This window comes from Parambassis ranga, chromosome 3 (genome assembly GCF_900634625.1).
Source record: "Parambassis ranga chromosome 3, fParRan2.1, whole genome shotgun sequence".
Lineage (NCBI taxonomy): Eukaryota > Metazoa > Chordata > Actinopteri > Ambassidae > Parambassis > Parambassis ranga.
Genome location: NC_041024.1, coordinates 8,596,909 through 8,741,087, shown reverse-complemented (window position 1 = coordinate 8,741,087; position 144,179 = coordinate 8,596,909). Strand labels below are relative to the sequence as shown.

The 144,179-nt window shown below is 39.1% G+C and overlaps 1 protein-coding gene across 1 annotated transcript; it reads right to left on the bottom strand.

Moving 5' to 3' along the window:
* Window positions 1-27,640: 27,640 nt before the first annotated feature.
* LOC114433767 (protein diaphanous homolog 3-like) lies at window positions 27,641-142,579 on the bottom strand. Its single transcript, XM_028402434.1, has 28 exons — window positions 142,132-142,579; window positions 132,383-132,415; window positions 131,882-132,064; window positions 131,415-131,519; window positions 129,503-129,633; window positions 123,062-123,136; window positions 122,694-122,763; window positions 121,212-121,348; window positions 120,801-120,906; window positions 118,129-118,239; window positions 117,552-117,670; window positions 117,227-117,343; window positions 115,171-115,289; window positions 115,016-115,080; window positions 113,953-114,057; window positions 112,283-112,606; window positions 111,149-111,263; window positions 98,564-98,659; window positions 97,513-97,607; window positions 96,651-96,752; window positions 94,461-94,700; window positions 92,032-92,161; window positions 84,737-84,861; window positions 81,623-81,787; window positions 76,510-76,645; window positions 68,929-69,024; window positions 68,345-68,407; window positions 27,641-28,694 (listed from the first exon to the last, which is right to left on the bottom strand). Exons 1-28 carry the CDS (start codon window positions 142,252-142,254, stop codon window positions 28,327-28,329), a joined length of 3,654 nt encoding a protein of 1,217 aa, XP_028258235.1. The 5' UTR covers window positions 142,255-142,579; the 3' UTR covers window positions 27,641-28,326.
* Window positions 142,580-144,179: the final 1,600 nt, after the last annotated feature.

Here is a 144,179-nt window from a genome sequence, read left to right as displayed (position 1 = left end):
GAGTCCCCAAAGTGAGAAGTTGCTGGGGGAAAGGACGAAGTGTAAAGTTTACCAATGTGCCACTGGGAGCCTGACCTATATATATATTACAGATGGATGGATGGAGAGATATGTCTCCTAGCTTGTGTAATGATTTGAAGATGTTTTATTACAGAGCACATTTTTATAGTGAAGATGGTGAAAGTGGAATACGTGCCTTTATTAAAATGATCAGCGATAGATCATTAAAGCATCAAGTTGACAGTATTTATTGCAGGTGCATATATTAACGAATGTAAAATGTAAAATGTAAAATATTGCCTATTGCGTCTCTTATATCCAAACCTTGTATTTCTAGCTAAGAAACACGCTGTTATTTGATTTTTTAAAAGTGTTACTTAATTCTGAATTTTTATTTACAAAATTCACCTAAACACACCCAGACTGAATTATTTAAAATATGTGTAATCGTGAAGCTGAAAACGGCATTCTTAAATGTCAAAAATGATATTTTTTATTTTACTGCGACACAGTTAATGCACATCTCAAGGAAACTTTAAATCAGCCTCCTGATAAAAAAAACATTAGCCTATGCCTTTGTATTACCAAGGAAAACATACTATTTACAATTATGAATGTGCGCTACAGAACATTGTAAATTGTTGCTATAAAGCTGCTGTATATATATATGTATATATATATATATATATATATATATATACATATATATATATATATATATATATATATATATATATATATATATATATATATATATATATATATATATACATATATATATATATATATATATTTACATGTAAAACAGGTGCTGTGGCTCAATAAAGGTTGGAAAACACTGGCTTAGACAACACTGAGGTAAAACATTCCAGCATTGACATTCCACCTTCTTCAATGGCAGCAAATTGTTTGACAGGGTACCTTTGAAAAGAGTGTTGTATGTTTAACACACAGCCTGAGCTGCTGTTTTGTCTGCATCTATCATAGTGTGTTTTTTTTCTGGGCATGGGTATAACGGGGGTCTGTGCTGACCCTGACAGCAAAAGAACAGCCTTTAATAAGAGACGTCTAACTCTGCAGGGAGCTTCTGTTTGATTTCATTGCTCGAGGCAAAGCTGTCTGAATATTACCCAAACTCCTCCTGTGCCGTGGCAGGAAGCTCAATCTCACTGTCTTCATTCTTCATATTTTTATTGGCAGCAGGAGGACCGGGGTTGTGGGTGAGCACGGTTGTGCATCTGTGTGCTTGAGATGCATGACTTGATAGAGGTCGGGCAGAGACGAGGTGGTGATACTGCTGGTTAGGGTTACACAGGTGCCTGCATGCGCATGGGTGTGCAAATGGTAGGAAGTCTTTCCTGCTAACCAAGCCGACTGAGTGGTCAGAATAAAAACATTTCACAGCTGTCCTTTGACCACAGAGGTCAGGCGTCCCTGTGAAAACTCTGAGCTCCAAGCATAGCAGGCCAGCCAGCCAGCCAGACTCATAACAACACTGCTGATTTGTAGCAAACTCCCCAACCTCAATCGCCTCATCAATCAAAGCTGCAGCCCTGCTGATGGAAACACAAGCACTCAGAGATCCTATGCCCTCTCATGCGATACACATGGCATTATTGCACTCGTATTTTATTTATGCCTACTAACAGTTTTACGTCTCAGACCTTGGGGATGATAATGTCCATGTAGCTATAATTCTAACATGATTTTGAAGGAGAAATCAAAAATGGTGTGTTGCCAGGGAGCCTTTCAAGGAACTGTGGAACAATTACAAACGTGTGTGTGTGTGTGTGTAACAGAGTGGTTAATGAGCCCTTTATGACAGATCAATAGCACAAAGATGTACAGAAACTGATTGCAGTATGCATTGTGCCACATGAACAGACAGAAAGTAAATCTTTTCAGGTGTATTATTAACCCAATAATACACAAGAAACACCATTAAGTACTTCCAGTCAATATTTACAAGGACATAAATAGTAGTGGTGATAGAAAGAGCTGTTTGTGTGAATGAATATCGTGGATTAGTCAGGAGAAGCTTCCTGCTGATGAGAAGAGTTTGATGTTTAAACAGTGAGTCAGCTTTAATCTAAATCATGACCTTTTCCCAAGTTTAAAAAAGTGCCAAAGCGCTAACAAGCACTGAAACCCCCAGTCACAGAGGAGAAGAAAAACTTGTGTGGAACAGCTTGAAAGTGGAGCAATCTTCATGTGTCATGACTGTTTCCAACAGCAGGACGGACATGATGCTGCAAGATGGATTTTAGTGGCTGCACATTTTCCCAGGAATGCTAACAAGCTTCACAAGTTCCCACAAGACTGACTGGGTTTGTTTCATAATGGAAGCCATTATAAAACAGAAGAACACAGAGGAGATAAAGTACCTGCTTTGTTATCAATACAAGACAGGAAATCACTTAGCTGTGGGACTACCAATGAGGCTGAGGCAATGAAAGCTACATTCATCTTTGCCTTGTTGTGACGCCCAGACCTGATGCATGCTGAGCCTCTTTTCACAAACACATTATGTTGTTTTTCTTATATAGGAAAACTGTGAGCTTAGACATCATTTCTGTCTTTAAATGTGAAAAATAATTTTATTCTGGCCCCAATTATAATATAACACATTCTAAATTGAGTAACATTTCTGTTAGAAACAGCTGTTACGAGGTCATTCATGAGGTGGTAATGTTGTCCATATGTTAAACTCCTTATATTTCTGTTTGAGGTGTTGTTGCAGGAAGCAGGTGTGCATGATGTTACTCTTTGGACTCCTACAGGTGGTTAAGGGGTGAAGCCATTGGATGTTTACAGTGATTGCTTGGTAGTGTGGTTGTGTGGATGGCATTTTAAAGGTTAGATTAAGCAGCAAAGATGGAACGCTCACTGGTCTGCAGCTGAGGAACAGAGAGGGCAGTGGGTCTAAGTTATTTTTGTGAGTTGTGCATGAGTTTTTTTCTTAATTTGAAACAAAATCTGGTTTGTCTTCTTTCTTGTCAACTATTGATATTGATCTTTGGTTTGATCCACCACATTGCATAGCTTTTTTCAGCTCTCTGCAGTGCTGGATAGCTTGAGTAGACTTGATTTGTTTTGAGCTGTTTCCTGAAAATGGCTGCCTTCAGCTGGAGGGATTGGTGAGAGTTTCAAAACTGAATGTACAGAGACTCAAAACAGAGCAACAACAGAAGCTAAGTTATTGTGAAACTTGAGTGGATTCTGCAATAGCTAGAGCCTCTTTCACATCAGACTTCCTTAGATCTACATCTGGGCTGTGCAAGTGGATGTGTGGCATGACCCACAACGCTTCTTTCTCCAGACTGGTTAACAATGTATTCTCTACTGTTGTATTGGGTAAATAACATTATACATTTATAAATCTTAGCATGTCCCTTGATAACAGCTGTGGAAGTGAATCTACCTCTACAGAGCTTACAGTCATGTGTTTTTTTTCTTTCCTACTCACTAACATTTAAAACATAAGATGCATGTTTCATCAATCTTCACACACATTATTTGTATATCTTCAAGGTGTTCTCTTGCAAGATTCGCTTGCAGAGAAGATACTAGACTCCTTCTGCAGATCACAAACCGGCTGCAACACGAAGACACTGAAAGGAAATGTACAGCCCTTCACATGTAAAGAATAGTTTTGATTATATTGTAGCCCTGACTTTGTGATGGATGGGTTTTGGGTAACGTGCTCCAGGGGCTCTAAGAAGAAAAGGGCTGCACGATATCTCCTTCTGCTTCCTTAAGTATCTCCAACACAGCGCAGCACAGGTACAGGTATATCTCCCGCTCTACACACACACACTGTGCACCCTGTGCTCCCCTCTAAAATCTCCCCCTAAAACAAAATTAAAGGAACCAACATTTAACATAACCTGACCCTGAATAGAACACAAAAAGGGCATTGAAAACACAACTGTACAACTATGTATGTGTGTATGGCCCAAAGTCATCTAATTATCTGTGCAGCACACCTATGTCCAGGTGTCGCTGCTCATGTCTCCCTGCTCATGTCCCCTGACACTGCCGGACTTGTTTGGGTGAGGGGTTAAGTGAAAGATCATGGTTTTATGTAAGACACGTGCATTGATAACATTAATTTTACAAGGTAAGCTTTTACTTCCTGCCCTCGACATTTTCAGACAACCACGGCGGTGAGTCCTGCACCCGTAGATGCAGCTGCAGAAAAACAGAATAACTTTACCTTTTAAGGTGTTGAAATATTGACTTTATATTATGTTTTCCTGGTGAGAAAGGGTTGAGTAGAGAGATGTTTGCCTTGTAATGTGTTTAATGTTGTTGATTGTTTCCTTAAACGTCTCTAGTGAAAATTCATTTTGCCAGGAAACTACAACACAGCCTCTTCTCTCTGTTTCCTCTGACCCTGTAGAAGCGATTTAATTTTTAATTTTTAATGAATTATTTGTTGTTTTTTAACCTTTCTGCTCTATACACACAGCAATGAAACATTTCTTTTCTAGTAAAAGAAATACACCCCTGCCATATAAAATATGTGGAGAATGTGAGTTCAAAACACACATTGTTTGTTGCAGATTAATTTGTGCGATCTTTTTCCTTTTTTACAGTAAAAGCTTGAACGTTAAGCCATCAGAGTTCTTTTACCAAACTTTCTCATTCACTTTTTGTACTATTTATGGCTGACACGTTCCTCACTCTATCTCGTCTAAAACTCATTGCCCTCTTGTTACATCTGTTCTGACCTCTTTTGAAACACAAGACTCTTTAGCAACACAGGGCGCTTTCATTTTACTGGATGTTTCCCTGCTTTTCTGAACTGACTATGATCAAGGTGCCTCTTGATTTTCTTTCTGAGGTGTTCTGCTCTTATGAGAACCCAGTATCAAGCTGCAAAAGAGATCCCAAGTCGTTTAACACAGAATTTACAATTGCTGTTTAACCCTGCAACATTAGCTGTACGACGTTTATATTAAGTTTAAAAAAAAGAGGGAAATACTGAGAAATTACATGAGCACATGAGCAAAAACATGCAAGTTTTAAAAATCCTTCACTTCATTCCCCTCAATTCTGCTGCAGCCTTTGAATCACAGAACTGATTCCTTCTAGGTGAAGAAAGTCAAAGCTCTCATTTTTCTTCTACACCCGCCAACACACAGCCCTGTGTCAATACAGTCAATTTCACATCAAAAGTCTAAAAAATATATAAATAGCCTCTTTTATCAAATGTGGATGATAAAAGACACAGATAACCATGTCCACTTTGTAATGCATCTTCAAAGACTCCAAACTTGTAGCAGTAATTGTATAATCAGCCCTCATCAAACACACACACAAACACACACAGCTAAAGAAATAATATTAAAAAAACAAGTCTTCACAATTCATGCATAGTGCTCAGTCTTTTTAGCAATTATCTTCCAACATGCATAAACACAAATCAGTGAATGTGAAAACACTGTGTATCGCCACACATAGCTACCAGCACAACACAAAACACACTGAATTATTTAATCCTTACAGAATAGGTCTGGTGAAAGAAACAGGAATTTATCTTCCGCTATAGCTGCGTTCCTTCCTTTCATGCATCAATCAACACATGCATTCCTTCATATTTTAGCACAGGATCTACCTTTAATTAAAAAAGGAATGAGCGAGTCTACCATTGAAATGAGAATAATTGACATACTGGTGAAGAGCAGGCATAAGCCTTTAATTCAATAACATGGCAGATTATAGCGGGGCTTAGATTCCACCTTGGCTTGGAGTGCTCCCAGTGGGAAATGGATCCACTTGGCCTGAAAAACATGTTGCTGGGAGAAAAGAGCAGCGTCTAATAATGCCACAACAGCCCCCACAAGTAGTTAAATGACAGACCAGTTCTGTCAGGCGGACTATTTCTCCAAGGACACAAAAGTGTTATAACATGGGAACATTTCATGACAACCTTTTGTTGCTGTTGAAGTGAAATTTCAAATCTGTTTTTGTAAAAGGACAAAGTGTTTTTTTTTTTCTCGGCTCAGTGTTGAAGATTCAAGCAGAGCAGAGGTGGTCAGGTGGTTGCAGAATCAGAAAACGTGTGATTTGTGAACAGCACCACCTGTCACTCAAAAGTGGTCACACCCTTAATTATTCAACAATTTAAGCTTCAATATAGTTTAAAATCAGCACTTTATGTAAAAATGTACCCACAGTACATGAAGGAGAAAATTATCCAGAGACCAAAACTTGTTTGTACCAGACTGTAAACATGTTTATTTCCCAGCAAAGTTGGGATATTTTAACACAAGGATCTATGGGGATGGACTTGCTTTTGGAGCCAGCCAGAAGTGGCCATTTGGGAAACTGCAGTTTTTGGCATCTCTTGTTAGTTTTCAATTCTCAGCCCCAAGTTGCTTTTTTTAAAAAGATTTTTTTTCTTTTTGACATTCGAGCATAAAGTGTCAGCTTCAATCCTCCAACCGTGTGTTTCTCTTGGCAGAATTTGATATGAGACTCAATTGTTAGGAGACACGTTGTCAACCTGTGTTACCACACTGAGTTGCATTTCATTGAACATTTCCTGACAGCTCTGAGTGACAAGCAGGTGCTCTGTAAGACTGCAAGCTGCCGGCTCATGTGGCCGTCTGCCCACCGCAACTTTACCATATCTGGATGCAGTAAGGTGGAGTCAAGTAGTACCAAGGTGGTGGTGCCCAGAACCTTGACAGATAACACATGAGCTTGATATTACAGAGGGTTTGTACAGCTTTATTTATGCAATGATTGTGCATCACAAGGAAAATGTAATATGATGTTGATATTTTCAAAACTTGAAAATATAAAGAGAACATGCTCCTGATGAGGCGGCAGATGTTCTCCCGAGGGATCTCCTCCCGGACCTGGATTAAAGTAACAGTCAGCTCCTGGACAGTCTGGGGTGCAACATGGCGTTGGTGGCTGGAACGAGACATGATGTCCCAGATGTGCTTGATTGCATTCAGGTCTGGGGAAAGGACAGGCCAGTCCATAGCATCAATGCCATTGTTGTGCAGGAACTGCTGACACACTTCAGCCACATGAGGCCTAGCATTGTCATCATCAGAGGAAACCTAGGGCCCACTGCACCAGCATATGGTCTCACAATGGGTCTGAGGATCTCATCCCAGTACCTGATGGCAGTTAGGGTACCTATGGCTAGCACATGGAGGCTGTGAGGCCCTCTAAAGAAATGCCTCCCCACACCATTACTGACCCACCACCAAACCGGTCATGCTGGATGATGGTACAGGCAGCAGAACGTTCTCCATGGTGTCTCCAGACTCTGTCTGTCACATGTGCTCAGTGTGAACCTGCTCTCATCCGTGAAGAGCACAGGGCGCCAATGGTGAATCTGCCAATCTTGGTGTTCTCTGGCAAATGGCCTGCACGGTGTTGGGCTGTAAGCACAAGCCCCACTTGTGGACATCGGGCCCTCACGAGTAGCAGAAACATGCATATTAGTGGCCTGCTGCAGGTCATGTTGCAGGGCTTTGGCAGTGCTCCTCCTGTTCCTCCGTGCACAAAGGAGGAGCTAGCAGTCCTGCTGCTGGGTTGTTGCCCTCCTATGGCCCCTCTCCACGTCTCCTGGTGTACTGGCCTGTCTCCTGGTATCTCCTCCATGCTCTGGACACTGTGCTGACAGACACAGCAAACCTTCTTGCCACAGCTCTCATTGATGTGCCATCCTGGATGAGCTGCACTACCTGAGCAATCTGTTTGGGTTGTAGACACTGCCTCATGCTACCTCTAGGGGTGAGAGCACTGACAAAATGCAAAAGTGATCAAACATCAGGCAGAAAGGATGAGAGCAGAGAAATGGTCTGTGGTCAGCACCTGCAGAACCTCTCCTTTATAGGGCTTGTCTTGATAACTGACTCTCATTTCCATTCCATTTCCATTGTTTGTTCCATTTGCACAATAGCAGTTGAAAATGATTCACAATCAGTGTTGCTTCATAACTGGACAGATCGATTTCACAGAAGTTTGACTGACTTAAATTACATTGTGTTCTTTAAGTGTTCCCTTTATTTTTTTAAACAGTACATTGTTGGGACGGGGACCTATTATCCTCCATACATCCATCCATTTCTGAACTTGCTTGTCCTGAGGCTGGAGCCTATCCCAGCTATCTATGGGCGAGAGGCAGGATACACCCTGGACAAGCCACTAACACAAAAATGGCAGCAGCAGAAGAGATTGTTTTTCCTTGTTAAAAAAATCTATTTATTGTCATGATAGTGTGTGCTACAGAATTATAGCAATGGTGGCAGTGGAGGTGTGAAGCCCGGACTACTGAATGAAAGCCTGGTGTGTAATTGTTGGCACTATTTACTTCTCCATCGCCCTTACATGCAGACTTTTGCAGATTGATCAGATGACATTGAGACATACGTCCATATACCGGTAGTCTGTCAGGCCTAAATGTAACTATATATAAGTTTCTGGGGAATGTATTTACCTATTTATGTCAACACAACAGAATGTCCGTGCATGACAATACAAGTTTTGTGCTAACAGCTGGTATTTACATATACCAAACATACAATGACATGTATTCAGGGCTCACAGTGGCATTAGCATAGGATTAAAATAAGGTGCAAAATCAGGTGTTAATAAATGAACTGTGACAACATGTGAAGACGAAGAAGTTTTGTATACTCAGTTTTCCACACTTGTCTCTTGTTTTCTGCCTCTGAGTCTCTGAATTGATGTCTAGTTTCTCACTATTACTGACGGTCTGACTTGGCACCACTGTTAGGACTGTATAACCAGCAGCAACCCAACTTTTTTACTATGAAATGGAGCCACCTGAAGAGCTTCCTGACATAGAGCTGATGAATGTTTGCATAGCATTAAAAACCCATCCAGGAGCAGGATTTTTTTTTCTGCATCGCATGAATCATCTTCACTGGTCTGTTTCAGTTTTATTATTCCTTCCTGCAGTGAATTATTTTCCCTTCAAGCTGACCGATTTGAAAATAGGGACAGACAAACAACATCCAGAAAGGGCCTGACACAAAACAGCGACTTGTCAATAAAAATAAACAATCTTTAAACATGGTTGTTATTTCCTATTTTACACAGCAAAGAAGGTTGCGGATAATTTCTTGTGTTCTTTATGTGGAGCAGACAAATACTGCACTCTCATCTGAGCCTCTATCAAAATACTTGTTCTATTTTATTTCTCTACAAACATACATAAAGAGTTTTAAATTCAATTTGAAATTTGACAACAAAATGCACAACCAAAGCAGGCGCACAGTGTGCTTTTATTTTATTTTATTTTATTTTTCATGTGTGAGTGTGTTTAAGAGGCATTTGTCCATGAAACTGTCGTCTACGGGGCCTGAGCAAACGCAGATAACGTCACTTTTGAAGTGTTTTCAAAAAGCACATGTCGCTTTCTGCCACACTCCAATGTGGTAAAATGACAGGGAGGAAAAAAAAACGGGCAGGTGGAATTTATTAGCAGTTAAGTGGGTATGTCCAGACCTACAATACTGTAATTTTGTGGATTTTAGCTCCTATGAAATGTTGTGTGTGATATAAATAATTCATACTGCTCCTGCTGAAGGATTTGAAATTCAAAAAAAAAAAGAGAGAGACACAAAAAGTGTCTGATGCTGAAACCACAGATGTGTAAAAAAAAGATCCTTCCGGCCACAAATGAACACATTACCGGCTTTAAATTTGGATGTGACGGCTCATTTAAAGACAAACTGCATTGTTTGAATGTTTCTAATATATAGAAAGTTTTTAGGAGGCCAGCTATATGTCATGCAAACTGCAGCTCCGACTAACTGGACCACTGCCCAGAGCTGCCCCTGCAGGGTTTGGCTTGGGCCCGCTGCAGACTTTCATGCAATGTTATTTTTTTTAAAGAGGGTAAGACCAAGAAGACAGCTCTTCATTTTTTTCACCCTGCAGGATGGTAAATGCCATGGGGTGCGTGTTTTTCTAAGCAGCGTCTAAGGAGAAAATTGTGACAGAACCTCAGTTAAAATAGTAAAAATGAGACAATATAAGATGAAGCCACCACACGGCTGCACCCAACCAACAATTATTATTTTTGTTCTTTTTTACGATCAATTAATCTTCCCATTATTTACTCAAGTAATTGACTGGTACATTCAATGTTAGAAAACTGAAAAAAATAAGCACAATCCCCAAATGTACAGTTTATTATCATGAGAAACATAACAAATTATCACAGCTGGAGGTACTCGGTGGTGCGCTGTGAAAATCAACTTAAATGCCATGTCAATAATTGCAATAGCTGCAGATTATTTTCTGTAAATCCGCTAATCAATTAAAGAACAGTGAATTGAATACCACAGGAAACAGCTTTTTCCCCCCTCCATAGATAGTTTATTTTCCTCAAAGAGAGAACCCGGCGGACCATTAATCCAGTCTCTTCTGGAGTATCCTCGGCTGATCCGAACATGAACATCAACTGGCTTTTTTCCTTAAACTAAACTTAGAAGTTTTGGGACACAAAACTGGGCCTCGGCGAGAGAGATCAATCCTCAGTGGACGGGGGACGCAGATGTGCCCGTTATTAAAGATTCAAAAACTCCTGTGCTGAAGTGTATTTGTGTACGGCAGGGTGGGGTCAGAGGGAAAACAGCAAGAAGGAGAAAGTTGTTTATTTTACCAGCTGCTATGCTTCTGGATGTGCATGTATTATTAGTGTCTCTGTGTTTTTACAACAGGCCTGTAATGCATACAGAAACAAAAAGAAAAGCATCACTACTATTGACAATCAGATGGCAGGGGTTACCAACGACACACAGAAGGACACAGTGAGCTGCTGCTCAGCAATTTTACAGGAAGTCTTTGAAGGTGAACTGTGACAACTGATAAAAAGCACACTGAAAGATGTGTCTTGTCGATGCCAAATACACATGTTTGTAAGGCTGCTGTGCTCAGAACAAACTCACTACTTTTGGCAAGACTTTGGTGAAAGCCCATCAGCAGCCTTCTAACAGAAAGCCTGTACGTCCATATCAGCTCTGAGTTTAGGGATGCTTGGATCAGCATAGATTCCCATTGGGATAAGTTTCCTGTCGGTATCTGAAGCCCCTCTTGTCATTTCCTCTTGACGCTTGTTATCTGACTCCGACTTACAGTTCAACAGCTCCAAGTCTCACAGCTTGTGCTCTGTGTGACATGTGAAACGGAACCTTTTGCAGGTGTAATGTTAGAAGTGACACTCATGCAAAGAATACCTGAGACAGATGTTTCTGTGCAAAGTCGCTCCATTTTCACATAGACATTTTCTTTGCCTAAGCATATATGATGCCAAGCCATAGAAACCAGCACAATAATAGTTGCCAGATTTATCCTGACATTTTCAATAATAAATAAAAGCTGCAAGCTGGTCTATGTTTAGACCCTGTGTCACACCTGTACAGAGCAAGCAAGATATATGTAGTAATACTGGCACAATGAGCATACTGGCCTTGATATATCATTTTTAGAACAGGCCGATCTGCATGAAGGGCACATTTTAGCCAAGGCTTGGTGGCAAACATACCTGACCCAAAAAAAAAACCAAAAAAAACAAAAAACTAATACACAGGGGTCAGTGACTGTCGCCTATCGACTATTGTCCACTGGGCACCACTGTTATATCTCTAGTGATTGTAATCATGGCACCTATTTGGGGTTGACAAAAACTTGTGCCTTTTGACCTGAGATGACTGCATCCTTTCCCACTGCAGACTTTTTTTTCAAAAAAAAAAAAAAAAAAAAAACCTGATGTTTGTGGTGTAAATAAAAGTCTTTTACATTCCAATAAGAAAAGACAAAGGTTGGCCTTTCATCTGTATTGTTATATGACAATAAACAATTTAATGGCCACATCTTTCCCTTCAATTATCATTTGATCTTGGAAGCTCAGGAAAAAAAATGAATGCTGTATTCTTTTGCTTCAGGGTCTTCCTGGTTTTGAAGACACAGCAGTGTTGAAGCACTGGTCTGTTTGCACTATTTAAGGCTTCAATCGATTGATGAAAGTGCTCCAATCATTTTCTCCCTTCTGAAGAAAAGTTCTTTGTTACAAAGTTCTTGTCTGAAAAAAGTTTGGCATCTTATTCTTTATGATGGGTATATGGATAAATGATGTAAAAACAAGTCCTTTAAAAAAGTCTAACCTCAAATAGTATTCTTAAAGCTAAAAGAAAAATCTGGAAATATGTGTAGGCCAGAAATGTCAACTTATTTGGACTTTTATGGGAAATATAAGAGCCGGTGCTGTAGATGTGATGCCCGTGTACACTTCATACTAGATCCTTTATGTTCAGTATACTACTTGGTAGTAAATGGGCCATAAAACAAAATGACACCAGAAATTGTGAAGCTCCCTGTGGGGCTGACAAAAAGGGATTGAAGTTTTCAAAAAGACATGTGACCTAGTTGGCTTAACCTGCCTTTGTTCAAGTTTGGTCTGAGAGCCAGCTGTGACACGTCTTCTGCTGTCAACTGAAATCATGGGATGTCAGGCAGACGGGGAGAAGCGGAGACAGTCTGCATATACGTGTGTGCTTCTTCAGTTTGTCTGCGTAGGCGGAGATGCCAGCTTTAAGTGCTGCCTGTCTGTGCGCAGCCAGGCCGCCTGGGAACACACTGACCATATGCACAGTAATGCTGGCAGACAAGCAGCGTTAACGGCAGGAGAAAGGCCATTCAACTCCGTTCACTTGGCCTGGCTTGGCCCCTTTGATGGCACATGTAGACAGTACGCACATCATATATGTAGTGCACTCCGATGAGAATACATGGTGTTGTAAGAAGTCTCATTTCCTCTACTGGAATCTGCTTCTTCACATGGGATTAGGTTGACCTCCTGTACACTTTCTTGCTCACTTTTAGTGTCAATTAAAACCACACAGAGACCTATTGTGGGCTTTTTAATATCAGGCATACACAAGTAGTTGCTCATATCCGAGCTTAATGACTTCAAAAACATAAAGCCGGCCCCTCCAAAGCCACGGAAATCCACAAATTCTTTCCCGCATCAATGTGAACACAGTACATTTAAATCCCCATATGAATAAGAAAATAGAGCCTTCAGGGACTTAACACAGAAATGCACTGTAAGCTAAGAGCATTATGTTATTTCAGCCCTCTGTAAATTGCTTTTGTGCATTGAAAATATTCATCAATTCAATGTCAGGAATTGTTTTTGCTGCCCCTGAGTCTCTTTCCAATCACTGGCTGGCTGTTATACAGTAATACTATGTTCCTTATCTGTCATGACTCTACTGAAAGTGGTACTGCACTGTAAATGAGCCTGGTCTCTCCTCTCCAGCGAGACAAAGCTTCTACTTTAATTGGAGCTCTCTTTATGGGGAATAAAGCAACTGGCAGTCACTTTTATTCATTGCATGCAATGTATGTGGATTTCAGAGCTTAATTTTCACTCCTCTGATCCTCCTCACTTCTAAATAATATTTAAATGGGGGGGAATTGACAACACCGCAAAGCCACATGATGATAGATGGTCGGCTTAAAACAAGAATAATTCGACAAAGACTGAAGAATGATGACGCCAGTGTGTTGTAAATCTTTTGCAAAAATCTTACTGAAATGTCACCGGTTGAATGCCAATGATGGTTAAATCTACAACTAACCCAAATCCACATTTACCCAGGAAACTGGGGCTTGTGCGGTCGCTGTTTGTTTACTTTCAGGAACAAACTACTTTGCATTTTGGATTAAACAAACCATTTATAAACATTAAATACATGTTAAAAGCAACTTGTGCTTAACTTTCTGGACTACAAAGTCCTGACCGAGCATGCACTTACTCTCACTACCACAAGAGGGAGCATAGCTGCATAAACACAGTCTGTCTCTCGTAAATCCTTTTCATATTGATACCATAAGGTCATTAACCCTCATGCGTTGTTCGGGACATTTTTGTCCTCTGAGAGAAATTTTTCTGTTTATTTTGGCCATAACTTTGTCAATATGTGGACAAATTGAATCATTTTTCCTCAATAAGCTTAATTTTACATAAATTTTGTTAATATGATTTTAAAATTTTTCATAGGTCAACGGTACACTGTGGGCAAATTTTACCCCCTAATGTGTTGTTCGGGGACAAAAACGTCCCCTAACTTTAACGGTTTTAAAAATATATTAGATAAATATTTTTTTGAAATTTTTTTGCATAGACCTTTTAATTAACTTCAGTTCTAATCAACAGTAGTGAAAAAATCATTTTCCCCCAGGATTTTAACCCTTTAATCACCAATTTTATAAGGGGTGGTGCTGAAAATTGAAAAAAAAAACACAAAATGGCTCATTTTTAATAGAAAAGGTGAATGTGGACTGGATTCTTTTTAACCTTTATTACAGTCTTGGTCATGTCAAACATCAGTAAAAAAATTGACTTTATTGCATTATTAGTTTTTGCACAGCACTGGATTTTCTTTTTTTCTCCCATTTTGTCCCATAGACTTACATTATAAACACACTTTTTTTGACTGCACAGCCATGGCACTAAATAATCATGCATTCTTGATTGTTGGTGGTTTACCCTGTTGGTAGGAGGTAACATTTGTGATTTTTACAGTTAACAACTTAATTACCATATTAACCCTTTACCTGCAGGCCTGTGCTCATGTACTGTAGTTTCTGGCTTAAGTATATGGAGTTATAGGGAGTATTTTAGCACATAATTGTGTGTCTACACACTGTGTGTGTATGTTAGAGAGGAAGAGAGCCATTTGCACACTGTCAGGGAAGGAAAGTCAGGAAAATAAAGTTACTAAGTAAGTGAAGTGTACCTAATTCAGACGTACAATGGCGATGCATAAGCATGTAAAATGAAAACATCCAGGAGTTCTGGCGTCTGAAGTTGTGGATGGGTAAAATAGCTGTTTTTTGTTTTTTTTTAGCTTTCGGAAAACACGTCCTCCAGTAGAGTGACTTTACTTTTAGGTTAGTGTCTCAGTTGAGATCACTGAATTAGTCTAAGTGAAGTCTAAGTGCCCCTTTTCCATGGTGTGTTGCGCTCCACACGACCATACGTACATGTGCATGTTACTAAATAGACACCATAGATAGATAACTTGATAACATAATAAATAATCATTGACTAACCAAATCTAATCTACAGTTTAGTCCCCTACTAAAATTAGTATTAAAAGTAGTTTAGTAAAGTAAAGTAAAGTAAATTTGTTGCAGCCCTAAAAGTAAGTGCCGGGCCCTTTGATGCTGAGAGGTTCAGACTAAACAAAACAAAAACACTAGTGGACTTGCATGCATCCTCCTGGTCATTTAATGGTGACAAGAGCAGCAAGCAGCATGAAGAGAGGATTCACCTGTGCATGAGTGAAGGATTCACTTGTGAACGAATGAAGGATTCGCTTGTGAACAAGTGACGGATCTACTTGTGCAGCCTTCACAGCTTCACAGCCTGGCCCTTCATAGAGCCAGGCTGCACAATCATTTCCAGAGATTGTGCACAAGTGAATCCTCTCTTCATGTTGCTTTCTGCTCTTCTCACCATCAAATGACCACAAGGTCACATGTAAGACCACTTGCCTTTTTGTTTTGTTTAGTCTGCACTTGTAGACATCAAAGGGCCACACATGCATAGCAACACTTTCTTTGTTTTTGTTTACTATGAAGACTCTGTGGTTGTGTGTACTCACAGACAACAAGATCAGTGTGCAAATGGCTCTCTTCCTCTCTAACATACACACACAGTGTGTAGACACACAATTATGTGCTAAAATACTCCCTATAACTCCATATACAAGCCAGAAACTACACTACATGAGCACAGGCCTGCAGGTAAAGGGTTAATATGGTAATTAAGTTGTTAACTGTAAAAATCACAAATTTTACCTCCTACCAACAGGGTAAACCACCAACAATCAAGAATGCATGATTATTTAGTGCCATGGCTGTGCAGTCAAAAAAAGTGTGTTTATAATGTAAGTCTATGGGACAAAATGGGAGAAAAAAAGAAAATCCAGTGCTGTGCAAAAACTAATAATGCAATAAAGTCAATTTTTTTACTGATGTTTGACATGACCAAGACTGTAATAAAGGTTCAAAAGAATCCAGTCCACATTCACCTTTTCTATTAAAAATGAGCCATTTTGTGTGTTTTTTTTTCAATTTTCAGCACCACCCCTTATAAAATTGGTGATTAAAGGGTTAAAATCCTGGGGGAAAATGATTTTTTCACTACTGTTGATTAGAACTGAAGTTAATGAAAAGGTCTATGCAAAAAAAATTCAAAAATATATTTATCTAATATATTTTTAAAACCGTTAAAGTTAGGGGACGTTTTTGTCCCCGAACAACACATTAGGGAGAAAAAAAGAAAATCCAGTGCTGTGCAAAAACTAATAATGCAATCAAGTCAATTTTTTTACTGATGTTTGACATGACCAAGACTGTAATAAAGGTTAAAAAGAATCCAGTCCACATTCACCTTTTCTATTAAAAATGAGCCATTTTGTGTTTTTTTTTTTCAATTTTCAGCACCACCCCTTATAAAATTGGTGATTAAAGGGTTAAAATCCTGGGGGAAAATGATTTTTTCACTACTGTTGATTAGAACTGAAGTTAATTAAAAGGTCTATGCAAAAAAATTTCAAAAAAATATTTATCTAATATATTTTTAAAACCGTTAAAGTTAGGGGACGTTTTTGTCCCCGAACAACACATTAGGGTAGTGTTTGCGAACAATGCATGAGGGTTAATATTAATAATAACAATAATAATAACCAAGCCAGCCCAGTTAGGTTGCCTATCCGAGACGTCAGTAGCATCATTTTTTTCTGACATCACTTGCACCTTAAAATGTCCAGAATATTGTCATTTGCTACAACTTTCTATTTCTTAAAATGTTTTCAAATCTGTTTTATATGAAGAAATAGCATTCATCTGAAATTTAATTCACACTAATATCTAGTATTTAAACGGAATAGTGATGTGGAAATCATTAAGCATCAGGAACACACTGCTAAACCTATGGCAGTTATGCCCACAGCAGCAGCAAAGAGGACCACAGAGCTGGAAATATTCCCCAAAGCAGCAAAGGGCAAGTGGTAAATAGGGGGAGTCAAGTACGTAGCTGTGGCTGTGTGTGTTCGGGTTGGACTCACTGTACACAAACGATGACTCAGTGAATAAATCCAACCTGTTTCCATAAAGAATCAAGTTGACTCTTTTCTTTGAAGTGGACCCAAACATCACCAGCAAAAGCCTCCCACAGCACTACAGAGACGCTAGATTTCAGACAGTATAACAGGTATAAAGCATGGACCTGTGCCAATCAGCAGATTTTGTATGCACCTTTACACATGTCCACATGAGGGTGCATAGCTGGAGCAACCCTACTATTATTCCTGTGACAGTGTGGCGACATGCTGTAAAGACAACCTCAGTCCAATGAGAAAGCATTACTCTTCTGACATATCCCACCAGCATTACAGCCATTAGATATGCACAGTTTCTTATCAGCTAAGCCGACAGTCTTTCAAAAATATTTTTGTAATCTGTAAAAATCAGAATCAAACTTTGCATACATGCCACAGGGCTTGTTCAGATGTTAATTGTTAAATTGTACCTGCAATGCATCTGAATTTGTTGTGTTTCCCTACTAATTCATCCAGGCTCTTTGTCATTTGATCTTTAATAGAACCAGTTTGTTAAAGACATCAGCTTAATGACTTACCCCCAGAAATACATTCTTTTTGATTCTTTTGATGAAAATATCTTGCTACAAAGTGAAAATTGGTCACATTGATGGGGCCATAGATAAAATAAAATTCAGGCTGTGTCTGTATCTCAGTGCAGTAGATAAAGTCTCAGCTATCGCTTTGCTGGAAAATGCCTGTGGTAGTTTGATTCTTCAGATGGACTGTACGTTGCTGTGATTTCAAACGAGTGGGAGACTGGCTGTTCCCAGAGCAAAGAGCTGGAGCTGACTCAGGCACTCTAACCCCTGCACCCCTAAATCACACAGTAGTGTTATCTGCCAGAGGACACTATCAAAGAAAACACATCAAAGTTCAGTCTCCGGAGCTGATCTTCTCACATGCATGCCTACAATGCCATGTATGAACACAAACACATTCATTGAATCACTCACTAATTGCAGATGAATACTCTGTGGCATGACTCATAATGAGAGAGCAATTAGGCCTCTGTTGTGGGCTTTGAAACAAATATAGCTGCGACTTCTATGATTTCAGCATCTGCAGGCTAAACACGTGCTGGTTCGTCTGACCCGGTCTGTCGAACCTTGGGGAGGATCAGTGGGCTTCCTGCCCACCTAAAGTGTCAGTTCCCTCTCCCAGTCCTTTTTTGTCATCTATTTCAACTCCTCATTTGCACCACAACCTTCCTGCTCCTATTAGCGGTGTAGCCATGTGTGACGTGAGATGAGATATATGGCCCTGCCTGGGCCTGAGTCCAATGTGCATGTCAGTCCTGAATTGGGGTGCCTTTTGCTCAGCTTGATGATAATGCGTGTAATCTTTGGTATTTAAACATGTGTCTGTCAGAACTGGGCATCCAGTTTGTCCCAAAATCATGTTGACATCTGACTACAAGGCGAGCTTGACATGCACATACATATTAATGAAACAATTAAGTCATTCATTCATCAGCTGATTTACATTGCAGAACAGCGGTCCTAAATCAAAGAGATTTCAAAACATTTTATGAGATTTGCAAATTAGATGAGACAAGCTGTTTAATTCTGAAGCATGTTGTAGCTTTTGGCCCCAAACTTCATTTTAATCTTAATTCCTTCATTAGGCAAATATGGCTGTGGCTGCTTTCACGCTAATGCAATTTGCTGAACATGTCTGTAAAATAACACTGAACATTGCATGTTTGCATGCAAGTGCATGCATTAAATATAGCCTCAAAACCAATCAACATCCATGTAAGCACTTAGACACACAAACAATATGCAGCCCACCATATTAATCTTCTTCTTGGACGCTAAAACGTTATCTACTTGTCTGGTTGTCTCTGGCCTCAAGGGAGGAACGTGCATGTGGCAGAGCCAGGCGGAGCTGAGTAGGACAGAGTCAGGATTTGTATGCGACAGGAGGCACCTTTAGGAGGAGTGTGTCTGGTCTGTCTGACGCTCAGTGATTCTCAGTGGGTAGGGAGCAGAAGCTCGCTCAGTCGGAGGAAAAGACTTATGAGGTTTATTGATCACAGGCTCATATGGGGAAGAGGTGGGTGGGTGGGCGTGGGGGGTGGACTGAGTTTTTTTTTTTTCATTGGCATCAAAATTGCAACAGGTGAGCTGAGCCGACAGATTTATCAGACAGTAAATTAAGGAATTATAAGCTTGCATTTGTTAATAAGTTCTGCAATTGAGTCTGTGGACACACAACCTGTCTGACAATTCTAGATCCACGAGATTATGACATCAGTGGATGTCAGGGGCTGCTAGATGATGAACATTTTACTACAAAGAGAGAGAGAGAGAGAGAAAAGATAATGCATGCTCTGCTGCTCAGGACACATGAAGATCATACGATCTGCCTCAGTCCCACTGGGGCGTGACAGGATTATTATGTATCTGTACTCGGCTGCAGTGATGACTATTCTACTTTTAGATCCTGACATCCAGCAGAACGGAACAGGAATGACCGTTAGGTATGAACTAGTCAAACAGCATTTAATGAATAGTTGTGATGTGTCTGAAAATCAGCACAGTTTAAACGAAAACATAAGGAAATTATATCTAATTTAACCTCCAAGGCAACATTGAGTTAATTGGGTGGAGTGACTCATGATCAGAAACTTCCTGTGCTGGTACGTTGCCTGAGAAATGAAGCTTCAAGAACTGCTGTTTCCCCCATGGCCTCTAGGGGTGGCTCTAAAAGTGAGTTAATCTACATGGACTTCTATGCCCAAATTTAAAGCAGAAATAAAGATGTTTACAGCCTGGTATATAAACATGCTTTCTTCTCGACTAGTCATTTATTTTGTTTTGCATATTTACATTATTATGGCCTAAGGGCTGTCTGCAGTTTCTGTTACCTCTGTGCATGTAGTAGACAAAGGTCATTGAGGTGACTGTGGTGGCTGTTTAGCATGATCATCATCATGCTGTTCAACTGCGTAATAAAGCCTAATATCTGTCTACCAGGGCATCACCCCACATCAGCTATTCAGACACTATTAAACATCTCGGACAACAGGTGCAGGAGAAGCTGGTGCCGGTGCTCTAATTTGAAGACTCTCAGTTGTCTTATTTTATTATGGTAGCCTGCTGCTCTGTTGGTGGAAACTGGGGCTGAACGGTTGCTCAAGTACCCGGCCGGCATACACAGTTGCTGGCAGTTTACCACAGCGCTCGTACTGGCAGCAGGCAGTAGTCATGGTGTCTGACCTCCGATGACTGGTTGTTGTGCTCAGCTGCATAGTTATGTTAGCACAAATGTGTGAGACCAAAAAAAAAAAATAAAACACCTCAGCAACAGGTACACTTTTCACTAAACAGAATACAGAGAGAAAAAAGTAAATATTACACATGATCGATGGGCTCTGACATGAGGCTCTGACTGAGATGTTGAAATGCAGTTTCAAGGCTGTGGCAAAAGAAATTATTCTGTAAGAAAAACGAAGATGTCAAGTAACAAGGACGCCTTTCAGTACCAAAAGATTTACCAGCTTTAAAAAATCTATTTCACAGAGAGGCACCAACAGCTACTTTGGGAATCATCTGTACTCTGAGGAGTTCAAAGAGGGGCATGTATGCTGCAGAGTTATTAATAAATACTAAGATAAAGACATGGTAAACATATATCATCATGTACTGACAAAGATTGGATTAATGATTACAAATAACAAATGAATGGAAAATCTCATTTACATAAGTGATGGTCAGGTTGTCCCCATATGACAGATTCATGTTGCCAGATACCTGTTTGCTCCTGACAAATGCGTTTGTGACAGCAAACCTGGCCTCCCTCCCCGAGGCCATTGCTGTTCCCTGGCACGCTAATGAGAGGGTGCGCTGTATGAGGATGAAGCCTATGGTACATCTCCATCAATGCCAAGATGACAACCGAGCCAGAGGCAATACATAGGAACAGGTCACCATCTCTTCCAGAGGCAGGGACCAGGAGCTGGGTCTACACAGCTGTGGTCTGTGGTGGTTCTGTTGTTAATGGCTGAGATGGTGGAAATTCCACAGTAAAAATCCAAACAGTCTGGGATTTTGTTTTTTTCTTCTTTGAGATGGTGGTAACTGTTCAGAAATAGTTACGTTTTTCAATTTTTTCTTTGTGAAGAAGACTGCTGACCCTCAAACACCAGCTCCTCCAGTTTTGTCATAAAATAAGGCTGTTTTGGAGACGCCTGAGTGTTATAACATGCTCCTCAGATGTTCACAGGCTGAACGAAGGGTGCAGACATCAATGATACTCCAGTAACAACAGTTTACAACAGTGGGAAACTGTAGACAGAACAAACCAGTTCATAGGACAAAGTGTCCTTTTTTAAATGTGCACATTTCGGCACAATTGCAATCATTTTACAATCTGTATGGAGTTCCCATTTGAACGAAGAAAGGTGGAATGGGAAGCTTCTAATCAAACACTATTCTTTCTGTTTGTCTTTGTAGACTTTAATAGCTCAACGACATGATGACTGTGACACACTTCAATACAGCTGATAATTACTTACATTCAAGAGCACACCGTCACACCATATTGTGACAGAGTGTTCACAGTGTTAATTTACTGATAGTACAGGGATTGCGAGCATCTCTTATATATATATATATATATATATATATATATATATATATATATATATATATATATATATATATATATATATATATATTTTATATATATAAAAATATATATATATATAAAGAAAAAAAATATTTATTTATATTTATATATATAAAAATATATATATATATATATATATATATATATATATATATATATATTTTATATATATATATTTTTATATATATAAATATAAATAAATATTTTTTTTCTTTAATTACAGCTATGATACGTCGTGCTCTGCTTTAAACAAGGACCGCAGTCAGCTGAGGTGCAACACCTTTTCTCTCATTATGCTTACTAAACAGGATAATGATTCCCCTGGGAGTCAGTCTGCGTTGCTCTGCATGCCCTGTCACTCCCTGCATCACCATCACCATGGTGATCAAAGCCAGATGTGCACACTGCTGTCGCTGCCAACAAAGCACAACTGTACCGAGTGTTTTTATAGTTGTCACTCTGCTCAGTGCCACGGCCCTCAGGGAGTTGACTACAACATTAGACACACCAAAAACAAACTGCAGGTCTTTTAATCCCTATAAGTGAAATATAAGCATAAGAAAACCAGAAAGATTTATAAATATATATGTTTATTGCTGAAAAACAGGTGTTTTAAGTTCATAAGGTAATAATTATAATTTTAGTTTTTCAGAATAACAGTAATTTTTCTCTACTCCTGCAAGCCAAACCATCAAGAATCCACCCACAAAGATCGGCTTCTGCTGACAAAAACAACAGCCAACCAAAAATTTACTAATTTGCTCCGACTACAGACAAACGAACGCACAGAATGCTCAGGCTGCAGGAAGCTATTCAGCTGTTTGACGAAGGAATAAATCAGCGTATTGGGACAGGCAGCAAGGTATTCGGTATCTGTTGTGATATTTTGCATGATTGCTAAATGTGCGCTGTGTGTTTGAAAAGCAGCGGGGGATGAATTTTCTGTGTTTCACTGCTTTAACAACAAACAACATCAGCAAACATCTCTGCGAGACAGAACAACAAAGACAAAGAACTGAAAGAGGGCAAAATTTTTACACTGGTCCACTGCAACAGTGATCAAAGAAACACAGAGACGAAACACAAAAAAACACACCTGCAGTGACAGATGGAGGTAGCCCCGGTAAGGAAAAGAGAGGGCAACGCCACGCTACAGGAAACGCTGGTAGACAGGCATGCGGGAGGAATAATAAGTAAGGTGGGAAGATTTCATTGCTGATTTAAGTTGCTGTTTGCACAGACGCGAACATTTCTAAATGTGGTTTGATCAATAAAGAACAGCGAGAGCCTGACTCGTCCCCGAATGACACGACGAGGGTGTTGGTTTACAACCATAACTGTCTCCACCTGGATCTGAGCCCAACGACAAGGTGACCCCTGCTCGAGCAGGACAATGATTAGTCAGGTTCTGCGACATCGTGATTCACTCCAGTGCAGCCTAACACTTCAGAAGAGAAACTAACAGAGATCAGATGTTACGCACACAACAGGGTGATTGATAAGTTCATGGCCTAAAATTAGAAGAAGTCAATTTTTAGACTGCACATGGCTGATGATATCCCTTATCTCAATGGAAGCTTGCAAGTTAAGGGGACAGTTTGCACATCTCAAACTGGAAACTGGAACCTCCAGAGGATGTAGCCTGCATAGGTGTGGCCTTTTGTAGCTTTCAAAGTAAGCACACGATCTGTTCCATCACACAATCTAGGCTATAGACTTACTGACACAACATTGACAGCTGCAGTTGGCACCTTTATTTTGTACCTCTCTGCCCTTTAAGTTCCATTTGTAAAGTCTGCAGTCAAAGCTTGTAAAGCAGCTGCATGTTCAGACTAAGACGGAGGCCACGATCTTCATCAGTCTATCAGGTCTTCTATTTATTAGAACGAGAGTGAGCAAAAAGTTTTGGAAATTTATTGACTGAACTATTTCATCATTCAGAAACAGAGAGATAACAGCTAGAACCAGTTGCTGGGATAAAAAAAACAACTGAGAAAGAAACAGCACAGAACATAATAGGTCTAAAACCACAAACTGTAGTTTTAGGTCGTCCATCTCATGTCGCATGTCTGAGGGAACAGATGCACTTTACTTTTAATCAATAAAGCAGTCTACACACAGACTTTGTAACAGCTCACATTTCACTTACCAAACCACAGCCGAAAGCATCTTCAGGTCTCTTTTGCTTCATACACCTACTGAACTACAGTGACTGTGTGAGGTGCGTGACCGATGCTGCTCTCTATCTGCTTCCACTGAATCGCGGTATGTCGACAAAACCTCATACTTCTTAGGGTGTAAAATGCAAATGACTAATCCAAGTGCCAATTATTTTCACTTACATATATTGTGCTGTGGGCTGTAGATCCTCCCTAACCTCCATCTATGTTTGCGACTGACACCTTCAACAGGGGAGCACAAAGTCACTAAGCAACCTCAGAATAGAAAGTGTTTTTTGCACCATGAAATTGATGTGTACAGGCAGTTATAAACTTACACTTTGACTCTTCTGGGGGGACAGGGGGGAATAGTGACAAATCTGTTGATCTGCTTTACACCCCATCCTCTCTCTCTCTCTCTCTCTCTCCCTCCACAAATCCTCAGACACATTTTTAACTTCATCTCCAATCAAAGAAGCCCAGATTGCAATCTGCTACACAATATGTTTTGCTCCACTTTATTAGGCCCAAAGATAAACCTCATGGATGGAACACAGGCCTGTGAGTAATGAAGGCTCCCTCAGCATAACAAGATCCTACCCTCCTTATGCTCTCCTTCTCCTCTCAATTTGTAGCGTCAATGAGTTTAGCTGGTCATTTTCCTGATTTCCTTTCAACGGAAGAGGCCGGCACAGATGCTGCAACAAACTGTAATCATTTTTAAATTTTGAAGAAGGAAGCTAGCAATTGGGAACACAGTTGCTACCTAACACACACACACTGTTTTCTGTGTGTAATGCAGTTTCAGTTTTTTTCTAGCTGTGAAAGCACCAAACTATTCTGAATTTATCACTACACACTCATGTTTGAGGAGATGCACTTAGTAAATAATTCATTTTGTTATTGTGTACCTGGAGTTTAGTGGACACAACCCTGCAAAACAGGCAAAATGACACAGTTCTACTGGCAAAATAGTCGAACCTGTTAAGCAAACGTGGCCACTACTCTGAACACAACAGCCTTAGAAATGTTCTCTACAATTGACTAAGGTTCCTTTTTTTTGCTTTGTAGCAGCAGGTTGTTGTGCTGCACTGTAATAGTATAGCTGCCAGCTGCAGTATTGTATAAAAGGGGATCCTGCTGCCAACCTTCAGCTGCTGAGACAAATCCTGACACGGGGTAATGAGACTCTACCTTATGTTGAGATTTACATAACTAACTAAACAAAAAAAAGAGACCTCAGTACCTGCAAAAGAGAATCAAACTGTTCACTCACCTTCAGCTCAGACAGCTGATTTCACCACAGCACAGAGAAAGGTGGATTCATCTGAGTTTTTTTTTTTACCTGATGGAGCTGTGTCTTCTTGCAGCTGCTTTGTAAGTCATTTTATGATGACATTTCAAACTGTGGAAAGCACTTTGATAGCTTTATATAGACTTCCTCTGGTTTGCAGACACACTTTCTTCAAACCTTGTGGTAACTGTGGCAACTGACAGAGGATCCAAACTAAAGAGAACTTATTAACCTGCCCTACAAGTGAATGAAAGCCTAATAACTTAATAAAGTGTTTTATATTTATTTATGTGCTTTAACTGAACTGCTAAAGTGGTTAGTGGTTAAAGTGCTGTTCGTATTAAGACCTTGAAAAAATCGAAAACACATGACATTGGCGGTTTTGCTGAATTTGTATGAAACTCAATCACTTTAAAATCAGAAGCATGTTTACGGCACATTAATCATGTTGTTGGAAAGAACACCCACACACCCACTTTTCTAGATCGCATTAACAATCAGGAAGCTGTAAAAAGGAGTGAACACAGAGATAATGAGTGGAACTGGAAAAAAAAATGAATGAAACTCTATTCTGAGGCATACATTTTACAAAAAAAACCTGACATACTGAAAGGGTGACTGCTCTTACACTCTATGAAAGACCTTGGTTTGATTTTAAACCACACTGCAGCCAGCTAAAGCTAAATCAAGGCCACTGGAGGAGCTCGCTTTGCAACTGCTTTGCTCTCCCAAATCACTGATTGCATCACTGGGGAGATGTTTGTCTCTGGCTCGAGATGGGGACAGTTGTGCCGGTCCCTGTGCTGATGATATTCACCAGCTGCCAGGCCACAGCAAGCAGACATGTTCAGATACTGGGTTAACCATTCAGCAGCTCTCTCTCTCTCTCTCTCTCTCACTGTCACCTGGTCCTCCTCAGTTCTGCCTCTATAAGGAGCTTCTGCACTTAATCTTTGCAACTGGATAATACAATAGTTTTGTGATTAATTAATAAAGACAGTGATCAATGCTCACACATGCTTTTCACAAGCTTTCAATTAAGCGTACATTTTTAACAATCTAAAGGCTCTGAAGGTATTTTACCTGCTTTTCTTTACACATTATTATGTCACCTTTTATGTGCAAATCCTTTCATAAATTATTGCCCATTATGCCGTCAATCATGAAAATCAATTAAGGAAAACCTCTTCAAGGTCACTGCACATTGCAGCTTCTTGTCACGGTTTAAAAACTGATCAACAGCACATTTCACAACAGCCTCTTCTCAATTTGTAGAAATGATGCAAATAAAAATAAAGGGTAGCATCCCAGAACACATGGTACCACAGCCAGTCATACAAAATGATGCCATTTAATAACTTGTCTTACTCTCACAGTGTTACTCTTTGTGAAGAGGGTTCAAAGCTCCAGCTCTGTGTACTGCAGATACCTATGAAATGTGGATTATAAACCACAAATCATAGCACATGCTATTAGGAGCTATTAATTCCATATGGACATTATTATTGCACTTTTTAACAAAACAGGGCAGTCACAAAATGACAATTAACTCACTGGATTATTACAGTTAATTCTTAAGTCATTTCTAAAAATTGTACTGACATCTCTTGTGATTAACAGTAATGGTATATAAACGGGTCTTGAGTACAGGTGGACTCCCTGTGATGTGTACGTCGGTGTGGAACTGGCACTCAGAATTCTGTCTCCAATTTTTCTCTGTCTAGTGTATTAGTGTAGTGCTTCTGTACCTGTGCATATGTTATTGCCTCTTAATTGTTCATTTAGAGGCTCAAAGATGTCGCCTGTCCAACTGCCCTCTTTCAAATAGTATTGGACAAGCTCTCTGTGCATCTTCTTGCTTATCAGAGATATTATCATGTTTATACAAGGGTAAACCACAACAATTAACAATTAAACGATTAAAATGTAAAAAAAGCACATATCCGAATTCACTGGTTGCCAGGTTATTTACATTTTGTCAAGTCTTAAAGCTGCAGTGATAAATGTTAGCCTTTAAAGAGCATCTGCACAGACAATTCTAGGACATGGACGGGTAACGTTTGTCTTTTTTGGTGCTGTGTTGTCTCATGCAATCTTCACCAGTGCTGCTTTGAGTTTACTTGTACATGTTAGGATGATGACTGACAGGATGTGATCCAAAACACACTTAACACTAATAGCTATTATTATTATTATTACTAACAATACCATTGTGAGACAGACAATGAGAACAATGAAACAGACAAAAACATACAGTTTTGCTTCATTTTATTGTAAATGTAACTATAAAAGTTGTCAAGAGTAGGAATAAAGGTACAGAAAGCATTTTAGGTGGGTGATTTCAGTGGAATGTTGAAAGAAAAACAGCGTCTGATCTGGTGAACTCGTTTCTTTTTTGTCACATTTTGGGCAATTACCAAAATCTAATGACATCTAACTACTGTTACTACTTTTCTTGTAAATATATCAATTTATACATATTGATCCTTTTTGAAAAACGTATACATTTATAGATTTTATTTGTTTTAATTAGGCTTTGGATGTAAAACACCCCAATAGTAATGAAAAATCTCAAAAGAAAAAAGAAAGAAGATGCTTACATATACTAGACCACATGCATAATGCAATAGCTAATGTGTAAAGGGAACAAAAATATACGTAGGACAAAGTATTATGATAAATATGTTATGAATGCCAATAAAAAGTTGACGTAATATTGAATAAGTTTTGTACAAAAAAAGTGCTTTTCTACATTCATCTTTGAGTTGTTTGAAGTATATAAGGTGAAGCCAACTGTTTGGCCTTTGCACTTTGAAGTGTGAGCAGCTTTCTGTGCTCACTAGAATTTTTTATCTCTGTACCATGAAATGTTAAAAGCATGAAGTAGCTGTATATAAACATATTTTTTATAAAGCTTTATTTAAAAGATTATTATGTAATTATTTGCTATTTATGGCTTTTTTCTCAACGCTATATATCCTATAAAAGGGAATCTTTCAGGCTACATTGTTTAGATAGAAACACTCATGCTGTGTGTGATTTAGGAAATGATAACAATTGAACCTCACAAGGCTCTGAGTTTGGCTAGAAGAGCCTCTACATCTGACTCTCCATTGGTGCCACAATTGCTGATTGCAGGGCCAGAAGAGGACGGCTGGAAGACCGGAGTCTCTGCTTCGGCCTTCTCTTTTTCAGCCAGTTTAATCGCTTCTCTCTCCACCACCCTCTCCCTGTCCATCCCATAGCTGTGACCTGCGATGTTCCTGTACCTGCGGCCTGACTCTGAGCCTGCAGAAGCCTTGGCCCTGGCTGCAGATGGATGGCCCTCAGCCTCGTTATGGGCCTCCTTGGCAGAGGGAGCTTTCACCACCGCCGAACTCCCATTTATATTCTGCCGAGAGCGAGACCTTTGTAAAGGTGCCTTGTTGTTTTCTGTGAGTAAAAAACAAAGACAAAGCGGTGAAAACAACTGAGAATGAAGGTGGAGAGTGAGAGAAAGGTGATGCGTGACTGACTCGTTAAATGAATGGAAGCAAAGAGGTTAATCTGATTACAGATTAAATTACAAGCGAGGCAGACAACAGCAGAGAAAGAAAATGAGTGAGTGGAAAACATAGTAAGTACAAAGCGATGGAATAACACACGACATCTCAGAAGCACTTCAGTAAACACATGCAAAGCAAATGAATATAAAGTTATATACACATGAGGTCACAGTCATAGTCTGGATGGATACACACAAACACCATGGCAGTATGCACCGTGTACACACACAGTGATGAGGACAAATTTTCTGCAGCAGACTGTGGCGTGCAGCCAGCTCAATATGATGAAATGGATATGGCTGATCAGCCGCAACAGAAACTCAATAACATTGTATGTTGCCCTTTTCCAATCTCCTAGTCTCTTTCCCTTTTTTCATACACGACACACTACCACCCAGCTCCACCTCCCCTGATTCCACCATCATCATTCATTCTCCTTTCTCTGCTCTTCATCTCAGCTCTCTGCTCCTACAGCAGTCCTCTTCATCTTTCTTACTCCTTAAAACACATTCTCAGACAGACAGTGGAACAGAGCGACGCCCAGATGCCAAGATCAGACCTACGTTCTGAATTATAATCCCTCTGAGTAGATCTTAGACTTCATCATCAGTATGTGTGCTGGAGAGGCTAAATCCATATTCATGTGACCTTGAGTGTGAGGCTGAGAGGAGTGGCGCGAGAAGAGAGACACCACCGCATTTAAAGTTTCCTGAGCCTGAAATGTCTGGCAAACAGGAGTCAAACACAGCAGAGCAGAACAGAGCGACCCGCTCTGTCAGCCAATCGGTAATGAGTTTGGAGCGTGGCCAGTCAGTCATGACAGTGTGTTTTATGGGCCGAGCTGACGAATGACAAGGAACGTCCCTGAACACAACCTCTGACAAATAAATAAGGATAAAGGGAGGAAAGAGAGCAGGCAAGAAGGAACCAACTGCAAAATTAAGCAAAAAAAAGCCAACGATCGCATACTCAACGTACACATCCGTACATACACACTGACACATTCACACAAAACCTCGTTAGGCAAACAAGAGCCAGTGGGGAACTTTAAAAGGATGAAATGAGCAGTGTCGCAGTGAACATTTACCACAGCTGAAAATCTGAGTCTCCTCTCATTATCTAACCCTTTTGCTCTCGCTTCCTGTTGTAAGCAAGTCTCCTTTGTAGCAGATGACAATTATTCCCTACTGCTGATCCTTTTGCTCCACAATTTTCTTACCATGTCCGTTCCCTCTGTCCTCCTTCTAAACTCATCATGTAGCCCCACCAGTCCTGTTTCATACTGCTAAGCAATGCAAGCCAAAACCCCACACTTTATCAAGACCTCTTATCCAAAAGTGCATTTCTATTCTCCCTAACAGGACCCTTGCCTTTTCTACTGAACATGATCAAAGTGCTAACAAGTTCAGTTTCTTGTGACTCTGCCTGCCTGTGACACCTAACTGCCCGTTCCTTTGAAGCCTCACTAGCTTCTCAACAGACGCCTTCGTCTAAGCTGCAAAACATGTGAGATGTGAAACGGGTCTCATCTCATAAGTTGCACTCCTGTAACCATTAACTGACAAAGGTTATTTAAAGAGAATTAGTCAAGAAGAATTTCAAGCAAAATCGCTGCTTGGATTGGGGAAATTCGAAGATAAAAGCGTCCTCTTTAACTTAACACATGCTGTGGTGGTAGACCTAATTATCTAAGAAAAAAATATTAGATACAGTGTCAAAACACTTTGGCTAAAATGTGATTTCTTAAATACAGTCATGTGAAAAAATTAGGACACCCTTTGAAAGCATGTGGTTTTTTGTAACATTTTTAATAAATGGTTATTTAATCTCCGTTTCAACAATACAGAGAGATTAAAGTAATCAAACTAAACAATGAAAACTGAAGAAAAGTCTTTTCAAGATCTTCTGTAAATGTCATTCTACAAAAATGCCTATTCTAACTGAGGAAAAAGATAGGACACCCTTGCCCCTAATAGCGAGTGTTACCTCCTTTGGCTGAAATAACTGCAGTGAGACGGTTCTTGTAGCCATCTACCAGTCTCCGACATCGGTCTGAGGAAATTTTACCCCACTCCTCAATGCAGAACTTTTTCAGCTGTGAGATGTTTGAGGGGTTTCTTGCACGTACAGCCCTTTTCAAGTCACCCCACAGCATCTCAATGGGATTCAAATCTGGACTTTGACTTGGCCATTCCAGGACTCTCCATTTCTTCTTTTTCAGCCAATCTTTGGTTGATTGACTAGTATGTTTTGGGTCATTGTCATGTTGCATGGTCCAGTTCCGCTTCAGCTTTAATTTTCTAACTGATGGTCTCACATGTTCTTCAAGCACCTTCTGATACACAGTAGAATTCATGGTGGATTCTATGATGGTGAGCTGACCAGGTCCTGCTGCAGCAAAGCAGCCCCAAACCATGACACTTCCACCTCCATGCTTCACAGTTGGTATGAGGTTCTTTTCTTGGAATGCTGTATTTGGTTTACGCCAAACATGTCCTCTGCTGTTGTGTCCAAATAATTCAATTTTGCACTCATCTGTCCAAAGCACATTATTCCAGAAGTCCTGGTCTTTGTCAACTTTATCTCTGGCAAATGTCAGTCTGGCCTTGATGTTTCTCTTGGAAAGCAAAGGTTTCCTCCTTGCACACCTCCCATGCAAGTTAAAGTTGTACAGTCTCTTTCTGATTGTAGAGGCATGTACTTCTACATCAACAGTAGCCAGAGCCTGCTGTAGTTCTCGAGATGACACTTTAGGGTTTTTGGAGACCTCTTTTAGCATCTTGCGGTCTGCTCTTGGGGTGAACTTGCTGGGGCGACCAGTCCTGGGCATGTTGGCAGTTGTTTTGAAAGCCCTCCACTTGTAGACTATCTTCCGGACAGTGGAATGGCTGATTTCAAAATCTTTTGAGATCTTTTTAAATCCCTTCCCAGACTCATAGGCTGCTACAATCTTTTTTCTGAAGTCCTCTGACAGCTCTTTTGCTCTCACCATGGTGCTCACTCTCACTTCAACAGTCAGGAGCACACCAAACTAAATGTCTGAGGTTTAAATAGGGCAAGCCTCATTCAACATGCAGAGTAACGATCTACTAATTATGTGCACCTGGTGTGATATACCTGTGTGAGATCTGAGCCAATTTAAGAGGGAATACATGTGAGGGTGTCCTATCTTTTTCCTCAGTTAGAATAGGCATTTTTGTAGAATGACATTTACAGAAGATCTTGAAAAGACTTTTCTTCAGTTTTCATTGTTTAGTTTGATTACTTTAATCTCTCTGTATTGTTGAAACGGAGATTAAATAACCATTTATTAAAAATGTTACAAAAAACCACATGCTTTCAAAGGGTGTCCTAGTTTTTTCACATGACTGTAGTTTCTCACTTTTTCAGTATCAGTATCAGTATAACAGCAGCACCATCAATGGTTAAATATGGTTGTAATAACAAGTCACTTTATTCTGTTATCATCACAAGAATCCATTCTTTTTGTATTCACTTATATTTATTTTTAATATTTTTTTCTTCTTACACAGTGTGCTTCTATCTTCCCTGGCTGATGTAACAGTGTGAATTTCTCCTGTGGGGGACTAATAAAAGATTATCTTATCTTATCTTATCTTAAAAGCATACTCCATCGATTTAGCATTACACTGCTATAACACTGATGGACAGTTAAAAAGAAAATCAATGCAGCCAGTGATGTCCATGGTACTCTTCCTATAATACACCAAAAACAGATGACAGGTCAGTGCCCAGTTCAGGTAAGTTATGTGTGTAGCACATTAAGTAGTAACCATAGTCCAGCAGCGGAGTGAGGAGCTGCCTACAAAAAAAAAAAAAAAAAAAAAAAAAAAAAAAAAAAAAACATTTCAAATCTTCAGGTCCAAGTGACCAAAGTCACTTTGTGCAGCTTCTTCTGGAGCCACAAACGACTTCATAAAACTTTGAAAAAGGGCAAAACTTGGCGTTGTTCCCTCAACTGACGCATTTTTCTCTTAAATCTTGGCATACTGGACATTATTCAGATCCATCTAACCAAAGCACTTAATGGGTGTGTGTCCTTGTAAATAAAGTAGTTTATTGCTTCATTTGTACCTAGAGCAGAGAGGACATTGATTGTTTTGTTGGCTGCCCTGACTGCTAAGCTTCTATTGAGTGTTTGCATTCAAAGCACAGAGGATTGTTCCATTGCTGACAGGAGATCAGTGTTTTACTTTGTTTTTTGGTCTAAAATGAGGATCTGTGTTCTGATAAAGTAACCTATTTTAGACTCAGACTGACTTCTCAATACAACAGTTGCATGTTACATTAAAAGAGTGCCAGACACGTGTCTTTATTCTATCTGCAAATAGGAGCAAAATGAGTTCACATTTCCACATGCAAGATCATTTGCTGCATTTATAGTTGCTGCTTTGATGGATCCAGATGAGCCTTTCACTCATTTCAATCCCTCCACTCCTCTACTGCGGTCTTGATGTTTGGAAATGTTAAAAGGCAGGCAAGCAGGCAGAGGCAGGGAACCTCAACAGGGAGACAGAAAGAGATGTCTGGGTTGCAGCAGGGCCTGCCTGTCTTTTCCTTTCTCTGACTAAAGCTACACTGCCACTGCTGCAGTAACAATGAACACATCTACGAGAAGAGGTTGAAACAAAACAGTCAACACAGACCAGAGTTTTCCGCTGCGCAAGTCATGAACACAGCGCGATGATGCTGAACTACCAGTCTATCACAGTTCTCAGTCCGCCGCTGTCCTTTACTCTGCACACTGGAGAAGAAAAACTATTCAAAACAATGATAGAAGAGCTAGCCGACTGCTGAGCTTGTTGTGACTCTTCTTGCTCTCAGCTTTGCTGTAAAATATGTCTTTAAACTGTGCATCTCAAAACCCACAGCTTTTTACCCTGCTGCTGACACTGCTGCTGTTGCAGCATAAGACAAGTAAAATCTCAAACAAAACAGACTAATCGCTGCTCTGAATAGTTTGAGAATATCATTGGGAATTTCACGATGGAACCACGCTGGTTTATTACATGTCTGATACGATGGCATTTTGTAAAAATGTAAAAGGCCCCCGTCCAATAGAGAAAACAGAGCGTTTCATTTTTCAACTGCAAATAGCTGCAGAGAGGAATTCACATTTTCCCTCTCGTCAGATCATTTGGTCCATTTGCATTTGCCACTTCAAATACAGATGCAGATGAGCCTTTCCTCTCATCTCCCGCTCCCTCCCCTTCTCTCCACTCTTATGAAGTTTGCTGTATTTGATCACTTTAAGAAGAGAGTAGTCATGCAGACTCAGAAAAACACAGACAGTGAAGTGACTTCCTCTCTCTGCGGAGTGACTGACACAACAAGCTGAAGTTAGCAAGATCAAACACACGTTTCTACACCCGCCATAAATCAAAACACGGCGAGCTGGATTGGCAGGGTGCTGCATGTTCTGTCTAATGATGACTATTTGCCCTGTTCTTTGCATCTACAAGTGGAATCTTTAGAGTGAGTTTGCTGCATAGTGCAAGGCACATTATAAACAACGCTTTCTGATATTTGATTACATATATTTCCATTTAAAAAAAAAAAACGAATAGTTTCTGTCTAAAATCTGACATTACCTCACCTTTTCATTAGCTCTAATTGTTGCTCTACTTTAGAAAGGTTAGCTAAAATATATCAGATGGATCCTGGCCTGAGCAGCAGCTTTCAGTATAGAAATAAACTTCATAAAAGAGTACAGGTGCGTGATAAGACAGTAGTAGTCTTGATGTTTTTGTGCACCCATTGAGCTCCATGCCAGCACCATGAGCTGTCAATGCTGAGCTTCATCACATCTGTTGACACACAATCAGCTGCCTGTGGATACAGACCCAGAAGAGTTTAAAAAAGAAAAAGAAAAAAGAAAAAAACTGTGCTACAATACAAGACCGGTGTGTAACAAGAGAAAACTAGGCTGTGATTGTGATTCTGCCTTTTTGTTACCTCAGAATAGAACAATGGACTAAGGGCAGGAAAACAAAAGTCAGAATTTACCCTCTTCTAATGGACAGCTGTGTGTAGGTAAGGTCGGTAAGGTCAGGCTATGGATGGCAAAGACTCACATTATTTTGTCTAAGAAAATGTGTGTGTACAGGTTTTTTTTTGTTCACACAAAAGAAGGAAAGCTACGTTTAACATCTGAGCGGTGCCATAAATGTGTGTGCCATGTTCCTCAGCAAGTCTTTTAAAAAAAGAAGGTAGCAGACAGCTTGTTAGCTTGCCTCTGTGTATTAGGCTGGCTCTAATTAAAGATCATTACCTGGCAATACACCAGTGGCAGAAGGATTGTCCCTTCACTTTATGTGTTGCAGTTAAGTGTATGTGTGTGTGTGTAGCCTGGTTTGTCAGATGGAAAAAAAATAGCAGACAGGATTAAAAGTGAGGAGAGGCAACAAGCAATGGAAAGTGGAAGGAGAACAACAGTGGAAGATATGTGAAGATGAGGGAGAAGATGACAAAGTGGACAGAATAAATGGCCCCATGATGGTGCCATGATTTTGAGGCAATGGTTGTAATTTGGACTCGACTAAAATAGTACAAAACAGTGAGGCAGTTAGACGGACAGAGAAGAAAAGAAAATAGAGGAGGTGTGGGGATGGATTGTTGGAGTGCTATAACAATCCCTATGGGTAATGTGCAAACCAGCACTGTTATAGGTAACTGAGGCCTATCCCAGTCTAATGCATATCAAAGTGTTTTCCTTTGTTGAGCTGTGATTTGACTGCTTTTTCCCCCCTGTTCTGTCATTCCCACATTAACAAGCCCCAACTATCTTCGTGGAAATCTGGAAGATGTGTACAAGTCTGTTAAATAAATACTACCACTAGCTGGCTCTGGGGTCTGAGGTACGTAAATGATGCCAAAACATTTGTTGTTGTTGTGTTTGTTGTTTCTTATTTTTTTTATAAATGTCTGAGATTTTAAAAATGAAATGATTAGAAATTTAAATTTGCAGTGTGGAAACTTTTAATGTAAATGAGTGCAAGGTAATATCAGGAGTTGCCAAACACATCCACACAATAATGATGAAGCCTACTGGCACCAAGTAAATCTCTGTATTTGGCAGTATATTAGGCGTTTTATACCTGGTATCTGTTGTGAGGTTTAGAAAATCAGAAATCAAAAGACGGAAAAGAAGGAATGGTGGGGTTGTTTACAATGACCCATACCAAATTTGTAATATTGTGTCTCAATACAATACACATCTACACATCACATCCACATGTAAATAACTGATAAAAACAAACAGGGTGTTCATAATTGCCACTTTGGTACAGTCAATGAGTAATGTCTAAAAGCCATTTCAGAGAGACGTTAACTTGTGTGTGTGTTACTTCAAGTTCAAGTGTGAGTTAAATATAACCTCAATGATGGAAATCAGTATAGAAGTAATCTATGATCACAGTAAGTGGAGCCTGGATAAATGGCTCAAAAGAGAGAAAAGGGCAGTTTCTTGACATTTATAGGTCACCCTCTGTGACTACATCCTTGTAAGAATTCTTTTTTTTTTTCTGACCATGGCAGCGGCCTTTGCACAAGCACAGATGTGTACATAAGGGACACACTCATATAGGCATGTCAGTCCAGTTCACCTGTGAGGCATGATCAAATACGATGTATTGAAATCAAGTGTACATGACAAAATGAGCACAGAGTTGGTAGCTTTGTTGTAGCAGTTTGCCGCTTAAAACCAAAAATGGCAATGTGGAGGATATGAAAGGCTGAGCTGGATGTCCCTCAAGTCCTCTGCCCCTCAGTGTGAACCCCAGTCACTGTGAGCTGCAGCCAAGCATAACATTGCGTTAGCACGCCTTGGTGCGTTTAACAATGCCCCAAAAGTGAGCCTGGTTCTCCACCACTAGAACTGCTAACCTACACGCTACTGAGAATGCAATTATAGAAAAAAACAATACAAAGCTTCTGCATCCGTGGACCCCATGATCAATCTCCTCACCATTAAATGCTAATGATAACACATTTTCCAACACATCACACACTTCAAAGAAACTGTTATCATGAAAAATTACACTTCCAAAGAAAATAACAGAATTAAAGACGATCAACATTGATCAATATAAATGCAATATTTAAAAAGAAAGCATAAAAAAAAACACAAAATAATACTGTTCTTTGTTGTGAGGGGAAAAAAAATCACGTCAAGTGAGAGGTTAGAAAAAAAAACTGCTGTGCAACAGGCCGTGGTCAGCAATAATACCAATAAGCAATTTGTAATAAATGAGGTTAAAAAAAGTGGTACAATTCTTCACATTACAAAAACAAATCTGTCCACCAGTATTACAAAAAGGTAATACACCTGGCAGATGGTTGTAGCAAGCCTGGCTCTAACTCCTGCTTTACACTAATTATATCTACATGCAGGGTAATGGACTGAGAATGTTTCCTCATAGAGGGACAGCATCACTTCCTGGGGTCCCTCCCTCTCTCTCTCACACACACACACTCAAACACACACACAAAAAAAAAGCAGAGCAGACATTAAACATCAGCATGACAACCTGACAGACACACATCACTGCAAAGAACCAAACACAAACACAACACAGTCCATTCCCAATAAGCACTGGCTATTTCACAGATACAGGTGTATAGCCAGTGTGCTCTGCTGCATCTGCCATGAATTAAACATGTCTTGGTTTCAGGCTTTGCTACCTGTAGTTGTTTGCGTGGTTACTGTCGGTAAACATCCCCAGCAGTCGTAGTCTAATGCATATGTATTTCCCCCCAGCGACTTCACACTAACTAAGGGTTTTCTATCAGCCACTTTCTCCAGCAGTGTACACCTGTCACACTGGGAGAGGAAAATATTGATCCTTCACACGCCTTCAGACATGAAGCTGAAACACACTTGCAGATGCAAAAAGCGTGCACACACACACACACACTTCCCTGTTAACTTTAAATCAGCTGGTTGCGTGGATTGATGAACTCTTTGACTGAGAGAAAAGTCTGTATGATGAAGATTATAGGGGAGCATAGCTGTTAATCTATAGTCTTCTATATCTATAAGACACTATCACCTATTACTGCTTTTGAACTTAAAAAAAAACTGTTTGATAACAAGTACATGTAGTAATAAAAAGTTGCACAAACATTCACAGAAAATGACAACAAAAATTGACATATTGCATCAACACTCTAATAGACTGTAGCTTTGAGCTCAGTTGAGTGACATCAGTCACTCACACTAAAACCCAACACAGAAACACCCTTTACATTGAAAGTTGATCAAATATTTCATCCTCTATTAAAACACTCACACTCTTTGTCTCTTTTGTGTTTCCTCTGAGGTGTTTCTTCTTTGCCATTGTTTCCACTGCCAGCCGAAGGGTTGTGTTTAACACTCAGCCTGACTCTGACAGCTCTCAATATGCAGGGCCAGTCCTGCCAAACAGACTTATGAATTCCAAACAGCCTGGAGTCATGCTCCATATTTCATTGAAGTTGAATATTTAAAAAGATCAACCCACTCAAAACCCTATAAAACCTATCGTTCTGGGGCCTTGTGTCCTAAAAATAAAATCGCATCTGCCATATCGCATTACAGACAGCCACATCAGCCTCCATCTCCTAGCCATTTCCCTCTCTCTGTTCCTCTCTCTCTCTCTCTGACAAAACCCATCTGGTAACCAGCCTGTCTCCATCAACACAGGTTTTGCTCTTTCAAACAACTGTACACTTCTTCCTGCCTCCTTTATCTCATTCTCCTCTCTTTCCTCCCTTGCTGTCCTGAATCGCCTTCTTTTTTTTTTTTTTGTTGCTGCAGCTCTTACCCCTCAGCTCTGGTGGTCCATGTGACTCTAGCAGAATCACATAGACCCCCAAATAGAAGAGCTGAATTCTGCACTCACACTGGTTTCTCATTTCAAAAAGCGAGCAAGAAACATGAGAGTTGTCAAAATGCAGCAAAATTAGTCGAGACAGACTGCAACGCTGCCTGCCTCTGACAGCACAGTCTGAGTCTGACCAAAGCAGCAGACTAATTTTAAAAGAATCAAGACTGACTCATCAAAATGTGACAAATGGAGAAAAGCCAGTGTGTGGGAAGAGGACCTTCACCTTGTATAAGTTTTTGCTGGCTGTACAAAAATGATAACATATTTAATCTAACACATCATGTCATCAGTGACTGATAAACATGGTTAAACAGAGAAAAATGAATAAGGAAATATGGCTAATATTCATTGCCAATTTCAGTCTGTAGTTTGACTGAATGTCAAAACCTATACTAAATAAAACATCTTTTAATAAAAAAATATAATATGTATCTGCAGTCATTTAAATACAAAAACAAGGTACGGTATGGAAAGTAGAGGCATGGTATTACGATAAATAATGATTTACATAAATGTAAATATAAACACACATATACACAAAAAAAATTAAACACAATTTCATATATGAATTATTGGTTAATTAATGCCAGTGTTTCACACCCATTTAAGCCTAATGGTAGTCACTGTGTGGTGATGAATGTCTATAATGTTAAATGAATCAGACACAACATTTTACTGTTGAAGAGTTATTCCAGAACCACTAATACAGACCACAAACATCCCTTTTTATCTCCTGAATAAAATTTACAATATGCTAATTTAATGCTTCCACTTGATTTCAGATATAATCTTTGATGAATAAACATGACACACACATGCAAAAAGCCCGTGGGCAGGAGCATGTGCAGACACCCACCCACGAGTTGGCAGGAAAGGAAATTAGATTAAATCGCATACCAGAATTACAACTAAGAAACGCAAGGCATCAAGAAAAACAGGTGAAGACTAATGTTAAATACCATTAGCATAAAACTGGTAGATGTTTGCACTGGGTGTTGCACTTTATCCAACAGCCTAGGCCAAATTAAAGACAAATAACAGAGAATAAAGAGCATAACATGCAGAGACTGTTCACTGTTTATCCAAACCAAACACTTCCTGCAGCTACTTCAAAGTAAAAGTTTCCACAGACTTGACTGTGGCATTTGCTGAGAAATAACTGAAGAAGTCGACAAGAGACAAATTTGGATTTCCTGGCTTTGCTAATTAAAAAAAGATTGCAGAAAGCAGTGAATTCTTAGCCAGGCTTCAAAACTACCCATCAGATACCTATTAGTCACATTATATGCCACACACAAACAAAGCTGGTCGCTGCCTTAGCATCACATTGAGTCTCAACACTGAAGTGGTATGTGTGTAAAAATGTTGGTCTGTCTGTTCCTTCTCAGTAGTTTTGATTTTGTGAGTCATCAGTGAGAAGAAAGCAAAATTCACATGGCCCTACCACAGTGCTTTGGGGAAGTATTGTTATGCTCTTCTGCAACCACCGGAGCTCACTGACATATCAATGCAATTAGAGTCATGGCTGTGTCCCAGTGAAGGTCAGCTAGCACCACTCAGACTAACAGAGAGAAACACAGAGACAGCAAGAGAGTGAGCGAGGCAGTCTGAGAGGAAAAAAAAAATAAGTGACAGGGCAGCATGGCAGAGTTTAGTTCAGCTTCTGTCCAGGGGCCTCCTCCTCTAACTCTCACACTGGACTGGCAATTAAAAATACATGCATCAATGGTTTACGCAACTCTCTAAAAAACATTTAATTATACATTTACACGAGTCACACACACACACACACACACACGTAAATGGGCAGGGCTAGTGAGTGCAGAGAAAGACATTCCTAATTCATATTCCCTGTTCACTTAGAACTGATGGCTAGCCAGCCTTGTTACATTCAATGAACCTCTAATCAATGCAGCAGACAAATGATGCAGTGAAATAGGAGGTTGTACATATCATGGTCGAGGGGAACGTGTTAACCCAATCACCTCAAAAGGTATAGATCTACTCAAAGAAAAGTATAGTTCAGACAGACACAGGTAAGCCAAGGACAGTGGTGTTGATGAGATTGGATTGTATTGATTTTAATCAATAGAAGGTTGAGCAGAGGTGTCTGCCCTTTTGAGATGAGGAAACACATTTAAATTGTGAAGCCCCATTTTGAAGCTAGCTGTTACCAAACACCCAAGGGATAACGTTCAAACTAAACGGGACCGGTATCAGTGCCCTCTGTGTGTATGTGTCTGTGCAAGGTCAATATATATGCAGGCGATAAATGATTTTTTTAGTTAATTTCTAAGTGTGCACAGAAATCCCATCATACAGGACATATAGGACATCTGTGTAATATCTGTGCATGTATTGATGGTTTAGGACAAAAGCCTCCTTGGTAGATCTGGCCTGAGGGAAAAGTGCAGCGCTTTACTGTAAGTGTGTCATCCATCTCATTCCTTCTGAAAGCTCCCATGGGGCCTATAGCAATCCATGCTCCCCTCAGACATGTTCTATGTCTCAACAGTCCATAGAGGCTGCAGCACTGTGGACAATAGAATGGGTTAATATAGTAAATGGTGGGCAAAGGAACATTGCCAAAGAGATTGCTAGATGGTTAAAGCTTTTGTGGATGAGAAAGTGAGGCTTGAGGTAAAACTCTGCACAACCATACATGACTGATTCTACAATCAGAATCACAAAAGGTTCTGCTGACAAAGTACTCTCCCTGAACACAAATAAATAGCTTTGCTACTTCAGTGCTCATGTTAGCCTTGACCTACAGAAACATGCGGAACATATGTGGAACAGAAGCTGCTTGCTGTGCAGTCATTTTCTTCGTATATGGTCTTGCCTAAAATCAACATTTGTGGCCTTTGAGTAGATAAAAAAACATTAGTAAAAGTCAAAGCAAACACGTGTGTGTCCATACGCGCCTACACACACTCAGAGGGTGTCACGATTCACCAAGTGGGATCGATGTGCTAGGCTTAATGTCTAAGATAGAGCTGCATCGATTCAAACTGGTTGAATCAGGGCAAAGCTAGGAGGGAATCGCAGCCAAATCAATGCAGTCATTTCTGTATCAGAAAAGCCTCACATGACCAGCACACATTTTTTTTAAGCAGCTAATCATGTCAGTTATTCTATGTTTCCCTCTTGTATTGGCCAGTCCTCAGCAAAGCGAAAGTCCACTCTTACATATTAGTGGATTAAGTGAAATAATTACTTTTGTGTAACCTCTAATAACATAGGAAATATAAAAATCACATTGTATACCTCAAACTCTGTTACACTTTTAGAAATATTCCTTGTGCGATGTGCATTGAATGTGTTTGAACATGAAATACACACCTGTATTATAAAACTGCACAGCTGTGGTATTTATTCAGCACAGTCAGATGTACAAAATAATACCTAGATGTGTGTTTGTTTTCTTTAATCAGCCAATGAAGAGAACAATGGCTCACTGTGAGACATCAGAGCATACAGGAGCGCCAGCAGCACAGTCCTTATTGTAATTATCACAACACCAATCAGCAAACACACACAAGACAAACACAGGAACAAAGAAGAAATCGAGAGGGAAACAAGCAGTAAATAACTTTTAAAAAAACAGACAAAGCCCGTTGACAGCATGTAACACCCTCTGTCTGGGAACAATCAGGGAAGCTTTGGTGCCATTGTCTGTTGCTAGCATTGATCAGACAGGAGCTATAAAACAAAGGGCAAGAACAGGGCTATGAAGGCACGTGTGAGCATCTCTTTACTGCTTTGTGAAGTCAGTTAAACGACAGTTAGTTCTGGGTATAACTGCCTCATTATAATTTAGCAGAAGGAAACAGTGAAGGTGGAAAATACACTAAAATATTCACAACAAATCGCATATCACATCCCAGCAACACCACCAAAAACAGGCTCATAAGAGCATGAACCTAAATACACATGTTGATCCAGAGAGCCACAAAAAACATCAACATGCATGTATTTTAGTGTGGTAAGAAATGTGTTTTGCATAAGTTACAGCATGGACAAATAATGACTAGCGCAACCCGTATATGAGGCCACAGGACAGAACTGTGTAGGAAGGTATTTATTGCTGGAACACCAGCCCAATCTGAGAGTTTTGCCTAGGTAAAAAACATGTCATATTAGTAAATGGAGCAACAGAGCCAAGCAGAGGCAATTATGCAAAACTGCAGAGAAATTCAACTAGCTACACTTCTGCTTTCAAATGAAGAGAGAGCATGTATTCCAAGTCCAACAACAAGCAACAGGTGCTTACTAAATGTGCTGACATTTAGACAATCTAATTTAAATTGGATTATACTGGTTGTAATGAACACATATTAGTACCTAAATGTAGGTTGTGAAAAATGAAGTGAAAATTAAGGTTTAACCATTCTGTATAGCTTTTAGCAGTGATGAGAGAATATGCTCAACTTACTTATTTGTGAAGCAGATAACATGTTAAAACAGTTTAGACAATGCAGGACATATGTTTTCACCACAGCCCCCTTCCACATTTACATACTTAGTCCAAGTAGACACTACATGTCAAGCATTGAATGTGGGCTAAAGTTTCAAGATACATTGGTCATTTAGTTCTATTCATTGACCTTGATGACAGTGTGATCAAAACTTATCATAAAGTCTTTACCTGTCTACCTTTCCCACCAGAGCAGCCCTTAGAGATACAACGCTGACGTGAATACTACAATTTAGGGCTGGGTGATAAATCGATTTTATCGATTAATATAATTTTGCTCTTTAGGACGAAGTGTTTTTCATGAAAATCGTTTTTAACCCTCGCCGCCGACGCACCTCCTGTGCTCCCGTAGTTCAAGTGGGCTCAACCCTCCCCCACATGTATCTGACAGAGATGCAGCAGAGATGCTCACCCCTAAAAAAAGGCAGTTTGGAAGTGGTTCAATTTTGTGGCATCAGACATGACACAGACTTGACTAGTTACCCATAACTGGCTATGGGTATGCTGAAAATGTATTTTACCTACACAGTCAATGTTAACTTCAAGATGTTTTCTTTGATTATTTCAACACCTCAAACAGAGGCATGCAGCCGAGTGGGAGGCACCCGCTAAAATCTAACCTACATTGGGAGCATCATTTTCAAAATTAGGTGTTCTTTAGGAAAGTGAGGAAAAAAAACTTGACTAAATTCATAAATTGGGTTTCATGTGAAAAAAATCTGAAATGTCATTTTCAAGCCATATAACCCAGCCCTACTACAATTAATCTGTAGGTCAATGAAATCTATAAATCCAGTATTTGACACCACTCACCCAGAGTCGGATTCCTACAATCAGTGCTGCCTCCCACACATTTGAAAGCAGTAACAGAGAAAAGGGCAGATTATTTAAAGTAATAAAAGGTAGCATGAAGACAGAGGTAATACAATGTCAGAACAGGCAAACCATGTCCTGAAATGTGGCTTGTAGTACATCAATGACTACAATTATAGTAGCCACTTCAGCAATGTTAGACTTTAGCTCTGGGCATGTACAAATCAGATTTTGTTTGCACTGATTTCATATCTGCTAAACCACTTGGCGAGGAGGCCAAGCTCACATTGTTACAGGAATTGCTCGGGTCTGGACATAATCAGACATCTCTAAACCCAGAAGAACGATAACAGGAGAAGAACCAGCTTGCACATCCGGTAAGATCCTATGGTATTATCCTGCTGTACTGCATAAACACATTCAGTATTGGTCTGGCCAGATGAAACAGGGGGTGGAGAAACACAGTACAGACTGATTTTACTGAGCTAATGTGTTTGATCAGAAGGGGGTTAAACCAGCACTTCTGTATTCTGTACCAGAAGTACAACTAATTTTTTTATGGTGTATGGCTCAATTTGTGTGTTAAAATAATGATGAAGTCTGAATTAATAAAAATATCTTGTTCTTATTCTAATCATCACTTCTTTAATATTTATGCTTTCGTGAGCCCTCAGTGCAATTCCCAAAAGCTGCAGCTGAATTTCATGGCTTGACAGAGAAGCAAGACCACGAGTCTGGGGAGTTGTGATTAGGGATGTACAACCAGCCAAATAGAATGGAACAAATGGGGTGGGAGATGTCAAATGAGGTTAAAGTACTAGAGTAGTTAGAGTAACTAGAAAGTTGTCTACTATTTTAGAAGCAAAAAGGAATTTTGTGTAACAGGTGTTTTTCCACTGCAGGAACAGGCTGTTACAGGCTTACCCACACCATTGTGCATCTTAGGGCTGCATTAGGGAGTGTTTGTTTTGATTTTAAATGAGTGTTTAGTGTCTTTATCTGAGTGGAACTGTGAATAGTGGTGCCTACTTTTTTTTTTTTTTAAACCTAGTGGAACAAACGCTAGTCCAAACATGATGTCATGATTATGGCTCACGATTAATTACAGTGATAATTTTTTCGTTGCCATGTACTATGTTGTTAACGCAGCAAAGCTGGGCCTGGGAGATATTCACAGATGAATAAATTAATGAGTATTTTAATTTAGTTACTTATTAACACTGTTCTGGTGTATGGCCAGTTTGTATTGGGCCACACAAGGTTTTAATTAAAGAAAACACAGATAGTTAATTTGTATGTGTAGTTAAAGATCTGACGCTGCTAGTTTGCCAAAGGGATTAAAGTTCACTGTGATACAAAGCATGGCTGCCAAATACCAATACATCATGCACAAATAATTATTTCCTGGGCCGTTTCCTGTATCAACATATATGCATATTTAATTATCGGTATGGCACTAAAAAAAAACACCTATACAGATGCATAAAGCCACCCTTGGCAGCGCACCTTAGTTTGTTTACTCAGTTCCTAGATGCCAGTGCTCAGGATAATGTTATTTGGTCCAATAGAAATTTGGGCTGAGATAAATAGATAGTATTTATATTTGACAACTTCAGACTACATTTATTAAAGGTCTGTCGTGAAGCATTGATTAGTTTTTGACAACTGTATCACTGATCTATTTAACCAAATCAAGCAAATATTTATTATTTTAGATGTATTTGTATTTTTCAGTTCTGGTTATCAAGCCTCCCCTAAAACTGTTTGGATCCCCCCCTGGGGAAACCAGCCTCACACGCAATCTCTGAATGACAGAGAAGCCACAAAAAGTGTTTTTGAATAACATTACTAAAAAGAACCCTCAAATGCCTTTCAGGCCTAAGAAATAGTGAGTGTGAAATTTTTAAAACTCACCAATGTGGGCATGGACTTACTCAGCCTCATTTCCAAACTTCACTATGACTGATTGACAGGAGAATTTTAGAATATACTTAGGCACATTTGATTCAATTTCTGAATGCAGGCCATGTCTTTTTTAAATATGATGTCGGAGGCTTCACAAATTACATCTCTTTCTTTCTCCTTACTCTAATTATAGGATTAGACACAAATACCTATATTTGAATAGGTTGTAATCATCAAGGTCTAAACTGAATGTTTGGCGTAGGGTACATTTTCAGGCATAGACAGCCTTATAAACAGGTATACCTGGAACAGAACCAGTGCAATCAACAGAGACACCTTCTGGAATAGGCTGCTGTGTGGTGCTGGTTGGTGGCTATTAAGGGATCATTGCCATAGGTGGGTGGAGAAGAAGAAAGAGAGATGATACTTGTAGTGCTCTTGTCTTTCCACTCAGCATGTGCAAAGTCACTGCTGTGTATAAAACACAGGATACAGAGAAAGAGACAAAAATGAGGAAAAAGGGGAAAAAAGCCAAAGAAAAGGGACAGCTGAAAAATACGTTTTTATGTCTTCTTCACCCAGCAGAGCAGAACATGGCTAATGCTAATAGATAACACATGTATATGTTGTTTGCATGTACTGTATATCCTACTATATTAGAATCAAAATTCCTTTTCCCACTAACACTTCTTTTTTTCCCTTTTTTCCACTCACCATAGCAATAGGAAGAGGACACATAATGACTAATGCACAGCTCTAGTATATAGTCTGTATACCAGACTATTTGGATCTCATTATAATCTGATTACATGACCTGTTGGAAACAGTTGTACACATGCAGTATTGCAGTAGTAAACTGGCCTCAAGACACAGACAAACATACACAGACACACATCATGGTAATGTCGGCTCCTCTGTGGCTCTTTTTTTCAAAATGCTGGTGGCATTTCATACAGGAGGACCGTGATGAATTTTGACAGTGTCTCCCTTGTTACTACTCCTCCCTCGTTCCCTAACCCCCCTTATCTGTCAAGCAGAAGGTGTTTCAGTGGCAAATGGGCAAAATGCCTTCAGAGCAGGGGCTTTAGTATTTGTGTTTACTGAGAAGATAGGGGGATGAGGTCTTCATTAGATGTGTTAATGGGAATAAGGACCTGGTCGTAGGGGCGTGCAATTACTCTTCTATCAGAATATTTACATTTGTTCAGAGCTCAAATTCAAGTAACAACTGTGATGCAGAGGTCATTCAAGAGGAAGGAGGACATCAAGCCAAGGAACAAGGCATTGTAGTGTATAGAAGGAGAGGACAAGAAAACACAATGAGGATAAAATGAACACGCAAAAAGGGGAAAGCAGGGCTGTATGAATGATGGAAACTGATGAGATGGAGAGGGAATACGAAGGCTGAAGTGCAGAGCCTCAAAAGGCACAAGGAAGGAGAAAAGGAGAGTGGGATTTATTTTCACCTGTCAACAGCACTTAAGGCCATAAACACATACAAAGCTTCTGCTTCAGGGCATTGGGACAATATTGGTCATGCTGTGTGTGTTTGTGTGTGATGGATGATTCTCCACATTCATGTAGTTTGTCATCAGGGTGTTGACCATGTCAGAACCTGGGCTGAGTCTAATCCTCCTTGAGAAATCACAAACTTAAGGGCTACGGGTACACTGTTTGTCACTGTAACACTGGTACAAAAAAAGTCACTGCTCATGTTCGGCAAAATATCATTCCCCAAGCAGGTAGAATCCCTACTACATCAAACACACTTTACAATTATTCAGTCTACACATATCATTGTTTTTTTTGTTTTTTTCTGGAAACACGATGATAGCATGAATCTGTTGCAGTCTTGTCCTGCAAACGTTGTAAAGAACAAATTATGAAGACCGACTTTTCTTTTTTTAACTGTGAAGCAAAAACAGAGAAAAATAACAACAGACTTCATTCATCACTGCTGTGAACCTTGGTTTCCAAAGAGCTCAGGTGAATTAAATACCAACACTTAAATTTGCGCTGAGCAGTGTCTTTCTGGATAGTGCCCCAGACAGAAAAAGGTGATGACTTTTACGTGATGTCTGAGCCTCCTCGATATACTATTCTTTTGTACTTCCTACCAGGTGCTACACAAAATTGGCCATGAACATTTTAAAACTGCAGTGCTGTCATTCCTTCACAATGTGCCCAATTAAGAGTAGTAAGGAAACATAAAATTCTGTCAAGAGAGCCATAACCAGGTTTGTGTGTGAATTTGACAATTACAAGCACACACAGGAAAATTAAACTGAAACTGCAGGTGTTTTATATCATTTGTCATCACAGTTTCAAGCAAAACATGCATTTGTGCTGTGTGTAATGAACAATATGCAAATCCTGACAGTTTGCAGTTTCTCTCTCTGATTGGAATAGAAGCTGCTGTTAAGCAGTAATGAAACGGAGACTCCATATTTATCTCAGATTTATCACTAGATAAAGATTTCTTCCAGCCTAGTTATACTTTCATTAAAAAATTCTACTTTGACCTCAGATTTGTTTACCAGCATACAGTATGGACAGCAAATTTATGTTATGTCTGACCAACAGTCTGAATAATAAAACTATGAAATTTACAGTGATTAAAAACAAAGCTATAAACAAGATTTAAGGAGCTGAAACCTGGAGAAAATAGTATTCTTTCCCATTTCAGTTTTTTCCCATTAAAATATTTTTTTCAATGTCAACCTGCTGATCAGATGTGGACTGAACAAATCAGTGAACATGTTTCTTATATACGGTATAATCATTGATAATTTTCATGTTCCAGTGAACTGGTCTGTGGGCAGCTGCCTGTATGTCCCACTGATTAACTGAGTGACCGAAACAGAAGGAGAAAGATACTGCAAATGGAGAGAGAGTGAGAGAGCAATGCCTCAGATGCACATAGCCTGCCAGTTTGGCTCTGGCAGACAGTGACCTTGTTAGCATGATTAGTAGAACTACTGAGGCGTGATTGGCCCTGTTACATTATTCTCCCTCTCTCCTCTTCCTTCCTGTCATCTCTTATTTATCAATCTTACTCTCCTTCACTCGCCTTTTCCTCTTTCGGCCTTTGTTTGAAAGCAGTTTGACCAAGGGTTCATTTTATTTAACTAGATTTGAAAAGATGTTTTCTTTATTTTAGAAGATTACTTCTATTATTCTATACTCCATTCTAGACCTTTAAGGTATCCATGACAGAAAAGGTGGTCGGACAAGAAAAGTCTGAATTTGTAGAATTTGTCTTTTTCCACTTGGGGAAAGAAATTCTGTCTATGAAAACTATGGAGATGAGGTAAAGTGCCAGCAATGTGGTGAAGTACAATAACAGGATTCAAATCAGGGTCCAAACCACTGATGTTCAGCCACGAGTGCATAGCAGAAAGCTTAGCAAAAAAGTGTTCTTGCTATTGGGCAAATCTATGAAAATGACTGTGGATCTGTGTAGTGGACCAACTGCAGGTCTACATTCCTCTTAATCCCCACAATTAAGGAATGCCACCAAGGTACTGTGAGCTCATGACCTTCTGCTTCTCCAGAGCCAAGAAAGACCCTGTTAACAAGGAGACCACCATTAGCAAGTGGTAAAGCTTGCTAACCTGCTGCTGTTCAGCAGCAGAAAGTTTGAACTTAATTATTTACGTCATAATTTTCTTAATCATAGGCTATAGTCCCTCAAATTCACATTCAGCTTATCCATCATCCTGCTATCACAATCTCTAACGACATTATCTTATTACTTCGTTTTATTATCTTATAGTGTACAGTTAGTCATTTATCATTTTCACATTATCTATTTCGATATAAGTCATTCATTTAATTATTGTTACACATTTCTGTTTGTTAATAAATATTACACATCAGACCCAACTGCTTTTCCTTTGTATTCTTTAGAGGTACAAGAACAGAGGTCACTTCATTTCAGAGCTCATTACTCTGATGTGAGATTGATTCGATTGATTCTTTTAATAATATTTCATTAATTTGAAATATTACAGTCCCAGGGTGGTGCCCCCTTTTTATGAGTGCAAACTTTATCCAAAGTGTATTAAAGCTACATCTGCTTTAGAATAAACTTTATCCATAGAAACCTTCAGCACCTCTATTACAGCACTTTTTGTACATCTATTGCTGATTTCCTTGATCTCCTGAAAGAAATTATTTCTGCTGATGTTATGAGATTTTGCCACCTTAATGGCAAAATTCTTGTAGACAGACAACATATTATTTAAAATAATAAAATTATTAATTATATATATATATAAAATTAAGGAAATACCTGTCTCTGCACTCCACTCATAGAATGATGACTCACAAATTATGGCTTTTTACAACCTCTAAGATATACACTCTTCATACTTTTCCTTTTTATTTTTTTTGGACGAGCACATAAAACACTTCATGACAAATTAAGGTCAAACATGGAAAGGCTTTAGACGAACTTGATACAGGGTCCCAGAAAGAAACTAATGACACCACCAAAATGTATCCTTTGCTATAGTATGTGAGCCAACTGAACTGAAGCAAGCTTCCCAAAAAATCTGTTGAAAGCGAAACCTACTTTCACTTGAATGGAGTATCATCTGTCCCTGTATATTGAGTTCTTTTATTTTCTATAAAGTGCATAGGCATCTTGAAATTGAAATGAAACAGCTGTGACCCTGAGGTAATGATTTGAGATGGGCTGACACAGACTGAGTCAGGTGAAGACATTTGAATGACAGGGGCAAAATGGTGCTTGACGGCCAACCAGTTAGGGGGTGGTTTCAACTGTCATCTCTGTCAACATGGGAACAGGAGCAGGATGGAGTGTGCGTGTGGGAGAATGTGTGTCTGAAAGAAAGCTCTTTTTTCCCCTTTCTCTTGGTCACCCACTGTATCTCCTTCCTTTTAGACACACAGAGGAGACTGAGATTCCTGATGGAGTCATGGACAGAAAAACCACAGCTGCAGTCAACAACAAAAGCTGGAAGTCTGTGTTCTTGAGCCTACACGGTACGTCGTGAGACTTTTGGTGGAGAAACAAAAAAAAAAGCTGTGAAATGTATCAAGATAAGAGTTCAGAGCAATTACTTGGACAGTGCAGTTCTGTAGAAGAAACAAGTGTTTGTTTTAAAGTGTGTGCTTTGGGTTTGTCTAAACTGGCTTCTGTTTTGTACTGTCTTGTTAGCCTTGGCCAGAATCTTTTTTTCACATTAGGGAGCTAGTTTGTATTGTATTGTATTGTACAGTCAAACAATGGATGTCTTCTGCAATTTTCAAAAAAGCATTTACAAAAAAGTGGACCTAACATAACCACCATAAATATTTGAGTGATACATAGACAGGAATAATAGACTCAACTGAATGTGGGCTATTCCTTTGGTAACACTTGAGTCTACAGTATGATGCATTAACATTCTGTAGCTTTAGGGCAGGGAATAAATAAGTCAATACTGTTTGATGACCAGCCAAAACGTGTCCTTAGAACAGGATATCAGGTCAGTCAAGGAGCGGAAGGTGTCCAAATCTCTTGGATTGATGATCTGTCTCACTCACAGTGCTCATATAAACTAAACCTACTTCATTCTTCAACAAAATTAATGACAATGGCTTATCACATTTTAAGACATTATTCAAAATTACAACTTTCAAAAGGTACTAGTAAACAGAAACATATATTTCTTCATGTGAGTGATTTGGGTTTTAACACTTCTCTCCATCAAGCAAAACTATTAAGGAGGAGTTGGATCAAACTTATTCAAACAAATTCAGTCTGCAGCATGAGACAACCACCCAAAAATGCTACAGAACTATATTGAGTGATAAGGAGAACAAGGCATCCTAGCAGATGGTATGGACCCCGCTGAGCCCTGATCTCAACATTATCAAGTAAGTGTGGGAATACATGAAGACACAGAAGCAACAGCAACAGCCTAAATCCACAGAAGAACTATGGCACAATCTCCTTGGAACAACATACCAGCCAAGAACCTTGAAAAAGTGTGCACAAGTATGTCTCTGAGAATCTACTGTGTAATGTACTGTTTTAAAGGCATGTTTTCTGCATTATGTATGAAATTATTGATAAAAAAATTTCGTGGCATTATTTTTTGAGTGCATCCACATTTTATATTTAGGGCCTAAAACGTATGCACAGTCCTGTACAAACACACATACACTGAGAGGGATAGCTTTATGTCCAGACAGCAAGCCATGTGCCAAATGTTTAATGAACATCGGCTGGCAGACTATCATGAGCAAACTCTGGCCCACACCACTGTTTGATGATTAGCTACAACCCACAGGGAAACATACACACACACCCACACGCAAACACACGCTTCAAATCGATGCCTGTACAGAAACAAGCCAATGCATTCAGTATATGCAGAGCTAATAATGGGATATAAGAGATATAAAGCAGATATATATTTGGTCTTTTTGTCTCTCTAATTTTTATTTTATAACTAATATTTCTGTACTTCTTAACATATGTTCATTTCTCATTCTCCTGTCTTTCACATCTAATTTTTTTCTCCTGACCATCACATTCGTTTTTATATATATTTGCTGTTTTTCTACCTCTGTAAACTTTTTCTTCCTTCCAACTCTATTGTCATTATTTTCTTTGAGACAGACAGCTACTAGTCAACTGTGACAGCCAAACAAAGAGGCTTTATTTTTCAGCAAAGGGAAAACGTAATCTCTTTTGCAGTAAGGAATAATAACAGGAAAAGGGGGACTCTCACACACAAATGGGCTGAGTTGCATACATGTCCATTTATAAGCCTTTTAATGCCGTACTTTGTAATTCATATTAGTACTAAGTCATCTTCATGAGCAATACACAGCCATATGACTGTAAATTGTACTATGACTGCCATACTAGCAGGATTAAACCTAGGTGTTGGACAGATACATTTTTGACTTGTTTTAATACTGTAGATACATTTTTGTTCAAAACTACAAATTCAAAATTCAGAATCCCTAAAGTCATTAGGATTCATCCTTTAGGCTATCTGTGCGAGCCAAATTTCATGGCAATCCCTCCACAGAAGATATTTCCATCTGGACCAAAGTTGCAGCATGGGTAGCCAACAAGCCAACTGACAGAATGAAACACAAAAAAATATACTTTCACATCCTTTTATAAAATGCCAAGACTAGGCTAAATGTGTAGCAAAATTATCTGTTCTGCAAAATATACCGTGGTAACATTATAATACTCCCTCATGCATAAGAGTGACAGTTTAACTCGCTAGCTAAAAAAAACTATCCATATTCATGTCTTCTAATTAAGCGCAAAACATAAAATGGCGTTATCTTCACAAGATCATCTACGCCACTTTTTTTTACTGTAGTAAATATAAATGCTCTCCTACTCATGGATCATTAAATTTCTCAGCAAATAATTGCATATGTGACTAAGATGCGAGAAATGTCTGTGAAAAAAAGTCTGTGGTCTGTCCTTACAGCCTATCTATTACAGTAAAGTTACTACATTAAAGTGATAAACACAACTTATGTCACACTGTAATGTCACACAGTCACGCTCAAATTACGCAAACATCTTAACACCTATCTCACTGATGGAGTTTAAAAGATCTCAAAATTCCTTAAATAAACACACAAGGGAACTGACTCATTACAAAACACAGCAGGAGAAATGTGCTCAATGTTGCATCAGTTTTGCAAAGGGTAAAAATAAAAGGGAGATGTGCGTAACGTTCAGATGAACAGATAACCTGTGCAGTACAACAATAATTCCCATAACTACAGATTTAATTCATTAGTTTCTATCATGCATCAGTGTTCCTCTTCATTTTTGAACAGTTTTTGAAGGATTTCACCCTTGTTTCAAAATACAAAAAAGGTGTGCTGAACAGCTCTTTGGTTGCGTTTCATATACAGATAGGTAAATGATGAAATATGCTGCAAAATATATCTTGAATGCATGCTCGCTGGGTTTTTCTTGATTTAGCTTTGCGCTTGTGACTTATTTATTTAAAATTGTGCAAAGCCTCCCTTCTATCTTAGCACAGAAATCTTGGAGAGAAACATGGTTTACAAATGAAGAAACAAAAACTGGTGAAGGTTGCCAGCTGGGCAGAACAGATATTGCAACTGAGAGATGTGGTATGAATAAGGAGTGATTAGGTAGTGCAGATCTGTCTGTGTTAGGTAAGTAAACCGTAGCAGCAGGATGCCCCAAGCTCTTTGTGTTTCTGATTAAAACTGTAATGGAGTTATATTAACCAGTGCTTTCATTAGCAACAAAGGAAAAAAATAACAGAAGTGTAATAAATGTCTTACACTTCACAAAGCAGTAAAGTCTTAACTTCATTTAGCCTTTCTGATGCTCCCATTAGTGACCATAATTTCCTTCCTGCGTTACATCATCTGCTTAGCTTCAGCAATATTCTTTCAACCTCATTTCTATTTGTACTGCACCACCTCATGCACCTTATTCCATACACACACACACGCCTTGCACACATGTTCAAAATCCTATTATCTGAAACACTGTGTTTAGAAAAAAAACTCCATACTTCTGATAGGAAGAATATTCAGCTCAGCAATATGGATCAAGCAATGCCAAATAAACAGAATCAGGCATGCACATATACATATACATTAACCACACTCCTTCAGTGACCCTGATATTCACAATAACTTTGAAATTGTGTTGATTATATTGCAATATGGATCCCACTCCCACTGTGGAAGAAGTCACAGCACACATGTCTACAGCACGTGTGATAGAGCCTCATTCAAATGCTCCTTTTGAGTTTTTAAATAAAACTAGTGATTTTATGGACACCCCATTGCTGCCACTTGTCCAGTGAAAATGACTATATGGACTAAGTACTTCATAGCCTTAAGATCACATTAATTTCTAAAGCTAAGGCACTGAGATCGACTAATCAAACAAAGGCACAATGATTTCTATCTAATAAAGCACTGCATTTTTACCCCACCTCAATAAACAAATAATAAAACAAAAAAACAGCAGCTAGAATCTGATCAGTATCCAATCCTGATGTTTCAGTCACAGTTTGTCTTTCTGGCAAATAAAACAAGTAATCCTCTTTCATCTATGATTTCCACTGACACTTTCACTCTCTTTGTATTTAATGAGTCGCTGTGAGAGGTTGTTGCCCACACATTGTCACTCAATCCATACATCCAGAAGAAGCATAGATCTGTGCATGCAGACACACATTAAGTTATACAAATAATCGTTCTGCGACGCAGATGCTTGTATAACTACAAGAGAGCAGTTCCTCTATATAAATTTTAACTGAATGTTATGTGTTATCTACATATAAAGTAGCAAAAAAAATGAGCAGACAGAGGAGAGCAGATCAGAACAAAAGAAAAAAAGGCAAAATAGCAATGTGTCATATGAGGTTGACCAAAAGCTAAATTAAGCCTAAGACATAGTACCTCAGAAAGGACAGCCAACTGGACAATTAACATGGACAGAAGCAGTAATTGTTGACGACAAGGGAAGGAAAGTAGCAAAAAAAGGAATCCATTATCCAATTAATCTACTTTTAGAGAACCATCTGTGTTGCTGGCTGAAAAGGGAGGCTATATAGCAGTAAAAGGGTGGGTTACATCATCTCCTCCAATACTGTTGTTTTACAATATATTTTAGGGTTGCAACCCAACCTTGTGTTTTTCACATCTCAATCATAAAGCGTGATTAAGGCCATAATACGTTCTCCAGTTACAAAGCGCCTGTTTAAGAGGTACACTTAAAGGCAAAGCAGTGCCACCTATTGGCAGAAAAAGTTGGAAAAAACAGTTCATAGGTTAAAAAAAATGACAATTGTATATGCAATTAAATATTTCATGTCCAGAGGAGGATAATGTATTTAAGGAAAGTGAGGTAATTTAGAAGCAGAGTGAAGTAAAGTGATGTCTGATCTGATCTGATACATTTTCAAATGAAAGTCAGTTTATTTAAGTATAGGAACACACCATGCTTCCAATCACTAGTCTTTTACCTAGGATAGTTATCTGCCTTTTGTGACTCGGGTCATTTGCTGCCATTTTTTTGCAAGTTTCACTCTTTAACGGTGCAACATAAAATTATTTCAGCCTCATCCTACTGTTTTCTATGTGACAAAACAGACTAACAAATTGGCTCTCGTCAGGCAAAGACCTTTCAAAAACATCTGTAATTAAGCAGCAAGATCTCATCATAAACTAACGAAGGAGCATAAATTATCAGGAGGAGAAAAAAAAAGTAAATTATTGTCTGTAAATGCAATGTCAAGGGTTTGGAAATGATAGATAATTAAGGGATGGATCAAGGTTGGTTCTTCCTCGTAAATCTTGAAATAATCAACACAGCTCAGGTAAGTTGCATCACTGACTTCAACTATGTAAGCAGAAAGGCAAGACTGCCTCTGTGTGATAGTATGTGTGAAAGAAACACAGGTGACCTATAAACTGCTTATCAAGTGTAAAATCGAGGCGATCAATGAAAGGTACTCAGGTAAGCTGAGAACTTGTGTTTAATCACAATTACTCATGTATATACTCTTCATAACATGCAGTAAGAGAGACATCAGTGGTAGAAGCTAAGGAGAGGCTGGATAGGCACCAACAAAGCATTCTTCACACTCAACAATCTGTATGTGAAAGAGGAGTCTGCTAACAACAGGAAGTGACACCAAACCTTCAAGGATGATACCTTGAAGCTTTGGTGTCACTTCCTGTTTGTCTCAGTTTCTGTGCAACCATATGGTAAGCAATTCCATGACAACCATGTTGGCCCTGGGTTCTGGGAGGTGTTGAACATGTAAGCTTTGTACTGAGTGGTGGTGGAGGAGAAGAGAGAGGCATTGATTGATAAGCAAAGCTGCCTACCTCAGGCTCTACTTGGCTCTGACGGGGACAAAACAGCAGTCTGCCGCGCCTGCCACTGACATTTGTTATAAATCATTGGCAATTTCATCATTCAAGGAAAGAGGAGTAACAAAAAAAAGGAAATAGACACCTGTCTCTTAACATTGTTTAATCCATTTGTTTTTACTTTTAGCTCAGCATCCCTGTCCCTTCCATTTCCCTTTTCACTCACTGTGATTCTCTGCATAGCTGATTCTCTATCCAGAATCACTACAGAGACATAAGGTCTATATAGCTTTACTCAAAGGAATTGTGCTGTGACTCACCTTGAAGGGTCAGTTCACACAAATTACACAACGACATATTTTTCCTGTTACCTATAGGGGCTTCTAGCTACACAGACAGTTTCTGTTCTTTCTGTTTGGATTTAAAATATCCGTCTCTGAGATTCCTGCCACAGCACTGAATTTTGTGTCAAGTGGCCAAACTGACCCTTTGAAGACCTGTATATTTCTGGTACATGAAAAAGCATGTACAGTTATACAAAGTAGGAAGGGCAGCAGTGGCTCAGTGGTGAGCAGGGTTGTCCAATAACCGGAAGGTCGGCGGTTCGACCCCAGCTCCTCCCTCATTGTTGTGTGTCCTTGGGCAAGGCACTTTACCTGCATTGCCTCCAGTGCACTCACTGGTGTATGAATGCGTATGAATGAATCGGCGGTGGTCGGAGAGGCCGTAGGCGCACCTTGGCAGCCACGTCTCCGTCAGTCTCCCCCTGGGGAGCTGTGGCTACCACTGGTAGCTTACCACTGCCACTGTGTGAATGTGGTGTGAAAGAATAATGCATCTCAATGTAAGCGCTTTGAGTGCCTGCCCAACAGAGCAGAAAAGCGCAATATAAGACCAATGCATTATTATTATTATTATTATTATTATTATTAAGTATAGTAAAACATAAATATAATTGCATAAAGAGAAGAAATACTGAAAACACATAACCTCCCGGATTTACCTTTTCTATGCCATCCTCCATAACGGAATACAGACGATAACACACATTATACATCAACTGAATATTGCAGCCAAAAAGACCCCTCTGCTAAACAACCAGGACATCTTCCACCATATACATTTTTCTTGTCCTTACACTCAAAAGAGAATCATAAGCACACATGTATTGTGTGATTAGCAGAGGTGAAAACAACACTTTACGATGCTTGCAGCTGGACAGCTAAAAGCAAAAATGTGTAATGCTGCTCCCTGCTCACTTGACAAACTAGGAAAACAGCCAGAGAGTAAGCTGTTGAAAGGATTCAATAAAGAAAACAAACAGTCTGCAGGCAGGCACAACTCATCTCCATAGTTCTCTCTCTCCTCTCTCTCCAGCTTCATATCAGCACCACCTGAAATTTTATAACGCTACAGCAGAGGTGAGGTGGTCTCTACTCGTTGTTTGTTGATATTTATTTATCTGTTTAGATCTTCAAAGTGAATCATTTAAGTCTATTAAAGTGGATGTCAACTCCTTTACCCCCTTTCATCGAAGTACGGATTGTTCCTGGTCTTCGGAACTGGGACAAAAGAAAAGATAACGACTTACATCTGATAAAAAATGACATAAGTAAGATCCAAACCAGCCTTCTAGAGAGCCAATATAAACTGTCAATGTGTGAAGCTGAATTTGCACATGAAAAGCACAGTGGTTTAACGTTAAGTGTTTCATTTTTGATTCCACTACTCCGCCAGAAGAAGATCAGAGACTTTTCTCTTTCCCTGATCTATTTTGGTGCTCATCATTTTCCCCTCTCCAACACCTGAGACAGATAATTATCTATTAAAAAGGGGAAAAGTGCTACATTTTGTCATTTCTTTCCCAGTAAGATGTTTTTAAATATGCCATAGAAGAGTGACAAGTTAGAGGCCAGTGATTATAGTAATTAACTAGAAAATGACATCAAGTCATCAAGAACAGTGTTATGTCTTGCAAGCTATTATATATTGATTTAGGAAGAAACAGTCTCTTTTGAAGTTGAAGCCTTTTTTTTTTCAAACAATGTTCTCTGATTCAAACTTAAGCACATCCACTGTTCATTTATCCACTGTGTCTTCTTGTGGCTATTTTTCACAAGCACCCATGGACTATTCTTTGCATGTTTCATGAAACGATATGGGATCATCTTTTAGTTCTCTCTCACATACAGAGCCTTCGTATAATCATTCACCTCCTCGATAAATCATGTCCTCTCTGCTGTAGCCCAAACACCTTCCATTGTCAGAGCTCAGGCTCAAGTCGCTGCAGAGGCTGATGGATGATTTACAAGCAGTCGGCCTCTTCTCTCTAAAACCTTCCAAGGTGGATAAGCCTTGTTCATTAACCCTCTCACACTTCTAAGCTCATGCAGGCTGGCCAGTCTTACACTTTGTCTCTGTAGTAATACAAGAACAATGGGGACAGATTTTATCCGAGGGCCACCGTGTGAGCTAGTGGGGCAAATGAGACTCTCAACTACTATCTGCTAAAAGCTTTACATAGGAATCTAGAATAAGTCACAGTGCTGAAAAGCCACAGCATACTATTAGAGACTTCCTATAAGTACCTCTTGGTCTATCATTCTCCCTTCTTTAAACAAAACTAAAAGCTAGTGTAAAAGAAAATAATACAACACTAGACATAATTAAATGTTGGGAGATTCCATAAGCCCACTGAAATAATACCATGGCAAATGTGAACCATCATCATGAAAAGTGTTACTTTTTTTGCCAGGCAGTATATACAGAATGCTGTCTATTATGTGTTTTTATGTTTGTGACAGGATAATAAATATTGCAATCTTTGCCTTTTGTCTTAGTACAATTACTGTATGTGGAATGGATTTGATTGTTTAAAATAATCTTTAGTGTGTACAATTCTGTTAAAATGCAAACATTGCAAGTACCAGTACAGCAGTCTATTTTTTTAGTTCTCCAGGCTTCAGTACTTGGGTGAGAAAACACACTGCTTAGAGTGCACATAAGGCAATAAGGAAGACAATAAGAAACAAAAAGTATTCTAATAGGAAACACAACTGTAACAGTCTGTTTGGCCAAAAAGCCCACAGACAACACTTTAGTAGCTCCCTTCTGGGTGTAACAATGTCAGACATAGCATTACGAACAAAACTCAAAGTGAGAATAATGAGGTACACTAGAGTAAAACTAATATTGTCAAATATATCCCCACAATCTTGCTCTGTGTTTCTTTGCCAGAGACAGAAAATTTTAAAACCGGAGAAGCAAATAAGCAATTTTCTATTATTTTTGTAATGTAGTTGTGATGTTATATCAAAACAAATGTAATAAATAATTCTATTTGTCTAGAGATGTTCCTGCATGCTAAATAGGATCTGCGTGTATCTGTGTGGACAAACACAAAACTATGTGTGAAATACATTTAGACAGTCTCTTTCCTAGTTGACTTTGTAATTGCCATTCAAACTAGCTAGGCTAATTACCTCCCTGTTTAGAAACATAATTAGGTTTGTACACAAATCAAGACTAGCCACAGACACCACGGCTTGAAAACCAAAACAATCAAGTTTTCTGAGCATGGTTAATGTGTTTTTTAATCAATCCTAATCAAAACTTGCATTAAGATGAAAAAAAATCATCAATTATTCTATTGTTGTACTTTCCCAAAGATTATTTTCTAAATTCCCAAAGTATTCATTATATTCTGTCAATCAAATCTTCAATTATTATTGTTAAATTCCAACCTTTATTCCCACTGGGCTCTAATGTGATAATTACCAGTAATTAATATGGCCTGTTCATAAAATATTTTTTACTCTCTTGTATAATGTCCACTAATTTACTGGATGACAGTGAAGTCTTTGCTGGAAACAACAGGGACAACAAGTTTTTTTTTATCAAATTGCACAAAAATATGTGACATTATGCCCCTGTAGTTTTCTATATTGTCAAAATGAAATGTGACAATACCTTCAGTATAACAGAGGGCTCTAAACTCAACACTGGACAAAACTTCACTTCTAGAAATTGAAATCCTTCTTTTGTCAAAATTAATACAACTGTTTTTAACAAGTTCATTCATTGAAGAAAAGTCATCACCCTGACCACAAAGGCAGATTTTACAGCACAGTAACTTGATGTCTCAGAAACAGAAATAAAGGAAAATCCCAGTGTGAGTGAGCAATAGCAGTTTTTTAAAACAATCTTTTTGTCCGTGCCCTTTGCTAGCCAGCAGCCTTTTCCTTTCCTTTACTCCTCTGCCCTCTATCTGCTTTATTGTCATGCTAAACAGTGAGTTTTGACATTCAGAGAGGCCCTGCCAAAGGACAGGCCAGTGGATGCAGTAGAGAAGAGAAGGCCTTAATGGGTTCAACTGGAATGGAAAGCATCTGCTAGTCTCCACAGGCTGGAGGAGAGAGAAATGTCAAGTATGGTTATTATATAGAAGGCAGCAGCTCTAGGAATTTTCACCTGAATGAAAAACAGTTTCGGACAATGCACATGCACAATCTACAACTCCACACATTAATGCCCTTACTGAGGTAGTGGTTTAACCCACTGACTTCCAAATGTACTATAGAGGCTAGTGTACTGTACACTAATGCACAGCGTTATTGAGTTATAAAATCATGTTTCATTGCAGTTTTTAGGCGGTGTATCCATCCTTTTAACTATATTAGTATTTTCACTAAAGCGTCAAAGTTGATTTAAGGTAAAACTGTCACTGCCTGAATGGCAGGGAAAAATCATACACTTGTGAAGTGTTCATATATCAAGTCCCAGAGAGAGTATTTCTTCACAGGATCACTTGAGCTTGTTTGCTAATTTGTACCCCCGAGGATGCTAATCAAAGCTAGTGCCAGACTAATGAAGCTCTTTAGCCCAGAGGCCAGAGACACATACATGGCCCTGCGCCTCAAGGCTGAGTGTGTACAAGGGGATGTGTGAGTACGTATTCTAGTAATTTATGGGGTTGTATACAGTCAGATGTGTGAATGAGTGAGTGCATGGACTTAAAAGGGTGGCATAACGCGGATCAGCAAAACCCAAAATCTCACTCTCTAAAGGGAATGCGGCATCAAACGGATCTCTGTGCCTGAGGGCTGGCCTTCCTGCTCTGTCGGCATGGAAACTCCTGTCACTGCACTTAAGAGCTTCTGGATCAGTGAGAAGACACATAGCAGGTAGAGTGACAGCAGACATGCCTGGCAGAGAGAGCAACAGAGAGATGAGGCAGTTTAAAAGAATGTGATCATTTTTGTCAACACAGACAACAGTGATCCTGAGAGCCTTGGTATCTCTTCCTGTTTCTATATAGTGTATATATCTGAGAATACCTGGATATTGCTTTGTATTGAGGTTGGCTATTGCAGGAAGGTGAGTGGAATTTCGCCCCATCACTAACTTTAACTTTACCTCTGAGTCAAAACAGCATAGTTGCCTCAATCATACAACATGCCAACAGAGATGTGGCTCTTTCTGCCAAAGTCTATACTGTCACTGGCTGCAAATTTTAGCCTGAAGCATAAAAGAGAGTGCCAGCCAGCTGAAAAGATAAACAAATAAAGGAATGACACAACTGCTTGACAAAACTAAATCACAATTTATAAAAGCATTTCACCCACCTCACCAACGGTATTACTACAGAGGTAGAATTTAAGCACCTCTCTTAATAGAAATCAGATATAAAAGGAAGATAGCACTAATTTTCCTCCCATAACATCGTAAGTTCATATGATCATCTCCCTGTTGTTTTTCTCCATGATGGCCATGTGATATGGCTGCTGGCATTGGTAAATGTGGGAGGACCAGAAATGTGTGTGGCCGTGGTGATAATGCTGCCGTAAAATTTAATTAGCACAAAGCCATGGTGAAAATGACTTCATTTCTCACTGCATTATTAACTAGAGCAGTATGTAAGAGCCTAGTTTCAATCCATATAAATAACAGGTTCATGAGAGAAAAGGATGTGGAGAGGGAGGGACAAAGACAAAGAGAGATGAAGGAAAAAACAACATTGACACATTAGAGATGTGAGAAAGATAAAACAGTCCTTGGAGTCATTAAATATTCAGATGCGTATTTAGAATAAATTCTTTTTCTATCTGGTTCCTGCAACATAAGGTGTGCATCAAGGCCGTTAGAAAGCAAGACAGCATGTAAAAGGAAGGAGGATCTCAGTAGCCGTCTGAATAACAATCCTGCATTAGCAGGTTCACCTGCTGTTTGGGGCCTGAGCTGGTCTGAACGGGCTGATTAGGGTCCTTGGTTCGACATGCTGAACACCACTTTCTATTTCACGATTCGCAACCTTTATTACAGCCCACCTTCTTCATAATCCAGCTAAAAGTAGATATCTGAGGAGCCTGATCGGCTTAGGACTGAGCTAAAAATGTGGGATGTGCAGCAAAAAGACACGGAGTAGAGTGCAGAGGTGTTTGTTATTATCTGTTTTCTATTTAGGACTGAGTGGGAAGTGTGGGGCTTGGTGTCAGCATGTGAATGTATGTGTGTCCACTCTGCTCTCATCCTTTACTATGACCTTTCCAAACAAGTCAAGAAAACATATGGCAAAGTATTTCAATTTCTTATCCTCTTAAATTCTGGACAGGTCATAGATAACAGAGATTACAACTTGGTGGAAGTGCTTTAAGTATGGACAATTACCATAGGCTTACATAGTCAGTTTTACCATTACTTGGGTATAAATGTGCATCAAAATTCAAGACGTTTTTTTTAGAAAAATGGCTCTAAATATTGAGGAGGCAATAAGCTAGAACAGCAGTCCAAGTCGGAGCCATTAAAAGTCATTTTTTTACAAAAGTATGTCCTTGCCTTTAAGGCAACACTAGAAATAAACGGCATCATGTTCACATAAACTCACATGCTGCATGGAAACCCATAACGCAAAACCATAATCCTAATTAATGTCTGCATTTCACATGGGACACATGGCTGCGGAAATAAAAGCAATTCAATTTTCTGACAACAGATACAGTAGATGTACTCTACTGGCTTCAGGAGAAAAGACCTTGAGTTTGGAATCCACTGGCTTGTTTGCCAAACAAGCAAAATAAAAAAAGGAAAAGCGCCCAACAGATCCAGCTACATTGTCATGGGCACTATCCATGTGTGGCCGTGTGTAACAGCTGGGAATTCCAGCAAAAGAAATCACTGTTCACAGGTAAAGTTGAACAAAAGGTTAAAAAAAATCTTTTTTCTCATTGCTCGCTACAACACTCAATTATTCCACAAGTCTCACTGCACAGGCTAGACCTAATTACACCAGCCACTTTGTTAAGGTGCCCTCTTGCTCCATCTGTTCAAAGCATGGATGCACAGGCTCTAACATGCACATGCACAGACACCAAGTGAAGCACTTTAGACAGACAGACAAAGGCAGGTCAAGGAACATTTTCCCATCTGGATATACCTTTGTCTACAAGAACAGTTTAACACCCAAACCCCAAATCAAATGTGGCAATAAGAGGGACAGCAGGACCCTAAGTGGCCAGATGAATGTAGACATGAACACAGCGAGCAGTACACCTGTCCAATCCTTACACAAAGATACTGCCCTGACCCAATCAGGACCTTTAGCCTTCTGCATGCACATTAAATCCTGAGTTTTAATCAGACCATTTTTATGCATATATGCATAGGTATGCATGTGTGGCGAAAGAGCAGGAACAGAATCTCCTTTGCAATAATCTGTCACTTTGATGAAAGTTCACGGGCCGTATGTGATGTGTGGATGATATATTATGACCAAATGTAGATAAATCAGCAACTTCTTCAGTTACACTTTTAAAACAATGTGTTGCATCAATTGAAATAGATTTAGTGAGGAGGGTGTCTGTGGTTCTCCTTTTGTCTTGAGCTCACTGAAATGATTTAATAACCCCCTTCTTTTTCTGCTTATGTCACGTCTAGTGAAAAGCAGAAAGGCAGGGGAGAAGATAAATTGAAGACAAAACAAAGTCAAAAAGTAAAGAGTAGACTGAGGAACTTTGGAAGAATGGATAGCTTTCTTCTGTAATTGACACCGATATGAAGAGTCAGAAATGTGAAAGAGGAATGGAAGAGCACATACGCAATCTGCAGGATAGAGTTAGCCTGCGGTGAAATCCACATATCACAGTATAAAAGAGGACCAATCAAAAAGGCAAGCATCTAACAGAAGATTCCACTAGAGTATCCCAGCCTCAGGAAGCTACAGTGACTGAATCTCACTGCTAGTTTTTCATAAATGTCTTACATGGGAGCACAAAGAACACAGTGTTGGGAGGAAACAACCTTCCTTTTTTTATCCTACTTTTCTGACTTTCATTTCAACTTCACACTCTCCCCAGTTTCTTCCTAATGATTTCCTACAGTACAACCTCTAAAAGACACCGTGGGTTGAGTCTCAAATTAAGCCTATTAGTCATCTTTTTCTACCATTTGCACCTATACCCAAGCCATTTAGAGTCTGCACTGAATAGATGCCTGCATGAAGCAAGTATCCAACATTATATACAGAAACATAAATTCAGCAAAAAGGGTCATACAGTTGACTCGCCAAATACCTAGCATGTGGGATCTCAAATAACTACAGGCTTGCTTTTAGGGTGAGGACATTAATGCTTTCAACTGCACGTAAGGAAAAATAACTCCTGTTTCCATTTGGTAAAGGGGCTCACTGTCTTTGTGAAGTGACCTTTACATCAATTTCAAGCTCTAGTTCAGGACTATATCACACATGATAATTGTTAGGTCAGGTGTCACTAAAGACATCTGAAGTAATTGCTCCTAAAGACAGAGACATTTACTCCTTCATGGAACCCATTTCTCCCCACACGCTCCATAATAGATCAATTTAAGACAAGGACATTTAGCATGCACATACACTCCTAATGCACATCTGGCTAGCTAACAGGCTCTTCCTGTCTGCCCCATGCAAAAAAAAAAAAAAAATTAAGATTTCCCTCAACGTGTTAATGCACACTTAAAAGCAACTTGAAAGTCAGCCAGGTTGGGAAAAGAGCTTACAAAGAAGAAGAAATGACTAGACAGTGCCTGGAGAGATGTTTTCAGAAGGACACAGTTAAAAAGCGATGGCTGCTATATAGATTCAATAAGTATCTTACACCTGTGTGGCTAACCACCATCGATCTATCATTCTGTGGAGCCCAATCCAATTTAAAGTGTTGAGGAGCCCCAGAGCTCCACAGCCTTATCCTAACCCAGGCCACAGCCACCATAAAGCCTGCTTACCTTCATCTCCTAAAGTCTGCATGTGTCTGTGTACTTTTATGTGTGTGTATATGTGTGCTGAGGGAGAGTGCAGACCAAGCTAAATACCTTAGCTGCTGGCTCATGTTAAAGTGTATTGAGCCAATTTAGGGGTAGGGGGTGGGGGCAAGAGACGAGAGACAGAGGAAGCTGAGAAAAATGAAGGGATCGCTCAAATCAAAGAGCACAGAATGGAAGGGGGGGAAAGAAAAATGTGAGGGAACAATGTGCATCCCTTTGTGTACAACCAACAGTGGAGTTGACTGTGAGGCATCTTCTAATCCTATTTTCTATTGCGTGGCAATCACACTCATCATGGCTACAAAGCACTATAATTAAACTACCCCACAGGCTCATCACACTCTGATGGGAAGTCCTCTGATATTGGCCATCTGATTTGTTTGGCACAGACAACAGACTGGTGCACTTGAGACTCCCTTGGTGTAAAAAAACGGCATCATGCATGTTCACATTGACCATTCAAATTTATCCCCTTCACCACTAATTACAGTATCTTCTGGCACAGATGTTTCTGTTTTAATTCTTTTTGCTGCTCCACTGGAGTGTAGCAACACCCCTGAGATCAATTATTAAAGGGTATTTAAAACAGTGGGAAAAGGAGGTGGTAGGTTGGTGTGAAAGTGAAAGCAGCTGTTTAAGTGTTCGGGCTTCCGACTAAACTTCATCACCTCCCAACTAAACAGAGAGTATCCTGTGGGCTTCACTCACTCCTGTGTCTAAACCCAAGGCAATTAAGGCCTGGATCGCTGTAGGAGTAAAAGGAGAAAAGGGAAATAGCAAAAAAGGAGCGAGGCATGAGCAGTAGAGATACTCCATACCAATAACAGGCAATTATGGATGGGGAGGGCCATTGCCTAGCCATGAGAGTATAGAAGAAGACAGCAGGGATATGGGATGGTAGGGAAATGAGGAGGAGTGTTATTTAGGAGGCAGATGGCAGAGAAGGGGAAATTAAGATGAATGGGCACTGAGAGGGCTGAGCTGGTGCTAGGGATGGGCAGAGAAAAGTAATTAGCTGTGTTTGCTCTGGGAGGCTGGCAGTGAGTATGATGCCTACAGTGACAGGCTCAAGCCTTGAGCTTTATTAGTCAACAAGGCCATATCTGATAGCCAGCAGGGGGCAGTTGGGTCAGGGAACTTCCAGTACATTCTTACCTGTATAACACCCCATGGGGTCACAACATGGAGACAGAGCAGCAGCACCTTAGTAGAGTATGCCCTGTATTTTTTCCCACTGTAATCCCTTGTTAATACAACCTATCTATGGCTTGTTCTTTTATAGTTTCTGACTCACACAGACTTTCTATTACACACAAACAGCATCTGAGTCCAGTTTTTTCACCCACATTATTCCTTAGTTTCACCCTTACCAACTGGCTCTATCTTTCTTCCTCAGACCATTTCTCTCCATTTCTTATGTTACAGCCACATCTATCTGTCTCTTTCCTCCCACCTCATATATATCCCTCCCCCTCGTCCCTTTCCAATCTAATTTCAGATAAGCCATAGCAGAACAACAGAGCAAGGCCCTTTATCATTGCCATCAATGATGTGGGTGGATTGAGCGTGAATAATTTTATTCATGTGTGCCTGCACCCAGCCCACTGGGATTCCAATTACAAGTAATAAGAGGTAATAGGGTTACAGCATAATTTTTTAAGTGCCTTGGTAATGATTGTAGAAAACCTTTGACAAAAGAAAGCTGTTGTTTATTTTAACAGCAGCTAAACACACAATGTCTTATTATATAGGGCAATTTAATTTGGCATAATTAGCACCCTGTCCAGTATACCCCTCAAAAAAATCATATAGTTAACACATTTATGTTTAAATATTAATAAAGACAGAGAGACAGAAAAATCATGTTACAAAACAAATAACATTTATAGACTCTGATTGCTTTCAAAAGCACAGGGCTGGACTCAAAATGCTGCAGTTACTGGACAATTTAGCAACCTTATCAAACTGTGCCACCAGAGCAGCCCACACACTTTCAGAGAATCTCAACACTGCTTCTCTCAGACTCGACACCCAGCACTGCCTCAAACTGTTTTCCAAATGGTCTTTCACACTTTCACAAGCAACACACAAGGTCAGTAAAAGACAAAGGAACAACTGAAAAGGTCACTGGACACACAAAAATGGCAGGGCACAGGAAGTGTCAAGGGGAATTTGCATTACACCACATGCAAGAGCTTCTTCAGACTGATTTCAAGCAGGAGATAAAGACAGACAGAGCTGAGAGTGCTTGAGGCTTAAGCTTTGTTTTGTTTTGTTTTTTTAAATCTTTTATTTTACCATGGTTAACAGGCCTGAGAACCTGGCGGAAGGAGCTGGGGCTGATCGTCTGATGCTGGTTATCTGTAAGGAGGGCAATTGACAAATAACACCAATAGATAAAATACTAAAAAAAAATGATGAGGAGGCATTTACGAGATGAAGAACAGCTGTGAAGTAAAGATCATTAATAAGAAATATTCGGCTGTCAAGCGTGCCTAATGTTTAAGGGTATACCGTTTAAAACAAATCTCCGCTTCACAACATGTGTTCTTTCAAATTGTCAGTTCCTGAATTTGGTTTTAAGACTAAAATCCAAACATCAAACAGTTGTAGTAAGGTTGTCAGACTAAGGATTCTCTGGCATTGTGCTGGAAACAAGCATGTGTACAAACAACAAAACAGTGTATTTTGTCATGTAAGTGAAAGGAATAAGAGTGTTTGGAACCATAGCGCACAAACAGCTTAGGATGAGAATTTATTATGATCTTTGAACATTTCATTTCATGAGAGTAGATGACTGTCCACAGCTTTGCCAAAACGATATCAGTGTTGGGCTTTGTCGGTGTGTCGGTGTATGTATAAATGTGGGTTAAGAGACTCACCTCTGGGTCTTGGTGCTCTCTTCCTACGGTCTCTGAATGCAGCTCCTGACTGTAGGGCTTCCAGCAGACTATCCATCACACCTGTCTCATCATTCTCTAAAAAAACACAAAGAAAAAGGGGAAGTTAGAAGAAGCAATTGTATTACCTATAATTGTATTTTATGCAATTTCCCCATTGTGGGACTAATAAAGGTTTCTTGATTTTGCCACACTGATTTCAACAATTGAATCACTCACACATTTGGCTGTACTGTATACTGTTTACTATGTTCTTACAGGACAGATACAGGCCTATTCCATGCTGACCTGTAAGCACATTCTTGTAAGCAAACCAGTATGTTATCATGCAACATTAATATGCAACCTTGGGCAATTTAGAATTGTGCTGCAGTATTGTCAAAAATCATGAAGGCTATTATTTAGTATTGGAGTATGTCATATTCAAGGACATGCATTAAACTATTTTACTACTATCTACGTACTGCTGTGCTTATTACTCTTGACTCTAAATATCAAATCTCTGTTTTGTAGAAGCAAAAGACCTGCCATAAGGAGACATATTGAAAAAAGGGAAACTCTTTGCAAATAGGATATTTTATTCATGTTTTGTGTAGGGAAAACTGAAAACCTGACCTTAACGCCTGAGGTGAAATCACAGACCTGACTAGTGATAAAAAGACTCCAGTGGCTGGGAAGAAAAACAACCAGCAGGTATACTATATGGGAATGGCCAAGGTCAACATGCTAGGCTTTTATAGTGTGGTGTGTTTTCAACATTGCTTCAGTGCACCTTTACAATGTTAAGTCTCTGTCAGCTACCCTGCAAGCTGTTTGCCGTGGAATGTAAACACTTGATGCTATTAGATGCAATTCACATGTAGTCTGTCTTTGATGCATTTTATTAGTTGTGTGCAAAAACCTGTATGGTGTGATGCACGGAAATCAATTCACGTTTACTTTTGAAGAGTTCAACCTCTAAGTAATCTGCAAGAGCACTCACACTACATGTGAGTGAAGATTGTCATGTAATTCAACAGTGTAACTTGTACACTTGCATACTTAATACAACAACAAAAAGAAGGGGGGGGGGCTGTTACAAAACCTGGTGCAACATTGCAGTGGTTTCAAGGCTTGGCCAGGCTATATCAGCTTTGGTGTGACTGCTGAGTCCCACCACTGATTTAGTAAAGGGTAGGAGGACATTGCTCTGATTAAGTTTGTGTGTGTTTTTCTCACTTCTTCATTTTGTCCGAGAATTCCCACTGGAATGATTAAAATAAAAAATAAAAAATCCAAAACAAGGTCTTAGTGATAATACCAGAAAAAAGGTCTTCATATTCTATAATAACACATGCAACTGAAATTAAAGCACAAAATGGTATGGTAGATAACTTGTGTAATATTTGGTGAGGCAAAATTACAGACCATAACATGGGGGAAAAGTAAATTGTTAGCAGTGGTGCTAACAATATATTCCCAGAAGGTTGCCCTTGGCTAAGGTAGACAGAGCAAGTGTAGAGCATCCCAAATACAATTATTTTTACACTCAAATGCACTGACTTTTAAGTTTATTAACTAATCCAATCTAATCCAACAACTCTGCAATCAATCTTTTTAGTGGAGCTTACAGCTTTTTATTGCAGTGTCAGGGAGGTGTTTGCACTCTCTATGCATGGAAATGTTGGGGGAAGACATCAGACAGAAAAATATAACCTCCATCAATCAATCATGATAGTAGATGACATTTAGACAAAGGGCTTTTTTATTCTTCATGTAGTTACTTTTACTTTCTATAATATACTGTATGTCTGTAGTATGACCTATTAAATGCCCTCTGCATTGAGGAACGAAAGATAACATTAATTTAATAATATGTTGTCCACATAGCTAGCGTCTTAGACTGCACTGTTGAGTAAAGGGTATATCTTCGGCGGACATTTTTAAACTATCTAGTGTAGCCTAGGAAAGGAGAAATTGCAGATATGATTTGAGGGTCAAAATTGGTGAGCTGGTCTGCAAGCCCCTTTATGGTGACCTATACCAAGATGCAGCTATTTTACATGATCTAATATCAAATGTTTCCACAGTGTATAGTAATTGATTTAGTCTGCTCCTCCAAGGCTGGCCAGCATTAGAGATTAAGTATAAAACTAAAATCGGTTTGGGACTGACAACAACTGATAAAGTTGCTCTAAATACAATATGAATGCACAACTGATAAAACTGCTGCACGAAATAAAATATAATTCAGTTGTGAGACAAATGTCAACCAAAATATTTTAACACAAACATGATGATGGTTATTATAGATTAATATTAATCAAGTTTCTGTCCAAGTCCTTTACTTGTCTGTGAGTAATATGCAGTGCTGGGGAGTCACAGAATGCATGTAACAACACCACCCATTTAGAATACTTTATAGGTAATTGTGTGTAATTTTGAAAGTCAAATGACAAAATGGAACTGAGAAAGGAAAATTAAATCATTCGATTTTACTTTTAGATGTTGCAGTGATTCTCATTTAAGAAGTGATATACGCATAACCTTCAAATATTATTATTGTGACTACAATGTCAGTCACTTATTAACCTTTGAAATGTGTTGCATCTAAAATCTACAAGCTGCACAAGCTTTTCTGTCTTTCAGTCTATCTCTTTCATGTGACATAAAATATGACCACTACAGTCACAATGTATCATGGGGCCAGCAGAATTAATTTTTTATCTTCTTTCATGCATACAGTAAACCTACAAAAACTGTCAATCAGCTCGACAACACATGGTCCCTTTACATCAACCCTTTCTGCACTGAACAACTATATTTAGGGCAGAGGGTTCCCATTGTGGTGGGCTCAGTTCCAAAGCCTTACACCAAGTTGCGAATACAAACACACACATGCACAAAATGGATACATAGTGGCCCATTTCCTTGTCTGCCAGCTTCTACAGTATTTGAACATTTGTCGTGCTTTTCATCTGCAGCAGTTGCACTCCTCCTCCGGGTGATAGTTCTTCATCATTACGCAGACCAGAGAGGCATCTGAAATGTCTGAGCAAAACCAACGCTCCTCAATGTCCAAATTTGTCTCCACTACTGTGGCAATTCATCACAGCTAGCAAGGTAAGCACTCCCAACAACACACAATGACACACAAATACAGAAAGCATGCAGAAAACAAGCAAAAAGTAGCAGCTCAATCTATTGCAACCTGCACTGTGCGCCTTCATGTGTAGCACTCTGTTTGACTCCAACCCACAAGAACATGAAGCGTTTCGTGTGCCTCGGGAGGCAAGAAAAAAAAAGGAACCCACTCAGATCTTCTGCCTCAGGAATATATGGGAGCAAAAACAGTCCAATTTTACACATCAATCAGAAGCAAGTCAGACAGGCCAAGACAGAAAACTGCTTTATACAATGAAGACAAGCGGTGCTTTCAGACATCCCAACACTGGAAATCATAACACATATTTATACACTCACACCCACATCACCCACCTTACAAATGTAGAGAGGGAAATCACAGTCATGTCTCATGGATAGTAATGGAGGAGGAACACATGGCAATGGAATATTAGTCAAGCTAGCAGGTGTGAAATGGGTTTGAAACAGTCATTCAGCATGTGAAAGGTGGTGCTGAGGGGGATGTGGATCGAGAACAAAGACTGCTGAGAGGGCTGGGACAGTTAAGAGTGGCATCGCAGCACTAGCAGTGTAGCTACTGATTGGTGCTTTGATGTGCACAATTTGCCTGCTTTTTTTCCTATTCGGTTGCCTTCACTATTAGAGCTCTCATGACAGGTGTGCTATGTGCAGAAAGACTTTTGCTTTAAGTTTCACAAGGCACACACGAAAGCCACTCTAAGCCTCAATGACGTCTATTTAAAGACGAGTGTCTACCACTTCCCATATTTTTAGAGTGGAAAAAAACAAGATCTGGCAAATGAGCTTTAATAAGATGTGTTAAAATGAACTGTTCTCTTCACTTTGAGGGAAAGAAATGGGTGGACAAATGTAGATGTACAAGAGCACAGGTAAGATCAACAAGAAAATAAAAGCATCAGCTCTAACCTAAAACAAAAGAACAAACTCTGGAAGTAGAATCAAGCTGAACCTCCACCTCTGAGGGAAAAAATATATAGTTATCCTCCTGTCTGAAGTGAAACTTCAATCACCGTCTATTTAATCAGAGCCTGTTCATACTGGCATTTTCCATTGTCTGGACAAGCAGCCTGTCTATGTGTCGATGCCTCCGCTCTATTCAGACCTGGACTAATGTCTCACGCCGCTTCACTCAACAGGATGTGGCACTTATCATCAGGACAATGACCCAGTTGTAGCAGTGTGTAGCCGAGGTGGGCCAGAGCAAGGAAAGAAATAGGGTCAATTGGGTTGGGATGGAAAAGCTAAGGAGAGAAAATGACATGCCTGAATACAATGAATGCAGGCCCACCACTGTGTTTCCTTGGACACTTACAAGACAAATGGTGCAATAAGGCTAGTCAACCTCCATTCTCTCTATTGAAAACCCTCTGTTGCACTTTGTAGATAGTTCAAGAAGCAAGTAAGCAAGCCATTCACAAGATGACAAACAGTGATGTGCAAAGAAAAGCTATACATCACGATGTGATACTAAATATTATTGGTTACTGCTGATCACTTTCTCAAAAGTGGTAGCTTAAGTCATTAAATAAAGTAATAAAAAAGACTGACTGACCTGACTCACCCATAAATTGAAGGGGAAACTCACATTGTAACACGCAGGGTATAATGTTGGTTAAACTACAGTTAAGAGGCCAGACCATTAGAGCAGAATATAAGTATATCAAACTGTGGACCACTATAACACTAATGTGTGGTACACAGAAATATCTTATGAGAATTTACAGATTTTCATTCGTGGTCCCAGTCCTCGAAGACATTTGTCTTCCTCACACTTTTTTTATGCCACTCCTATGCTTTAAGCGTCTTTGCATGCAGGGTTGCATCTCTAGCTGTTCTTTTATTTGACGTCTTAATAGTTCATCGCTTGTAGCCATGTAGAGAATGTTAAATAAAGCTCTGATGTGTAATTTGTCGCTCCACAAACATTCCTGCTCTCGGCCTACCCTGGGAGTTAATGCAACAGATTTGTCATACATAAGCTAGGCACAGCTAGAGGAGGAGCGAAAAAACACCTATTCAATCTGAATTTCAATCTCCATAGGGCTCTCTATGTAAATGCATGCAAGCTAATGTTCCTGCTCTCTCAAACTGCCAGAACACACTGGTGACTGGCTGCATATTGGAGTGTAGCTAGCCCCGTTTCAGGAAACTGGTATAACTGCCACAAGTTGGCAATGTTAAAACCAAATGCAAATGTTAGAAGCAGATAAAGCACCTAAAATCCATTTTGATCATTTCCTCCAGGAAACCCTCTCTTTTCCTTTTCTGTCTCTCATTGCTGTGCCCTTCAGCATAATGTAGCTACACAGTCTCTCTGGGGCTTTTTAGGGAATTGATGGATAATCAGATGATTACACAGAAAATCTCCATTGAGGACAATCCTCCCTGACAAACAAAGAGAAAGCTCTTTAGTTAATAAATAGGCTGAGAGACAGACAGTGTGAGAGGGAGAGTGAGAGAGTGAGAGAGTAAATCCTGTCCTGGGTAGGCAGCACAATGCCAAATCTCTGTCACATATTTATTTCATCTGTACAATCTGTGCGTATGTATACATGTATATGTGCCTGTGCGTGTGAGTACACTGCCAGAAACATCTCTTCTTAGACATGTCACTGAGTTTCCCTTCAGCTTTATCTTAATTTGAGCGTATCTAAATAAATTTCAAGCTCTAGGCATATTAGTATAAGCCTTTCTGACAAAATTTGGCTGAAGTTTATTTTCATGATTTTCTTATTTCTGAACTACTTTTCTGAAATACAAAAAGTTTGCTATGAAACACAACTTGACACACAAACATGGTAAGGATTCCTGTGCTGTCAATCTGAGTGATTTACAAACTAAATGGGCAAGAGTTATCAAAATTCACATAAGGACACAGTCTTCAGTGCCAGAAACAATATTGAAGCCCCTTTTAATGCTTTACAACCCTGTAACTAAATGGATTTTACTATCTTCTCTGACATTAATAAACAAAAAAAAAAATCACTGTAATGCCAAAATAAAAATAAACTAATTTAAAATATGTACAAAATTAGGAAGTTGTTGATTAAATAAATACCCAAACCCCTTAATAAATGTTGAAAGCCAAGTAAATTATGTGTTATGTAGTCATTGAAGATTTATCTGGATTCTGCTGCATTTATTTAACTTTACACTAGTGTCTGGTACATTGTCATTCATGAGAAGTGTTTGGTTTGAAACAACAATGTTGTTTAGTAAGATTATAAAAGAGCATAATGTAAGTCTCATCAGCATCAGACTATGTTGAATCGCTCTGTCTTTCTAACACATCTAAACCAGCCATTCATACATAACATACAACATAAACACAATCTAGACCTATGGACGATGGTTGCTGATATGTTCAAAAGCCAAAACATACGATAGAGAGTGAAATACAGCACACACAGCTATGCAAACAAGTAATGCACGACCTATCCAAAAGACCACAGCTCATTAAGTGCATCTGGACAAAATCATTTTTGTTTGGATGAGCCAAGCACTTAAAGCAATCTGTGGAAAACGATGACTACTGAAGGACGTCCAGAACAGAATGAAGGGAAAAGGGAATATTATGTATTATGTTTTAGCCCAGATAAACCTTGGACCGGTTAGATAGTGGACCCACAACAGTACTTTGGCCTGGATGGAGCAGAGTTCTGTTCTTTCACTCTCATATGTCTACAGGATGTTAGTGTGGCTTCCATAGTCATGTTAGCTATAGATGCTGGTGCAGGGTTGGGTGTGCCAAGCTCAACTGCTCTGCCAGTTCTGGCTCTGGCATTGAAAATGGGTCTGGAGGCTTCACTGTTGAACAAGTTTCTGGCACTAGCAGTGCTCCAAAGTCAAAGGAAAAAAACAACAACTGGCAGTTCAGATTCAGATTCTTTGGCATGTGGGTAGATCTTCTTAAGAGCTACTATAGGCCCCAATCTGTGTGGTAAATAAGAGCTTACCTTGAATAAGAGCTACTGGACTATGTATATATACATTATACAGTATATGTAGGTGTCTTGGAAACTTGCCACTTCTTGTTATTGCGATGACAAGGAAACCAGCAGAAAAACACTACATTGAATCATCAATCAATCAATAACCATAAGGTTAATTGCTGAAAGACAATAAAAAGGCATTGTATATAAATAATTTCATCATGATAAATTACTTCCATCAAGCAGAATTAGAACAAATGCTTTCTCTTTAGGTGTAGGTTTAAGCTTTTTGAGAGTTATACAAATTATAGTGAGAAAATAAGTATGTTCTATAATCTATGCTAAAATGGGATTTGGTTGTTGGTTTGACAAATGAGAGTCATTGTCTTTGAATGATCTCTTACAGCATTTGATTCAGCACAGAATCCTCTGTAAAAGGCTTATCTTTGCAAGAGTTGACAGAAAAGGCAAATTGAACATTCTCTACCTGCATTGACTTCCAGCAACCTCCTCTTCTTCTGCTGTCTCTCCTGCTTTTCACGCTCGGCCTTTTCCTTAGCTGCCCGCGCTCTCCTCTGTTTCTCCTCTGACTCCCTTCGCCTGAAGTTCTCTTTCAGTGCTTGCTGCGTAGATGGTGGAGGGGGAAAAAAAGAAACAAGTGAGAAAAAGACAGAGAAAAGGAGAAAACATGACGGATTGCTAAATGGGGTTAATTACAGTAGTGTTGAGCCTGTCAAAGTCAGCAGCAGCTGTCAAACCCCACAGACATCTTTATCAGGCACTAATGAAGCACTATTGATGAAACATCTAAGGTGCACTGCCACTCTGGTACTGCTAGACAAAAAATAACTTCAAGCATTCGAGATCCATATGACTGATGGAACTATGATCTCTAGACTTGAATAGAGCTTAGTGTTTTTTTTATGTTTACTCCTGGCTTTTCATAGACAAAACATTTATTCCTATTTTAGGAGATTTTTAATGTTCTGTTTCAATATTATGTTTGTTGTCTGAGCCCATAAACATCATTGGCAGCATCACTTTACTAAAGAGTGGAAAATATTCTAAAGCGATACCAACACAAACCAAAGTGGCCACATCACTACTTCTAGTCTTTCTATGAAAAACAATTATATTGTACATATGGTATCAATTGTAACATCAACTACCGTGGATACAGGCTCTATAATCCCTGTCGTTATATTCCTGCAATGGTGTCGACAGCTGAATAATGCCAGGCTGCGTTATGATTTAATAGAGTGCTAACATGATTGCCATTCTGATCAATATCCAGTCACTTAATGCAAGGGAGTCTGAGCTTTCATCAAACACCCAACTCCTCCCCCTCAACTCCCCTCCTCTTGCATCATTCACACAGCTCTGCTTCACTGGCAGGTCCGTGAAAGAATCACAATATACACCGACATGAAAAGATGTGCACAAAAGCACACACAAGAATTGGGTTTATGGAGTAATACAGAAGCACACTAAAGAGGGGCATGGAGGCTCACTGACAACCTCTTATTATGTCTTGCATACAAGTGACCATTGTTGGAAATGATACAGTCGATTCTTTACCTAAAAGCCACTTAAAATACAGAGAAATGTCAACTTGAATAAACACTCTGTAATTTACTAATAGTTGGGGTGAAGCAGTATACAGCAGATTCTGTTCTGTACATCCTGTACACATCTGCATGTTGTATTGTTAAAGTCAGTGTTTGTTAATGAAACGACCACAACAACATTGTGGGGGTAACACTTCAATTGACAGTAATTACAAAGCGAATGCGTTTTTCACCCAACTATATTACAATGTTAACGAATCTATAGACCCTGCTACTCCAGGTGCATTCGTTTTGCTATAGTCAGCCTTGAGATGTCTTCTACCAGGAAAAATGAAATAGTTTTTGAAGAGCACATATCTGTGCACACAAGGTCTCCAAAACTCTCCAGAGCTCAATACTGTATATGGCAAATACATGAAGCAATTTCTAAAACTTGCTTCTAAGCATTCTTAGAAGTGCAGTAGCTGCAATAATTTCCAAATGAAAGAACTCAAAAATTAGACCTGACTAATTTGAGTAACCACTCAAGGAGCACACCAAGTCGCTTGATCAGGGTGGTGACCAAGAACTCAATGGTCACTCTTATTGCTATAAGATCACTATCTCCATGGTACCCCATCAATTGGACCTTTAAGACAGAGTGGTTGGAAGACGAGAATGAATGGAAGAAAGGAGCAAAAAGCAGACAAAGCCTTGCAGAATAAATCACTGACAATGACTTATCCAGACAAGGTAGCGTTGTGGCATGTCTGTCTTTGGCACAGCCAAAAACCAGACTAAGATACTACTGATCCAATTTGACAGGGCTTGAGAGGATCTGGAAATAAGAATAGGATAAACTGCCCTAATCCAGGTATACAAAGCTCAGGTTTCACTCAAAGTTGTAACTGTTGCCAAAAGGTGATTTTAAACAGTACAAAAAGGTGAGAATATATTTGGAAATTTGAGATTTAAAAGAAAAGAAAAAGAAAAGTAATACAGCCTTTTCACTATGTTCCATTGCTTTTACAGAACCTTACAACAAAAGATTAGAGGTCTGAAAAACTGCCTGGAACATTTATTTCAAAATCACTGAATAAAAGATGTAGCTACTAACAAAGTAAGTACCACTTAGCAGATATATAGAAATGCAGGACAAAAGAACACTGAAGAAAATGAGAAGGGGCAATGAAATACAAATGACTAAGGCCAGAGCAATTTTTAAACTTTTTTTTGAACATTGACTTTAATAGAATGACTGCTGGTTGCCCAGAACAACCACTATTTCAGAGATGGCTATGTTCTCACTTGGCATCCAATCTGGCATCTTAGGACTAGAGAGGATAGATGAAGGAAAATTTTCAAGTTACATTATGTGCTCCCTGGTCATACGTGGACTAACTATAATTGATGCCTTCTGTGAACTGGCATTTTTTCCAATAATGAATCACTACTTGGTTGGTCGGTTTAAAAGAGATTAATCTCCTGCTGACTTCTTAAATCAGAGAAGCAATTATCAACAGAGGAATAAAAACATAACAGTCAGTAGGGATGTTAGCAGAGAAGAATGCAAAAAGTAAAAAAGGTGACGAAAGTGATGAGCCCTGCAATTGTTGTCTTTTTTGACCAAACATTCATCTTTGCTGTAATATTGAGATGAAGGATGGAGAGTAGCAAAGAGAGAGAGAGAGAGAGAGAGGGAGAGAACAAGCTCTCTGAGGAAATTGCCCTCCGCTCTCCTTCATCACTGCAGGTCTGCTTCGCCTTCCTCCTATCCTGGATGTCCGCCATTAGACACGCTCAATTGGATTCCTGTCAGATGTGCGGCCTCGCCCTGGGTCTCCTTCCTACGGGTGACTGAACATGCTCTTGTGTGCGTGAGTGTGTGCATATACGTATTTGTGTGTGGGAAAAAAAATGAAAATTTCCATTTCAAAAGTACCATTTCCTAAAAAAAAAAAAATACAAATGTTGCCAAGACAGAATGACATGCATAGACAAAAAACATGCGCACACATACACACAGTGTGTGAGCAACATATACAGTGGAAGGTTCAGTTTGCCTCAGGCAGTGGTTTAGAGTCAAGCACACACCTATTAGCATGGGCCTTGGCACGGCAGGGTAAATGCTGACACAGATTTGACCGAAAGGTTACAATGCCGAGATTTACTGTATGCCTACGTTCATTGACCTGGCCTTGGCTTTTCCCAAGATATGTCTGTATGATGTGACCATTTGAGCGAAATGCTGAGAGTGTAAGCTGCTTACGCCTTGACCTATCACAGGGGAATAAACAGCTACCTTGGGAGTTTTGGCCATATAATGCTAATCTTTATAACACTTGGCTTTTTCACCTTTCACAAACAGAGTCATTAACCATTATGTTTGGCCAAAACATAAAAACTACCACAAACCAGGGACATAGGGCTAAAATGAAAACATTTAATCTAGAATAGATTCATGTCCAGTAAATGTTAAACAATCTTCAATAACTTGGAAATGAGTAATCTTTTCTAAAAAAAAAAAAAAAAAAAAAAAAAAAAAGAAAGAGAGAGAGAAACTGTATCGAGGCAATTCCACAGACTTACTTGAGTTTCAGAAGATAAGAAACTAACCAGAGACATCATAATTATAATGCATCACGTTATCATTGGTAATTTCCACAGCTAAAACACTTATACACTGTACCTCTGTTACACCAACCACACGTAATATGTGAAATTCTTCTCTTATGATGGTGTTTGGTATTGATCTACAGGTACTAATGATTCTAGACGGACATGGCACAAAAACTAGGTTTCTCCACGCAAAGTTAATGCCCATAGATCTAAAGAAATAACAGTCCTTTTCCTTTGTTCAACATAGTCTTCACTCTTTGTCTTCTTAGAGTCTATTTCTTAACTCTAGATTTTCAGTCTTCTACCTTAGTCTTAGTCCACCTCTTCTCCTTAAAGTAATTTATCTTCTCTTCTCCTGTTTTATAGTTGTTTAATTTAGTTTTTTTTTATCTTAAATTTTAGGTCTAAATTTATAATTAAAACTTCGTCATTAACCCCGAGCAAGGATCCAGCAGGAGGGCAGCTGTCTCACCAACTCAGAGCACCAAACGCCAATCTAAGCGCACCAATCTAAGATAACAACTCTCTACTGAACCACTGATCCATTGCCAACAAGGGACCCACTTGAAGAAAAAAAGCATTGGAAAAACTAAACCATAATATTAAAGACACATGAAATCTATTTGTGTATGTGGCGTAGATGTTAAGTTGGGGGCAGGGCAAGAACTTTAGTAGGCTAATTAGCTGCTATTATCTGCCGAACCAACTAGCCGGTGGCAGTAATCCTGCAGATTAAACACAGTGGGTCTCTGCAGCTCAGGAGCTCAAAGTAGCATCAACTGATAAGGCCACAGAGCTCAGCAGTGACATAAATGTCTGTTGTGGTCTGCATTATACTGAAGGCTATGAAGTGACAGTAATAAAAAGAAGTAGAGATTCTGTCTTGGTACAGTTGGTGGATAAAAGCAAAAACTGAATCTGTTTCCAATATTCATGGAAAAAATAACCCCTTAAGGTAGCAAACATATTACTTGTCACAAGGTGTGTGTGTGTGTTTGATATTCAGCAATCTTTTTGCTATCAAATAGCCAAACACCAGTCGGGAGCAAACTTTCACCCTGCTGGACACCGTCTGAATCCAACTTTTGAGTTATGAAATGGTTTATTTTTTGAAACAAGACTACATACACAATAATAAACCTAAACCAACAAATAACTGCCATTTTTTATATAGCATTATGAAACTACAGTCCATTTGAATGAATAGTTCAGGGTCTCTTCAATTTATTTTTTTGCTGAACATACAAGAAACAAGATTAAGGTTTCTCCATTCATTGTATATTAAAATGGAAATAAATGACCTCCTGTAATGTAAATGTTCTGTCAGTGAATTAATCAATGCATAAATTGTTTAAATTTAACACACCACGTAGTCAGAAAACAAATATGTTCCGTGCTTTTCTAAAGGGTCAGTCTACAGTTCAGTATACTTACAGTGAACATGGAACGGAAGTTGCTGAGATCAGTGAACAGCTCCTCCACAGAGGTCTTCTTTGGATCAACAGAAAAGTACTCCAGTACATTGTGATACAGAGTCTCCATGTTGCTGTGCATGATTACCAGCTTGCCATATTGCTCCCGTGCAACTTTGCTGAAGCTGTGAAGGCTGTGGTCAAGGTCAACAATATATCCATCACACATTAAGTATTTATTAAATGTATTAAACTTGACAGCAAAAACCAGCGCATTTGCTGTTGTTGCTGTTGGAAGGATCTAAAGTTGGAAATCAGCCAGAGGTGCTGTAAATTACTATGTTGGCATTAGGAGTGCTAAAACTCTGTCAGGTTACTATAACAATGTGTTCAAACACTGCAGCCTACAGTGTGTGACCCATGTCTAGCTGCTGGAAAAGTCTATTAGTGTCTGACATGCATAATATTGACTGCAAACATACCCACATGCAAGAAAAAGGGAACATATCCTACTCTGAAAACAAGAAAACAAAGCCTTCTTAGTTTTTAGTTTGCAAAATTTGCATTTTACTTTACCTGCCAATGTCGTTTTTGACAGGTTTTAATGAGCCCATTGGATAAAAAACGTATTTTCAAATGTTTTCATGCACTAAATCCAGCCGCAAGTGTTATCTTTCTTCTACTTAGTTTTTAGGCCACAAAATCATCCTTACCATTCTAACCACACAAAATCATCCGTATTATTTTGGATCAAGACCGATGTCAAAAGCTAAGCATCAAGGAAACAACACAGAGATCCAGCAAGATTGCATATACAGTCACCTGCACCAACACTGACTTTAAAGAGCACTAAAGGTCCTCCTGGTTGGAAAAACACATCACACCAATCACCATGTCATATGAGAGCTGTCGGCAACAGTGATAAAAGAAGCATGAATTAAAACTAAAATATTGAATGCCATGTATATATATATGTTGGTCCTATTTTTTTCCTCATTTTCATCTGATGACTTATTTCAATAAAACTGAAAGCTTTTGCTGTATAAGAAAATAAAATCCGAGTCAGAATCCGTTTGAACTGATCTCCCTTTCTTAATGTCTGGGTAATTTTCTGTGAAGAAAATGACACATCTCTAACAATCAGTCCTGCTAATGGCTGTGACGCTGTTGTCTCATCGTAGATGAGAAGCAACAGAGTCTGCACGTGTGGTGCATCACACAAGCGTGTGGGCAGCCTCTCTGGCTCCTATTGTGTCCCTTCATTACAGCTTAATTGATGGACCTATTTGAGATTTGGCCTCAGTTGGATCTGGCTGGGAATGGGACAACCTATTCACAGCTGGGTAAATGCTGTTCAATAGTCACTCCTCCCAGATTGACTTGTCAGAAATATCTTTCCAAGCCAGAAGCTGTGGGAAAAGAAGTGTGAGGAAACTCTGAATGAATGACAGAAGCCACGAAAAGAGAAAATATCTGAGCTGTGGTTAATGAGTATCATGGGGTGTGAATCATCTCTCCTCAGTTTGTTCCCCATTTCCTGATGTCTACCCTATACAAGAAAGCAGTGGTCCACTCCAACTCATCCTCAAGAATTTTTCTTCCCATGTGATTTCTCAATAATATTCTACCCCCTCTACAATCATATGTTTTTCCTCCCTTTCCTATTTTGTTTATTCTCCTTATGTTTCTAATTTGAACCTTTACAAGCTTAGCTAAGATTCAGAAGTGTAACACAGTAACAGTACACTCAAGTGGAACATGAAAATTGAATTTTCAGTGTCACCACAGTGACACCCCCCATCTTCTCATGATTTGATGGTGACTGATCCAAATAACCAGTGTCACCAACAAACTTCCTCAAGTGCAGGCATACCTCCCACGTGAAGATTTTTAACTTAATTGTATCATTTTTCAAGAGGTTTCATCAGGATAAGCGGTGAAACCTCTTTGAGTATTTGATTATGTCTCTAAAAAAAGCCTCCAGAAAAAGGAGATGGAGATAAAAACAGAAGACGTAGGATCAAATGCTAAAAATATGAAGATGCTGTTGAGCAGTTTTGTAATGAATTTAAAACATGGATAAAATGTGGTTTTGCCAAGTTAAAGCTTGTTTCCGCTTTTTACCTATGGACAGTTCTGATTTGATGGAATTTTTAATTAGTGCTACGACATTTTGTGCAAAGCAGTCAAAGTCAGAGCTGTCAAATCCATTCTCAGTCAAGCTCTCTGTGTTGCACTCAAGTTCTCTGATAACTACTCCAGTACAAGCCATCAGTGCCCTAGCCCCTAGGCTATTGATCAAAAGTACATGAAGGAGGCTGGGTAGAGGGTGTATTATTGAACACGAACTTACACACCTGGCCTGAGACATACCTGTCAACCCAATACTCTCAAACTACCTCGGAAGACACTGAATTATTTACACTGCTGTCAAACAAATACAGACAGCTGTCCTAGACATATCCCAAATGAACAGTGTAAACATTGTGTATTTGTGTAAAATTTGTTTTGTTATTAAATTACAATTTAATACAAAATGATTAAAGTGCCCATGTTCTGTTTTAAAGACTACTGAGCAATGACTGAGGGTGACAGAGAGTCACAGAGATCCTAATTCTCCCTCTTTAATGTTTCCCTTCATTTTGAAGCTGTTCTCGGATGGAAGCACCCTTCAAAAAAGAGCTGAGAGCAGTGCTGGTACAAGTACTTGATCATTGCAGGGGATGCCACATTGACAGTGAAACGCAAATGAACGGTGACCAAAATTTGGAGGCCTGTATCATTGTTAATCTTTTCTTCTGAAATTTGCAAACAGAATTTGCAAAGTATTTTTTGAATGATCCTCAATGTGGACATGTAAATATAATGCTTAAAACTGTTCAAATTGGAGAGAGTTCAAAGATCTACACAAAGAAATCCTGAAAACAATCAGAGGTCAGGGTTCAGCTGAGTTTGTTGAGCCATGAAAACCTGTTCTGTGCAAGCCTCTGCAGCAACACAGTGATAAATGTAACTATACAAATTCTAATTTAGTTTACCAGTAACAGTAACTTTTGTTTTGTTTATTCTATCACAATAACCTCCACTGACTGCATAATTCCCCCGGTGAGCGTTTGCATACACATGTAAAGGATATAGCCATTTTTGTAAAAAACATGTCATTGGGGTCATCAGGGGAGGAGAAAGTCTCCAGGTCTCTCTCCAGCTGCAGCAGCTGCCTCTCCATCTGCCTGAGGCTCTTTTCCAGATTCTCTGCAGACACTGACAAAAGCACACACACAAACACACATACATTCAGATATACATTCACGCAAGCATACAGGAACACACCCGCATGTCAAGGAGTGAAGAAAGAAACAAAGAAAGGACAACATAGTTAGAGATACAATCAAATGCATTATTATTTTCAAGCTCTGAAAGAATCAGAGAGAAAACAACATACAGAAAAAAATAACAGGCAAAATGAAAGAAGCCAGCTCAACTGCAAAGCACGCTTATTATGGGTTCACACTGCCAGTAACACCATGGGAATAAACAATGACTGGGGAAAATATCAAGTAACAGTACACTCAATACATAGCTTTTTATTATTCTTTTTTGTCTCATGTTCCTGTGTGCTGTAAACAATTCAATTGATGCAAAAATACAATGCCCCTACTGCCATGTGCTGTAGTCAAGGCAAATAATTGCTTGTATGTTTACACTACTTCACAGAGACATAAACAGCGTAGCAGACATAAAAAATATTTTATCCTTGACTGTGTTCTAATCAACAGGTGCTCAGATCATGCAGGTGGGAGCGCACGGGAATGTATGAGCCTAACTTCCTGTTAACTTGGTCATGGCTGACACTTTAAGCTAGTCTCTGAATATAACATATGGCTTAAATTACCCCGATTAGACCCTTCTTGACAAAAAGGCATAAGCTGCTTAATTTTAAGTAGTTTTAAATTTCCCTTCATCCTAATACGGAAAGAAAAAATGTAGCTAAGCTTCTCAGTGAATTTACAAAAAAAAACATTTACTGATGGGAACATACTGTCTTGAACAACCACACACCCTTGTTAACTTAGAAAGTGTGGCTTCAAATGTTCCAAAAAATCTGCAGCAGGAGTTGTACAGTCTCTTTAAATTTTAAGTGTGTGCAGAGCCTTTTTCACTTTCCATTGTGTTGTCACTCTTGATTGAGAAAAAAGACAGAGTACACAGCAGTAACAAGCCTTAGAAAAAACACACACCCTAAAACAGTCTCTAACACTACACACACTGCATCTGTACTTGTCAAATGATTATCACATCAGTTCTGTCAATTCATATTATTCTTTGTTCTTCTAAAGCTATTTGTGTATCAGAATTGTTTTCTCCACCCTCATTTCCAGACACTGACACTAACAGTCAAGGGCAATAAAAACGTCATTGTACACCATTCCTTTAAAAACCTTCAGTACAATGTGGCCAATGACATCCCAATCAGACCAGTGTTCACAGAACACTGGCTGTTACACATTTTTTTTTTTTTTAAGAAATAACAATGCCAATCTGGGCAGTAAGACATCTGTTCAAATTTCCATTCTTAGATTCGCATGTTATCGCAACTACACATATAATACATAAAAACTATGCGATTAAAAATTTATTTTATGATGACATTGAGATGGCCATTTTACTGCCCATCACCTCAGCTCCACTCATGCTCCGGATTTGAACTTTGGACTGTGAAGTTGTCAACATGGTGACAGTCGGAGTGTCCCGGTCCTTCCACAGGGACTCAAAACAGGGCTTGCGATACCAAAGGGTGACATCATGAAAGCTTCATCCATAGGTTTTTTACCGTCAATGGTCACAAGTGACAAGTCTGAGAGACTTTACATGGATAGTAAGCATACTGGTAGCTTATTTGAATTGAAATTGATGTGATAAGATGATGAAACATGCTCATGTGTGAACCATGCATCGATATTAGCCCAATGGAGTTGACTACTAGTAAGTATAGTTTTATATACTGTTCAAATCAGTACAAAAACAGTCCTTTTAGTATTACAGATCATTTTGGTTTGGACTTTTTTCTATGCATACACAACAAATCACATTACCTACAGTCTCTAAACTATTCTGCCTCTGAGCTGTTTACAGAAATTCTTTGGATCCTAACAATGTTCTTAAAATAATATTTATTCTTTGACCATATAATAATTTCCACAGCTAATAAATAATAAATAAAATAGTCCAAATGTTTAGGAAACATCGGAATCTCACTCTTCACCTGCTGTCCTATATTTCTTTTCTTTTTCCCTGAAAGCTTTCTGCATTACCAGGCAACTGAAAACCAGCTGAATAAGGTGTGGGCAGGATGCAGAAGTGCAGGGAGGCCTGACAGGCAGTCTGTTAATAGAAATGATTAAAGCCTAATGATGCACTGACTGAGTAAAGAGCAAAGGAAAGTAAGACAGAAAGCAAAACTGAAACGGATCTCCTCTTAGCTTCACATTCCAATATGCAGGCTTTTGTGATCATGCTCCCTCACATGGAAGGGCATATGGACAAGAGTTGACATGACGGTTTAAAGACAGAGGCATATGCCACTGGAAAAAAACACACAAAAAAAAAATCATACTTCCGAAAATGCAGAGGCTCTGTATGAACACATGCCATACACAACTCAAGATTTATGCAGTAATAGCTCAGCGGCACAGTGGCACGCAGAGTGTGAGAAAAAACATTAAAGGATGTTCCATGCCTTCAGTGTTTCCTCTGGCCTGCTCTTTCTGTGTTACAGCAAGAGACTTTTACGAGTACTGGGGCCTAAATGCCTCTGTGGTCCAGAGAGGATGCAAACAGATATAGGATGTTCTAGAAGAATAATAATTGGAATATTTGTAGAGGTCAAATCCCCCATTGACATCCTTTTATTACTCTGCCAACCCACTGTGCTATAAATGAGAGTAAATGGAGCACACAACCTGCTTACTCACAAACATCCCTACTACACACAGAGCCCCACAACAGATCATAGTTGGATGTATGGAAATTAAGAGACAGAAATAATGTAGATCGGCCTTCTGAGGTCAAAGCCTGTCAGACAAGTGTGACTAGACTGATGGCAATAGAGGCTGTGAATGGGAGTTATGTAGAAAATCTTGGTGCACGCTCTCGACATGCTGATCACCTACAGAACTGCATTCAAAAAGAGCATGACAGTTCAGTGAATTGCAGTGTAGAAAGCTCATTCTTTATACCTTCAACTCATCACACAGAGAGTGCAGCCAAACAACAAAACAAAGCTTGAACTGCATATTAGAGAGCCACCTCAACCCTCACATTACTCCCTAATGACTCCTCAGGGCCACAAGCCTTAAAAAGAAACTGAACTCAGACAGCTTTTCAATCTTTACTGCATAATAACTTTAATGCAGACATGTCTGTTTAGTATTACAATTACCAAGTGGGCTGTGTTTTTGCAGTCGACAGGTGGCATTTGAAGTTACAAGCTGAAACAGCCTGTTTGAGAACATTAATACATGCATGTATTTGTTAGCTTCCAACATCAAACTCAGCACCAAGTCCCACTCAACAAACCGCCCTAATTGCCAAAGTCACGTTCTATTACGTCTGTGTGTTTGTGACAAGAGACCAAGGAAATAAAAATGGGAACAAAAACAGACAGAGAGCACAAATGACCAGAGTGTGGGACAGAGAGGAGAGACAGAAAGACAGAAAGAAAAAAATCTGACAGACAGATAAATAGATGTACGGCAAATGACATGGAGAAGCAGCAGAGAAAGACTGCTTCTCTGTGTCAGGAGAAATAATGACTGTAGAGCTGAAAAGCAGAGAGTGGCAAAAATGAGGAGACAGACACAAAGGAACCTAAACTAATCTACCATTTTGCCTTCATGAGAAACAGGACTGGCAGTAGAGGAAACGAAGGTTGTATTACGCACAGTCAAAAGACAACTGCTTTTACAACAGAAGCACAAATCATTACTGCTACCTCTGCCCAACCTTGTCTTCATGCTCAAGTAAGCTCTTTGGTTAGTGTCTATGAATGTAATGCAGCCTTTTAGTGTTTCTACAGGCCTCTCAAATGGCTGTCAGACCTGATGAAATAGGAAGCCATTCGACAGCATGGTTTACAAAGAAATAGGATTTGTGTGCCTAAATACACGATATACACAGATAAGACCCTTAGTGTATGTATCATATAGGTATAAAAAGACAAATAAAAGTGGAGACATGAAGAGGATACATCTATGTGGATGCAAATCCACAAAGTGGGTGCTTTCCATCAAACTCCTCCTTGTACTTCTGAGTCTTGTCAAAGCTCATACACTTACCACTAGAGCTCGACCAATACCGATGGAACACCATCGAGGCCTAGCTGAGAGCTAGCATGCTAAGGCACAGTGAGCTGCTGACCAGGGCTAGCAGAAGCTGACTGGGAGACAGCTGCTGCGCAGCCTTCACTAGCTAGTGTTCCCCTACCCAGTAAATGGAAGTCGAGCAGCGTGTCTGGGCCGGGATGGTGTTTCATCACCGGGGGTGACATTCGATTAGCCTGCCAGCCCTTTTAGCCACTTTAAGCAATGAGTGGCGTTGTTTGCTAAATGTCACAGTAATATGTAAAATGAAATGTCTTTTTATCATGGGCGTTTGCGTGCAGAGGTGAATTATTTGGGTATGATTCTTCTTACTGTTATTAAACCAATGTTATTCATATGGCAGCCTACATTGAGAGTGCAGTGTCAGTCTGCGATCTGACTGTTTTGATCAGCTGGTCATACACGTGGAGTTTCATACCTGTTGCTAGCCTCAGAGGTAGTTTTAGATCTCCCTCTGGTGGACAAACTACACGACTTCAACACCCACAACATAGCTAAAATTTTGCTTTTTTTAAACGTTGTATTTATCGGTGATAATACGGCCGATACCAATAGATCAGCAAAGAGGCCATATCAGCCGATAAAACTGCCTGTCGATAATTGGTCGAGCTCTACTTATCACAGTGGGGAGAAACCAAACACTCCACAGGAGTATCATTATCTACAGATTATCAAAGTGCAAATAAATAAATAAATATACATAAAAGAGCCCTTCTGAAAAGAACAGTCTAAACAATAAAAATCACACATTTCATCCTTACCACGTTTTCTCCTCCACACACTTCGCTTCACTCTCACCCCGCTGCGAATGAAGCGGTAGGTAAAGTCTTCTTTTGAGCAGGAAGGAAACATGCTGTGACAATACAACCTCACAAACACTACACAGACCACTGCTCAATACTTCCTCCTGAGAGTTACCTATAGCAGTATCAACAAAACAACATGCCTGAGTCTCCTCTGACCACCCAGTCTGTCACTGCTTGCCTGTGACCTTTACCATGCCCTAGATACAATGGCAAAAACTCAAAGCTCTGTGTGAGCACTTTGGTCCGATGATGCCTGCATCTGTAGGTCTATAGCCAGTTCGTGTACAATATGTGCACAATATTTGCTAGAAAAATAAGACTATAACTGCTACGGCATAAGATCACATAGCAATAAGAGATCCCAAAAATATTCCCAGTGCTTTACAAATGCAGAGTGAAACTCCAGTAAGTAAGTAAAGGTATGCAGTAGTGCTCCATTTGTGACCATTGTAGGTAAGCCATTCTGCTCTGCTTTCACTAATGCTTGAATATACCCAAAACAAGCAAAACAACAAATGTCTAGTGATATTACAATAATGTGATTGCAGTACAGGCTGATACGTCTGCCTACTGTGCATCGCTGCCTGCCGCACATGTACCAGTGCTTTAAGATGCGCCTCCAGTGTACTAACCTGCCCTACCTAGGCCAGCCCACACCTTCCCTGCAGCCTGATTGGGTCATTAGCTTTAACCACAGTACATTCCCTGATAGTGGAGCAATGGCAGAAAATTACTCTGCCACCCTAGGCTTAGTCTGCCCCACAAACTGCCATTTTTCCTCCTCAGCCAAAGCCAGAAGCTTCCCTTCTCTATTTCTCTTGCTAGCTCTCTAGTGGCTTTGTGCAGATCTGCTCCAATCTCACACAGCAGGTACAGGGTTGAGAAGCCAATAAAGCTGCAACATCCCACCTCCAAGGGCAGGTGACTACCCTCCAGCTGGCCTCTCTGCACTTGGTTACCACGTTTAAGTACTTTGCCGTTGTCTGCTCATAGGCAGCCTCATAGCCCTCTTCCCATGGGGAGGCCAGTTCCACTAAGAGAGCGGTTTTACTTGTCTTGGACCACATAAAACTTAATAAAGCATGATTATTCTAGTGCTGAAAGAAGAAGTCCAGGCTAAAAATAGTCACACATCATGACTTTGGTTCCAGTCAATGGTAGACTAAGCAGCTTAAGTCAACACTTAGAATGGCATACAGCTTGTCAAAATCGAATGAACTTGCAGTTAGATTTCTTTAAAATAATAATTATTTGTTCACACCACTAACCGTTAACATAGTTAATATATTACTAAACAGGAAAATAATTGTCAGGAAAGCTAGACTGAGTATCTTCTTTCTTGCTGTATGCCACCATGTTAACACTCTGGTGGACACTGCCTCTTTTGCTTCACTATTACTGGCCTTATTACTTTACAGATGATAACATAAATGCAATTCGTCTAGATTCTCAATGAATGTCATTGGTCAAACATAACTCAATTGGAAGCAGCCAAATTCACAATGTGATAAGGTTCATGATATCAGTGTCTCATATGCCTGTGCAGCCCACCTATCTCATTATCCTTTCATTAGGCTCCACAATGTCATCAATTACAAGTGTGATTGCCCATACTGTATTGTTTATGTCAGGCAACAATACTTAATGACCACTGTCGAACATAAGGCCTAAGGCTTCCTTCTCAGTTTCTAAAGTATAATTCTGTTTTCAGATTTAATCATGTGCTGACCAGCACAAACAACATGCTATGCAAATGATAACATAAAATATTTTTTTTCACTAAATTCAAAGCTTAAGCCATTCCTTATTTGTTTGCTTTTTTCCCCAAAAAATATCTATCTATTTGCTTAATAATTTAGCATTTGCATGACCAGTTCAAAGCCCTGCTGGTAAACACTACCAGGGATGCTGATTTGATACCGAGTGGATGGAACTCTCTGTGCAACGGGAGGGCTAAGGAACTTCAGTTGACACCAGCAGGGAACCAAAATAACAGCAATAATCACACTGTGATACTGCCTTAGCAAAAGCAGGGGGAAGACAACATTAAAATTATCAAGTAGCAGTATAAGCAGTGATTCTTACCTGTTGGGGGAAAAAAAAGTTTAAATGTGCAGGGAAACTGCACGTTCCTTTTGAACAATATGGAACCCATTGAAGAGACAAACCTTGCAAATTTACAAAACATGTTCAAACTGCCGCATCAGTTCATGTTGTTTACACTGAGGTGCAATTGCAATAATTACCTCTGCTGGCACGATCCACATGCTCCAGATCATCAACAAACTTCAACACATCTGGAAATTCCTCCTCACATATTTGAGCCAAGAAGTGAAGTAAGGTGGTTGTTTGGTCTGCTGACTTGGTGTCTTTCAGCTGTTTAAAACAACATAAACATTATTTTACTTGCTTTAGCCTTATCATATAGATCCTATATGTTTTACAGTAAAGCTGAATAAGTGTAGTATAGATTTTCCTTGTTGGTTAAAATGTCAAATCTACCATTATAATTATAAGTCTATTGTTATTTTGCAAATAAATTCAGCTGACTTTATTACACTGAAAATAGAATGGCATTTTAGTGCTTACTGTAATAAAATCATTAAATGTGGTGTCTGTCTGGCTAGAGATGTGCATTATTGTACATGGAATGAATAAAAACCAAACTGCCATGGGTAGGGAGTGCATGATATGGTTTTGTAGAGTACAGCCCACAATACATCTTCAGACCAATGTGTGCTCAAAATCACAGAAAGAGACAAAAAAAATGATGTGGATTTATCTATTGTTTTACAGCACATTGACATTTATTTGCTGTGCTTAAATAAGGTTGCTATCTTTTGTATGTACACCTATCTTACTGAATTATTGGGGGTAAATGGGGCAAAAAATATATTTGGGACTTTCATGTTCTGTTGCATTAGAATTTGTATTCCAAATTCATTCCTTTATTACATGTGAACATCTATCATTGTCCTTTATTTTACTACTAAAAAACAAATCCAGTTTTAAAAAATACTGTTGCATTGACAGTGCTACAGATGAGTCTGTCTCCTGTAGCGGACACATTTTTCACAATGTGATGACCCCCCCTGCACTTGGTGCCTTACTCTCGCCCACACGCAACAATTTTTCAATTTCTCTGATAAATTTCCATCACTGCTCTTTTACACTCTAATTCCAAGATGTCTCTGAGTATCCGCACCAAACATCCCTCCTGTGGAGTGTGTTGCTGTGTATCACTCTAGGTGATCTATTGGTAGACAGCAGTGTACTCAGACCCGCTGGGTTTAATCATGTTTGTATTATCTCCTCTAATCAAACATTCTCATCTCTCTTTTCATTTATGTTTTCCCTTTTTTTTTCAAAAGCTTCAAGTGCAAGCTGACAAAAGGTCCCTCTCTGAATTTAGATGGATGGTAATCATAGTTGACAATGTAAACATTTTCCCTTTTCCACTTGGGCTGGGTGCAATTTTCCTGTGCTGTGGAGTGTGCCATGGAATTAAGTTGTCAAACTCAGGGGGGCAGGAAGGAAGGTGATGTCTTCCTCTGTATATCCTGTCTATGACATCGACTCACACCTTGGTCTGACAACATACAAGCAAGAAAAAAAGCACACTAGGATAGCAGCATTATGCTAACATAATCATTAATAATCCTCTATGAATTGATTATATTATTGTCAAGCTAATGCATCTCTTCCATCGTGTAAGCATGAATCCATGTTCATCTATACACGTGCACTAGTGTTTATATGAACATAAGCATCCAAGGGGCAAAGAGGTGGCAGTGACAAATGGCTGTGGTGGTTGTTACTGTGGAAACTGCAGCATGAGTGCCAACAGCTGTAATGTAACCACCAGAGGAGTCTCCTACTGCAGGATTACACCCTGTTCTTACCTTCACTATCACACAGGGAGACTTAGTGTAGTCTGTCTTTATGTCACATAAAATCCACAGGTACAGGTATTCGCTATGTCACTGCCCAAAATGCATGGGTAGTCCTGCAGGGTGTTTGAACTTCCAAGGGAAAGTGGTCATAGCCTCAGTTATCTATTCTGAGCAGAGGAATGGAAATAAAGAACTCCCTGCGTTTAAATCCTTTGATAGAAGCTAGCTGATAAAAAATCCCTCTCTTGTGGTGTGTTCAACCATGTGAAATACATGAAATGTCTCATCATTACAGCAGCAACTTTGGTCAGTCACATGCACAAATATCAGTTAAAGCCAGTGTTATAAACTGCAGTTTCTCAAATAGCCATTTGAGGCTGGCTTCTGGAAACGTGTTGATGACATAATGGTGATTTCTAACTTTATATACAATATATGGTCTAAATATATGGTTTCTACTTTTAGCAAAAGTAAATTACTATTTATATTGCAAACAGGGCATTTTAGTGAAGTTTTTTAAGACAGGCAGCCTACCTTCAAGTAAGGCTCTAAAAGAAAATCAGGTCAATGCAGGTCAGTTACATAGTATATATAGTAATTATTGCTCCCTAGTAAAAGGTCCAACTGCAACCACACATTTGTCAAAGTTATAAAGAAAAAAAGTTTATCTCCTGAGCTTTACTGAACATGAATTTCTCATGTAGAACCTCTGTAACACCAGAGGGACAAATTGTGTACTGTACATGAACAATTCATGTGAAGGTCAGCATTTCAATCCTTACCTTGCAAAGGGAACTGAGGTCAAAGCCAAATGACTGAGCATTTCGAGAGCCTGCATTCATGTAATTCCCCAGAAGCAGCACCAGCTCCAGTAAGCGGCCGAAGGAGCGGCTCTTCCTGACCTCATCACATGCGGCATTTACTGCCAGGATATCTGGACGCAGGTTGTTTACCTGCTCCTCAAACTGTAGACGGAATAGGATGTGGCTGAGTCGAGGACACAGTCGCTTCACACTGCTCATCTGTGAGAGTAATAATATAAACAATGGAGGGAAAAACAACAAGATAGATTCATGGAGAGCAATAATAAAAGAGAACTTTGGACAAAGCAAAAGACATAACTAACAAAATCATAGAACACAGTCAAATTCAAAATATCTATAATCACACCTCTGGCAAACACTCACCCAATACAATTTTAAAGACATTTATGCAACCAGCCTTTTGGAAAGTGTTGCTAGGCAGTAGTAATAGATGCTGGCACTGATTTGATTTGGGACCCAGGTCTGGTAAGTTAATTGTGGAGTTAGTGTCCATGTAGGGCAGGCAGTGGAGGGGGTGGAATATACAATAGGCTGCCTTGGATTACCACTCTCACACAATTAGAGAAAATTGGAAAATATTGCATTGGGCCCAGGACCTGGCCTCAACAGTGATTGTGTATGTGTGTGGGGTAGGAGGGGGGGGGTTCAGGTTCCAATTGTCTGTTTCACACAACAGCTGGCTGTGCGGTTTGATGTCCTCCATCAAGGGTTTAATTATAGCTACTGTAATGTTATCAAATGACTATTTCAGTCAGGCAGTGACTGCGTATGTATGTGTGTGTGTGTGCTTTCAGCATTTTCTATGAGAAGAAAGAACAGGAAACAGAGCAGGCAATTTATATAACAAAATTAAGAAATTGCAAGGGACAGAAGAAGCAAACATAATGCTAGAATGAAACAGACATGGGGTAAATGATATGATAAGGATATTGTAACCAGAAGAAAAAAATACTCCATGAAAGACCAAGAAAGCTATAATTCAATGAGGTGAAAGAACAGCGACAGGAAAGAGACACCTGACATACTGCATACATTTAATGTGCTCAAGAGAGTGTGACAATAATGAATTTGACAAATATGCACAATATAGTGTAAAATATTTTAATATGAGTAAATATTTTGTAAGTTGTAACAATCTGAATTAACTAACATCAGGTCAGTTTAACAGAATACGGATGTATAGAAAATAATAATGTTGAAAGATCAAGAGGTTCTTTTTTACCTATTATCACAAGCAACATTTAACATGTTCATGTAGCTGCTAAATGACTATTTTGCCCTTGTGTCCAAGGCATTGTAAGGATTTTCTGGTCCTCTTCTTAGAAGCAGTCATTATGACTACAAACCACTACAGACAGGTAGAGTTCAAATCAAGTTTGAGAGAGGAGGTTATTGGACATAGAAAAGATAAAATGAATGTGTTTGCACAATATAAATTAAAAATTCCCTTTGAACCTGTGTTTTTCTGATAGGTAAAAGCAGACACAGTAGCGCTGCAATATTATATAAGCAGGCTCGTCTTTGTTCTGTGTCTCCCTGATGAACTATATCAACCACTCGTCCCCAATCTACCACTTAGTCACTGCATTTTCATAGCCCTTTCACAGATGAATACAAAAACATGGAACAAAACAAGATTATTCCGTTTTGTCACTGTCTTAGTTGCTAGGAAGAAACCTAAAGTATTAAAAAATAATATACCACTCATGCATAATTTTGAATAAACCTCCTTTGAAAAGTCTTTAAGAAAATGATGCAGACATAATTAGGCAGCAGTGCTGCTCTTTAAAGTGCATAAATTAGTACATCAGTCCACAGGTGTCCTGTCTTTTCTCTTCAAGCTTAAAAAGATAGAATTTTAAAATGCTTGGGATTATGATAATCATATGAAAGTGCTCCAGTGTGTTCTCACAGCAAAGAGAGGCACAGACACAAAAATATGTTTAAAATTCTGTAACAACAAAATAGTAATTAACCATGTTACATATTAAACAACTATATATTGTTTGTTTGTTTGAATTCAAACTATGGGCAATTTAAACTATTAGAAATTTACTAGCAATTTAAAAGTATAATGTTCTTCCATCATTAAAAATAATATAATACTGCAACCAGTCTGTGTGTGTGTGTGTCTGTGTTTGTACTCACCACAACCCCAAACTGCTCAGGCTCTGATAAATTAGAGTACTCATTTTCGTACTTGGCCAATGCGTTCAGCTGCTCCTGTTCTGGTAGGTGTTTCACAAGGTTCTACAAAGAGAAAGAAAGGATGTGAAAAGCAGCAGAGAAAAAGCAGTACCAAGAATGCTAACATTTTATTAACTATACTTGGTCTTCGTTTTCTTGTTTTCCATATTTTATGTCTTTAATGACGCTTCAAAACATAGACTAATTATTATCTATTGTATGAAGGAAATTTGATGTTTTTCTTTTTTTCCCCCACTCAGTCAGTTCCAGGTAAAAAGCTAAAGTAACAGTAGGTTACTAAAAGTGATCTAAAACCAATTACAGTTGTCAATTCCATTGCTGCTAATGTAGAGAGATATAGAGATAGAAAAACATCAGGGCAAAAAACTGAGTGGTCAAGAAGTTATAAAAAAAAGAGCAGCAGAAAATGTAATTAAAAGAAACAATTTAACACCAGTATAGTGCTTATTTATTTATTTATTTAATGACAGATTGCCTGTGCTCACCAACTGCTTCAACACCTGCTGTACTGCAGGCTTTACAGATGCCCACTGCCTCAGCCTCAAGCTACATGCTGTTTCAAGGTAGACAACAAACCAAGAAGATGTACAAGAGCTGGGACATGAACCTGACAAACTGAGTAGGAGAAGGGCAGCACTAAAAATATGTACTTTGAGCCTTGAGGTGAAAAGTTGCACATTTAACATTAAAAAAGTTTCCAATATTCTTTCAGAGCTTAGTAGGTCCAGACAAGCTGGCCATTTAAAGTTGGACAAGTAACTGAAACTGCACATATTTTTTATAATTGAAATGGCCACCATACCTGGATCATGGGTTCAGTGAGTTGCTCCTCATCTACCTCCACTACCATTCGACGAATTTCCTGATAAGGCATACGGAAGGAACCCAGGAAGATGGCTGAAGAGATAAAACAGATGCATCAAATAAAAATATTCCAAGAAAAAGAACTAGACATTATTAAGCAAATCAACAACAGCATATGTTCAACTTAAGAGGTGTGACTGATTAACTTCTTAACTTCTCCTTTCAAAGCGCATATCACAATGTGGTATAAGTACAATCTAAGCTCCTTACTTTGATTGCTAATGAGAAAATTTTAGTACATTAGAACTCATTACGTGGAATAAATCTGCACTTTATCTTAACAGTGACAGCATCAATCAAGCAATAGAACTAAAACCCAGCCTTAATCAAAGCTTTTAGACTCTTAACCTCCAATTGTGGAACACATAAACCACCTACTCTCCTTTTCCTCCCCATCTTCCTGCTCTATAATTTCTTCTGCATGATTTATCACTGTTGCTGGGCTGATTAGTCTCATTTTCTTTTAATACATGAAACAAAGGTCACAGCTCCCCTTGATATAAGCCAATGAGGTGCCAAGATCCGAGAGTGCTTAAGAGATCAGCTGGATCCTCATTATTACCGGGTGCTTTTAAACGGTCATTTCAAGACTAAGTCTGCATGTGTGAATGTGTGTATGTGTGTCTGAGTCTGTGTCTGTGTGTGTGTGTGTATGTGAGAGAGAGAGAGAGAATGAGTTAAATCTAAGTGATCCTACTTTAGCATTTTCCATTTATTTCTTCTTTCTTGTTTCCTTACTGGATCCTTAATGAGTCATAGATATCAAAGGCCTGGTTCACAGTAATTATTGTCTTGTTTTATTTGCTTATAGCAACAAGCAAAACTGTCACTTATTCCTCACAAAAATTCTCCACTTTGCCACAAAACAAAAAATTCAACATCGATACAAGGGGTAAAATAAATGGGCAAAGTAACACCATTTACCAACAGTTAAATGTAAAAGTGCAGTTCATTGTAGGACAGAGGTGAAAAAAGAAGCAAATACTTACACAGATTCTGTGCAATCTTAGGATCGAGCACCTTGAGCTCTTTAATTCTCTTCTTTATAGATTTCTTATCCTCCAGATCCTCCTCTTCTTTTTTGGCTGGTAAAGATAGAAAAACTTAATTAATATCATCACATTCGAGAAAATTTTACACAAACGTATTCCTTTACAGTATTACTCAGATATGCATGCTACACACAAAGATAAAGTAAGATGATTAGATCTGGAATCTGGAGTCCAGGTAAATATAAATAAACATAAACATAAACATTGCTTGGTTTGGTTGTTGTGCTCTGTGTGTGTTTACATATTTTCCAAAGTGAATAATGACACCATGATAGGATGCAATGCTACTACAGAAGTACAGAGAATAGAATTATGGATCACACCACCAACAGGGTAAGGTATGGGAGATCCATGGCTGTACCACACACTTGCACATTCACTAATCAGGTTATAGGTGAAGGTAAACCTGTTTTGAGTCACATGGAGAAAGATAGGTGGGATTGTGAGAGTGAATGTTTTAGGTAGGTAGGAGAGACACTATAGCTGGATTAAAAACAACAAACCAATAAGAAGATACACACCAATTGTACACACACATACACACGCCCTCTTGAGCCACACTCAAAAAGAATGGGTTCATGGTTGGTTTTAATTATTTAAGTCACCAGATTAAGAGAACAAAATGTGCATCCCAGGAGTATGCTGGGTAATTGTCTAGTGCTGTAATTATCCGATAACTGTAGTGAGAGAGGAGAGGAGAGGAGAGGAGAGGAGAGGAGAGGAGAGGAGAGGAGAGGAGAGGAGAGGGAGGGGAGGGGAGGGGAGGGGAGGAGGAGAGGAGAGGAGAGGAGAGGAGAGGAGAGGAGAGAGGAGAGGAGAGGAGAGGAGAGGAGAGGAGAGGAGAGGAGAGGAGAGGAGAGGAGAGGAGAGGAGAGGGGAGGAGAGGAGAGGAGAGGAGAGGGGAGAGGAGAGGAGAGGAGAGGAGAGGAGAGGAGAGGAGAGGAGAGGAGAGGAGAGGAGAGGAGAGCTTCTTCAGGGATCCTATATCTGAATAAAAAATTAAAATGTATGGCGGGTGCTCACACATTTAAAGACAGCTAACAGCTCCAAAAACATGCACGCCCACAGGGGCTAACCACATACAAACAAATACACAAACACGGCCACACACTGAGCAACCCTTGGACTTACGTGGCTCCTCTGTAGGTACACTCTCCTCACAGTCTTTTAACGTGCAATGCAAAAGACACAGAAACAGGACAGTGGAGGATGTATACCATAAAAAAGGAAGAAAGGAATGAGAATAAAGTAAAAGTACATTTTTAGAGACTGTACCTGTGCACTGTAGTGTAAAACACAAACAGACTATTCGAATAAATAAACATAATGCTGTAAAATTTGAATGGAAATGGTTCAGTGGGTAAAACAACTGGATCAAATAGAAAAAATAAGTTGCTTGGTAGGGCAGGGTGCATTAACATGGTCGGACATGGTCTGCAACATGGCCTATGGTGCCTTGCCTACTTCCTGAGTCATGTAAAAGAAAATGTGATTTATTAGACCAGGCCACCATCTTCCAACTGCTCCATGGTCTAGTTCTAATGCTCACAAGCCCATTGTAGGTGCATCAAGCAGTAGACAGAGGCACCCTGAGGGGTCTCAGCCCCATAATCAACAAAATGTGTTCTTACACATTTCTATCAGAATCAGCAATTTGAGCTACAGCCACAGTTAAGTTTGTGGTCCGTGTGGTTTAGCCAGCCTTGACCCCGCCAATGACCCTATCACTGGATCCTTGCTTTGTCTCCATTGGACTAATTTGTATAGTTACGGACCACTGTAGTCTGGAAATGCTGCCGTTTTAGAGATGCTTGCACCAAGTAAATATAAAATCATTGTACCATGCACCCTACCCTGAACTGTGTTTAAGATGTAAATAAAATGAATAAGAAGAACATAAGTATTTATTTTTGTGATCTTGAATTTGATGTAATTGGTTACTGCAATATATGGAGCATGCACTAAAAAGCCTCCAGCTTACTGAATTAAGATGTTGCTTTGATCTACTCATCATAACTCATAACAGAATCTAATTTATTACACACAGTGATTCTCTCTATTACACACACACACACTAAACACCCAGCAACAATGCATTAAGCATCTTGTTTCAGCACATAGAAATGTAGTTAGCTAGTTCATGCAATCCATGAATCATCTACACATAATACTACCAGGGCTACATCCATCTCTATCGAATAAGAGAAAGTGATAAGATAAAAATCGCATTACACCCAGACACTCACACACATATACTCTCACCAGGCCACAGCAGGTGTTATCAGTTAAATCAGCTAATTAGATTGCCCCCTTCTAACTTCACCTCCTCATCCTCTCTGGCCTTAAAACAGCTCTTCTTCAGGGAAGCCTACTCATTATACATCAGCCAATTAAAATGTCCCGCAGGGGGTCACAGGTCACTGTTTAATCAATCAGAGGGAGTGGCGACAGTTGTAGTTATCAGATTGCGCTATCACCCAGGAAGTGGAAAAGATAAGGATACACTTGGGAGAGCAGAGCAGTAGGAAGTCCACATCACATCACAGGTTATAGCAAAAGCAGGGACATAGAAAGATATGAGCATACAAAGATATTTTAGGATCTAATGACAAGCAGATTTAACAGCATTAATTGGTGTGAAAAGATGACGCACTGCTACAGTAATAAAAAGCTGAAAAAAGAATTTGGGCAGACAGAATAGAACAGAAAAATGTAAGTTACAAACAGCCATTGCCTAGAAAAACAGTTGAGATCTGAAGCTGAGATTAGGACTCATTCACAAGGGAGAGGAGAGGAACGTGCAGCACATAAGAGACAGGCACGAACACTGGGAAAACAGTCTCAGTTGAAAGGCATGCTCTATTCTGCCACCGCAGACACATAGCACAAGCCATCTACCATCTAAGTAAGTTAAAGCCTCTTCATGGAAGCCTGTGATAAATGTCAACTTGATGTCGGGACCGTGGACAAAGTCAGAGGAGAGATAAGTATGAAAACAGAGCAAAGATGAAGGGCTGTCTCTTTTTCTTTTCTCCTGCATTTATAGAAAATCCATTCTGCATTATTCTTACAAACCAAAAAAACTTTAATTTCTGATCATGTCAAAAACATCACAGGGTATACAAGGAGAAGCATCCATTTTTTCTCCTTGAAAAGACAAAAAATTATTTAGTTAGGAGACAGATGAGGATACAAAGAAATTTAAAAGAGCTTTTCTCACTTGTAATAATTCTACTGACTAGTTTTGACCCAATATCTGCCACAGTTTAAAGGCACTTGACAAAAATATGACAATGTGTAACACTGCACACACATACACTTCCCAAAAAGCAGCCCTTCCCACGAGGCAGTATCAGTGAATTGTGCCATCAAAGCACTAAAGGGAGTGTTGGATGAAATAAAACTGCTGTGAAAGAGCATGACTGATGCTGTACATGACAGGCAGGCCTCAGAGACAAGCAAGTAACACCTCAAACCCCTCCCCCCACACACCATACACACACGCACAACCGCACAGAAATCTCTTCCTCCTTTCCCCCCAGTCCTTTATATTCACACCACCACCACTTCATCTTACAAGGTTGGATTTCTAATCAAAGCAAAGGTCTTAGTGGAAATGGGCTGCTTTTTCGCACACACAAAAAGCTCACAAAAACACAAATGTCAAATAAATCAATGAATACTGAAGTCCAAGGTAAATAAGAAGCTGATACAGATGTGAGACATGCGAGGGACCAAAAATGTATATGTACTTATTTGGTTTATTTGATTCACTTCTATTTCCAACATGAACTTTAGTCTTGATGATGCTTCATTATTTATGGCATGATACGATGACACCATTGTCTCCTCTAGAGAAAGTGGCTGATCCACAGTGAGGGGAAAGTTGAGAGGCTAGCAGTCTTCAAAGGGTAATTAAATCACAGTGTTGTTTCCAATAGCTAATCAAGGCAGTCATGCAGGTAAAGTTTAAATCACAGCTATTAAGGTCGTTTTTGTAGCAAGGATAATTCAGGAGGACTCACAATTCAGTGTGTAAACTACACTACACTACACACACACACACTATACCATTGCCAGAAGCAAAATCCACTATGAGACATCTGATGCACAGGAGGGGGGCTGTCTGCAGCAAGTGAACAAATCCACCATTCCAACACATCTGTCAACTCTACAGTCAACAGAGGGGAGACGAACAGTCAAACCAGCTGTACAGTTTGACTGTTGACTCACGGTGTGGTTGAGATCCTGCTAAGTTCTGAACTTTCAGCCTGACGGAAATCACAAGAGACATCAGATGGATGTCCAGTGGTCACTAGGACTATGCATACCTGCTCTCACCTTTCCCTCTCTACCGTATCGATGCATACACTCCACCATCCTGAATAAAAGTAAGATGACAGTTTGACTGGTGTGTTTGCACACAGACTAGTTCCCCTACTCCCCGACCAGAGCTGCAGCTATGCGAGTACCAGTGAGTGTGATACAGAGAGGAAGATCAGAGTAATGAAGTGAGGAGCTGTGTTGTGAGTGAGCTAATCAAAGTGAACCATGCAGGGCCACCTCTCCCTGTGATCCAGAGTAGATGACCCAGGGCCATAATTAGTCTGAGACTTTCATTCTGATAGCAGCAAATTAACAGACTTCATTAGGTTTTTCTCTGCTCTCTATTCCTGCTATATTAGTGAATATAGCAGGAAGCTGTTCCTGTATGAGCATCAATCAATGTCTACCACATATCCGTCAGCTGCTCCTCACAAACGCGAACATAAAAGAACACAAAAGTCTGCAGATTTAAAAACCAGATGTGAAGTTACTGACACTACATCAAAAGATACATAATTGATTAGAAGGCTCTGTTAATCAGGGTGTACTGGACTGTAGGGATGTATTTAACCAGCATCTCTATTCTCAGTGGAGTACTGCCCTCTAAAGGCCTCTTGAAGACCTACCAATGCCCTCTTAATATGTGTGTATGTGGGTGCTAAAAATGAGTATTTTCTGACTACTCTGTCATTTTAGGTATGAAGCATTATTATCTCCATTTCATTTCACTGTGACAGCAGTCTGATCTGAACAGTTGTTAAGCCCACCCTAACATTTCCCAAGTCATTCAAAGGATTGATGACACTCTAAATCATTCACCTCTGAAGTCATTTGCTATTTTTTCCTCCCTTTGCTGTGGCAAACAAATCCCGCACCCACCCCTTCACCACCTCCCCTACTCCACATACACAAAGCGACATGTGTGGATGAAAAATCATCTCAGAAAAATAAAGTCGCAAAAGCAAATACGTTTTTAACGAGCCCGCCCATTACTTTGGTGATATGAGAACATAAAAATACAAATTGGGACTAAATTGAAGTGTTGATGCCTGAGAAACTGACGCACGAGAAAAAAAAATAACAATGGAAAGGAAAAGGAAAGGAAAGCAGAAGAATGAACATAAGAAGGTAAACCACACAAAAAAAGGACAGGGAAACAAAGAGCTACTGGGGACAATGAGTGTGGATGTGTTTGTGGGAAAACTTGTGACATTTTCAAGCATTTCAGGACACTGTCACAGGTTCAGTTAATTGGTGTGTAGGTCCAGAAGAAGTACGGCACACAGGAGCCAATTTTATTGTATCTTATTTCCTAACAGAATGTGGTTGATTATGTGTACATTTTAAGATATATAAAAACATAGTGAACCAGATGCAGAAAAAAAAGCCATCCTGTGTGTATTATGTGACTAGACCTTACCTTTTAACAACAATGAAAAGAGCCTTTAATGATTATGCATTTGATGAGATCTCTCATAATGGCACAAATTTTCTGCAGCGCCACGAAAAGTCATTATAGAACTAATGGTGTTCTTGAAAATGTCAAAGCAAAAAGCATAAAGAGACCCAGAAAAAAAAGGAGAAACGACAAGCCTGAGTGAAACAGAGACACTCAGAAGAAAAAGTCCATTTGATGAGAACAGACACGGTATATGCCAGTCATGAGCAATGCTAACTCATAAAGAGCAGAAGATGGACTTCCTGCAGCTCTCTCAACATACAACTTTAAAACTAAATTTACAGGCTTTTAAGTAATTTAATCTCCCACCCACAGTGAGGACAACAGGGCTCTATATGCCTCCTCGTTATAATACATTGCTAGATTTCTTTTTTTTTTAGGTTCTTAGGTGTAACTAAGATGATATTAAGTTCTTGAGTGGAATTACTTGACTCTGTAGCCCCAAGCGTTTGATTTATAAAAGACCACCTACTACTGCACCCTGTCTTTTTTTCCTTCTGTCTTTTGTCCTTTCATTCCCACCTTCTCTAGTCCACGATCTCTTCATAATTCCTATGATGGTGTCCACCAACCTCCTTAGCTTCTTTTGTTTTACTGTAATTCAAAAGCCTACCAAGTCCTCAGGCAAAGCTACGGCTGTTCAAAGAAACACACAAAACACCCACCTTGCATTTTGAAAGACCTATTAACCATCACTGTGTGGATATCGTAAGTGGTTTCAATTTAGAGGTACTGTGAGGCTTATTGTAGTGAAGACTGACAGAGTAGAAGCATGGATCTGAATGATCATGACTGTTTAATGTACCACATCAATGTGGGTCTGACAAGTCATGACAAGTTGACAGCTCTGACCGTGTTTTTTACCTCCACAAGGGAACCTTCCCTAAACCACTAAACCATCCATACAAGCCTAACCCATCCTACACACAACCACCATTTCCATCAGCTACTCCCTAAATACGCCATGCTTGTGCAGTCTGACAGAACCCACGCAGACATGCTTCCTTCCCAAACCATTATATTTATATGGAAATGGAGTATCTAATTATCTCTTACAGTATGGCAGCAGTGGGAAAGAAGCTTGTCTTTCCTTAACTTTGTCTTTAACAGACTATAGTGATCTGAGGAGCCTGACATCCACTGAAAACAGCATGAATCCTACAATAAGTGACATAAAAAAGAGGGGGGGGACGCGTGAAGCATCTCATCCAAGTTTTGCAAAACCATTTCCTCCTTTCTAACAATTTACTCATTAAAATATTTAGTGTCTATGGAGCTTTGATGCAGAACCATGCACCAAACTGCAAACTTTGCCAGACTTAATTATGTATGTTTCCTAACACTGATTCAAAACAAACTTACAATAATTAATTAAGCCAAATCCATTAATAAACTCAATTTTAAAAAGGTATTAACCAATAAAGTAAAGGAAAAAAATACACAAAGCCAACCAGATAAGTGAGCAGTATAACGGCACCATAACCACCTTTTAAATCACAATGTATGGATCTATGCATGGATTTATCTCATAATTTTGTTATAGTACTACATCAAATTACTACATTCAGTCATTCTATTTATGTATCAAGTGGTTATACATTACAATAATATTACAAAATTAGGAATGGATAAATACACTTAAAGGGCTCTGAAAAACTCCTTTGTTTTCATTTTCCAGAATCATAGATTACTAATGGACCCTATTATACGATTTAGTTCTGCATGCACGCACACACACAGTATGTCATATCTAACACTGCTGCCAAATGCACTCACACCCTTTGTATACACCTCTTAGGCTCTGTTTACAAGTAAATCACAAAAAAAGAGAGAGCAAGGTTCTAGATTTGGTAAAACAAGTATTAACTTCCTTGATTTCTCAATTTTTAACGTTTGCATTTTTTTGGCAATGTTTCCATTTCTTTCGTCTCTCTCTATCTTGCAGTATTGCAGCAGAGGTATGGTTATTAACAGATGTTTGTATCCTGGGGAGAAATGGCAAACAGATTTTGTGATCTTTGAGGGTTTCATCTAATTGGATGTTATTTATTAGCCGAAAAAGAAGCCCCGGGAAAGGCCAGTCTTCTTCATACTGTTCATTTTCTGAGCACTATAGCAACGAATCTATCTCTCTGCCCCCTCATGATAAACAGAGATGCTGAGTAAAAATGCTGGCATATCCCAGATGTCAATTAAGATACTTCAACTCAGACCTTGAATGTAAAGTATATCCATGCAAGTCTGACAAGTATATTAACCTTCACATGTATTATGGAAGCCTTACACAAGAAAAGGCCTTAAAGGGCACATTTCTGTACTACTTTAAAGCAAATCAGCAAATATTATGTTATTTTATTAAGGATAACATTGGTTTTTACTTGGAATTTGCCACAAATATCCTAACATGTGTATGTATCCAAACCTTGAGGTAGCATATCATGTAACTTAAAAAGCATTACTCCAGCTTTAATATTATTTTTGTTTATAATCCAATATATATGAGAAGTATGAAGGACTCTAACAAAGTAACCTCACTACTGGTAAAAAAAAAAAAATAATAAAAAATAAAGGAAAAAAATCAATAAAACATGAATGCTACAGTAAAATGGGGACTTTTTCCTCATATCCCTCAATTCCCACCTGCCAGTGTCTCTAAAATATTCTGTGATTTTTACCCTCTCTTCTCACTAACACCCACAGGAAAGCCCTTCTATACATCTTTTATCTCCATCTATTGACACTGATGGTCTCAAAGAGCTTCTCCAGAGGCTATCTGAGAAATCACAGAAATTGCTGAAACTTCTGAGAGCTGTCAGTGGTTTCTCTGCTTGTCCACTCAGTACATTTGCTTGTTTTTCTCCTTTCCCCCTCTTTTCTGTCACACTGAGTAAAAAAAAGTCATCCTCTCCATTTCTTTTACATTCATTTTTTTCTGTGGATTTTAATAAATGCAAAGCTATTTTTGAACTGTTCAATGTGAAGTGTGAAGTGTGAAGTGTAAATGGACTATGTGACATTCCCCAATGTATTGGAAATATAACCCCTCTATTAACAATATCTAGATTTCTATTATAAAGGTGTGAGAGACACTCCATGACTGTGTTTCAAGGAGATTCATTTGTGGTAAATTTGTTGCAAAGCATGTATGGGGGAAAAGAAAGAAGGAAGCATACAACACAATTTTACAATTATGTACTGATCTGCAGTTACTCTCGAAACTGTTGACAATATGAGTAGAAAAAGAATAAAATTGGTCCTGCATGTCGATGAGAAGACCAAACATGAGTTATAGTGAAAAATAAATAAATAATACTAACCTTTTGTCTCTGTTCCAAAGCAAACAGCGCAGATCGTGCAGCCATGCAGAATTTTAAAGAATACAAATGCAGGAGGAGAAAAGCAGAAAACCAGAGAGAGCAAACAAGAAAAAGGAGAAAAGATGGTTAGTGATGTTTGAAGTGAGCATTATCTCAGACATTGTATTATCAGAAGAGAGACAACAAAGCGCTGCATTGAATAAAAAGGTGAGGTTACAGACCATAGAGAGCGATATTGCATGCCTCAACAGCACAAAATACAATTGTTATAAACTGTAAGTTAAAGTTCAATATATATTTTTGTCAAAAAAAGAATTTTTTTTTTAAATCACAAAGAATGACCACATTTTCACATATAAATGTTTCAGTAATGAGTGACAGTTAAGGATGAGAGTCTCATTATCTCAGACATTACAGGACTGAGCCTTGCTCGCCTTATTTGAATGAAATATACCGTCACTGTTAAACAGGTGCCTTCATTTCATACATTAACATAATAATATTGTTGTCTGATTTTGATATATAGTAATATGTTAGTGTGATTTTTACCATGTTGCAAATAATCACAAGTATTTTCTATGAGTTGTATTTGTGGAAAAAAAGTTTGAAACTTGACTTAAATCATATTGAACTAAACTGCCACATTCCATGTTTTACAATAAAAACTACCATAAAACAACAAAACAATGAAGAAAGATGAGAAACCACTATAAATTTTTTTCATTTTTCTCTGTAACTAACTGCACCCGTCAACAATTTATAAATGAGTTACAACAGCGCCATAGCTTATGCCACTTCCAGCTTTTGCTCTTTTGACATTTGTTGATGAAGCTCTGAGAACAATGCGAACTCCTTTCTCTATAGGTTTACCCTCAGCAAATGAGACAGTTACCACAAAGACTTCAATTAAAGCGCTAATGTGCCGAGGGAGCAGCTTAAAGCTCTGTGTTCAGAGGCAGATATTGTAACATCATTAACTATACTTAATTTATAAGCTGTACTTATTAATAACAGTGAGATAAGTATCGCTTAATAACAGTGAGATAAGTATCGTTTAACTTAAGGCATTGCTTTTCACATTCAACCTGAAAGATCACGTTATGTACCACCTCCTCTTTTATCAGCAATTAAAGGCACAATTTTACCACAGGCATGTTACAGCAAAGAAAACAATGTGTGACATCAGAGACCAGGCATTATTTTAACATCTGAGGAAGAAAGATAGGACTGTGAGTCTGGAGTTGTAATTGCATTAATAGTTGGGCCTTTACATTTAAGGATGGGCTTACATTAGGGTTGTTATTTAATAGTAAGACCAGCAGAAATTACAGTAAGCACAGAAAGTGTGAAACTTAACAAAAGAACCTCTGTAATCTGTATAGAAAGTCTATTGGATTGACTTTAATAGATTGCATAAATGTTCAATGCACCGCTGTCAAATGTAAACAAAATCATTCTATTACACTTACATTCTGTCCCTGAAAAATTCTGAATCTGTCTTGCTCTTAAGAGAGAAATCATTGTTTCTTTTTCCAACTAGCCTAAAATGGCTAACCTCAAAATCTTAGCATGTGAAGTAGTGAGACTACAAGACTAACCCGACATATAAAAGCTGGCATTGCTTTTGCCAGTAGTTGGAGCTGTAAGTATGTCAGAAATTTAGCACATCCATCTGTTCAGGCTTGGGTGCTTTTCACGACTAAAAGTTTGGGCCACACTAGATAAATCAGGTAAGAAATTCAGCAATTTCCTGTTTTAGCAAAAACAAACTCAGGCCCTAAATATTACACAAATAAATGGGTTTTTCTTACATTTTGAGCAATGCTAACATGGCTGGTCTCATAAAAAAACATTTATAACCCTGATCCAAACTCACTGTTGGTATACTGGTAAAGCAAGAGGCACAAACATCACAAAAGAATAAGGAAGTTTCAAGAGACATGAATAAATATTTAATGAGGAAAACTCTGTGAATACTGTTTCACAGTGTGTCCTTTTTAATGTTTAATGCTGATCCAGATGCTGCTGCTCTTAAGTGAGATGAAACATGATGCTCCGCGGCAGTGTTAATAAGAAGACAAGCCCACATGCACGTATGCATACAAGTTCGCTAACTGACACACAGCAGCAGCAGTGTCTTGGTACAACAACGTAACCTACCAGACATGCTGCTACCACAACCTCCACTGGGACAAAAAAGAACAGGAAGGCAAACAACCATAAGAAGGGATTCAAATCATGTGAAAGGTTTGATTTTAGTCAAACATTCCATGCATTTCTTTGTCAAATTTAAAATGCATTACCCATGAGGAGTAACAAAACAGCCAGCACACTGCAGAGCAGCACTGCGATTGCGTGCCTCCTCATATGATGAGGACAGTGTTTTTGATCACTTCACTGTCTGAACTTGTGTAGGCTCTGGGTCATTACTCTTACATAAAGGTACAATTGTCTGCTAGTGGACATCCTTCTTTGCCCTCCCTAGAGAACACCTGCTTGACTGTCTGTCTACCTGCTTGCCGTTTAGATCTGCCTCCATTATTCAACACCTTGACGGTAGGGAACTTGGGTGTACTGTTGTGTAGGGGGGTCTTGTGCTCCTTAAGAGGAGCAGCATAGAGTTGTGACAGGTAGATAACACCTGGATGAATAATTCAACTTGGTGTAAGCTAGCCGAGGCAGTGACAAGACAAGAAAGAAAACATGACATGTGAATAAATCATCAGGGAAGGGCCTAATAGCACAAGCACAGGGAAGGCAAATGTGACAAAATCTCTTGCTAACTCCCTACTCTGGATTTAATCATTCCAACAACTGTGTACATGGATATTGCACATAATACTAGCCATACTAATGTGTGAAAATATAAGTGTGTGTGCATGCAGCACTACCGCCAGTCATACTTGCCAACAAAAGTCCAAAATACCATGACACCTTGATTCAGCAGGGACTGCTGACTGCTATCCAGTAGCTACTTAACTATTAAAACAAATGGCATTAGACACTGCAGTAGCATATGCAGATAGAGTGAAGCAATTCTCCATAGACAGAGATCCCTCTGTATATCTGAAATTTAGCATTCAAATGACTACCACGTGCACCTAAAATAGCAGAGTTCAACCGTTCTAGCTCAGCTAGAAACACTGTCATTTCCATCCCTAGTATCATTATGAGCCACCATTATGAGCCACAAAGCTGAGAACATGAGACAGATGAGAAGTAGAAAGTAGAAGTTGAAAGGGGAACAAGTTGCTCTAAATAGCCAACATAATTTAAACTACATAATTCACACAAATGTCTGTAAAAATGTCTGTATGTCAATGCCATCTAAAGCCTTTTAGGAGACAAGTACAGAAGCTTGGTCAATTGATACTAAATCAATAAGTGAAAAAAAAAAAAAAAAAAAAAAAAGAGCCTAACCTGTTCTTTGGGAGCCGAAAGTATGAGCAACTCTGCTGAGCAATTCTGGCTTTGCATACTGGTCCTCATCAGCAAGCACCCAGAAACTATTCTCAGACATTTCCTGGGGACGAATCTGAAAACAGATATCCATTTAACGTTTCATTATTCTTGTGCTTCTACCATTAACATACAGTAAAGTATTAGTACAGCATCATTTACAAGTAAAGGTTTCAATGTAATTCACAGTCCAGTAAGGCATGTTGTGTTTTTTTAAAATGGACAAATGGTTACCACTAATCTTGATGTCAAGGAGAGCACCATTTTTACATTGAAAGGGAAATTTAGAGCAAGAAATATACTGTTCCATGGACTTGATGGACCAAAATCAGACTAGAGTGAATGTTGGGCTTAGAGTCTCATTAGTGTCACAGGCAAAAGGTAACACTAAGGTACTCTGCTACATGTGTAAGCTAGTTTGATACCACAGGAGAGTAATTATTATGTATCAAAAGTGACAACCTAGTAGTATGTCAAGGCATTGCTGTTGCAAGGTAGCGGGTGGGCAACAGTTGGAAGTTTGATTTCCTTTCAAACTTAAGAACCATATGTGGGATCTCCTACAGCTGTGCAGGTCCCCTTCGTATCCTACTAAAAGGTACGTGAAATTTCTAACATAAGGTTTCATTTACTAAACATCTGTGCTGATGTAAAGCCAAGATTAAATTATTAATCAAATCACAAACTAACATCACTTGTGTGTGAACTAATATTTCTCTGTGGACAGCAACATCTGTAGTGGTACCACACAGGCTGCTCTGACAATAGCACCTGATCATCTGCTATTTTCAATTATTACTAACTTGGCACAAAGGTAGGTAAGTTGTTGTTTATTTTTTTTGAAAAACATCTGTACTGTTACATTGCTGCCAATAAGCATCAGGACAAAATACAGTAGGGAGCAGAGAAAGGGGCAGCCTTTCTAGATAACTGGCCTACATTTAATGTTTTTGACCTAAAAGTTTCTGTACAGCAGCTAAGAGGGAAATTCTTCCTTTAAAATATATGTCAATCAATACAAAATCTATATATTTTTTGACAGTAACGTATTAATTTTACTGCATTGTACTGACTTGTTTTCTCCCTTGGTCTTACCTTGGACCAGTTGAGGCGCTTCATGGAGATCTCTGGCTTGAATTCCTTCTTAGGCCTGAGGCCATAAGGCAGTGTGTGTTGGGTTGGGGAGCCCAGTCCACCCCCAAATCCTAGAGGAGGTGGTGGTGGGGCACCAAATGGAGGAGGCAATCCAGGTGGAGGGGGTGCAGCAGGACACCCAGGTAAGGGAGGCGGTGGAGGTGGAGGTGGGGGAGGAGGCACCCCAGGTGGGGGAACAGGGGTTGAGGGCCCAGTTGGTAAGGCTGATGAAGATAATGCCTGTCCCACATGAGGAGAGGTCATACCCAACGGTACAGCTCCAAACTGGAAACAGATTTATGCAAATGTATATAAGACTTTTCCAAACAAAAGATTTTTCTTTGGCTAAAGATGACAGCTGAAGTTTCCCTAATTGCAGCAAAGCAAACGGTATTCTAAAATTAAAGAAATGATTTTGCAAGAAAAGCATTGCCAATTAAATACCCAGGATGAAGAGCTGCCTTGAAGCAATATGCATAAGACAAAGATGATGTTGATCATTATCAAATATCAGTCACCAACTCCCAAAGTCTGCAGCTTAAGGCCTTGTGCCATAAAAACTCAACTCCAACTTTAAAACCAAAATTAAACACATTTATAAAACTGTGTTTTCACACATCACTAGATCTAAAGAAAAAATGACATTTGACAGAAAAACAAATGGAAGCAGAACTATTGGATTTGTAGTATACTTTACTGGCTGATATCACTGCTATGGATAATGAAGGCGTGTTCTCTCAGCCATTCAGCAAAGGCCAAATGCTCATAAACGGTCTGGATTCTGTTCAGAATACACCCACAATTATTTGTTTTTTCCAAAGCTAAAAATCAAATGTTATAACCGGGCCTACAAGCTTTTTAAATTGTATCATAGAGAGCAAATGGCTTATTGATCCATGTACCAGTTTTAGATTAAAGACACACACTATAAGGTCAGCTCTGGGCCCTTATTCTGCCACTGCCTCTACAGGGAAGAACACCTTTCCTGAATTAACAAGTGTGTATGTCAGTGTGTCCCTGAGAGTAAGACTGACACAAACATAGACAAAGATGTACAAAGCCAAAAGGACTCTGTGTGTGTGTGTACCCGCACTGGTTAAATGTACCATCGCCATTTGAAGGTACTATTTGAGTATTCATTCTGTGTTTGCTCTCTCAAATTGAAAAATTATCGGGAAAATAAAAAAGGAGTTCTCTTCCCCTTTCTGAGTGTGTAGTTATCTTGCAGTGCCAGGGTGAGGAAGAAACTCTCTAGAGAGTTAGTGGGGGTGCAGGGTTTTAGAGAGCCCCAGAAGTGAGGCTGAAGGGGTTGTCAGAATAAATTGCTTTTAGAACAATTTCCTGTTATGGGATAGAGATCAGAGAATTAGAAATGGCCAACATGGAGGACTGGTCAGTGTTCTCATTAGACTTAGTGTCAGCTAGCCAGTAGAGCAGCCTCCATGTCAAACCAAACAGCAGGCTCCAGTGAATAAAACCCCCACCCCCATTCCCATTTTGCACCCAAAAATTAGAAGAACATATCATAATGAAAAGTAAAAAAATATGTAATTCTTTGCTAGATTTGGAGGGTTATGTAACCCAGTGTTTTCTCACATAAAACATAAAAATATACATTGCAGGTCATATACCTGGGACCTGAAGGCCTGTAGCTCTGCTTGGAGTTCAGCTATTTTTTCTTCACACTTCACCATCTGAGCCTGTGCCTCCTGTCTGCTTAGAAATTCCTCATCAAACTAAAGACAGAAACATGTTTTAAGATTAATCACACAATCATTATTTAATTATGAATCCACAGAACAAGGATATAATAAATAGTCTATACACACATCTGGCAGTGTAATATTTGATAAAATGAATAAACAAATTCACCTTGATTATACTCATTTACTGACTCACATTAAAGTGAGTCAGTCAGTCCATTTGACATCAAGTATTATACAATCATCGCTGTGTGTGTAATGCAGTCCCTTTGCTTCACCTTCACTCATCAAAATGTGCAGCAGACTGTAAAATTTTATTTTTGAATATTATTAAAAGTAAGAAAAAAACAACACTCACAATAACATTTAAGCATTTTTAGGTCAGTCTGATTATTAGTCCAAAACAAAGATGTCATATTCTGCAATGCTCAATTTTGGGCTAACTAATGGTTGTTGTTAGGGATGTCCCGATCCAATCACGTGATCGGAAATCGGGCCCAATAACGTGATTTCAGACTCGATTGGAATCGGACGTTACCTCCCGATCAGGACTCGGATATATATTTATTAGGGCTGTCAAAGTTAATGCCTCCTGTGGAGGGGGGGGCTCTGTGTCTTGTACTGTACACACATACACGTTTTGCTTGCAATAACAGGCAAAGTCATTGCAGTATCATTTATTTGGCGCAAAGGTGCAGGATTGCACAAATGACTGCAATGAGTCACTTGCTATTTGCCTTTGTAGAGAAGCCTAAAAGTATCGGATCGGGACTCGGTATCGGCAGATACTCAAAATCAAATGATTTGGACTCGGACTCGAGGGCAAAAAAACCTGATCAGGACATCCCTTGTGTATTATTTTTAAGCAAACCCAAATGAATTATCATGTTATGTTTGCTTTAGGTTATGTTTTATTTTAATATAACATATTAGCAGAAATGCCTTCATGCTATGTTTTGTAATAAAAGAAATGTGCGGTGAAGTTACTTGCCTTTTCTGCCAGTTCTGAAGATCTTTGTTCATACTCATCTAATCGAGCTTTATCCACACACACCTCTGAAATAAAAAAAAGTGCAGTAAATTAATTATCAACACTCTATTGAAAAGGCTGTAATATGAATGAACTCCCAGAAACATATGACTTGCCTAAGAGGTGGCTGAAGTCAACATCGAGGCGCTTGCGGTAACTGAAGTCAGGGTCAGTGCCACTACGGTGAAGGACAATTTGAGAAACACATTCTTCGATGATCTTAAAGTACTGGGGCCTAGAAGTCAGATATGGGAGGAAAAAGGAAGTTATGAAGAAAAAACAAAGTTAATTAGTAAAGCTTAACTGCATTGATTTTTGGAGCATTAGCATAATGTAATGTGCATGCTAATGTTAGATAAGCTCTTTTGGTCTACTTAAACAATCATCACTAAAATCACTAAACAGCCTTTTATTCACCACTTACACCTTAGTGTAAGTACTCTTTTGATGATACTGAACAGAGAGCACATATCAACTTATAAGGTATTGCAAAGTAACTGCAGCTAATTGCATATAGTTTCATTGACACCTTGATCTCAGAATAATTAAGGTCAATCCTCAATAAACACAAGGAAACATAATGCAACAAATGACACACAAGAATGTGAGCCACAGAGCTACAGCAAGTTAAAGTGTCTGTTTGATCTGTTCATTATCTTACAACAGTGCAGCTGAGAGTCTTAATCCCTTCCACACCAAATCATTAACTGATACTTTGATACTTACAAACAGTGATTAATCTGGGACATTAGCTTCTACTTCCTCCAAAAACAATTTTGAGACTAGATCTGATAAGGCACACCCTGTATACGCTTTTGAAGATGTAGTGCATGATGGAATGATGATCTAAATGCATGTTACCCATCAAGCAACAGGCTTCTATTTATTATTCTGTGACACCAATACAATTACTATTGCAATTACTATTACAAAGTACACCAGTCAATCACAATCTTAGTCCCAATGTGCCACAGTCATTACCAAACTCTGTATATTCAGAGTATCCGTCTTACCAGGATACATATGATATGTATATATACACAATACCTCAATATGTAAATAATCAAAGGCTTGACAAGCTTGTAGCACCTTATTAGCTTCTACCCATATGTAGTACCTATATAGCTTAGAATCTAAGCTATATGGGACCGCCATTAATCAGTTTTTGAAGGAGGGTTTATCGAATGGTCAAGTGAATAATAGTTTCTGCAGTCGAGTGTAGAGAATAGAAGATAATTTCAAATATTGAATTTTTTGCATGAAGCATACAACTCCTCCTGCAAGCTGTGTGGTTCAACAGGTCAACGGTAAGAAGATAAATAAAAAATATTGTGTAGTCTAGACATTTTTATTGAACACAAGGGGCAGTAATATGTGTCTTTGTGAATACATTAGCTATTCTTACACTGTTGCAAATGTTCTTCAAACATATGGCTCTAATGGTAGCAGTCATAAAAGTACTTGTGTTAACATTTCAGATAAGGGAAATTAATCAGGCACAGCCAGAGCAAAGTGCCAGAGAGGTGTTGATTTTGGGTAAAAGAAAACTGCAGGTGTTGCATTTCATATTCTTCAGATAAAAGCTCCGTCTTTTGATCAAGCAAAGGTTTAAGTCACACCCAACTGTGAGAGAACCAACATAAAATAAGCCTTTGAAAAGTACCATTAATAGGAGATGAGAAATGCTCTGGAGCCATGGATGCTGTAGATGGCTTGGAGATGAAAGAGAAAGCATTCTCTTTGTTAGCCAATGTCATCGCAAGGGTTTAAGCCTGAAGGAGTTAGACCCCCACATATCACAAGCTCTTCACCAGTGTGCATCATTAACAGCATTCAAAAGAGCTCAGACCTTTGCATGTGGCTGCATCTAGATTCTAGATAAAATATGATATTAAAACACTGACCAAATACTGCAAGTCATCCTCGTTATCATAGAGACCTTACGTTGTAATACCCCATACTTCTAACTGAGGCAAAGTTCCCTAGTCTATAAAGACAAGCTGAGTAATAGAGCCAATTAAAGGAAATGTATAGAGAGTCTAGGTCATGATAACTGTGGATAGATAAAGGAAGCAGAAAATGAATCATATAAAGAGCATGAAGTGGGAAGAAAAAAAAAGACATTTACATTATGAATATGTATGTGTGCGTGTGTGTGCTGCTGATATTTACCTGACCAAGTGGTCATTGCGTATAAGCATCAGGTGCTGCAGTATAGAGAGGAAATAGGGCTCTGCACTGCTGTCCTTTACCATGCTCTGCACAATACTGAAAACATCCCCTGCATCAGTGCAAGGAGTCAAGGAAATCAACATTGCTAAAAAAAATTGACACCACTTTAAGTACTAGTGTTTTTGTTGCTCGAATAATTGACTTATAATATTATTATACTTATTATAATATACAATAAGCAATACTAAAGTCTATATTTGCTATTTTTATAAAAGAAACAGACTGAATTAGAACTTGAAGTTTCTGTTTATAATGAGAAGGATATTCCAGTTCACTCTTGATGTCTTCCAACCTATGAGAGAACTCCATCATATCCTCCTCTTTGTGCTCCTCAAATACCTTAAGCTGAATGTCCAGGGCCTCATTTCTGATTGCCATCAGTTGCTAGAGATGGATAAAAGGTACAAAACAAACACAAGGGTAATATGATGCAAATAGATAAAACAATTCTGCAAAAAAAAAATAGCAAGAAAAGCTCAAGTAATGACAAGGAGCTTATTCTAAGCACCATCATTACTCTTCATGATATACAGGTGTGAGCACCAGCATTTGACTTTAATTTATTTGGTGTCTTGGCAGCAACAGCAGCATTGTTTACAAGAGATAAACATGTTAGGTAGATGGTATAAAATCCAGTAGGAAGGTTATTAGGCCAGACACTGGAAACTTTATTGGTTCCTGGCTGCTTCACAGGCAGAGGACGTGCAAACTCTCCTCTGTGATTCATAAATTATTTGCTAGAGCAAATCAACAATATTTCATTGAAGTGGACAACTCATTTAAATATTAATCCAAGGTGAGTGTGAGTTTATATTGTGTGTGTGTGGTTATGTTTTGCTTACCGGCAATATCTCTTTCAAGCCGCAGCGCATGAATTCATTTCTAACGTGGAGCCTGAAGTCCAGCTCATCAGGAGATGTTACTAAAGCATTGATGAGCTGCATGCATGCCACCTGCAACATGAAGGGTACAAAGAACAAAGGGACACAGAGAGAAAGAAAGGGAGAAAAATGAGAGAAAGAAAGAGAAGATGGACTTCTTCTTCCAGAAGATGATGAAAAGCATTCTGGCATGCATTCTAAATGAATTATGTCCCTTGGATGCACAGGACCATAACTAATGCATGTCTATTTTCTCCAGTCACCAACCAGGGGGGTGGTTTTAATATTAATGCAACAACTGCATCCCCCCACACACAAAACTAGCTAACAGTCTATTTAAGGGCAAACTCGCTCTTTTGGAAGGTGTTTTTCACTCCCTTCTGAGTGTGGTTTACTACGCAGGCACCAGTGCATCCTGTGACTCTTCAACTAACTGAGCAAACACCAACAGAAAAATCAATTATTGATCACTAAAGCACTCCAGTCATGTGTGAAAAGAGGGTATGGTGATGCTAGATATTCAGATGCCTTGAGGATCATTGTCAGTTTTAAAAAGCACTCTTTACTGTAAAATTCAGCCTTATATTATTAACTATTATAATAGTATAATCCAAGTAGGATTTTAATAAATACTACATATTTCTTAAAATATGGAGATAAAGACATTTACAATATAGTATATCTGGCATTTGTTCATTTTGATGTTTTTTATTTTGTGTATAAATATATAAATATATAAATATTATTGTACAATATATTGTGTATATTTACACTTTTCTTAAAGGCCTTCAGGGGAAACTGTGTATAAATGTCCTAAAGAGGGATGGAACACCTTTAGCCACACATTGCTATGCTTAGGGTAACAGTATTTGTGCTTCAATAACAGATGGGATCAAGAGGGATTTGTATTGTCTATCAGAAAGTGGGAAGTAATAACAAAGCATCAATAAAACCCAGCTATGTACAAAAAGGCTGTAACCACAGATGAGTTTTGTGTATTTGTTTGCCTGTGTTTGAAGGAAGTTTTACTTTAAGTGCATTTCTAAATCCTTGTTGTCATTTTGTATTTCCTTTTTGTCAATGCCCCCTTCCAAAACTAAATCTTTTCCTTACTTACTGTCTTTCACTACTGCTCCTTGCCTCTCACCTTTCTATCCCTACAGTTTTGCACCTATCAAAGCACAGCAAACAGAGTGCTAATCCTCTAATGATACAGTAATACTACAGAGGGTGAGATATAATCTTTTAATTAAATTTACCACTGGCCATTGCATGAGAATACAAAACAAAGGAACACACTGTTGTACCTGAATGTGTGGGTGGTAAGATACTGTGTGAATTTACACTCCTGCCATTCCTAAACTACAGATTAAAAAAGAAAAAATGCAGACAGCATATTTGTCCACGGATTACAGTATTGACACAAACTATTGTTGTCCCGAATGCATACGATAATTAAATGGGCAATTTGTTTGGGCAGGCAATACTGTAAAAAGTATAAGAAAGGATTGAGAGTTATGGTTTAATGTAAAACAAAAGAAAGATTTTGTTTTACATAGCTTCGGGAATGTAGTTTTTATGCTTTAGGGATTTTGTTTTGTTTATATTTGTTTTGCAGATTTCATTCTGTTCAGTTGTTTGTTTGTTTGTTTGACTCTTTTGTTGTCATCCAGAGTAACGTGACTCTGGATGATGTCTTGTCAACACAAAAAGTACAGATTAAGATTTGCAGTTCTGTCTGTGTTGAATCAGAATCACATGAATTAAAATAGACAGTAAAAAAGACAGCCTTATTGAAGTATCTGGTAATGACAGGATGATTGGCTGCAAGGAAAAACATTTTTTAACTACACATAATGATGTGTCCTCTTATCATTACCACATTTGTCTGAGAAAGTTTTTTCGCCAGTAAAGGTGTTTATAATGTAGACAAGAGGTCTTCAACAAGGGGTCCGTGACCCCTATGAGGTCCCAGGTACTGAAGGGGGCCATGAATCATGTTTGATTAGGTAAGTTCTCATTTTTTTTTTATTATAAATAAATACACAATACAATATGTTGTAGTGAATGGATTGTATCAGCTGTCGAGATAATGTATGTTTAAAAACAGCAGTGGCAAGGCCACATTAGTCACTGTACCTTGCACATGTTTAAAATAAAAAACTTACGTTACAGTGTGTTCATGGTGTATTCACTGAATACAAGTGAATCATAAGGACACAAGATCTATCCTATTTATTGTGGCATGTGGTAAATCAATAACTGTAGTAGTCTACATTCCTGCTTCTTTTCTGTTACTGTATTTAAAAACTAAACCTAAGCTTCAACATGAACACATTCTTCCTCACACTTGACACTTTGTAAACTACAGTAGCAATATTGTGATTTTAAATACCCGACAAATAGTTTTAAATAAAATATGAGTGAATAGCAAAAGCAAAAAAATTTTTGGAAAAGAGACTAAATCACAGTAAAGGTTGCATTAATTATAAATACAAAACAATTGAAAGACCCCCTTCCTGGCTGAGACTTTGTTGAAATGGTCGAAATCCTAAAGACAGTGTATGTATTTCCAGTGCAATGTGAGGAAAAAGAACTAGGTGTCAGGAGGGGTGTATGTACTTTGCACTTACTTGTAATTGAACTGAGCGATCTCTTAGTCCTTGCACAATCGGACTGAACCTCTCAGTGGCTCGCCATTCCCCTGCTGTGGTGATGGCTTCAAGGACCTTCTCCAAACTAAATGAGACCATGAAATGCATGAGTGAACAATTGGGGGAAAAATGAAGTAATACATTTATTTATGGGGACTCTGAACATAAGTTCTCTCCGTCTATACAGTATCCAAGGTTCCCCAGAGAAAGCGAGGGACCCTGGCTGGCACTTGGAAAAAAAATTACTTTACAGACCTACAGTATGCTTCTGTAATTGTTCAGTTAGGTTTTAGCTATTTTTACTGCAGTTACAAAAGACAGTGCTGGATAATCACTATCATTTGTCATAGTTAGCCACTTTTGTACAAATTGAAAAAAAAAAAGACCTACGTGTTCTCTTCGCCTACGATGCAGATGGCTGACAACAGTTTTACCACGTCCGTCATCATGGCAGATTGGCTGGGATCAATGGCTCTTGCCAGTAAAGCAAGACTTTTCTCCTCCCCCAAAATTCGATCTAAGCCATACTACAACAGAAAAAACACACAACAACTCAAATATGCTATAATTTAAACTATAGCAAACAATACGAATACACATAAAGAAATGTAACAAAACTGTAATTACTGCTGAATAAGGACAGTTTTGGATAAATCTATATTACTAGTTATTAACCATAATCTATATACCTTTAAAGTAACATTGTACCTTAGCAAACCAAATCTGTAAATTACTGGGTTTTCTTGAAACAGCCAAGTTGTTCAAAGGATAATTTCACAGTGTGGTAACTTCTAGTATTATATTATTATGGCATAGGTGACAGACAATAAGAAATATGTGTGACACATGAAGGCAGGAGGAGAAAAGCTGTGCTGACAGCTGGCAGAGGACACCTGTCTTCTTGGCAGTGTAGATACCTTCCCTCCCAAGATGCCTCTCTAGCCAGGGAAAGGTCTGGACTGACAGAGAGGCCTACGGGTAAATGCTGGCGTCTGGCGCCTGTTGAGACGCAGGATTACATGAGACCTTACAGCACACTTTGTGCCAGAGGGGCCGTATATCTGTCTCAGCTGGGTTTTAGCTCCATGTGGCAAGATTTTTTTTTTCCCTCTGTAGCTACACGTGGCTAACAGGACACAAGAAGGAAAAGCACATTTACAACGGCTTAGGCCTTGGCAATAAATTAACATTATTTCTACTGACCTTAAGTGGTTTAATTTTATCACAATATTCTAATTTTTTTCACAAGAATTTCGATTAAATTGAAGCTGAGTTCAAAAACAAACAATTTAAATAATGACAAAATGAGTTATAAAGGTTTCTGAAATATTAAAACTTCCACATTGTCAGTCTCTTTTAAAAAAAGTTTAGGAATAACATATTATCTGACAACAATTCATTTATTTTCAATTTAGCTTTTAATGTCTTATCAAAATGCCTTTTTATTCCAATTTCTTCTTTAGTTGATTTGTTTTCTGTGACACATCCTTTGTGTTAAACAACTGTCTGTCCTTTTATGTCTACTGCCCACAATGTTTGTTGTAGATTTGAACAGAACACAGAAGAGAGTGAGAGTACATTTCACATAATGCAATATATCAAATTATGGCTGTGTTTAAGGCTCAGTATTCATTCGTGTCACGGTAGATCACTGCACCGAAACAACATTTTGTGTGTGTTTCAGAAAAGAAGATATTTCAAGAAATTTCAAATTCTGGTCCTAGTACTAGTACACCCCCACCTCACATGTCCCATTTGTCAATTTATAAAGGTCTGTCAAAAAGCAAACAGGCAGACATGCACATATCCCAAGACCACAAACATGAGTCATACTAGTTTAAAGGAGGAGTATCTTAACTAAAACCACTGTACCTTATTGTTCATAAAGGCTTTGAGACACTGGACAACTTTATGTTGGTTCCTTTTATCAAGCTTCTCTTGCCTAGAGGAAAAAAAACACAGAAATGAGGAGCAGATAGTCTCCAATTTACCTGAAGACTATAATAGCAGCTATATACTGTATGGACACTAAATGCATACATGATATTTAAACATGGGTGCTATCCTTCATACACAAGAACACTAAGAGAATAGTGTAAAGTTTGCTTAGAATGTGCTTCTGAAAAACGGTTAAAATGTACCAATGTAAACAGCACAATACTATTAATTTGAAAATAATCATTTGACCTCACAGAAACAAAAACATAAGACAGGACAGACGAGTGAGTGCATCAACTTACTGTTTCTTGAATAGCAACCTCTCCAAAATGTCCAGCAGCAATCCAAGACCCTCATGCCCAAAGCTCTGCACCCAACTGAAATAACAAACACTAAATCAATATCACAACAGTGTCAGACTGACAACTGACAACAACACTTTCATACTTATCAACCACAGTGGAAAGCTTTGTGCTGAAGAGGACGGAAGTAGTAGTAAACAGTAGGCTGCAGGCCTGAGAGAGGATTACTGAAACAGTATAGGAGGGAAACGAAGAATGGAAAACACCTTAACACGGTGGGAAATGATATCTGATTATCATATAGCAGATAATATAGGCATAAGGTATTTTGGTACTGGAATTAGTTGTTACCTGGACCTTTTCCATTATATCTGTAGTAAACTTTCATTTGTACTGCAAAATAAAATTCTACAGTATGCCTATATAATGTAACTAGTATGGCATAAGTATGCCTGTTTAAAATGTAGTCAGTAAATAAAACATATTTTATAAGACGTATTTTATAAGACTGGTATTTTGGAGTTGTATCTATCCAAAGAAGATTAAGCAACTTCATTTCCATCAAAATATGAAGGTTCTTTTCCTGCAGCTTTTAATGTGAAAGTTTTAGGACACATATTGAAAAGAACACCTTTTTTTAAGGTCTGTCCATCTTGTCAAGGAACTATCCTTTAGAAAAGGCAACTCTCTCACACTAACTCCAGCTGTATTCCATAAAAGCGTTGGTCACAATATTGGAGCATAGCAATAGGTTTAGATATACCGTATTTTCACGACTATAAGGCGCACCGAAAAGTCTAAAATTTTCTCAAAAGTCGGCCCTGCGCCTTATAATACGGTGCGCCTTGTGTATGGGTTGAGTACCAGACACGGGGACGTGGTACGTAAACTACGTACGCTGGCAGCAATTCACCAATCAGCTGAACAGTACGTCATACGTACACTACGTACACTAGCAGCGATGAACCAATCAGATGGATACTACATAACATACCGGTTCAGCCGATTGGTGAATTGCTGCCAGCGTACACTACCTACGCTGGCAGCAATCAGCTGAATGCTACGGTACTGGCGCAGCAACTTCCAGCGGATTACAGCTTCCGCGTTATGCAGTGACAACATTGCCAGCAAAAACATCCAGCCCAGCCACATCACCAACATGGATGAAGTCCACCTCACTTTCGAAATCCCCGTGAACCAAACTGTGGAGAGAATGGGGACCAGCACTGTATCAATACGGACTGTAGTGGTGGACTGGATGGTAATGGACAGAAACTTCCGCCTATGGAAGAGAAAGACTCTGCCTAAAGAAATGTTTCCAGCAGGAGTCTTTGTTAAGGAGAAATGAGGAGACGAGGAGTGGCTCAGGGAAGTTTATGTAAAGAGACCGGATGGTTTTTTTTCCACGCATCACCCTCGCTGCTGATCCGCAACTCCGCGTACGCCCGTCTCACCGCTGGTGTAAAAATACAAGCGAAGCAGATGAATTCATAGCTTGCCGTTATCCCGGGAGGGTTAACAAAGAACTCCAACCGCTGGACATCGGCGTAAACAAAAAAACAAAAGTAAAGTTGCGAGCGGTGTGGGAGCGATGGATGGCGGACAGCGAGCACAGCTTTACTGCGAGGCAGCGCCGGGCGAGTTACGTCAGTTATGTGAATGGATTGTGGACACATGGGCTGATGTTTCTGCAGTGACTGTTGCCCGAGCTTTTGTGAAAGCCGGCATAATTTCCGAACAATAATAATAATAATTTCCGAACAGCCAGCCGGCAACGTGTGTGGCTGTGACTCTGACAGCGATGAGAGGGAAGCTGGCAGGTTTGAACTCGCGCAGTTGTTTCCTGTTTATTGTTGTAATAAATGTTCTGTACAGTCAGCCACTGGTAAGGATGAATTAGGAATCACTGTGGTGCATCTGATTAAAATGCGGGACAACGTATATCCGAAGATGGTCTTTATTTATTAATAAAGTGTAAAGATAAAGTTGGAATCACAACAGGCATTCAGCGGCAGCCACTGCTCTGCCCATAGAAACACACACGCTGTTTCTCTGTCGCTGCCACCGTCGAGAGAGCGGCTGCACCGGCTCCTCGCTGATATCCAGCCGGTTTTTACTGAATTTACGTACTGGTATGTTTTAGCGTAACCTGCGCCTTGTAGTACGGTGCGCCTTGTATATGCGCTGAGGACAGAAATAGACCGTGTAACTGACACTGCGCCTTATAATGCGGTGCGCCTTATGGTCGCGAAAATACGGTAAATGAGGGCATGTATAGAGAATGCATAGTATATGCAAAATTATAAAATTATAAAATCAGTAACAAAAGTAACTCAGCAAAATAAAAGTTATTTTTATTTATATTTCTTTAACCCTCCATAGCGATATCTCAAATATTACCTGTGAAAATCCCCAAATCTAGACAGTTAAAATTTTATTGCCAAAGCCAAAGTGGTGCAGGTATCCTGTCTGTCTCCACTGACCTCTGTGGCTGAACTCAAAGGCTAAAACTAAACAAAAAATGATAAACAAATAAATTAATAAGGACACATAAGAACACATGCAAAAGGTAGACTTTAGACCCTAAGGTATGCAAAGTGACAGACAGTCTTGCCCTCCCTGACTCAACTTAAATAATATGCCCAACCATTAGCATTCACTGTGGCTGCTGTAATCAACAAGCTGCATGCCTCTCAGCATCAAGTCTATAGAAATTCCCATGGTGACATGATGGAATGAGAGGCTGTTATCTGAATTTAATGTATTGAAAAAAGTATACTGTGCCATTATGTATATTTGTCTTTTTGTCTCGCATTTTGTGTTTGGTGTAATGAACAACTAAGCCAGCTAGTCAGTATACACCACACTTGTCCAATTAAGGACAATGCAAATAGAATAAGCTGCCCCTGTCACATGGTTTCAGTGTCTTAAGTGTGTCTGTTCATACCTAGTGATTGACAACTGAGGTATTAACAGCATTTTAAAAACAAATGTCCAACAATGAATAGTAATGCTGCAATCCACCTTGGCACCTCTGAGCACCTTTCTGGAGATCTGCTCAGTTGTGAGCTCTCCTGCTGACAAGGTACAATATCCCCTGATTTATTAGTGATATATAGGCAAGGCCATTCAAACTAATACAAACTTTTGAAGTAAATGGTTAATTTAAAAAAATCACTGGATTAAGTTCTGTCTGATCTCAGTTATCATAAAAACATTTTCATTACTGCCTTCCTCTTACAAATAGAAGAAAAGCTAAAAAGCAATTTAGGCCTTCAAACCATCTATTACGAGTTTATGACTGTGTGTGACTATGTGCAAGTGTGTGACAGGGTCAGGAAAAAGCGAGGCTGACAAAAACTAAAGGAAGGAAAAGCTGCAGAGGCAAATAAGGCTCTTAGTTATGAGGGGGAAAAAATCCATTGAGGCTACACTACTGACTAGGCCTTGGCCCATGCCATTCTGGTTATGGAGTTGGCAAGGTGGCAGTTTTGACAAGGGTTTACCTGAAATGCATAGCCAAGTGGCAACTGTATGCTAGTTTTTCCATCATCAATACATGAGGGAGGGAGCAAAAGAACATAATCAACTGATCTATAGCAGGAATTATTGCAAAGAAAACCAACATGCCTGTATCATCAGGGTCTGCTGCCACAAATATGAATGGCATTTACCTTGAATTGCACACTTGTTGAAGAGAAACAGGTGACATAAAAGAGCTTCCAAATGTTGGGTTTTAAAAGTTTTGAAGGCCAGAAGGGGACCATGAAGGTTTTTCCACAATGTTGAAAAAATGTTTCATTCTCAAGAGCAATACCAGTCAGAAAGAGGCAATAATGTGTGTAAAGAGTGTGTCTTTTTGTCTTCACTGAATGTCATGTAAGAACTGGCCTTTTTGCAGGACAAGCGCTTGCCTACTTTAAGCTTACATTACCGGTATATGGAACTGTCCATCTGCAGTCTTGATGCTTATACTGTCTGTAAACACAGTTCTCCTTGTCCAGTGACACTCTGGGATTATTACAAATGCAAAATAGAAAGGCAGCATCATTTTGTGCGATTCTGTTATGGATAAAATGTAGATGAACTGAAAACTCAGGCTAAATCACTGAAATGCCCCTTTCTTTATCCTTACACAGTTAAGTGGTTTGTATTTGACATGCTCTCTGTCTAGACTGTAAAATGATTAAAGTATTTTATATTCTGTTTGCTAATCTAGCATGCTCTGGCAGCCCTTGGGTTTCATTAGTTCCTAACATCTGGCACCCCTCCTACATCCCAAATGAGAAAACTTCAATCACATTCTCTGCCTGAATGTCCTCAGTGTTTGGAGACGTGTCATGGAAAAATTATCCTAAAACTGTTTCCACATTTTTGCGCAGAAAAACTGCAGTTTTGCCTTACATCAGATTTCCTTTTAATATTGTTATTAGGTTTCTAGCGTCTCACACACAGGATGCAGAATTGATGTATATCTATACTACCACAGGAAAACAGATTTTAGGTTTACACAAAATTGACTACAACTATTCTGTATATACACATTCTGTATATAATACAGAATGAAGAAATACGAGTTATAACATTATAACTACGGTAGTTTAAAAAAAACTCTCTCCTCTTTTGGAGAAATGTAGCTCAAGGCGGTGGCTATATGTAAATCAACTCAGGCCATTTTCTGACCTGTGTTCTTACATAATTATTCCTTACTCTACACAATGTATACTAATATGTGTATCGACATATCATGACATGACTGCAGTATATTGATTAAACAGCAAAAAATAGCACCTCTCCTTTAGAGAAAGATACTACGGTAAACCCTTTTTGTAAAGATCCCACCCAAAAGTATTTGATTGTTGTGTTCTCTACCAAGTAAACAATGAGCAAACATAACATTAAAAATTATGAAACAATCAAATATCTGCAAGTTCCCCTGTAAATCCAGCTTCTTGCAACTATTGTGCAAGGAAGAAAGCAACTGTCAAAATTTTATATATATTGTTTCCCAAGTTGTGGATAAGATATCGTTGGCAATGTTTAGATAACAATTTCTAAAATAAAAATAAATAGTCATTAATGATCATTCTGAGACCACAAACATACTGTAATTACAGTTAGAGGCAAGAGGAGCACGGTAATATTAGACTGAGGGCTATCACCTCGAAAAGACACAGAGAAACAAGAGGCGAGCGAAAAAAGAAAAAAGAAAAAAGAAAACAAATTCATCATCCCATTCCCAGGGAAACAAAAACAGTCATAAATCAAAGAGAAAAATGAGGCGCCTTATCTGGCTAACTTCACAGCTAAGGTAGCTTGACTTCTAACGGAGTCTCAGGAGAATGCCTCCAAGGTTTCCAGGCAGAGCAACACAGTGTTGCACTCTGCTAAAGCGGTTATGAACCAGAAATAAAAAATTAACTTTAAAATGTTGTCCTGAGCATAGCAAGTTAACTGACTGAATGGGAGGGCTCTCGAGGGACAAGAGAAGGAGGAGGCTGAAGTCATGGCAATGTGGGACACCTGGAATAAAAAAAGAGGTCATTTTAAACAGTGAACAGTGAGCACCAAATGATGTCACTGTAGCAGACCGCAATAGTATCAATGTTTTAAAACTAGGCAATATATTTTTTTAATTGTCTCAAATTATAATGTATTAACACTATAAAAAAAATCGTGGTTGAATCTTTTATGTTTAATTTACAGGTGGTGTATTAGAAACAGAAAGAGGGTCCAAGGTTTCTATACATATTGGTGTAAGAAGAGGGACATTAAACTTTTCCCTCCTGTATAGTTAAACTGAACAAAATATATCTGGGGCCTTAAACCTGAAGGTCAGTTTTAATATAACATCAAAAACCAATTTCCACTTGTTTGTCAGATCCATTTATCAAATCCATTAAATACAATTGCATCTTGTGGCCTTGCTGGTCCTATGAGCTAGTACTGTGGCCTTCCTTTACAAAAACAGGGGGGAAGTAGGTGCGGCTGGGCGGATAAGGTATACAGGAGTCAAAGGCAAGCATCACATGGTGACACCCCAGAGCTGAGACAAGTATCAAATTACTCTGAGTCCGTCTGCTCTGCCAGAAAGAACCTGATGGGGAAGTATAAAAGTCTGCCAGCCTATACTAGTGGGATGCAACTGTTGAATTGAGGAAATGTGTGAGAGCTGTTTGCATCAGTGCCAAGAAAGTGACACTGATCAACCCCCAGGAACAGAGGCAGAAAAAAGCCTTTACTGCCAAACCAATCCGCTACTCAGCACTGTAATGGTGTTATTGGATATCAAGGGGTTACTGCTGTTGGCCGGATTCATGGTCCAGTCCAAACTGCGTCATTATACATGAGCCTGAAAACGCGTGGGGGCAGTCCATACTAAGAAGACACCTTGTTTGTTTAAAAGGGCTGAGCTTATTGCTACCAAATCTTGCACAATACCTGACGGGGTTGCTGGTGAGGGACACCCGCAATGAGTCCAGACAGGCAAACAGACGTTCGTCCATTACTCCTGACTTCAGCTCACCCAGGAATTCCTGGGGGGATATCTGATGGCTGCTTCTTAAGCTACCCTAGAAAAAAAGAAACGGAGAAGAAATCAGGAAAAGTGCACATCTTTGTCATGAGATTTAAATAATTATTGACAGAATCTGTACATTAAATGGAAAAATACATCCTTTGTATCTTCTATATTCAAAAGACAAAGCTGAAGCTATTTGGGATTTGAGTTGCAAAGTTGTTGTGATAAAGATTTAATTAATTATGCAGCAATACTAGATTCCGCAAAAGACTGTTAAAAAGTTGTGACCCAAAGTTGTTTTGTGCAAGAGAACAATGATGACTAGTAGGTCTTTTAATATATATGTGAGTGTTGTACTTATACAGCTAACTTGAGTTGAAAATGTGCATCATCTTTTCAGCATACTAATTTGGAAATAAAAACATGCTATATGTTTTTATAATCTTTATAACCTTTGTGATATAAGAATGAAAAGCCACATTTGGTTTCTTTCTTGGGGTTTTAAAGGCTAAAGTAAGTAAAACACAATTTCCTACACAGCAGGGAAACTGCAGACAAATCAAGTCTGGGGTCTGCAAGAAGCCGGCTGGTTATTTCATGCCAGCTCCTCCTACACCACAAATAGTCAAAAGGTCAACAATTATTTTGTGCAACAACATTCATGGAAATTGTTTCTCTACAAGGCCATCTACCAAATTCAAAAGCTAGGAACCACATTTGCCTATGTCAGAAAAAGGACATGCATCATTTCAGAATGCAGCATTAAAGGTTAATTGGGGCATCAGACAGACATGCAGGTGAGACAGGTGTGTCAAGAACACTGTCTATTATTTTTGATTTATTTTCCGTCTCTTGTTGTGGATATGGAAATACAGACTTCAGTCAAAGAAATGAAATAGTTACCTGAAAAAAATGGGAAAAGCAACTTATAATAAAAAAAGAAAAAAAACTACAAACAGTATTACACAGAAGTAATAGAAAGTGCCAACATCCTTTCCATTATCTACAATATAAACATATTGTTATCTTCAGATCAGTATGCATTTGGCTACTTGTAAATGGAGAATTTAATACAAGCAGTGTTTTGAAGTTTAATTAGCTGCATTTTGGCCAGTGAACACATTATTTTATCATGCAGGTGTATAAACAGGGCAGTCCCCACGGTAACTAGTGATGAAATGCCTAAGGCAACTTAGAGGGATGTCTGTTTATAACAGAGAAGATGCAATGCTTTTTTGCAAGACACAGTGCCAACTTGTTAACCTTTTTTCAGGGGTCCAAAATATTTAATTCACATTTATTGTTCACAAAACTCACACTGTTCAACCATATCTCGCAACAAGATATCTTTTCCCTTTTCAACATAATCCAACATATTCATGCGTTGGAATTGCAAATCTTGTTTGATTGTGTGATATCCTTCAAAATGCTGCAAAATTGCTGCAGTATATAATTGCATTTTAGTTAAATGGCCAGGATATTGTGCAAATTCTTTTAATCCCCCATTCAAACGCATGCTGTAATACATTTTGCCATTCTTAATATGTGTATTTCTCTGTAACTACATCTGTGAGCAAACAGGTAAACAGCCCATTTGAGAATGCGCTGGCTTGCAAACCTGCATGATCTGTTTTAATATTGAACAATCAAATTCAACCCATCTCCAATATCAATAAAGAAAGGAACATGTGAAATGTAATTTTTCATTAAAAATAAATGGAATGATAAATATGCAGAGTATGACCAAAAGATCTGACATTTAAAAACTTCCCTGACATCACATAAAAAGTTAGGCAGTAATTAAGTCGAAAATATTCCTTGTCAAACACTCACAGTTTTAGAGGCAGTAAAAATATACTGGATGACCATTTCTCTCTTTGTGTTGAGGTCCTTGTCTCTTAAAGGGGTCTTTTTTTCCTCATTCAAGTTCATATCCTCCTGAAAACACAAAAAAACAGAGGAAATAACTGAATAAATCATGGTTCTCAGGCAGAACTTTTAGTGGCATCAAAAATATTTTCTTTCAGCATAACATTATGGGTAGGTTTCTAAAGGGGTAGGTCAAGGCAGACTAACACACTTCGTGGAAAATGGATTAGTTTTATCTAACACATGATGAGGAAAGCCAAAGTGTGCATACCATCAGAAAAGCAACTTCAGAGACAGAATTTGCTAAATAAGAATGCAAGTTTGAAATCAGTAAAACAGCAGGCCTATCTCTGAAGTTGCTTTTCAGACAAGTCTCTACCCGGCCTTATTTTTCAAGAATTTGTTGATTGTACAATAACACAACAACATACCATCATCTTTTCAAACAGAGCCAAGATCTCTTTTTCCGAGGTAATCTTTGAGGACAGCTCCTCAAAATGATGTGAAGTGGATGATGAAGAAGTGGACCAGTCACTTGTGTTGTGTTTTGACTGTGTTAATGGTGGCCGTTCCTTTTTGCTCCCTGGGATGCGAATACTGGCAAATCTGTCCAGCTGCAGAGAGAGAGAGAGACACCAGAGAAGGCAAATAAAACAGAGAACTACGCAAGAGTTTTTTAAGCTTAAGTCAAACTAAAGTTGTGTTAGATTGTGACACGCAAATGGTTAATGCTATCTCATGGCTTAACCAACAATGATAACAGTTCAACTTCTACATCTTACATCTGCTTGACATAGGTAAAGAAAGCATTGGTTAGTATAAAATGCACTGTGAGCTTAATGACTGAAAATAAGGTGAGTAAAAGAGTTAGATATTAGATGCCCCAAATACAGCACAGTAAAAAAAAGGCATACCAGTTCCTCAAATCTTACCACGTCATCTGTGATGTTTCTAAAGGGTAAGTGCTACAGATGGAAGGCAGAAAAAAAAAAAAATCAGAAAGCATAAATAACAGAATCTGTGATTGTGAAAGTATAAAATGTTTCAGCCCTGCAGATCACAGTACTATTTACTAGAAATAATTTACTAATTATGAACACATATCAAATGTTTTGCTTATTCACAGTTAGCATTAAAAAAATGCACTTGTATCTACTTTTTGCTGCATACAATGGAATCTGAAAGGACAGTGACATGTTGGATTTGTCTGCACTACTGTATAATCAATGTATGGGTGCCGAGTTTACAACAAATAAAGCAATGCTGCCATCCAGTAATGCAGATTATTAAAATAGTAGTTTTAATAAACTGTAGTGTTCTGTTCAACTTTAACAGTACTAGCATTTTAAACAAATCTTCTCAATTTCTTTCTCAACATGTTTAATCAAAAAATTCTAAAGTACCCACTTGTGTAGAGGAAGACATTGTTATTTGGCCTATTGTTATCTGTGTATACCAGCTCCATCAGTGCCTGCTAGACAAATTTTCTCTGATGTTGTTTTTCTGCCAGAGCAGATATTATGTATGTTTGTTTTTCTGTACACATCTTGGGAAATTGCCATCTCTACTTAGGAATGTGTGCTCTGTAGGAACAATCAGGGAATGGGAAATCAATATATGAACCAAAAACATTACATTTCAAAATGTAGTCAATAAGACACGGAACGAAAGATACTGAAAGGTTTAGTCTCCCTCAAGCACAGAAACAAAAGCTTAAAGAACTTTGGCAAGCTACCAGTATTTAATTACTATGAAATGGCCTAGAATAAAATACAAGTTGCCAATGTGTCAATAGGTCATTCACCTGAAAATGTGTTTAAAGTGTTTAAAAACATACATTTCTACTGAAAAATGGCTAGAACTGAAGCAGGCTGACATAAGCAAACATTAATAGCCTGCTGTAGAAATCAGTGTTCACACTGATCACTATGACAACTGGTCAAAATCAATTTGCAGGACCTGCTACTGCTCTGCTCTAACGATTTATCTTAAACAAGAAAAACTTGTCAACCACAATATTTAGCAATTACTAAATTACTATTCATAAATTATTGACAGGGCTCCCTTTAGTTGTGCTATAATAAAAAAGGCTATCTACGGAGGTGCCTTCAACCTGTAACAGTAGTTCACAGAGTGGCCAGTGTTCTCTTCTACTCCATTCACAGTCACTAGAGTGATGTGTCTGTTCGCTCACCATTGCACAGGCATACACCTAGCCACTTAGTCAGAGCACATTAGCAAACAGATGAACATTTCAGGGTAGCTACAACTATATAAAAACAACATTCTTAGCTAAAGCTGATATATGATCTACTACGTTGATGTTTATCAGATCTGATGAAGCCATTGCTCGGGGGAGTAGTGAAACATCTTCAGAAAACTATGCTACGTCTTCAGTTGCCTCAATTCAACTCAACTCTTGGATATCTTTGTCTAAACTGTGTTGATGTACAATCGCATCCCAACAAGGAAATCTATTATTTATATCCCTGTATCATAACAATATCAGATCTTTTCATTTGCCTTCAGCTCTCACATTTCAGCCACTAATTTCTAAGGCATTTAGGAGGATTTTAGAGACCTGGATAAGGTGTTTACATGCAGTAATTTGGTTTTTAGTACTGAGTACTCCAAAAAACGTATCTATGTGTATCAGTTCATGTGCAACACATATCTAGAATACATTAAAAATCCGGTACTAACCAAGATATGTACTACACCTCCAACCACGAAGACAATCCTCCTCATCTAAACTTTTGTTATCCTTGTCTTTAAGACTGTAACTTTCAAATGACATTATTTCAATTATACAATTGTGCATTAACTGTATGCTGAATCTGAAGACACATTGAATAATCGCCTTACACAAGTGTGTGGCGAAAAGTGGCCAATTGCCAAAAATCTGTTTTTCAGTAACTCAGTAGAACACAGGCTGAAGTATGGCAGTATGCACTACCTCTGCATTCAGGACAAAATAATGACAAAGGACAATCACATGTTGCCACACAGTCAAAAAAAAATAACTTCTAAAATTATACATTGCATATACAATGTGCATATTGTTGGGTGAAAGAATTTATTCTGCATGGTGTTAACATGCAGTGTGTTCAGATATATAAGTATTCATGTTTATATGTGTTTATCGCTTAATAATGTGATTTTCATAAGTGTTTATGTGTTAGGAAATTTTATAGAAAATCAAAGTAATTTGAGGATACTGAATGTATTAATAAGTAATTTCATAGTATGTCATATAACTTTGTTTTCTGCAGTTCAGGCTGTGGCAGATGAGATCAGTTGTTTTTCTGCTCTCTGGAGAGAGCTCCGGTTGGTACGAGATGGTCATAAATTCAGACTAAGGACAGCAGCACCTTTGACCTGATAAAAGCCAGATTCTAAAGGAATGTGTTTTTCTCCTGAGTACCCAGTTTTATGGTCACCCCCAGATCGGACTCACAACCTATGAGATTTAAGGAATTGGAGTTTTACCTTATTTGGCAGTAAACACTAATGGTCTAGTTGCTGTATGAACCAGGGTCTGCAGGGGGGCGGTAGATGCCCCTGTGGGCCGGCAGGCAGGAACGCCCATGGGGTATATCAATGTGTGAATTCCATGTCCAGTTGTGGTTGCATTGTTCGTTGTTGCTGTGTGGTTGTTTGTTCTTGTTGGTTGTCCTGTTCTTGTGTTGTTCTTGTTTGGTTCTTTGTGTGCAACAACCCAGAGCTCTGCGACTCAGAATTTGCCTCATTGTTTAATAAATTATAATTTTGAGACCAGAATTTATCCGCTCCTTCCTTACAAACTAATTCAGGGGGTGATCAGAAGGAAACAAGGGGATTTTCACCCCGACAATTTGGCGCCCGAACAGGGACTCGAAGGAGTGTGGGTCAAATGACATCTTGCCTGACGGAGTGACTACTGGCTGGCCAATAATAACAAGGTAAGCAGATACCTGTTTAATCAAAATTCTGCACATTGGACAATCTAAATTAAGTAGTCACTGGGATGGGTACGGTGTTTTAGAGTTCAAATTGTAAGAGGCAGATTGTAAGTCTTAATAAGTGAAGTAAAATGAGATGAAGTAAAAGAGAAAATGAGATGAAGTAAAAGAGAAAATGAGATGAAGTAAAAGAGAAAAAGGAAAAGTGACACTGAGAGAGATATTAACCAATTAAAAATAAAAAGAATAAAAAAAGGGTTAATACAATAACGTGAATGAGCGTTATGTCATTGGGAGTGGCATCCCCCGCTATATTTGGACGCAAATATAGATAAAGCTCGGTTGAAAGCCCGTGGGATTTGATGACCCCTGAAACGACAGTGATGACCGCCTAAAGCTTAAAAAATAAAAAAAAAGGGTCACACAGAGGAAAAGTGTCACAGTGATCACAAAATAATAAAGACAAAAAAAAGGATCACGAGAAAAGAGAAAAGAGAAGAAAATATATAGCCTATTGTTTAAGTTGTGTTTTATGTATTGAAAATTGTGTTTAATTGTTTTGACCTCGCGCCGTCGAGGAAAGGTGTTTACTCCGCGCCGTCGGAGAAGTGAGTGTGTGTGTAGGCCTAAGTGTGTGTGTTGCAGGTTGAATGAGTGTCTGTGTGTGTGTGTGTGTGTGTGAAAGTGTGTTTAAGTGAAGGTGTGTGACTCTGTTGCCAGAGTCACAGTGAGGGATAGAATAAGGCACATATAGAAGGTACATTTTAACATACAGCAGGTACGCAAGAAGGATTTGGTGAGTGGTAATCATGTCTACGTGGAAGACAATTGATGAACAGATGAGTAAGATGTTGAGCCATTGCTGCGGACAGGCAGGACCAGAGGGACAACAGAAGGCTGCAGCTGAGATGGAAGCAGCAGTGTGTACAGCAATGACAGAGCAGGGAGTGAAAGGAGATGATAAAAGCCACTAAAAAGTGTGATTGCAACAGTGGAGAATAGAGTAACTAGAGAGAGAGAGAAAGGAGGAGATTATTAGATTATTAGTGTTAGAGACAGTTGAGTTGAAGGAGGCAGTGCAGGCTGATGAGAGACGTAAGATTCTATATCAGGCATATCTGTGCTGCATAGACGATGATTGTGAGGAGTCTGGTAGTACCACTGACATTAAACAGGAAGTAGAGAGCGAGGGAACTCAGGGGGCGGAGATACCGCCTGCCTATTCACCAGCCTCTGCTGTAGCTTCTGCTTCGCCTGAGACCCCACCTCCTTGGATGTACCCCATCATGACTGTCCCTGATGGGAGGGGGCGAGTAACAGACAGACAGATAGGAGTGAACTCTAGTCAACCTGGTGCCCAGCAGCACTGGTATAGACCAGCAACAGTGGAGGGGCTTCCCCTGTTGCTTCAGCAGGCCCAGAAAAATGACCCTGATTTACCAGGAAGTGATTCTGTTGCTTGGAAGAGACATGTTGTACACCATATGAATTTACACACAGACACAGAGACCATGGAGATGAAAGGGCTGCAGACACAATTATTAAAGCTGCAGTTAGCTCAAGCTAGAAAGAAAGCAGCATATCAGAGGAAAATGAAGAAATACACCCCTGCATCACAGAGGGTGGTTCAGCCTCAGCCTGCTCCCCCACCTCAGCCACAGTCCCCAGTTGTGGGAAATCTTGATATGTATTTAACCCCATCTTGGGTCACCCGCCCCCACTATCAAGGTGGGTGGGGTCAATATCATAGAGGAGGTAACTGGAGGGGAAAAGAGGGTGGCCGTAGGGGAGGGGGGCATGGAAAGGGTGGATACAGCGGTTTGAGTGGAGGTGACTGCTTCTATTGTGGAAAACCTGGCCACTGGGAAAGAGACTGTCACTACAAGCAGCCCCGTCAGTGACCACAAGGGGCTCCCTGGTATCCTCCCCAGGGAAATGGCTGTCAAAGATCACACCGGCATCTCACATCATTTCATCGGTTGGCTTCTTTTGGGAAACCTTTGCCATTCACAGAACTTGTGAAACTGTGTTATCAGCACCACAGACATTGTTTCATTCGCTCCAGCTCATCACCAGTGAATTTGATGAGCGGAGACTTGTTGATCAAAACTGGAACCTCCATCATGTGCTCCCCAGATGGATTAATGGTGACTTTTCTTACTGGACAGACTTTTTATGCTCCCAGAGTGTTGGAGTAGCTGGACAGTGGCTGATGAGAACCACTATGATACAGATGTCTTGTGAAGATATCTGCTGGACTCGTTTTTACCTGAGTCTCCTTAAGGGGGCGGTCTCCTCAGTCTATTCCAGCTGTGGAAACCCTGGATAATGTCTTTCTGACTCTATAGGCTGTCCACTGATCCCTGTAGGTTATTCTCTTCTATGACAGGTGTGAGGATCTCTTCTATCAGGAGAGGTTCTACCTCCTAATGAGAGGGACTACATTGGTCCATCACAGCAGATAAATTGTTTGTGACTGAGGAGGGAGTAGCTGCTGACGTATAGTTAACACCAGAACAGTTTTAAATGGCTCAAAATGGCAGATAATAGTGTGCCACTTGTTTGCTTAGTAATTGTACCACACATAATATTAAAGAATTAGGCTCCATGGTTAGGAAATGTAAAGCTATTTCTAATAAATAGGCACAGAGGATAGGTGTTTAGAATTCTTCATCCTTTAAAGCTTATTAGGTTGCCATTCATACAGTAGAGGCATAATAAGGCTCAGGAGATGTTAGCCACACTACCACATAACATCTGGTCTTCATCATTTACTGATGTAGGTTTTGTGCCTCCTGTACTCTTGTCTCTTTCATTGTCTCAACTTCCATACCGATCTGGCTCACCTAGATTACTTTTTATCTTGATGTTTCTGAAACAGGTGGAGCTGTGAATGGTGTTCTGTTTCAGAAAAAAGAGGGTGAGACAAGTATTAATGTATTTGAGTTTTAAACCGGATGATAAACTGTTTGATTAACTATTACATTCCACAGCATGGATTGCCAGAATGGATCTCATTTTAAGAGTTTAGACCTGGAAAAGGTGGAGCAGACTTTAGGCCTAAAACATAGGTATGGTGCAGTATATCAACCACAGTTACAGGGAAAAGTGGAAAGGATGAAACTACAACCTAAAACAAAAATTGGCTAAAATCTGTGCACAGACCAAATTTATATGGGTTCAAGTATTATCTATTGTATTGATGTTCTGTTAATAACGCCATATAATGTACACCCTATGAGCTTCTTACAGGTCGACAGTTTCCTGGACCAGCTGGCCGGCTGAGACTGAAGAAGTATGCAGTATGGTATTAATATAAACCATAATATAATGAATTTGAAGCTTTGGTGTTAGAATTTGTATTGCAGGAGAAAGGAGAGATGGAGAGTCCAAAAGAAGCCACACACAGCTGAGTGGGTCCTCCTGAAGGCGATAAAGAGAAAGTGGTTGGAGCCACGGTGGACGGGACCATATCAGGTGGTAGAGAGGACATCCCATGCTGTGCGGCTGAAAGGCAAAGGAGACACCTGGTATCACTGGAGCCAGTGCACCCCAGCTACAGAACCAGGGAGAACGCTGAGCGACATCCAGCAGCAGCAGGAGGAGGAGAAAATGAAAGGGGCAGAATAATCCCCTGAAACCAGGAGTGTGACCAGTAGGTAGTCTACCCTACTTGGTTGAAGAGGATGAGACGGTGAATACACATACATGAGCAATCATCAGGATCAGCGTGGGACTAAGAGTGATAGGCGAAGTTAAGCGCATCACTCCAACTAAGGGTGATAGGCGAAGTTAAGCGCATCACCCCACCAGGAGACGAACCACAGTCATCAGTAAGGTCAGCTGTCGAAAGGAAGGTCTAAAGTTTCAGGAGCAGAGGTTTGAGGTCCTGTTACCAAGAAGACTCCAGCTGACAAGATGGGACTGTGGGGTAACTGGAGGGTGTTGGGAGCTTGTGTTTTCATGTCTGTAGTTAGTGTATCTTTGACTTTATTTTTGTGTGTACATAATTATTTTGTCAGTTTTCCAGGATCCAATGGTAAGTCAAATCCAGGGCCCAGCACACGCAGGGTGAGGAGAGCGCCAGGGACAGGAGGAGATGTATGTGTGAGAAACAGGGGAGGTATAGAGTTAGACGACTATAAGGGTTCAGAGTTCTCTTTTATCTTTGATTTGTGCGCAGTAATCAACTGCGGGGGACATAATGTGTCGTGGAGACAGTATGGCGTCTATGTTTGTGGATTGGGGTGGCAGCACACAAATTGGGCACCTAAAAAAGCTAAAACCACCTCAGGCGGGCGGATCTTGTTCAGTGGGTATTTCCATATACAAAGAGATTGGAGCTGCACGCAGAATCCCATTATGTTATCAATTACTGGCCTGGACCACAACCCTTATGTTAAATCTTCCGGAGTGCCTGGCCAATGTTGGGACTCCCAACCCGACATTGTAGTCCATAAGCTCACCCCGTTCGATGTATTAGCGTTATCTACTGGTTATGAGGATGATAATATTTGGCTCGGATGGTAAAACAGGTGAAGGAGCAAAATATGTCAGGTTGTGTTGCCTGTGCATCAGCGAGGCCCCACCTGTACACTGAACCTGCCCCATTATATCCAGACGATGCATGGGGATTTGATTTCAGTACAGGGCCGGATGTTTTTGGATATGTTATTGGCAGAGAAAGGAGGTGTATGTGCTATGTTTGATGAAATGTGTTGTACTTTCATTCCCAATAACACTGCTTCCGACGGTAAGGTCACTAAAGCTTTAGAAGGTTTGAGAACTCTTTCCAGTATGTTGCATGAGCACTCAGGGATAGATAACCCCCTGGACGACTGGCTGATTAGGGTGCTTGGACCCTGGAAGGCGGTAGTATGGTATGTCACTAATCACTTCTTTTGCAGCATTCTTGGGTATTTTGACTATATGTGGTTGTTGTTGTTATATTCCCTGTGTGCACTGTTTAGGTTACAGGTTAATTGTGTCAGCAATTGAAAAGCAGGATTCAGGTTTTCATTCTCCTTCATATCAGATGCCTCTGCTGGCAGCAGAGGTGCCCGTGCCAGGTGACGACGAGGAAGATTTGTTGTGAGCTCTTATAAGAGCTCAAAAGAGGGAATTGTTGGGTGAAAGAATTTATTCTGCATGGTGTTAACATGCAGTGTGTTCAGATATATAAGTATTCATGTTTATATGTGTTTATCGCTTAATAATGTGATTTTCATAAGTGTTTATGTGTTAGGAAATTTTATAGAAAATCAAAGTAATTTGAGGATACTGAATGTATTAATAAGTAATTTCATAGTATGTCATATAACTTTGTTTTCTGCAGTTCAGGCTGTGGCAGATGAGATCAGTTGTTTTTCTGCTCTCTGGAGAGAGCTCCGGTTGGTACGAGATGGTCATAAATTCAGACTAAGGACAGCAGCACCTTTGACCTGATAAAAGCCAGATTCTAAAGGAATGTGTTTTTCTCCTGAGTACCCAGTTTTATGGTCACCCCCAGATCGGACTCACAACCTATGAGATTTAAGGAATTGGAGTTTTACCTTATTTGGCAGTAAACACTAATGGTCTAGTTGCTGTATGAACCAGGGTCTGCAGGGGGGCGGTAGATGCCCCTGTGGGCCGGCAGGCAGGAACGCCCATGGGGTATATCAATGTGTGAATTCCATGTCCAGTTGTGGTTGCATTGTTCGTTGTTGCTGTGTGGTTGTTTGTTCTTGTTGGTTGTCCTGTTCTTGTGTTGTTCTTGTTTGGTTCTTTGTGTGCAACAACCCAGAGCTCTGCGACTCAGAATTTGCCTCATTGTTTAATAAATTATAATTTTGAGACCAGAATTTATCCGCTCCTTCCTTACAAACTAATTCAGGGGGTGATCAGAAGGAAACAAGGGGATTTTCACCCCGACAATATCTCCACACTATGCCAATGTAGACAGACAGGTGCAGGTTAAACACACCTTAGCATTAATCAGAATGGTTTAACAACCAGCCTGACTTTGCAACCCCACTTTCATTCAGCATTGAATGCTAATTATAGAGGGTGAACAGGTGTTTCTATTAAATGTTAAACATTTAGCCAACAGAGCATCATTATATCAGTCTGAATTTAACTATCCCTGCACACACTCTGCAGACTATAATATCTGAACACTGGCTATAAGGAATTAACTTGTGGTAGCACTCTCATAAGAATGGGGTCAAACACAGGTTGAGCATGCATTAAGAAGATCCATTTCATTCTTGTCTTCCTTCTGAAAGGGGTTTATAAGTTTAAATGCTTTTTAATCATCAAGATTTCTAAAATGTCTAAATGGAAATATCTTGCTATTATCTTGTCAAAGAAAATATAGATGACATATTCCAGACAGACAGAATACTGTTTGGTTTGTAGTAACAGGAAACACATGGATTAGTGTTAGCTAAACCCTCAGCTAATTTTAACCGTTTGATTTCCTACATGCAAAGTCAACAAACATTCAAGGTCATGGGTCACAAAGAACATTCTTACTGTATGTGAATGAATGAATAAGTTCTCTTAGATATAAGAGGTAGTCTGTAAAAGACTTTATGTAGAATAGACATGGATGATGAGTCGAGGTGCATTATACGGGCATGGCACATAACTACTGATCTGCTGCTCTGACAGAGACTGAAGGTCTAGAATCTGTAATATTTAGTGAAATCCCTATAGCACCATACACCGTCAATAAAACCAATGTTCTTCATACTTACAAACTTGGGTTTGCGGTCCCCTTCCTCGTAATATGACGTGCTGTGGTTAGAAGAACCCTTCTTCTTTTGAGATTTACTTTCTCGTCCTATGGAGGATTCACATCGCTGACTATAACTATCCATGTTAACCTAATGACTTCTCCGCAAGTTAAAAGTCACTTAAGAGGTAAACCTTTTAATGTATACAACGTTAGCACACACCCCGAATGTGTGCTAAAAGTCTTAAGCAGTCCGTTTGGCTGACTAGCAAGATTGCTACACTATCATTGACTGGTGGCTTAACTTAGCGCTAATCCAATTTATGAGTTAAAGACGTAACTCTTGAGCTTCCGCTAACGAAAGAAATGCAGCATGAATCATTCGGCCTTCGACGCAGACGAACTTTATCTAACTATGAAGGTAAATGTATGCAGTCATTACAAGCAACAGTTGAGGCGTTAGCTGTATAAAAAATATGAGGCAGATATTTTTTGACAGACCCGCGCATTGATGACATCAGCTCCTCGTGTTCAATCCAACCAATAGCAGTCACTGAAGCCCAGTGATGCTTCATTGTTGACCAATCCTGTTCTATTTACCTTAGCAAAGGCATTTGATTGGCCGCAGTTAGCTGTCAATCCTCTCTACATCATTTTTAAGTTGGTTCGTTTTATGAAACCTGGGTCCACCGCAGGTGGGTTTGTTTGCCTCGTCTGGGTCTACCGGGGGTGGGTCGAACATAGGTTTTTGTTCGACCCACACAATATTTCATGTTCATTATGTCAATTGCCTACCATGCAAGTTGCATGCAAGTTTACTGTATGTTGAATAATCACCTGTTGATCACTCATAACAACAAGACTGTAGACTATGCTGAATTCTGAATATAAAAATGAAGTGACCATAAAAAAATTATAATATTTTTATGGTCACTTATAATGTAAGTCACAATTACTACTATGTATCAAATGACTATTGTCTTTGGATAGTTTAGAAATAGAAATATTTGCAACCTCCTATCATTCTCTATCTATGGTATCTTTCTAGGAGCCAATCATTCATTTACACGTCATGCAGTTCATTAATAAATTGATGTTTTGATGTTAAGCACTAGAAATGGGTTTTGTTTTTAGTTTTGTTTGTTTTTTCCAGCTTTGTTTTGTTATTCAAAAGTAAGCTGAAACTATGGTCAAATTCCAAATACCTTCTCTGATGTAAACAACAACAATGTAATGTGATGTGATGCATTGAACAAAAACAGAGAAAAAAACAGAGATTCTATTCATATACTCTACATGCTCCCTTGAGCCATACCATATCAAAGAGTGTTCTTAATGTAAATCCAACCACCACATGGAACATCTGTTAGTGCATCTCCTCTGAAAATATATTAATTGTGGAATATTGACAGTAAACCAACTGATGGATTTCTTAGGGGACTATATTCATACACAACTACACACACACATGCAATAACCTAATTATATCAATAAGGTTTTAAAAAAAACTGCACATATCCTTGCCATCAAAACTATATCCTACTTAGCAACCACGCATCAGGTAACAGATTTCATTTGTGTTTAAACTCATGTCACTGTTATATTTTCAGCATTAATCTTTAACAAGTGGAGCACTGATTCAGAGTAATTATGCTGCCATTATTACTTTGTCAATTTGCACAAAATGCAGTACACTGGGACACATTCTCACTTAGGTAAACTGCCATAATGACATTTTACAAGCATGTGATTTAAAAAAAAAAAAACAGATTTGGCTTTCACAAGGCTAAACTACAGGTCAAACATTGCTTTCAAGTGAAACCTTTAGCTATCAAATCAAATTAGATTTTATTTAAACTTAACCTCTTGACATCCCATTATCTTGAATACTTTGAATCCCTGGGATAAGGTTATACCAGAAGGACTGCCAGCAAGGTGTTAAGACCCAGCCAAACAAATGCCTTGTGGCAACTTGCTAATCCTCTCAGACAATGAGAGATCAAGCCCTCCAAATCAGCCAGAGAAAGGCCAGAGGAATATAAAATCGACAAATAACCAAAGGCAAAAAAA

Excerpts from the sequence above, each read along its gene's own strand:
- LOC114433767 (XM_028402434.1), bottom strand. The coding sequence starts at position 142,254 with ATGGATAGTTATAGTCAGCGATGTGAATCCTCCATAGGACGAGAAAGT. Across the intron at positions 120,907-121,211 it reads ATCGTAGGCGAAGAGAACAC|TTTGGAGAAGGTCCTTGAAG; the intron begins GTAGGTCTTTTT and ends GGTCTCATTTAG. Across the intron at positions 115,290-117,226 it reads CGCAATGACCACTTGGTCAG|GCCCCAGTACTTTAAGATCA; the intron begins GTAAATATCAGC and ends TCTGACTTCTAG.